Below are 140,925 nucleotides of genomic sequence, written 5' to 3' on the forward strand. Positions count from 1 at the left end.
AGGTGAATGGGGATGTGGTTCCCACTGATGGTGAGGCCGGTGGGATCTTACCTGAGGGGAAGCCAGCATACTGGGGTGGAATCCCAGGAGGTGGCAACAGCGCCCGGTTTAAATGAGGGGGGAAGGACATCGTGGCTCCGAATCGGACCGACCTGAAGAAACAGAGAAAGCCATGAGCTGTGTACTTAGACCTGATGGCTTCCACTCACGTTGGGATTCAGTTCTCCCAGATAACACAACTTTGAAATGAGAAGTGCTGTTACAACGACATGAAGTGTGAGCTTCATAAATTCCACCATTGTTACAATTCCAATCGATTGGAGACTTTTCCTGCCCAGCTAAGTTTAGCAGGGTAAAGGTCACTAACTTCACACCACGAGGTCCCACGGTTGTTGTGTTAATACTTGATTTAATCACGACACACATGAATGTCGAGGCTAAATGACTCGAAAACATCTTAAACTGGTTTTAAAAAAAAGAAAAACCTAGCAACTCAGTTAGCCAAAGCTAGCATAAAGCACGCTACCGCAACCGAGGAGCTCATTCAAGCTAAGCTAACATTAGCTACAGCTGGTGTTACCGACCAGAAGCTGACTTTTACGGGCTGAACACGCGTTTTGAATGAATGTGCCAGTGTCCCGGTATACATACCCCAACTCAGGCGGCGTGCGAGGAGGTAAAAGCGGCAGTCGGAAGGTTTTTAATTGTGAAACTCTTAGTAAGGGTCCGTAAGTTGCATTAGCACGGCGGCTAGTTACAGGCCTGCAAAAACATGGAGGCAAGCGCTCTACGTCACAGACTCACAGGGCGCTTGTTTTAGGTACCGGAACAAGGCAGGTGGACGGAGCTGGAAGACGTGGAAGGGTGTATACTGGTACAAGCTGATTCATAATCATCATCATCATCATCATCATCACATGTTGATTGCATGAGTAGTCCATGGTTTAAATGTCAGTGGATCGTGAATCTTGAATTTATTTTAATATCTTCAGATCATGGGAATCAATCATAGACACAATCAATTCCTATTTTTTTCCATTGATGGATTATTTGTTTGCTCTTGTTTTGTTTTAGGTGTGAAAACGTGGCAGCGGGGTGGAGCTGGACAAATTGGGAATTTAATACTGGTATAAGCTGGTAAAACTCTAATACTAGGGCTTTAATACCGGCACTGTGCGGGGCCCAGGGGGGGGACGGCTCCGTGTTGCCTGCGTTTTGTGCATCGCGGGAGGGATAAGATATCACGCGGCGCTGGACCACGCCCACTAATCACGCATTACAGTCCACGCCATCAAGTGTAGACCACACGGTGAAAATCTAATGTAAATCGAATTAAAGTTGTGAAACGAGGCTTACCTAATGTTGGCAGTAGGTGGTGCTATCACTCTCACTACACAGAGACCAATAGATCTGTTCAGGTCAAAAACACTCTTGTTTCTTTTCAGATCGTATAAATCTTTCACTTTTGCAATGGCTATGACATTAAAGCCAAAATTTGAAGTGTTTTTATATATAAAGCCTGGGTGGAGTTAAATAGTAAGTCACAAACAAGTGTTATTCTTTCAGTATCACCTGAACAACTAAACTCAACAGTGCAGTAAATTGTCCGCTGTACCTTGCAGAACTGAGGGCAAAGAGGCAAGTCTGTGACAGTGGTCAGTGCTCTCCACACTGATTTGACATTCATTCAGTTTAGACTTATGTGCTGCTTAAAAGGACAAACTCTGATTATAGCCTTCACCGTATCAAGGTTCCCCCACCTGGCCCCCCTTAGCAGCGCCACTGCACTGAGGCCCATTTTACTCTGCAAGTCAACAAGTGCTACTAGTACAACTACTCCTCTGATGTTTTCTAATCACTCACTTTATAAAAACCTGCTGAATTCATATTTATGTTCCTGGATAAACGGGGCCTCGCTTCTTCTGCAACAATGAAATTAAAACCCGGCGTTAAGTCATAATCTGCAGGAAGAACTTTTGTCTGCAGGAGTGTGTGTGTGTGTGTGTGTGTGTCCTCGTCTCTGTTACTCTTCACACAAACTGATAATCACATGTGTTTGGTTATTAATCGATGATGTCGGATCATGACTCCGGATCATTCAGTTCACCTTAACACTGAAGTCCTGACTTTGCGCGTCACGTTACATGTGTCTTTATAAACTCTAGACAAAATGGCCACAAAATCCAAAATGGTTGACTTCCTGTTGTGTTAATCAAATTGATGCCAAGGATTTTTTTTTTTTGTCCGGTCATGATACAGGGGTGTACCGAATCTCGTGAAGATCGGTTAAACCAGACAGAATTGCGCTGTTGAGTCATTTTGCCACGCCCATTTCGCATTACTCCACAATACATACATTTTCATCAGGCCTGACGCGCCTGTAAAGTTTGGTGAGTGTTCGAGTATGTTCAAGCCGTCAAAAATGCGATTCATTTTCCTGAATAAAGAAACGAAAAGCAATAACGATGTATGAGTTGTATTATCATAATAATCATAATAATAACAATACTTGCATGAAAGCTTTAAATATCAGTGAATCAACTGTGGATGTATTAATCCTGTTTTTCAATTAAACAGATAAATAATACATATCTGGAACTATAGTTGAAAACTGTCTTCAACTGACAATTTCAACAAACAATACAACACAGTTTGAACTCTTTCAGTGTGCAATACGTTATCAGCCTGCACTGTGTCTATATACATATAATCTTATTGCACAGCAAATCTCCGGTTACAATGAACATTGTTGCAACATAAATAAAGGGATTCTATTCCATTCCATTCTATTCTATTCTTTGTTTTGCCTATAAAATGTCTGAAAAACCTTCTTACAGTTTCCTACAAACCACTGTAGCATTGCTATATGTCTTGCTTTGTTAAGTCAACAGTCCAACACATGGGGAAATTCACTCAGTGTCACATAGAAGCTTTGAATCCTCCTCTCTGAGAAACCGGAACCAGTAAATATTGCGCATTTTCCTCAATGAATAACGGCGATTGGGCCCCGTTCGGCCTCAGAATACCTGTAGAACTCTGCGTTTTAACGCCACCACTTCGTGCATTGTCGTGTCGCATCGTATTTGTAACGTTAGACACGGTTTTCTGCTTGGTTACGGTTGCCATGGTGTTTGTGTGACAGCAGCTGCGCCGCGAGGGCTGCAGCTGACAAGCCCGTGACGTCACTTTAGGCGGGTTTTTTTCTTTTTTTCCTCCTAGAAAGTGCTAGAAGAAACGAAGCGCACCCTCCCGGTTGCCATGTGTTCCTCCATCGGATTAAAAAGACCCTCGTTCTTCGCCCGTCTCTGCGTGAATCTATCGAGATTTATTAATATCATATCATGATTTATGTTTCTATGGCGACTCGTCTGCCTCTAAACCTTTTGTTTCCTGTGTGAAATGATCATTCTAGAAATCACAGTCGCATGTGGCAGCAGCATGGTTTGCTTTATCATTCATATTGCAGTATTTTCAAGGGTAATGTGACCACTTTGAGTAAAGAAATGAGAAAACGGGTCCCTGAACTCACTGTTTGTGGCCGTTTTGATTCCCTTTCTAGTTATTTAAATGTTATTTGTGGTAGATGTTGTGTTTTTTGCAGCCATTTTGTAAATTTGAGGTCATATGATTGGTTTTCCCATAAGAAATATCCACTTCAGACAGACACAGGCCCTGAGGCGGTGCATACTAGGGTTTTTCAGTCATCCATCCAAATGACACGTTCTCCTGTGATCATGGTGATATAATTTCCATCCTTACATCCTCTTCGTCCTGAGAAGAGGGTGTCTTGGGTTTAAAAGGCCCAAACAGCTGATGACACGAAGGTTCCCAACTGAAGACATGTCCCTAACACCAGAATCGGGGTTTTATTGCGAAGCAGGTTTACACATACAAGGACTTTGCTGTGGTGTATTTGTGCAAGTATAAATATAAAGAATACTATAAGCACCAGGTGGGGATTGTGATATACGTTGTAAGAAAACACTAGAGACTTCGTTATTTGACACGGACTAACATCCGCTAACATCAACTGGTGGCATGCATTAATTATAATACTAACAATTCTCCATCTTGTCCTATGTTCTAAAAGGGGACAGTGTTTAGTTTAGAAAAGGACATAGAGGTAAAGATGTCTGATCTACTGAGCAGGTCACATGGCTTTCTACTGGTAGCTGGTAACTTGAATTGTGCAGAAGACCGGTTACATGAGATTAACAGTTAAAATAACTAGGCCCAAAAATGTAAAATAAAAGTTCTGTTATACAAAACAATTGTCGCTAGCAATTGGAAGGTTTAAGAAGTGTAGGCTACTTAATTTAAAGATGAGGTTGTTGTTTTTTTTTTACGATAAACGATAATTATTGCAATATAATTTTCATCAAGAGTAATATAACAACAGTTCAATATGTATTGATGTATCGCAAGTACACAGAGGACGTAAACACATAATCAGTTTCAATGTTCTACCTCAGATTTATGTTAGAAACTAAATTAACACGACCTTCACTCAAACTCTTTAAACTGACAAGAGATGTGACATTAATCGTGATTATTATCGATATCGACTGAATGTTTTTTATGTCTATTTTTGGGCCACATCATTTAAAACATACAAATAACTTTATTTATACAGCACATTTCAAAATCTAAGTTACAAAGTGCTTTACAAGGAAAATATAAAAACAATATAATATAAAATAAAACACAAATAAAATCATGAGCACAGCAAAACAAATAGTAAAACACTCAGATGATATAATAATAAATAAATCACACGTATTCACTCTATCTCCCACATCAATAATAACATGATATTCTTACAGACTTTTTTTTTAATAAATAGAATTCCATGTTCACTGCTTCTCATTTAAAACCCAGTGGCAGGATGGTGCGCCGCGGAGGGATACGGCCGCACAGCGCGCAGCGTGTGTATAAAGATTCCGGTCTATTAAAAGGAAGTCCCTTTCCATTTCCCTGCGTCAGAGAGCAGAAGGGACGGAGCGTTGGTCGCATTTGTTTCAAGATAAAGTCAACGAAGTAACAAGGTGCGTACCCCGGCGCGTCGCTCGCCATTCACACGCGTTCTCCGTGGATTTGTGAGTTTATCTGCGAACCCGCCGCCGCGCTGTTCCACGACGGGAGAATGTGGGATGAGGAGACCACGAGTCACGACGACCTCCTCCGCGTTCGCAGCCATCGTGTCCGCGGCCGTTTCGATATTAGTTTGCTTTTTTCACACGTGTCGCGTTAACGTTGATTTAACACGGTGACTCGGCGGTTTACCGGGAGACGGTTTCGCGTTGTGTGTGTATATTGCGGCACTCGCTTCACCGGCGGCTGCGCACTGGGACAGGGCCGGGATCGGACTGCACCACGGCAGGTGTGGTGGCGATGACGCCGCTAACTCGGGTTTATTTCAACCGAGCTAGTCGTGATAATTCACACTTGGTCGTGATGGACTCGATCATAAAACACGACCCACGCTAACCCCTCCTCCCATTAGCATCTAAACGCTTTAAGTTAACATTAAAACGACGATCGTCTTCATTTTAGCTACAGTTGTTTTATGCGAACAGTTACGCAACTCGCGTGAAACAGCAGCTTCGTGTTAATGCTAACACACCCGAGGCTTCTTAAAGGTTTAAATTCATGCATTGCGTTTCCTTTAAGATCAAATGAGCGGTGTGGGTTTTTCCAGAGGACAAAATGGCTTCATATTAACTCCACATGTGCCATAGCCGTCATCATCGCGTGGGTTTTATTTTAACGTAAACGTGTGAACGCGTTAATCACAAGTGAAGGCTTGTTCTCGTATCTCTGCGATGTCGTTATTTTCGTTTCTGGTCGTTGTTAAGCACGTGTTTGCTGAGCCCATTGTCTGTCGCTCGACGCCATGTTGGTTAATGGCTACTTCCGCCGATCTGTAGTATCACGATGGCAGCCGGCCAGGAACCGGCTCAGATCGATCTAGGATTCAGTTTCCTGACTAAATGAAACCAAAAGAATGACTCACTCGCTCTTTCAAGTACCGTCAGTTTATCCCCCCCCCTTACAACAATGGCGTTTGTGTTTACGTTTGTACCGTTGTAACCCAAGGCAGTTGACTGAACATGTTATTTGATCTCCTGCTTTGCAGATGCCTGAAGAAATGCACCAAGAGGAGGAGGCTGAGACCTTTGCCTTCCAGGCAGAGATCGCTCAGCTGATGTCCCTGATCATCAACACCTTCTATTCCAACAAAGAGATCTTCCTCAGGGAGTTGATCTCCAATGCTTCTGATGTAAGTTGTCTCGCAAGTGCTTTTGTTGATTAGAAATGTAATAATCATGAGTAGAACATTAATTGATGCCCCCTTTTTTTTTTGTTTTACAGGCTTTGGACAAAATCCGTTACGAAAGCCTGACTGAACCCACCAAGATGGACAGTGGCAAGGATCTGAAAATTGACATCATCCCCAACAAAGAGGAGCGCACCCTGACCCTCATCGACACTGGAATCGGTATGACCAAAGCCGACTTGATCAACAACCTGGGAACCATTGCCAAGTCTGGCACCAAGGCCTTCATGGAGGCCCTGCAGGTATGACCAAACATCTTGATTGCAGCTTATGAAAAAACACAAGAATATTAACCATATAATGTCATGGGCTTTATTTGCAACACAAAGAACAGGGATAATGTGTAATAATATTAATATACTTTCATACTATTTTACAGCTATGTTTAAGTTTGTAATGATTTGTGTTCCCTTTAGGCTGGAGCTGACATCTCTATGATCGGTCAGTTTGGTGTGGGTTTCTACTCCGCCTACCTTGTTGCCGAGAAGGTGTGTGTCACCACCAAACACAACGATGATGAGCAGTATCTCTGGGAGTCCTCTGCCGGAGGTTCATTCACAGTCAAGGTTGACACAGGTATGTGCCCTGGCAACATTATCATATATCAACGCGGCTGTGATGGCAACATCTGCAATAATCTGCTTCTTACTCTGACTAGCTTTACGGTGCAGTTAAAACATTGAACACGTTTGAGTTGTGTATCTAAGCTATTTTTAATAACTATTATAATAAACCAAATCTTGGAGGTAAATCGTTTGAGGGACATGAAATCACATTCTGTTATGCACATTTATCTGCTTTCTGATAAAGATTAATTAATTGAAGAAAAGAAAACTGGCACCTTTCTTGAAATATAATGGAAATTAGTTAGTTGCATCCCTGGTGTGTACCTTGTACCAGCACCTTGAACTTACCTTGCCTTGTTTGTGGCTAGTTAGTCCTTGCTTTAAAACATACTGGACTTTGAACATTTTAATTGAGCAGTTATTTAATTGTCTCCCAACTGTTCACAGGCGAGCCCATGGGCCGTGGAACAAAGATCGTCCTGCACCTGAAGGAGGACCAGACTGAGTACATCGAGGATAAGAGGGTTAAGGAGATTGTCAAGAAGCACTCTCAGTTCATCGGTTACCCCATCACCCTGTTTGTAAGTATTTTAAATTTGACCTGACGATATTCCACGTTCCCTCTGTACAGTCGGATTTAAACTGTTGTCTTGTGAGTGAAGTTAAACAAGAATCATTTTGTTGACAGGTGGAGAAGGAGCGCGACAAGGAGATCAGTGACGACGAGGCCGAGGAGGAAAAGCCAGAGAAGGAGGAGAAGGATGAGAAGGATGAGGAGAAGGAGGACGGTGAGGACAAGCCAAAGATCGAAGATGTGGGCTCTGATGACGAGGAAGACTCCAAAGACAAGGACAAGAAGAAGAAAAAGAAGATCAAGGAGAAGTACATCGACCAGGAGGAGCTGAACAAGACCAAGCCCATCTGGACCAGAAACCCTGATGACATCACAAACGAGGAGTATGGAGAGTTCTACAAGAGTCTGACCAACGACTGGGAGGATCATCTGGCTGTCAAGGTAAAGGGAGGAAGGCTAAAGCCGCTGTATGAATGTGTATTAACGCCTCAGGCTGCACGGTGTCTAAAACATGAGTCAAAATAATAATTTAAAGTCGTTTTCTTTCTCTTTCACAGCACTTCTCAGTGGAGGGCCAGCTTGAATTCCGCGCCCTTCTCTTCATCCCCCGCCGCGCTCCTTTTGACCTCTTTGAGAACAAGAAGAAGAAGAATAACATCAAGCTGTACGTCAGGAGAGTCTTCATCATGGACAATTGTGAAGAGCTGATCCCAGAGTACCTGAGTAAGTGGTCCCGCCGTCTGTATAATACTGCCAAGCATAATGTAATAGAATACGTTCATCTAAACTGTGATTTATTTGCTATAATCCAGACTTTGTCCGTGGTGTGGTGGACTCCGAGGATCTGCCCCTCAACATCTCCCGAGAAATGCTGCAGCAGAGCAAAATCCTGAAGGTCATTCGCAAGAACATCGTCAAGAAGTGTCTGGAGCTGTTTGCAGAGCTGGCTGAGGACAAGGAGAACTACAAGAAGTTCTATGAGGGTTTCTCAAAGAACATCAAGGTATCTGAAATAAACATGCATTTCACCACATTGATTTTACTTGAAAGAAAAACCTTTTCTCTATTTTTTAAAATAAATTCATGCATTCCTTGTCTTCAGTGCTTCTCCATGGATTCATAAGGTTTACTTTCATTGTTGTGGTTGCTGCTTTTCCAGCTTTAAAGACTGCGTAGTCATAGTTTTTTTGCTTTAGGCCAGTTAAAGACACGACATAGCTGGAAAGTTGTAATTTTCTATTTTTGCTTTAAAATTGTATGCAAGTAATCCGCTAGTGCACATAAATGGGTTTATTTAAATTACACGGCTTGTGCTGTAGACTAGTCACTTAGTATTTGTAGATTAGTCACTTAGTGTTGTTGAATTATTAAATAGCCTTGTACCCAGTTACCCTGAATTATTAAAATATTACCTGCCTGTGACAGCTGCATCACATGTCTGCACAATCGGCTTGTTCTATAGTGATGCTTCACATAATGAAACTAAACAGGAAAAAAACTGGTTCTTTGGTATAATGAAGCAAGTTGAACTGAGCCAAAGCTGCAGTGTTTAGAAGGTTGGTTCACCAGTCAAGCCTGAGTGCATTCATGTGAAACACTTGGAATAGATGTGTCGTCTCATGTGATTCTGCAAACCAATTATCATTGCTTTTGATAGTGCTCTGATTGAGTATTGAACAATTGTCCATTATCTCTTCTCTCTGTAGCTGGGAATCCACGAGGACTCACAAAACCGCAAGAAGCTTTCTGAGCTGCTGCGTTACCAGAGCTCTCAGTCTGGAGACGAGTCTAGCTCCCTCACAGAGTACCTGTCCCGCATGAAGGAGAACCAGAAGTCTATCTACTACATCACTGGTCAGTCTGTCTCCCAGAAATGTTTATTTTCTGCTAAATTGTTAGTAGCAAAGTTATGTAAATTCATTTTTAATTGCACCTTTTTAGTATTAAAAATTGTAAAACAATGTTTGTTTTTTCTTTTAAGCAAATATTAAATCTCATTTTACCTCTAGGTGAGAGCAAGGATCAGGTGGCCAACTCCGCCTTCGTCGAGCGCGTCCGCAAGCGTGGCTTCGAGGTCCTGTACATGACCGAGCCAATCGACGAGTACTGCGTCCAGCAGCTGAAGGAGTTTGACGGTAAGACCCTGGTCTCCGTCACCAAGGAGGGCCTGGAGCTGCCTGAGGATGAGGAGGAGAAGAAGAAGATGGAGGAGGACAAGGCCAAGTTTGAGAACCTCTGCAAGCTCATGAAGGAGATCCTGGACAAGAAAGTGGAGAAGGTCAGTGATCTTAGTGGAACAGTAGAGTTTTTATCCAGTATTTCCCTTCACATTGTAGGAGTTCAAGTTTCACAGCTGCAGTTGACAGTGTTCTGTTTGGTAATAGGTGACCTAATTCAGCCCAACTTGTATCGTGGTGAGTTCATGCAGGCTTGAGGTGGCCCCTTGGTCGCCTGTTTTCACACGTAACCTTGAATGATTTGCCGTTTATTTTTTATTTTTACTGGTCGTGAGTTCCAGGTGATTTGTGTGGAGATGCTGAAAATCCAGAACGTGAATTTGTGGTCTAACATGTTCTAGTTTGCATACTTGAGTTTTAAAGTTTGAAGATGCATTTTCTGAAGTTTAACCAGATGTTTTAAATGTTGAGTAGATGCAGCATGTTAATGTATGGAACAATTGGTCCTGGACCTGCTGGTGTGTTATTTCTAACATGGTTGACCTGCATGTATTAACTTAAACTTACTCCTAGATTTTAGAAGTAGGACGGCATGTTGGGTCTTTTCTTGATGTTCCCTATATTTGATTTTGTCGTCCAGGTGACAGTGTCCAACAGACTGGTGTCTTCACCCTGCTGCATTGTGACAAGTACTTATGGATGGACGGCCAACATGGAGAGAATCATGAAGGCCCAGGCACTCAGGGACAACTCCACCATGGGCTACATGATGGCCAAGAAGCACCTTGAGGTCAACCCTGACCACCCCATCGTGGAAACTCTCAGGCAGAAGGCCGACGCTGACAAAAATGACAAGGCTGTGAAGGACCTGGTAATCCTGCTGTTTGAAACTGCCCTGCTGTCCTCAGGCTTCTCCCTGGACGACCCACAGACCCATTCCAACCGCATCTACAGAATGATCAAACTCGGCCTGGGTAAGGAAACACTGCAGATAAAACTTAAGTTATGACACTCTATACTTTCATTGATCTCTAATAAATAACGTCCTTGTACCTCTAGGTATCGATGACGACGAGGTTCCGATCGAGGAAGCCACTTCTACAGCCGTCCCAGATGAGATTCCTCCCCTAGAAGGCGAAGGCGAGGATGATGCTTCACGCATGGAGGAAGTCGATTAAAGCAACACCCTCTCGTCCCAGATTTTTAACACTTTAGCCTCACTTTTCAATTGTTCATCCCTTAAACTGCAGTAAATGCAAAACAAATAGTCATTCATGTTGTGCGGTGGACCAGTGTTGCTCTCGTGTCCAGAGCATTACTCTGCAACGCCCCTTTTAAGAAAAGCAGTTTTGGTTTTTGCTGTAAAAGTTCATGGTGACAGCACATTTGTTTAACGAGTACCCTGTTGCACTGAGTCTTAAATGTTGGAGTGGTGAACATGGGAATGGTACATTCCATTGTCAGTCTGGAGGGTTGGGGGAGGTTCTGCTCATGTGCAACACTGCACGCTGCATGGAGAGAGGACTGTATGATTCCTTTGCCTGGGTCCAGGCTTGTCTGTATTCCGGGTCTTTGTTTTGCAAAAAATTAAAGATGTAATACCTTATTTTGACTCTGCTGTCTTCACCTTTTATCATGGACGATTAAAATGAATGTACCCAATTGAGATTAAAGAATATTAATTTTGTTGAATTTCCTAGTAAGTGTATATAGTAACTTGAACTAGTAAAACTGCTCAAGTGACCACTAGGTGGAGTCATGCTACAGTTTCTAGTATCAATGACACTGCAATTCGAGAATCCTGCAACATCAAGTTATTGTGTCAAGTAAAAATCTACAGATCACATTTATATACCCCAAATATGTTATAAGCAATTAAATACTGACTCATCAAAATCAGTTTTCTACACTAATTTTATTGACTAGGGACCAAAACCAAGGAATTATATAAAATTAAAACTAGATCTGAGGCAGACCATAGTTTTGACAACGAAAAACATTGCATGTACTAGAGGTTTAAAATATCTAAATAGTAATATGAATCTACAGACCCTTGTTTTTCGCTACAGGGCAAAAACAGTTAATTTACGTTGTCATTCCAAACCTGCTTTACTATTGGACTACAACACTATGGCAACAGTCTTTTAATAATTGAGATCTGCAATATTTCATACACTACTTGTTGGTGTAAATGCCATCTGGTGACAGTTTGCAGGACTGAATGGAGATGAGCATGATGATGCAGTTTTTGACCTCACATCCTCAAGCCTTGATTTTTGGAGGTGGAACTCCGAGCTCTCGATATTTCCACTGAGATCACACATGCTGACAAAACCAGTTCTTAACCCCACCTTCAGGATACTGGAGGACAGTCTTGTTTGTATTGCATAAAAGGAGTTTACACATGCTTATGGCCACAATCAGTTTAACTGCTGCCAAAACCAATACAAAATTGTGTAGTAGAGTTGTACCTTTTAGAAATGTTGGTCAGGTGTGATTGGTTATCAGAAAGTTGGCCCTTAACGAAGGTATGTGCTCTGCTGAGTGTATAATATTATATAAAACAGCACTGAATACCACATCCAGTAAGATCAAAGCTCTGAACTTCATAGATTTAAGTTAATTTAGTATTTTATTAATAATCCAGTTACCAGAGGAAATAGAATGATAAAAAAAAAACAAGGTACCAGTCACATTGCATTTCCCTTGTATGAATTCTCTTCTGCAAACCCCCCCACCCCCCTAGGACCTACAGTACCTTCACATCGCCGTGACGACAGTGAGCATCATCAAAATTCATTCAGTCTTCTTTCAAACATTCACGTGTAAAAGTGACCCACACAAAGCAGTCCTTTTACAAAAGTACACAACTGACAAGTTGGTTGGAAATAAACAATATATTTACACAATTGTTTTTTTAGCGCAATTTTGATATTAAATATAATCTGCATTGTCAGGAAAACAAAAAAAATGATCTAAAAGATAATTTGGAGCAACATCAGCATCTGCCTCAGCGATGTCGGGGCCAAATCGATCATTTCTATGTCGTGTGCTCTTTTTTTTTTTTACATAAACCGTTGTTTACCACCCTCTATTACAGATGTTAGCCACTGGAACAAGTTAATGTACCTTAAATTAACCCAATTATGTCTGCACCATGTTCTGGATACGTTACAAGAAAATCCATTCGAAGACAAACATGTTTTAGTTTTAAAACCGCATTTCAAAACTATAACAACCTCCATCCATTTGAGTGTTTTAGCAATGAATCAGTAATAATCCCCGCCCATACACGTGAAAACACAAATCACAATTATTCCAGGCATGAGCGTGCAGGTGGAAACAGGAAGCAGATCATCCACCCTGCAGCCGGTTGCTTAGTTATGGAAAATACTACAAATGAGAAACAACATATGCTTAAAAGTAAGAGGACAGTTCTCTTTTCTTGGCCCGGCGATGGAAATGTGACATTTTGCCTTGACCGCTCGTTGTGGAGTCGTGACTGATAAGAATCAAAAAAGGAGTGAACGCTGGTGAGTGTCTCCTTTTCGAACATCTTAGTTTATAGTACAACTCTCACCCAGAGTTTTCAAACTAAAACGGGGCCAGCAGAGTTTTCAGATTTCTTCATTTTTAGGCACTTGAAAACTCTGGGGCATGGACATCAAGCCTGAACTGAGTTTTAAAACTAAAGCCTAAATGGATAGACTGTGTTGTCTTACTGGGAGGTGATTAAGTCATTCAAATGTTTTGGATCCAGATAAGGTGGTATGGTCATGAAATGTTGAAAATATATGTTTATCTCTATAGCCCACACACCTTTACCAGGATCATAGGAACCTTAAACAGGATCCACAAGCCACATATCGTGGTTATAGAAAAAATAGTCCACCACTAAACTGTAAAAGAACTGAAGAGACAAGTTGTGGTCTGAGAATTGTGTATTAAACAATACTGCAGGCACTGAAATCACATGGACCCCTTGAGGTCATCTTGGTGTAAGAGTCAGAACCGCCGAATCCCTTTCTGTACCGTAGCTAACAAAAATATAAACAAATGAAAAAGAAAAGTGTAAAGAAATCAAACAGAGACACAAAAATCGACAAAAAGCACCACAGAAAACGTGGCCTCTGTTCCCAGTTTGGTGTTACACCTTCTGTCCAAGCGGCTGCGCTGACCGTCGACCCGACTTCATGCGGCTACGTGCATACACCCGGAGGAAAAGTGCCAGGAAAACTACGCCGACACCGAATCCACCTACAATGGTGACGGCGTGACCGTAAAGGAAACAAGAGAGGAGAATGGCGATGGCCTGCCTCAGGGTCATTATGATGGTGAAGACGGCAGCACCGAACTGGCTGATGGTGTAGAAGATGAAGAGCTGGCCACACGCCGAGCACACGGACAGCAACACGGCGTGTAAGGCAAACTCGGAGTGACGCGTCATGAAGGCCACCGAGTCGAAGAAGGCGCCCTGCTCCAGCAGCGAGCCGACGGTGAAGAGGCAGGAGAACAGGTTGACTCCGAACATCATCTGCACCGACGACATCTTGTGCTTGAACAGGTTGTCCTGCCAGTTGGAGGTGAAACTGTCGAAGACGATGTAGCCGATGAGGATGACGATCCCGCTGAACGTGGTGACGGTGGATGGGTGCTTACTGGTCGTGCTGGACAACAGGAACATGCTGACCCCCACTGAGATCAGCACGGCGGTCAAGTACTCCCAATACTCGTAACTCTTGCGGGAGACGAGCTTCCCCATGAGCATGACAGGAATGACTTTGGAGGCCTTGGCCAGGACCTGGGTGGGGAAGCTGATGTACTTGAGGGCCTCGTACTGGCACCAGCTGCTCATGATGTTGGAGAGCGAGGCGAAGGAGTACTTGTACATGGGCGCTCCGTGGCGAGGCTGCTTGAACAGAAGGCACCACAGGCCCGACACGGTCAGAGCCAGGATGCGGTTCATGAAGACCAAGAACTGGGAGTCCTTGAATTTCTCTCCCTCCTCCTCTGGAGTCGTGGCTCCATAGGAACGAGTCATCACCCTCTCCTGCAGGACCCCCCATGTCAGGTACGAAGCCTGAGAATAAGAGTATTGACGTTTCAGGGGTAGAACTCATGATAAAATGCCCCCCTTTTCTTTTAGCACATGAACAGAGTGTAGGGATCAATATTAGGGCCTTGAAGAGATTATGTGAAGAACATCCGTTTAGAAGGATAAAACCATGCAAGTCTTATTCAAAAGGAAATGCAAAAGGAGAAGAAAATCTTTGTCTCATTTTGTCTAATGCGTGGCCCTGACGTTCTTTGTCCTTGTTGTCACAAGGTTTATTGTGACGGATCTGTCCAGACACAAAAAGCAACTACAGCAACTACAAGGACATTTCCCTCCTTGGTGGTTTTATCCACAATGCTCGTTCATCTACTTCAACTCTATGTGTGTCTGCTGTCACATGACTTATAGTTGTTAATATTAAAATATTGATAATTGCAGATTCATAGTAGTATACATACAAATACTTTTACCGAACATTTGTTGTTACGGTACATTTCATACAAATGTCTGTAACTTTTAAAATAATCAGTGAGCTGGGGGCAAACTAAGTTAGGATTTGTTTATCAGGCTATTTGTTGATCAGGCTGCGTGACTGTATTTTTGTGCGGATCCTCACCTGAAGTCCAGCAGCACAAAAGACTAATTTGATGCCCTGTTTGAGCGACGAGCCCGAGTCTCCTTCGCTCCTGGATGCAACCGACACGTCATCCAACAGACCTGTTTTGGCCTCATTGCCAAATACGCAGGTCCTTATTAGAGGATGGCAGATCCCACTACCTGGAAGGTACGAGAAACAAACAAAAACACGAATGCACTTGATATCGAGGGGACTACAATGATTAATCTGTGGACTCAAACAGGTATACATTTCAAAATTAAGCTGTTTTCAGTCATGAAGTCCCGAAAGGAAAACATCCGGAGCTCAGTGCACGTCTGAAAGCAGCTTAAGTTGTCTGTCGTTTGTGTTCGTGTGCCCAAACCTGTTTCTAAGTAATTGGTACGCTTGAAGTAGCAAATGAGGAGGTAGCCAGGGATGATGATGGTGGAGTATCCCAGTATGTTGATGAGGAATCTGAAGAACCAGACATCGTGCCAGCCTTCCAGCAGCGAGGACTCTTCTGCAGCCACAGTGGAAGGGAAGAGAAGCAACACAAGTGCGGGCGAAACCCTAAAAGGAGAAACACACACAGAGACACAAATATAATTCTGAACCGTCCACTAATCTACACCTGACAAGCGAGGTATTTGTGTTTCGTTATATTTAAAGGGAAAGGTGATCGCAAACTGACACTTTTTGTAATATTACATTATATATTAACAAATTGAATGTTACTCTTAATCATAACAAGAGTGATGACAAATATCAACACAAGCAGAAACTAAGTAGCCAGTAGACATGTTAATATGTTTCCTTCCTCATCACACTGAAGAATCGGGAATCCGGTTTTGCAGGATCACTGTATTTTTACTTTCCGGCACATTGACAGAGGACACCTACAGATAAAGGTTATTTTCTATGTAGATTAGGACCAATCCCTCCAAACAGAAGAATGTTGCTGTAAATGAATGTTGTCCATCTTGCTCTAAAACAGGTCTTATAACAGGTCTTAAAGCAGAAATATCAACATTAAAATTGCTGCCTTGGGCAGATGTTATGCAATGAGATGAATAACAATGGCTGCTCTGGAACTTTAGTATTTTCATTCATTTAGTCGAGGTGCTTCAAAGGGACATATTTCAAAGAGAAAATTGAAGAAGAAGAGGCTGAAACAGCCCAAACTTTGATCATAAGGTTGAGTCAAGCTTCAAAAACACTGGCTCCAACACTTCCAGTAATGTGAAACAATGGCATCTTTCATTAGACCCCTGTCTTTCTGACTTAGCCCAGATGGCAATCCTGACTTTGTGTTAAAGGTTCGCCAAGCTGTAGCTGACATGACCCTGATAAAATCAATGGGGTTATCATACAAACCTCCATCCACAGCCACCAGGTAAACTACCTAGGAGTGCTACCCACAATCAGCTGTTGAACAGGAAATGTCCTGGTAAATGAGATGTCCTGCTGCACCCACCCACACACACAGCTTAGGTATCACTAGTGACTCCAGCGCAGCTGCGGTGAAAGCCTAACTTCACAAGGTGTGCTCCATGCTGTCGTGGCACCAGCGTAGACTGAGGCGGCGGCCTCCTCCCGGGGGGCAAGCCCGGCTCACACAGAGCCTCTTTGTGAGGGACTCTGCTGGGGCCTGGCTAACCAGTGGGCTACTGCAGCGAGACCTGGGCCCTGAACAAGCAGCTTATTACATGGAGGAATGCAGTGAGCGGGCGACCCACAGGCTGCTGCACCACAGGCCGGGAGAGTGAACACTGCCAAACATTTACCTGAGCAGAGACTCAGTGCTCGTGTCTCGTATGAAATTAGGATGTAGGGCTGGGCTATAAAACAATATCAATAATTACTATTGCAATATATTTTTTAATCAATAGCAATATAACAAAGATCTGGATTAAACCTGGGAAAAACTAATTCTGGGACGCATTCCAATTCAATTAGAATCCAAAGTGAAAAACAAGAAGCTCACTTAATAAAACATTGTATCTTGATAAGTGTTAACAGACGTATTGATCCTATAGATTTTTGAGGTTTGTCAAATGCCATGAAGTGTTTGTCCTTCTATGCCCTTAGGAGGAAGAGTTTCAAACCGCAGCAAAACCTTTCACTAAGCAAACCAATCATTAACTAATGTCAACTTATTCCTCTTATCTTAATGAGTTATGTGCCTGCTGCTGGAGCAGGAAGGGATCATTAAAGTACATCTGTCTGTCGAAAATAATAGACTGATATGACATGTTTTCATATCACCCAGCCCTACTTGTGCTTTTCAATTATATGACTCTTCTTCGAACATAAATCAATATGGAACAACATGCTTTAGTTGAAAGTTATCACATGTGTGAACCAGGGGACAGAATTTAGTGGAACACCCATGAAAACAAAGTATATTATAATACTATTAATACTCCTACTACTACTCCTACCAGTAATAGTGATAATAATACTACTAGTAATAAGCTGGTAGCAGTAGTTGGGCTGACACCAGCTCCCGAACACGAACCGAACAGTTCGACTTCAGCTTGTTTGCAGACTGTTAAAAAGCCTCGTCACTCATTTAAAAACCCAAGTGAACACAGTTAACAGTGAAGTGACTTCATTCCCCTCTGATCGATAAAAGGATCAACAGTGTGCGGCCGCTGCCCCGGGGACTCGAACTCCTCTTCCCCCGGGGACTCGAACTCCTCTTCCCGGGGACATAAGGTCCAGTTAGCTGCTCCGGCTCCCCGACGTTACCTCCATGGAAGAGAAGGCATTTTTTCCCCGCACTCCGGGACCCCGACACCGGCCGCCGCGAAGCCGCCGACACACTCAGACGTCCCCGCTGACACAGAGCATGAAGCCGCCCTGGGCCCGCCAGGTAACACCGCAGTTTTTAATGATGGAGGGGGGTTTCTTCTTCCGGACGAGCCGCCTTTAGCTCCGCTGCCGTCTTCAACTTCTCCTCCTGCACAGGCCCCCCTCCTCTGACTCGCCACCGCCGGAAACAGCGCCCCAGCTGCAGCGCCACTTCCCCCTGTCGGCGTGGAGGAGTTACTGCAGGGGTTGGAATCAGAATCAAGTTTGTTTTTTTTGTTTTTTAAATTTTATTTAACCTTTATTTAACCAGGAAAGTCCCATTGGGATTAAGAATCGGTTTTTCAAGGGAGACCTGGCCTATAAGAAGCACATGTAAAAACATACAGGTAAAAACATGCAGGTAGTAGATGGTGCGTGCAGTCATGTAACTGAGATGTTTACTGAGATGCAATTTTTAAGGTAACCTATGTTCAGTTAACTTCTTTATTTCCATGTTGTGCTGCTGACATTTATTTGTTTTATCTAACTCCCTAGAGTCATTGTATAGTTAGTTACCCTCCAGGTTTAGATTTGTCCATACAGTACATCGCATAAATCACCAAATATGAGGCATTGTAAGTATTTGATGACGCATTCAGGTTCTACACTGAAGTCAAAGTAGCAACACTACAAAAAAAGTTATCAAGGAAACAGTTGGTTTTGCATTCTTCTAAAAGGAAGAGAACGATGATACAGTTGAAGACTTTAAATTTGTAAATACTGAAAAGTTTGAATTATCATTCATACACTAAAAAAAGGTTCTTAAAAGTCATATGTAATTCCAATGTCTCTGTATTTATGGAGTATTATTAATACAACACCCTGCTCATTTAGGAAAAACTGGGGTTGCATACGTTTAGCATACGTTTAGTATGCAACCCCAGTAATAAAAATTTGCTTATCGAACACATATGGAATAAAATCGCATCAGGGTTTCCCAGACCATGGGCTCAATGAGGAAGTAGATATAGTTTGACAACTGTGTGTATTCAGTGTTGACCACAGAGGTCTGTCTGTTTAGTGACTGTCAACTATTAAAGTTAGCAGAGCCACTGTTTAACACCTGTTAACCTGAGCAGAGACATCCTGTGAGTACAGGTGGGAGATAATCTGACCAACACCCCTGTATAAAGGTTTCGATCCATCTTGCTGTGGGTGTATGTGCTTGTGAAAGAGATACAGCTGAGTGGAATTTCCAGCTGCTCCTCAGTCATTGCATCACTGCAGCCTTGAGGAGGAAGCTACTTACAGAAAAACAAAATATGTACCTTTTAGAAAAACCCACAGCTGACAGGACGCAAACAAAAGAACTGGGTCATTAGTTTAACTAGATAAATCAATGATGGGATGTGACCTGTGTTCTTGCCAATAACACAAATCACAATAATGATGACAATGATTTATGAAAGAAATAAGCTGATAAAAATCTAGGTTTTTAAACGTGAGCCAAAAGTGACAAGCCTCCTTTTATAAAAATGGCATCTAATAGTCATACTACTTTTTAATCAATGTGTGCATGTCTCAAACCAGAGTATTAAATTCAGATCTTTGATTGCAGAGGTGGAGCAGAGAGGGTTAATTCACTTTAAATTCAAAAACTCCCACAACAATAAAACATCCACAATATGCAGGGAGTTATATATTTTTTTTCAATTTTATTACAAAATAAAAGGAACTGCTCGTGTTAACTGGACAAGCCAATGTAATCACACACCAAAGAATAGATTTTTGCAGATAAAGGCTACAGTGAGATAAACAGAAAAACACCTCTTTCACATAAGGCAGCAAATTCGAAAATGATCAAAAAGATAAAGCTGCATTTTGTGTCTTATAGTACATTTCTATATAGTTTATCAGTTTTCTAACAAAAAGCAGGATTGTTGTTAGTTAGTCTTCAGGCCTCTTTCCTCTGAATAATAAAAAAAAAAATCCTGCCTCTGATTGCATTCCTCAAAAAGCTACTTTGTGGTTAAAATTAAATATCACGTCTTCAGGGTTTAAAGCAGGAGAAAATCGTACTTCTTTTACTAAACAGTGGCAGTCAGAGCGGTGAAACTAAGCAATCTGCGCGTTCCTTTTCTAGCCATTCAACCTAGGTTAATATGATGAAGAGGTAGAATCTTTTTGTTTTTATTTTTTGAACATGCTGATGGGAAGTTCGGCACTTACAGTCAGGAGACTTGTAGCCGAGTAAAACCCAGATGCAACGAAAAGAAGCAAAAAAAACCGACTGAGAAACGTAGATTTTGTTTTTTAAGTCTGCGCTCAATCAAGCAGAATCACTCTCCGTCAGAGGGAAGTAAGATTTATAAGAAGTGCATATTCGTCTACACAATAGATAAATAGAGATCAAATCAGAGTGCACTACAAATAAAGCCACTACTCCATAAAAACTTCAGCGCAAATACAGCTTTCTTTTCAAAAAATCTTTGCCAGCCACAGTGAAGCTCCGGACAATTTCAGAGTTGTCGATTCTGCTCAGAACTTCACAACGACCACCGACCGCCCAGAGATCTGGATGTCGTCGAAGGGAAATAGAGCCAGAATCTGAAAGACAAGGATGCGAAAGGACAAATGTTACTTATGCTTTCTTTAATGCTCCATAGACGTCCTCATCAAATATCTGTTAAATACTTGTAGCTGGAACTGGAAGTACTGTTGTTTATCTCTTACTGTATTTGCTAATTTCCGACAAAATTCCCATGCGAATCTTAACGAAGGATCCTGTCCCTCCATGGAGATTAAGACTGATCAGGCCACACTTAAAATAAATCCATCTCAACACCTCACTAGAAATGTTAACAACAATATCTTACATCATCATTGCCGTCAGCCAGATCCAGCGCCGTCTCGTCCTCCATGTTTCGAAGCATTGTGTCAGCGCCGGCCTGGCAGAGCAGGTTGGCGATGGGGGCGTCCTGCCTCCCCACCGCCAGATGCAGGGGCGTGCAGCCGTTAAACATGGCGGCGTCCACGTTGGCTCCCCTGCTGAGCAGCAGCTTCACGGACGTGATGTCGTGCAGCTCGACCGCGAGGTGAAGAGCCGTTTTCCCACTGGTTCCTTCCTGCGAGGGGCGGAGATGGAAAAAGACGATTAGAAAGACTTAGTGAAAAGTTTATTTTTATAATTGCTAGTTTGATATTTTTATAGATAAAATAACAATAATCCCACACACCGGATGTGAGGCAGAGTGGTTAAGTGAGGCTGGTGAGTTCAACCGAGAGGAATGTCTGTGGTAGTTCTGGGAGCGACTGTCATGTTCCCTTCCTTCAATAGAAAGTTAAGAGTGGCCGAGCCGCCCGGACTAATCATATCTCAAATCTAATTATGTCTCCATGAATCCTGCAGAAAGCCCCGAGCTCAGCTTCTATCACTACCAGCGTTGCACAGGTGCTGCAGATTTATAGACATGAGCACAACATGAGGCAGTAAACAGTTTGAGGGGGGTGAGTGTGATCATAAATACTGGAACATAACAAGATGAAATGTAGAATACTGCAGGGTAACCCCAACATTTTATTATGTACAAGCAAAGTTGTGTTTTCTCAGTCTCTCTGCTTATTTCAGGTTAAATATTTGAGTGGCAGCTGGATGAAGAAAGAAGTTCACTGTTTGAAATCAAGGACAATTTAAACTGTGTTTGATTTAAGGTTATTTTATGCAGAATTACTTGGGCCTAAAAAACATCTACCTTCTAGTCTGAGTTGAAAATGCAGTATGGATCAGGGAAGAGCCCATTCAATTTGTTGTGGATCTGGATTTAACATTGTGAGATAGAGCATTTTTCAACATTTTCACTTATTTCTTAGGGAATAATTCATTAATCTTGATGAAAAAATGTGTTGAGGAAACTGATCAGTTGAAATTTGGTGCAGATTGATTGTTCTAGTTAAAACCATCGGCCACACGATGCAGTAAACTAAGGATTCACTCGACAGACCAACCTGTATATTCAGGTCAGCTCCCTTTTTCATCAGGAGCTTCATAATCGGATGTTGCCTGTTCAGTGCAGCCAAGTGAAGACAGGCAAGACCTGCAAGGACACATGTTGAAATATGGAACATGGGGTTAATTTTAGGTTAAAATTAAACGAGAGGTTTATTGTATATATTCTCCAAGTGACAAACCAAGAACAGGAGGACAAACAATAACATGGTATTGCTTTTGCAAGTTCAACACACCTGTGCTAATCCTACAAGTGATTTTGCTATCACTAAATCTACTGGTAACTATATACTAGAATTGTAATGTTTCCTTTGATGCTATATTTTGTTGAGCAATGCCAACCTAGTTAATCGTTTGCTTTATAGAGACACACCAAAACATCGGAGTTGCATAATCTAGGAAGTTCATGCTCAGCAGAGTCCACTGACACATAATCACCCACATGCTTACGATACAAAAAATTACCCTGAATAACAGCAGTTAGTGGTCAGCTGATGGGATTGTGCAGCAGCGAGTGTTTTTCCTCACCTCTCCAGTTCTGCGTCTCGAAGACTGGTGCCAGCTTGCTCGGGGAAACGTCTCTGGTCATCTCGTTGGCGCACTCCGTCTGTCCGTGCTGGCAGGCCACGTGGAGCGCCGTGTTCCCGTCCTGGTCCTGCAGCTCCAGGCTGGCCCCTTTCTCCACCAGCTTCTTCACCACATCCGTCAGGTTCAGATAGGTGGCCAGGTGCAAAGGGCTCTGAGGATCACAGAAGACAAAAGACGTGTAATGCAAATCAAAAACGACAGGACTCTGGTTTAATTCAATACCATTTACCTGTGAATGCACGCCAGATCTTTTAATTAACTGCAAAGCTTAAATAATGAGTTGATTCATCAATAGGTTAACAATCGTTATCGAGAGGTTGGTAACAATTTTAGATGATCATAGAAGTAATTTGTCAAGGATAAATACTAAACATTTGCTTGTTCTAGCTTCTTAAATGTGAGGTTTTGAATTTGATCTATCACTGTAGTATCACCGCCAGAAAATCCATCATTCAATTGTATGAATAAAGACAAATCAGTAGAGCACATAACTAGAGCGCATAACTCCAGCAAGGCCAAACGTCTGTGTAGCTCTTTCCAAATAAAAAAAAAGAAAGAAAGCTGGTCTCATACTCTATACAAAGTCTTACACGTCTACATCATTGGACTGATTTTTACACCAAAATCGATAATCTATGTCCAGAATAATTTATGAAAAGACCCAAAAAGGCCCTGTCTTGAAAAGTTAAGAAGTGATTAAGTGATTTTTTCAAAAGACAAATCTTCCCCAAGATCTACACCAACATTTTGTAGTTTCTTCCCTGTCCCAAGTTCTATCCCTCCACTTTCTTTAGCACAAGGTTTAGGGCCTGTGCTCTTGTAAAAATGTTGCTGACAACAAACCAACAAACAGATGCAAGTGACAACATAAGCTCCTCTGCGGAGATAAACAGCTAAGACAATGAGGGTTGCACATTCCGTCAAAAACAAACAGGGCTTGTGGTTGCACGGTGTTCTGGTGCAAAACAAAACAAAACACCAGAAATGCATCATTAATCATCTGAGGGTGAGTTTCTTTTAAAACTTTTCAAAACAAGGGTAAACAAGAGTTAAACTTGATCATGTCTCCAAAGACGACGTCTGCAGAGACAGCTCAGAGGAAATTGAGCAACTGAAATGGACTCTACAGCCTGAGTCACTGCATCAAGTGCTGAGTATTCAGATATTTCCTTCCTATCAGTTTGCTCTTGTCTTCACTTTAGTTTCGACACCAGCACGACTCTGGTTCTGACATCTTGAACAACTGGAACCATTCCTCCACCCACATCCACACAAGGATACACTCCACAGCTCCCTGTGGTTCTATTTCTACAAGAGGTAGAGCAGGGGAGTTTCCACTCTGAGTCCCTCATGAGCTAACACTGGAACCGCCCACAGTGACGCCCCTGAGAGAGGACGGGCCGCAGCCTCCGAGGTAAAGAGGAACAATAGTAAAGAGGAACAATGGTTCTCTGAAAGTACAGAGATATAAATAATTACACCGTTTCCACAATAAAGGTGCTGATAATAAGGAAGTCATCTTGGATTAAAAACTAATCCAATCGAAGTTGCAAGTGCAGTGGAAAGATTAGTGTTGCATTTACCTGGTATAAATTATTTTGGATGTCCAGGACTTCTTTTGGGAAAAGCTCTATCAAGTGCTGAGTGATGAAATCGTCTTCATGGATGATTGCTAAGTGCAGGAATCTACAGGAGTGGAGAAGAAAAACAATAAATACATAAAAAAAAACACATCTCCATTATCACCATAGACTGTATGTAAAGATAGACAACATGACAGCTCCTAAAAAGTGAAGCAAAATAATCTTGATCGCCCCCTGGTGGCTGGCTGCTCCTCAATGTAAGCAGCATCCCAAACTAAAATGTCAAAGAAGACATTAAATAAATGGTTTCCGTCATTTACATCTTTACATACAGTCTATGATATGAACCAACTGGATATAAAGATGAGGACATGACATCTCCCCCAAAAGTGAAGCCAAAGCGTCTTTATTGCCCCCTGCTGGTTGACTGCAGTATCCTCCGCCATGTTAGCAGGTGGGACATGGACCAAAATAAAAAGTCAAAGTACTAATCAAATAAAACATTTCTGTTCAGTTCTTATCACATTAACTTTACACCCCAGCTCCCCTCCACGATCAGTACCGCACAGACTCTGGCTACAAATGACCTCAAAAGGTGCAAGATGGCACCACTACTATCCAGAATATTTTGGTTTCATTTTTGTGCAAGGGAAGGAAGTGAAGAGGCGTCGTCAATCATTGTATATAGTCTATGACAAAAAACTGCAGACCTACTTTAACTCAAAAGCAACAGTGTTGAGTAATGGTGGAAAAAAGGCTGCGCGTCAACAAGAGAGAAGCTGTTGCTTCACAGTTTTCCTCGGTATTCATCTCAGGAGTCAGTTAGTGGGCTGAATGGCAAGATTTAGTTGTTTGGTTATTAATCAATTCAAAAGAAATGTGGAGAGGTTAGCAAATCATCTTTCAAACTAAGTGAGCGTGTTGGAACACATATCAGAAGGCACATCTACGCAGCACATTACGAAATAAAAAAAACTACACATTAACCTCAAAACCTGAATGGGAAGTTGTAGCAAACAAATGTGTGCAAAAAGCAGGAAATGGAACCGTGCGATGGAACTTTATATAGACCAACCTTCAAAAACGCAAGAAGGGCCTCTTCTGTAAAACGACTTCAACAGATTCAAATCAAAGTGGAGCGTTATACATTTTGTTTCTCTAACGTCTGGAGATCACAGGTTGAAGCTGTTGTCACAAAAACATCTCTCGAAGATCAGCAGCGAGCTCTTCTGTCAGAATAAAGGTCATTTGACCAGAAAAAATAAAATAATGGTGGACGTTGCGGTCTTGTTCAGACAGACAGCGTGGGATCAATAGTCACAACAAAACTTCACTGCAGACGTCTGGTTCAGCGTCCTGCTTTGAACAGGTTACTACCAATTGTCTGATTTCCTGTCAGATGTCACACACATTAATATCATTTGCATAAGAAAACCTCCCCTGTCTACCGGAGCCACATATAGAAGCGAGAAATCCCATTTGATCAAATCATCCCTGCGAGGTTGTTAAATATTAAATGTGGTTATGTTATTATGATTCTGATTTAAGAGGAAAGCCGTTCAATTAAGCGATTAATCTTCACCAAAAACTGTCTGATGGATTCACTGTGTGTCTGTCTGCTCCTTTTCTAACCCGTGGATCAATAAAACTAATTTGTGTTATATATGTGAATGAAATCTTTTGCTTAATCACAAAAAATATACACTGTTTGAATTCTAATTACTTTGAAAGCTTCATACAATCAAGAGCAGTTTATCATTCAAATATTTCCTGGGTACATAGAACAAATGTGTAGGGATTGCATAAGGTAACTCACAACATGTCCCCATCGTCGTGTGTGTAATTTTACAAGACAGTTTTAATTGTTTTGCAATCGTTGCAAGTAAACAACGACTAACGGGTTAGGAAATATGTCTGTGACATTAAGTATTTTGTGAGAAGGAGGAACTGCTCATACTCTGCATGTCTGCAGTGTTTAAATATAACTGGCTAATCATTTTAGTTCCTTTTATTAAATTTAAAATCATAATAAAGTGCATCTCTAGGAATTTTGGACAGTTTTTCAGACAAATCAGGGAATGTGAATTTGCTTCACTGACTTCTGGGAAACTGATATTGGAAAAAGAGATTAGTCGAGATTGAAGACAAACAGCAGATGCTGACTGAGCCTGTGAGCCAAAACCAAAACATGCAGGTAAACCTTCATCCACGTTTCACACACAGATAAAAACTGGAAAAAGCTGAACTGACAGAAACAAAACCTGTGTTTGCATTAAAATATCTATTGTTAATGGAGATTAATCCTTCAAATTATGCCAATTTTTGTGTAAATGTATGGATAATGCATCACAATATACACCAATCCGCCAGAACATTAAATCCAGTTATGTGCTATAGTAAATATATATTATTTATATATTCAAAGACTGATTTAAAAGTATGCAGAATGGTGGATCTGCACTTTACCGTCGAGTCAACGCTGAGCAAACCTCTTAATGTGAAAGGGACTTCCTGGTTTGAGTAAGTCTTGAATGAATAGGAGCCAACAAAAAAGTCCCACGGGGGAAATTATTATTTGCATGATTCTTTCTCCGTGTGAGCCGGACTGAGTGGTGTGCGTTTCAGGTGTTTTTAATCCTCTCAGGTGTCTATAGTTAGGGTGTGAGAACAAAACCATGTGTCCCCAACAAGCAGCGGGCGGAAATGAAAAGAGGTCACACCAGCAACAACACCTCGGAGAGGCCATGACTGCATCAGAAGTCTGCAGGAGTCATTTACAAGTTCGACTGCGACGTTAAGTCAAAGTGATGACACGGCAACAATAGATGAGTGGGTGTCTCTGCATGGGCTGACAGAGATGTGTGTGTGTGTGTGTGTGTGTGTGTGGAGGTTGACATGTTGCGGTCGTGTGCAAAAAGCTGCAGTTTCCTTGACTCAAAGTGAGAAATGAACAGAAGCGCAAAAAAAAAACACTGGCAGGTAACCAGATGACATTTTTAGACTCTGGTTTGGTAATGAAACAGAAAGAAAGCAGCAGCAGCTTGTGAACTGTGGGATCCAGCAGTTAAAAACATGGGTACGCGCCACCATGCTATCCTGATCAACAAGTTTCTTGGATCAAACACAAGCCACAGTTCTGCCTCACAGCGTGTGCTTTGTCTGTGAGCTGCATGGGGAAGTCCAGGCCTATCTGTTTCACTTCTGTTTTCTGGCTGAGAGACGCCTCACAGGAGCCCATCCACATTCATGACAAGGACAAAGTTCATTAAAGGATGGGGAAAAAAAGGAAAGTCTGCAGTATCACACACCGAGATTAAAATCCCCTTCAAGGCCAGAATCATAGCAGAACCTGGGCCTCGAATTCGTGGTGATTTTACACAGTGTTTTGTTTTTATGCTCGTCATCATCAGAGGAATATAAAATAACGGCTGCTGGATACTTGGACAGAGCTGAAAACTTGATTAGAAAAGTAATTTTGCACGTTTTGGTGATCATCTCTTTATAGGAACATTTATCAACAACTCAAATTCTAAATATTTTCTGGTCTCACCTTATAAAATGTAAAAATGTTTGAGTTTTGGACAGTTTGGTTGGGCCAAACTGTACATTTGAAGATTTGTCCTTGGGTTTGGGGTATTTTTCTTTATTATTATTTGAATTATTACAAATATTTTATCTTTTAAATGATTGGGAGATAAATCTGATGTTAGCTGCAGCCCTCACCAGAACTGCTTTGGAAATCAAAGTTAATATAATTACGCTGAAATAGAAAGTTCATTTATATTAAGTACTTCTAATAATAAAACTCTGGACTTAAAGCACAAAACTTTCTAGGTTGAATTCAAACGCGCCATGTTTGAAGTTCACCCAGCACCTTCTGCAAAAGAGCCCGTGGACCCGAGGAGCGTTTCGGTTTCAAACCAGACATTTAGACGGTAAAACAACATCAAACCTACGTGTCTCCCTCCTCAGTTATAGTCGTGAGAAAGTTCTCCTCCTGCTCGCACAGTTCAGAGCTGAGTGTCTGCTCCTCCGGGCCGCCGGAGAGCGAGCAGCTCCCCACCAGCTCCGACAGACTCTCCCCGGTGATGGACGAGGAGCCGTAGGCTGAGTCCAGCCGCTCCTCCACGCCGGAGAACTTCTCCCGCGGCCCGCTGAGGTCCGCGCCGGGGTCCCGCGGCTCCTCCGACTTCAGGATGGAGCGGTACGAGTCGATGCCCGAGTCTGTGCGGTTCTCTCCGGCGTACAAGTCTTTACTGCAGTCGTCGCTCGCCATGGTGGAGGTGGAGGAGGTGGTGGCCTCGCCGGGCTTCCCCCTCCCTCCTTCCCGGGACTTGAGAGGCTACTGGCGGCTGCTGTGGCCGCTCGCTGCTCGGTGATGGGACCGGACAGCGGGGACAGTTCTGCGGGCACCTGAGGGAACCGCCGCTCCTTTGACAAACCGAGAGCCGCCGCGTTTCATTCCACGAACCGATCGAACATGTCCGCAGCTCCGCGCCTCCAGCTCGTCTCTATCGATTATCGACTGTTGTGAAAGTTACAAAACACGGTGCGCTCATCACAGACGTGGGGGAGAAACAGGCGGGGGAAGAGGAGCGGGGAGGCGGCTCCGCGTCGTCTGGATATCCGATAACAACAGCAGGAGCTCCGGGCGAAGAAGAAGAGGAAGAAGAGCTGACACGTGAAAGAGAAGCTGTTTGTGTCACGAGGGGGAATCCCCAGTGCGCGTGCACGACACACACACACACACACACGCGCGCGCTAGAAAACTTTAGGCGGAAGTGATACAAATTTCAAAATAAAGGTTGTGTGTTAAAACATACTAGTATTTTACTTTTTTGCCCATTTACTATAAATAAAACTATGACAGACATAATAAAGGAATGCAGGAATAAATAATTAAAGATATACATAAAAGATACAACTTGAATTTACTTGGGATGCCAAGCTGTTCTTGTCTTTTATCTCTATCATTATTATTATTAGAATTATTATTATTATCTGTGTACTTCCTTCATTATTTTAACCATTTGTTTTATGGTAATAATAACAACAATATAATCATTGGTGCTGTTTGTTCGGGAGCCATTGCGATGTCAGTCTGCACTTTGAAATACAACATTGCATAAGAGAACTATAGTTCCAGAGAAACAGCTCCAGTATATTTCCACTTATACATTCAAATAGTAACTTTATTCTTCCCAGTCACTATGTTCACCAAGCGTTTTCTGTCCACATTTGATATGTTGGTTATAATTTGGACTCAAAAGTTCAGGGGTAACCCAGCTACCATTTCTTCATTCCTTTTCTATTTCGGGAACTGCTTGTTGTGGTTTGGCCTTTAGAGGGCTCACTCACACAGCTACTGATCGCTGCCCAATGGATTCATCATGAATACAGCCTATAAAACGATAGTGAGTGTCTGAGAGAAACCTTTACTGCTGCCAAGAGCTGCCATCTGTCTTCATGTCATCTACTGTTATGTTTACTTACTCCGCGCTATGCCAGCAGTCCAGTCCAATGTCCGTACTGTAGGCCGTGATAAACAGAGGCCTGTGTGCCAGGATTGTGAGGTAAATGGTTCCTGTGTAAACAGGGATGTTTACAAAGGAAGCAAGGGGAAGAATTTAAGATATTTTTTTTATACATGCTAAATCTTATTTATCATGTGTTATTTCTTGTACCTTGAATAATAAAAAAAAAGTCATTGTATGGCTGCATCACCTTTTGCCTTCTCATAATAAATTGTCACAGCTGTGCCATGTGTTCCTACATGTCCCTCGGGACGAAGCAGGGACATGGCTTAGAAATTGAGATCTTTTGTGTAGGCTGTCTTTGGCCGAGTGATTGATGGTCATCTTGTTAAGTAATAATCATTCTTCTTCTTCCTTGTTCGGGTTATTGGCGTTGGGCAATCAAGGTGTTTTACCGCCACCTACTATTGCTCTTTTTCTTCTTCAAATTAATTAAGTTAATTATGAGTAATTATAACTTTATTTGAATCAAAGGCAGCAAATACAATATTAAAATATCATTCAAACCCTAACAGTCAAAAGTAATGGCAAATGGTATTCTTATTTTTCATCTTGATACACAAACTATAAGCCTCGAAAATAACTGTCGAGTTTCACCACCACTTTTCACACAGTCTCAACCAAAACATGGATGACACATAATTCACAATATAGTTGTGGGGTTATTGCTTTATTGTTTATCCCTTGTGTTGTTCCCACTGTTACAGCCTTTCATTGGGGGATAATACTTTTGGTGCATAGAGACATGGAGCTAATGGTATGGGGGGGTTCCTTTGTGCAGCCTCTGTGATTCACTTGAAGTGGGATGTGTATGTGTAAAAGTGTGTGTCTCTACATTGTTGTGTTGGGGTGGCTCGCTCACACGTGCCGCTTCCTGTCGTCTTTGTCCTGCCTCACAGCTCCACAGCCTGCAGGGAGAGGAGAGGAGCTGTCTGCAGCCTTTTGCCTCTTCCTCAGCCTGCAGCCCTTGCAGCAGTCTCTCCATCACCACCAGGCTTTGCATCGCTGGAAGGAGCCTCTAGTCTTTTTATTTATTTATTTTTGCTCTTGCAAAAAGGCACCATGACGGGCTTCTCTACCCAGCGACGCGTGCCCACCTGGAGGAGGAGGAGGAGGATGCTGCTGGGATGGTGCATCAGCCTCTGAGCCGTTTGGGCTCCGAGTGCAGCTGCTTTCCCTCGGATGATGCGCAGAGGGGATCTCGGCGCGCATATGTTGTTGTGTGATCCGGAAACCCCCACGTCCAGACAGGAGATCCATGCCCCGGTTGTTGCACCGTTTCCACCACCATGTCCCCTGCGTCGGCTGCAACGGCCAGTGAAAGCAGCCCCGCCACCGCCGGCGCCGTCCCCGAAGAGGAGCCAGACAGCCCCCGAGAGGAGGTACACAAACACTGTGTGCAGCATGCAGGCCAATGTTCCTACCTCAGTGCATGTGGAGCAAATAAATAGTTGGGTTGATGTCACATATTTCAACATTCTCGCTGTAATAAATCAGATAGTGCAGGTTGGGGTTTAAGTGCACACGCAACACTTAGACGGGAATCGAACTGGCTGTCTTATTGTGGGTACAGTGTTTATTGTTAGTGGGCTAATGTGCTGTGATACATGAACCTGTGCGTCCAAGCGCGCAGCCGAGAGCGTGCACGTGCATGCATGTCCTCCTGTTCGTCTCCCCTCCAGACAAGTGGCATCCAAAATGGGGCTCAGGGACCTGATGTGGGTCCTGTGATATCACTGTCACTGAGACAATGAGAGGATGTATACATGTTGTTATGCTCTAATTTTTCTACACGCTGTTGTTTTCCTTCAAGAAAAGTGCTCAAATGTTATAATTAACCATATTCTGTTAATTTAACAGAATTACGTTGTATTGATGGTAATACGCTGTCTTTCCCCGGGGACATGTAGGGATTCAATTTATTAGGGTTTTATTTTGCCTGCAACAAACCTAATCGCTACTTTCCCCCGGCCCCTCCGAACATAAATGTTGGACAAGCGACATATCCATTACACAAGAGGGTTTTTATGTAACATAGCTGGTCTTATTATGTCAAGAGAAAGTGTCCATGAGTGTGAGAGGCTCTTAGTTGAAGGCGCCACAGTCATCCCATGAATTGTGAAGCCTCTTAACTCTTTACAGCTTCTGACTGGAGCGTTTGTTTTCTGAAAAACTGACCTGGTTCCTTAGAAGGCTGTTTCAGGGATTTTTACAATTCCTGAAACACCAACTTTCATGTTTTCCCCCTAATGCTTTTACTAGATAATATTTTACTGTTTACTTCTCCTTTTTAAAGCCTGAATCCAAATAGTGTGTGCTCTTGTGTGACAGCACATTACACACAAAACAACTGCAACCAAATCTCCAAAATAAAACCAGAGCTTCTATCCGAGGGCGCTTTCACACCTACTTTATTTGGTCCAGACTTTTAGTTTAGTCTGAACAGGTGTGAACAGTGTCCAAAGGTGACCAATGGAATAAAAGTTAGTCCCACCAAAAGAGGTGAGCTAGGTCTGGATCAAACTGAACCATGGTTTGGTTTGTTTACAGTTAAAAAAACATTTTTGGGGGATAGATCAGGTTTTCAGAGCAACTGCAAAACTAGCCAGTTCAAATGTAAACAGTGCAACAAAGCTTGGTTCGAACTTTCAGGTGTGAAAAGAATCAAGTGTGGTTTTTTTATAGATAAAATCTCTCTGCGCCCCTGTGTGACAGATATATGAGGAATTCTCTTCCTGTATGTTTAATAAGAGCAACTTCCTCTTCTTCCTATCCCGCCCGGCCTGAGGAATTTCTGTCTAATGTATCAAAGATGTCAACACCACTGTGTTCATGTGGTGAGTCACTTCTCTGAAATCCACGGGCCTAATGAACCGCTCTGATATCATCTCAAGCGGGGGCCCTTTCAAATGAAATGTCATATGTTACCATAAAATAATAATCTAGTTAGCTTCGTGTCAGTTCAAATCGTATTATTCTTTAGGCTAAAAGCTCACAACTGGATTTTGTGAGCAACACTTTTATTCACATCTGTGCGTGAGTGATGTTTCGAGGTTATACTTGTACGTTCTATAACGTGAAGGTATATTTGCTCTCCATGTTACTGCATTTTCAACATTCACAAGCGGGACGATGCTTCCTGCTGCACAACTGCTCATCGTTATTCCTGCCGCTTAAACAGGCTGTAAAATGTAACATGAGCCACAAAGTATGTCATGTTGTATTGATTATAGTCGTCCAGGGCCGGGCACAGGATGCTGGCGAGTAAATACTCCTCCTGCAGTGGGTTCATCTCGACCGGGAATTTAAGTGTTAATCCCTCCGGCCCCCGTGGGGTGTAGCCTTGAGGTTGGCGAGCTCCTCTGGGACCATGTGACCAAGGTGGGGAAGATAAATATGGAGAAAGAACATCTATTATTTATGCTCGTCTGTCACTGGAATAGCACACGGCTGACATGTTGAATTCAATACATCAATGCAGTGATGCCGGTTGTTGTGACCACTCATGCTGTATGTCGGGCTGACCTATGGGCCGTCCTGTGTAACAGATAGAGAGGATAACCTTTGTGTTTTAATTGAATCATTGCTGCTACAGTAGAGCCAGAAATGTTTGATGTCCACACAGCGGATTCTGCCTCTGTGTGATGTCTGTTATGCTAATTTGATTTTGAATACATTTTCTTATAATCCGTCTTCCCTGGGGCCTTTGAATCGCTGCCAGGTTTGTGCAGCATTGCTCCCACAAGGCGTGACTAGCTCTTGATGCAGGCACCGGGGCCGGCTGTGCCCCGAGGTGATAAAGGATGGCACCAGCTTAATGCTGCCAGAGTGAAACGACTGCTGTTCTCTAGCTGGCCTGACATGAAATGTGGGGTCTGCCCCTCGGAATATTTCTGTCCTCTTCCCTCTTTCCTTTTCTCGCACATCGTATTTATGTAAAGGCACGTACTGAGGCCATGTGCTATTCGCTGGAAACAAGGTCTACTCAACATTGTACTTTTGCATTTATCAGACATTTTCTTGAATTCGATTGCAGGACTGGGCGAGTTTTTGGATGATAACAAGCACAGACCACGACATGAGCAGTTGGCTCACAGCTCATGCATAAACTATGTAAAAGCACTTACAACACAGAAAATATCCTTGAATATTTTATACGCGGGAGCTTCTCATTTCAAATTTTATACATATTTTTATCAACTGATTTACAATTTCATATCAAAGTTGTGTATTTAATTAACCCTCAAAGTTCCTCTTTGCTTTTTTTGTTTTGACACACACTCAGTAATTTTCAATGTATCCTTCTAGTGACCCTCTACTGTTTTCTCATCTTGCAGCAACGGGCCCAGAAACAGTCCTTGTCGAAGTCCCTGTGTCAGGAGACCCACTGGAAATGCCTGCTTCTCTCACTGCTGATGTACGGCTGCGTCGGGGTGATGGCCTGGTGCCAGGTGACCAAGGTCACGCGCCTCTCCTTCGACAGCGCCTACAAGGGAAAGTCTATGATGTATCACGACAGTCCCTGCTCCAACGGCTACATCTACATCCCCCTGGCCTTCTTGGTCATGCTCTACGTGGTCTACCTGGTGGAGTGCTGGCACTGCTACACCAGGAATGAGCTGCAGTACAAGGTAGACGTGGACAACGTGACCGAGCGCATCCAGCGAATGCAGCAAGCTACGCCCTGCATCTGGTGGAAGGCCATCAGCTATCACTATATCAGGAGAACACGACAGGTGACGCGCTACCGTAACGGAGACGCCTACACCACCACACAGGTGTACCACGAGCGAGTCAACACCCACGTAGCCGAGGCGGAGTTTGACTACGGGAACTGCGGAGTTAAGGACATCTCGAAGCACCTGCTGGACCTGGACAGCTTCCCCATCACCAGGCTGAGGTTCACAAAGTGCTTTAGCTTCGCCAGCGTGGAGTCAGAGAACTCCTATCTGACCCAGCGCGCCAGGTTCTTCACAGAGAACGAGGGTCTGGACGACTACATGGAGGCCCGTGAGGGAATGCATCTGAAGAATGTAGACTTTAAAGAGTATATGATTGCCTTTTCTGACCCCAGTCACCTTCCCTGGTACACAGCTAACTCCACTTTTTGGGTGGCAGCTGCTTTCACCCTCTCCTGGCCTCTGCGGGTGCTGACAGAGTACCGCACTGCCTGTGCACACTACCATGTGGAGAAGCTGTTCGGCTTTGACTTTGTGCCAGCAACACCATCTGAGGAGCGGCCATATAGCCGGCACATCCCACGAGTCAACACAATCGACAGCACAGAACTGGAGTGGCACATCCGCTCCAACCAGCAGCTGGTGCCCAGCTACTCGGAGGCCGTTCTCATGGACCTGGCCCAGCTCTCGGGGAGCTGTAACAACTACTCCGTCTGTGGAGGCTACGGCAGCTACAGGCAGAACTGTGAACGCTGCCACCGCACCATCAGCAGCTCCTCCATCTTCTCTCGCAGCGCCCTCAGCATCTGCAACACGGGGAGCCCTCGCATCCCCTTCAGTGCCAGCCGCTTCTCACTGAGCCGCCTGTACGGCTCCAGGCGGAGCTGCCTGTGGAGGAGTAGTGGGAGCCTGAATGAGCAGTCGTGCCCCACAGAGAGCACGCGCTGTCTGTCAGGTCAGCAGACCAGCGAGGAGAACCCTCCAGCCTATCAGGATGCTATGTTCTTCCCAGTGCTCATTGTGCATCGCGACGAAGGCTGCCTCAACCATGACCACCACTCCCTGCACAGAAACGGCTCCTGTGTAGAGACTTCGCTATGACCCACGGCGGCCACAGGCTTCTGAGCAAAGAATATAATGATGCAGGCAGAGAGTAAGACCTCTTTGCCCCTGGGCCAGGATGATAATGACTTCTGCTTCTTCCTTTTACATATTGTCACATACAAGCTACTACAAACAAGCATTTGTTCAAGTTTAAAAAGCTGGTGTAGCCTCAAACAAAGGAAAAACAAAGTATGTCTGAGAAAGCCCCCTAATAAGTCAGGGAAAACCGCCTGGATGGTCTAAATGAGACTGTTGGTTAAACTATAACGTGGCTTTAAAGGACCACTCTGCCAAAGTGTCACGTACAGCCCTACAGCTTCCACTAAGAATCAACTTACCAAGGAACACCAACTGGAGTCACGTCTTACTGTAAATGTCTGTATCTATATCTGTAGATCTTAGTCGGAAAATTACATGGACATGAGTAACACTTAGTAGAATTTGGAGCCGGAAAGAGCTTTTGACTCATCGGTAGCAGAGGACGTTAAGGAAAGAAAGGCATATGACAATTAACGAAGGAATGAATTGAAGATTGATAGATGGAGTGACTCACACATATCATGTTTGAGTGTGTGAGTCATGAGGGAAAACGAAGATTTCAACATCCTCGCTCAAAGCGTAATGAAAACATTTGCCAAAATAATTGGGCCCAAATAAAAAATACAAGCATCTGCACGTAAAACATTTTAGAAACTGGGTAATTTAAATGTGCTTATTCAAAGTTAGTGCACGTGGAAATCCAGTGAAAAAAACAGGGATACATTTCCTTCATATAAAAATAAATGTGTGATACAGACGCTAAAATATCCAGTTGGCTCACATGGGCTCGGTGGTGATGACATTATACTTCTCGGCTCGCTAAATTTAGCTCACACAGCGGATGAATAATTTATCACAGGAAGGCTGAGGACACAAGAACTTCAAACTGAATGAGCGACACGTCTTCAAACTGTTCCTTAATCACTATACACTGTACATTTTGTAGAACGGCCGACTACATGATAAACCTCACCATTATATTGATAGATCAGTGTCACCTCAGCTACTTTAAAATCTCAAAGAAACATTTAATTTCATGTTTGGCAATATTTTTATTCAGCCTACCTCTTTATTTAAGTGCCTAGCGATCAACTGTTACCGACAAGCATAAGCTACCATAACTCAAAAAGATCTCATCTCAACATCTTCCCATTGAAACAAGTGAAATTTACACTCATTAGAGCGCATGATATATGATGCATAGGAGAAACATGCTGCATCACCTGCTCTCAATACTGTTTAAGGTATAAAAGGTCAGAGACTAAACGCTCTGCAGACGAGTTTCCTCATAGTAACGCAGCTCTCGCGGAGCCGGTGCTGTGCTCTGCTGATGAGTATCAGAGAGACAGCCAGGGAGCCGGCCATCAAAGACGCTCGAAATAGGCAAAGGCCCGGAATCACTACTGATGGTGTCAGATTTAATAATATGACAGGATTTCTTTAAAGAACAAAAAAAAAAAAGTTCCTTGCTCTCAACTGAGTGCACGCGGGTTTCTTAGTCATGGTGAATTTTGTTTCACAGCCAAGCCATGCACAAGAAAAAAATGTTTGAACGGGAATAAAAGAAGAAGTCTGGTCAGGATTAACCTCGAAAAATACAACACAACTCCAAAGTTTTCTTATTTTCTTCCATTACACCTTAGCATTTGTGAATGGTACTTTAGTACAATTTTAATAAGCACAGGGGTAATTCAAGAAAACTGAAATATTTGTTTATAAGCTGGTTTTCATCTCATAAGATCTGCATTTAAAAGTTGGATCGCTGGTTGTTTACTTTCTGTTGTTACGACCGTCAGAGTCGAAGGATCTCGACTGGACGTTTTGTTTCACTTCCTGCTTCACAACAATGGGCTCGTACTTGTGACCGGTTTTACCCATACTCATTACATTCCATGTGTGTAGTTAGGTCTGGAGTTGGGGACTATCTTTATAGCAATACTAGAGAATGCATAAAAATGTTTTTTTTTTTTTTTTAAACAGATTCTAGCAAATCTGCCATTTCATTCAACAAATGACCGTTTCCTCACCTGTTTTCCGCAAGCTCACCTATGCAAGCCCCATCAACTCAGGATCATATTCAGGGCAAGGATTCTGCTTGCAACAATATCCCAAAACTTTCTCATTTCAACTTTAGCTTTAGCCAGTTATGCAGACGTTTCACTTTGTATTCTAAAAGCTTTCGTAAGAAACAGCCTTTTTTCGTGATACGGCATCGAGGGGGTTCGCAAACACAGGATCCTGAAACAAACGGTCACAGCTTAACTAATGCTCTCATTCCGTATAGAGGAGGGAGCGGTTCAGAAGCAGGTCGAATAAGGTCCTGGTGTTCATAAAGTTCACTATACGTACTGATATCTTTGTTAGAATATTAAAGAAACAGTTTGACAGTTTGGGAACGCAGCTCATTCGCTCTCTTGCCAAGAGTTGGAAGACAAGATTAATACTGTTCTGATGTCTGTTTGGCAAATAAGCTTTTAGCCAGTTAGCTTAGCTTAGCATAAAGACCACAAACAGGGAAACAGCTATAGCCTGAACATTACAACCTATGCTTGCATTTTATAGTTACGCACGTAACCCCCAGCTGTTTTCAGTCTTCATGCTATGCTAAGCTAATCAGCTCTTATTGAGAAAATATTTTCCTAAAATGTCAAACTATTCCTTAAATGGTTCTTTTTCGAAAAAGAAGAATTCACGGATGAATTAATTCAGTTTCTTGGTTGAAAGTTGTTTCTGATTCCGAGTCATGAAGGTCACGAAAGGGCTGGATCATATCCCAGCATGCATTGGTCAGAAGGCAGAGCATCAAGTGGATGTCACGCTTGTATTGTAAAAACCCAGAGGACACTACGAACAAGAGCATGCAAACTCCACAAGGGATTGAAAGGCATATACAACCTGTAGGAGGTGGAGGTAGCGTAGCAAATGTTTCATGTTCTTATTCATACTTATTAATATAATTAGCCAACAAGCCTCTCGGATGGCTTCACTGTGATATTCATACAGAATAGAAAAAATGTGTTTACCAGTGCAATGTTTACCTGACGATATTGACATGAAAGATATTTGGGGTATTTAAAAATGGTTCTAAATCTGGTTGGAGGTTTCATAACTAGACATTTTTGCTCCATAGATGACTGTTAGCATAAAGGCTTTTGTCATGCACAGCACTGAACCCTTTACCGTGTCTAGGTTGTTTTTATGTACTCTCTTTCACTCAAGAATGCTCTAGGGCTTGACTTTTTATATTTAAATGTTGTGTATTTTCAGGAGTGTAGGGCAGAGAGGCTTTGTACTGTAAATAAAATAGAGATGAGAGGTTGGGAGACTGTGGATGTGGATCTTAGATGAATGTGTCACACACAGAGACGTAACCGGAGCAGGGACATTGTTTTGACATGCAGACGTTAAAGGGCGAGTTTGTGAAAAAAGTCACTAATGGCAATGCAATCCCTTTCAAAATGCTTCAGGCAGCCGATGTTGTGCAGCTTTAAATTGACCTGTTTGAATGATTTCTTTTGTTTTTACACATTTTAAAAATGGAATATGATACAACTTTATTTCGCAAGAAATGTTGGCAGAATTATTTGACTGATTTACAATCGGGTTCACAGCATTGACTGTAAATAAAGATGGACGACTCGTCTCCACTTCCTCTCACTATCCAGAAATGAAGCCAATATATTCTACGACAGGAACCATCTTTCAGAAAAAATATTTGATGTGTAATTTTATGTTTTTAGTTTGGTCCATGTCCCATCCACTAACATAGTGGAGATTGGGTTTATGACCAAAACTGCAGCCAGCCACCAGGGGGAGATTGAGGTCAATTGGCTTCACCTTTGCGGGGCTGTCATGTCGGCCATCTTTATTTACAGTCCAACGTTCACATAAACACATGCAGTACACATTTTGAGGGATGTTTGAATGATTGTTGATATTGATTACTGATATAAAGACCGTCAGTCATTGTAGATGGACATTTTGCTAAATTAGTTCACCATGAACCTGCAGATTAGCTTTGTCTCTCATCTTATGATTCTATAGAACTAGTGATTTTTGTAAGGTTAGAAACTGGGACATTGATTACACTTACGATTTGTTTGTAGCTGCCTAGCAAGGGTGTTACATTATTAGCTAGTAGATATAGGTGTAAATAAAAACAACGCAAGTCTGTATGTATTCCAACACCACAATGATGCCTTGATGTTACATATGGACTGAATACCAAATCTGTGTATCAAAATGGAATAAAACTCTTCAATAAACTGAAATGCTCACTGAAATATGTGTCAGAAATTACTGTGAAGCTACACATTTAGCAGTTCTACCAAACTATCAAATTTATGTATTGCACATATATTTTGAGTTTGGTCCATGTCCCATTTGCTAACATGGAGGAGGTGGCCTATACTGCAGCCAGCCACCAGGGGGCGATCAGACATTTTGGCTATTAGTTAGCCGACATATCATCCGTCTTTATACACAGTCTATGTTTAAGACAACGACAAAATGAATCAGCAGACCACACTAGAGGATTGAATCTACTGTACAATGTGGCTGAGCAGTGATTTGAATGAATACATCGGCCAGGAAATAAGGATTAAGACTGATTTGTACGAAGAGGATCTGCCAATTTCTACTTGGTTTCATTCACTCCAGCTGTATCCTTTTTTTCCCTAAACCCTGATTGGTCCAAACCACCTGGTTGATAGAGGACACGATCTGCTCATCGACCTCGGACAGGCGGATATCACACTCCGTCACGCTGGTGTTGTGAGACATCGCCTCCTCCAGAGCTTTACCTCCATCCTGCACGCACATGTGGAAAGAGAGAACAAACACACACATTAAGCACTGATACAGGCCCATGCCGTTTCTAAAACGTCTGAGAACATCAGCCCGAAGCAACTTTTGCTTTCCTATATACAGTAAATCTTATATTCTGAGCTAATTGTTGAGTCCATTGATTGTCATTTCTATTTTTGGTCCAAGGTCAAAGATATTGATGGTGCTGCACGTTGCATTTATGCGACGCAGGTGATTTTTGATCCTCCACATCCTCCGAGTATTCCAGTCAGAGATACAGTATACAGACAAACCTCCACGCGAAGGGGAAAATTCACATCTACCTCTCACTCTCACAGGGAAACAACTTACTCAGCTTTCTATTATTACATGTTTTCCCCACATCTCGATGAATAATTGAAAAGCCTTGTGCTTTAAAGCTTTTGTGTCTTTGCAGGCACTGTGATTTGGGGGGTTTAAAGTCCAGTGTTTCAAAGTCCTATTTACTGATAAGAATTCTTATAGTAAAGAAAATAATACAGAATAACTTTTTGTCCTGATTTTATCCTTGTCCCGACCATTTTTGAAACACAGACAATTTTCTTAGAAAACTTAAACTATTTTCCGAAACCACCACCATCTCATGTCTATAATTTTTGCCCCACTAGCATCTATGTTAAAAGAACAGCAATATTTTCTCGCATTTTGGAGTCCTGCCGTTTTTTCAGTCGTGTCGCGATCATAGGAATACGAGACAAGACAAATTCATCACGGCTGCCTCACCTCGCCAAGGTTGTTGCAGGAGAGATTGATGCTCTTCAGCGTGTTGTTCTGAGCTATCACTTTAGCCAGAGCGATGGCGGTGGGGCCCGTCACCTCATTGGCTCCCAGGTGCAGGTGACGTAAGGTGTTGTTGTTCAGCAAGGCCTCAGCTATGGCTCGACCTCCCTCGTCTCTCAGGCGGTTGAGACGCAGGTTAAGTGACACAAGAGTGGAATTCTTAGACAAGGCATGAGCTATGGCTGTGGCCCCTGGGTCTGTGATCTCATTGTCACACATGTTCAGGACCTCCAGTTTACTCTTGGTGAGCAGCTTGCCGACAGCTCCGGCGCCGCTGTCTCTGATTACGTTGTGAGAAAAGTCGAGCTCCCTCAGGGACGGGTGGCCCAAAAGTTGTTTCACCAGCATCTGGACCTTCATGTCGTCAATGTTGCTTTGATGGAGCCGCAGAAGCTGCAGGAGGAAGAGCGGTATGAGGGTTAATATGATTCGGTTCTAAGCAGCACAAACAACTGAATCAGTGGGAGCACATCACAGATCTCAAAGAGCATTATCTGGTCTATTTCTTACAGTATGGTTCTGCCTCATGCATAAATGCTATTTACCTACCAGCATCACCAAATGTGCTGGACTAAGATGATTATAATGAAAATATGAAAAGAATATCAGATTGTGCTGAAATTTTAATTTCATTATCAGAACGGTATGAAAGTAGTTCAATTGTTTCTTGCTTCTAAAATGATATAATCTGAAGTTGTCACTTTAGGCTCTGAGCAGCTGTAATGTGCATTTTCATTATTTTCTGACATTTAGAATTAACTAATTAACTTAATAAAAATAATCAACAAAAGATGAATTAATCATTAGTGGCAGCCCTAACATCAACTCCATTTATCTTGTGCACAGCTTCCTTCTCATGCACATGCACCAGCAGCAGACACATGCCATGTTGTCAGGCAGTAATAAATTCATGTGACAAAACTGTTGTGTCAAATAGTGACTTATTTAGGTTGCAGCCAGAGGCTCTGCCATCTTTACTTTGACGTAAAAGACCATAAAGTTGCGCCAAACAACTAATTTCCTATTTCCAACATTGAGGACATGTCTGTAAATAATGCTTTTTTCACTGGCAAAGAAGGTCATTAATGCTGAATTTCAACAAATATGAAGGCCTTGCTCCCGGCCTTGCAAAGATGCAGAGCTGTGAGGGGCCACACGCCATAAACCACTGAGAAGGAATCAATATTTACCTTCAAAGTTTTACAGGACTTAAGGGCCTTGGCGAGGGACAAACAGTCTTGGTAGTTCATCTCAAACATCCTCCCTTCATAGTTCAGACCACATTGTTTGACTCTGTATACCACATGGAGCTCTTCCAGGCAGGTCAGCTTTTCAAGCAAGATGCTGAAGTCGAAGTGGTTCATTAGGGGTCCATCATATTCATCGTCATTTTCCAACCCCAAGAAATTGTCCTCCTCCTCCTTCCCCTTCTTGGGCTCCCTGATAGGCGTCAGCAGCTGGGAAATATCCAGCCTCTTGACGTAGTTCTCACAGAGCGGGACCATCTCTAGGATTTTCTTTGTCTCTGTTACACCTGGAATAAAAAGCTCAATCACGCCCTCCAGGCGCCTCTCAAAGAACATTCGTTTCCAGCTGTCGCCATAATGTGAGACATCACAAAGATGCCACTGCTGCTTGCAGCATCGCTTCCAGTAGACGCCATCCTCGATCACATTGGCTGTCACGCTCAGGGGCAGGGAAGGAGGTAGCCTCTCCTGGATGAAGACTCTCTGGGTGTTTGAAAGTTGTTCATATACAGTAAGCCCTGTAACAAGTTTAAGATTTACAATCAGACTGTAGTTATTTAACCTACAAGTGTTTATAAGAGTGTATAAAGTTGCAGCTAAAAGCAAAAGCATACCCTCAAAGTCTCTCACGAAGCTTTTCAGGCAGAGGTGTGATAGACTGGGCACTAGCGCCAGGGACCAGAGAGGATCTTCAGCAATGATCCTTCTCAACCTTCTGCAGTCGTCAGGGCCTTTGGGGCTGGACCCTGGAGGATCGTGAAGGGATTTGGACATTTCTGTAGTTCGTTGCAAGGATTACTTTAAAAAAGAAGGCAGATTAAAATCATATATTAAACACTTCACAATCCGAACAGTTGTAGTAACACAAATCTTCTTCTTTGCCAAGGGAACAAAAGTAACACTAACTTTATCTATATAGCACCTTTAACAAATAGCCATTACAAAGGGAACAACTATAAACAAGACACCAAACATCAAAGACAACAAAACAAAATAATGTAAAGTCAAATTCAAATCAAAGACAGCAAACGATGCACCCGCCAATCAACCAAACAAAGGAGAAGAAGAAGTGATAGAATAAAAATTAGTAAATGCCATTCGGTAAAAGTGCATTTTGAGGAATGATTTTAAAACAGACTGTTTGCTAGCTTAACCTGCGACTAGCTAGTCGTTAATAAACACTATGAAGTAACTATAGTAACAAAATATATTCACACGTTTTATCTAATTTTACAAATACACACAGAACTCAGTGTTCAGAGGTTAGTGTGTAAACTACCATGGTAACTACCTGCAGCTGGTCAGTGAGCGTCCTGTCTCCATGGTGACAGAACGCTCACTGTTGTCACGTTGTCCCGCGACAAAGTCCGTTAACTTCCGGGATATAACCGGATGTAACACGCTGTAGTTAGAATTAAGAGCTTTGGGTTTTCTGGCAGGTTTTTACGTGACTGGATATTGAAATACTGAAATAATGTAGATATACTTCAACCAGATTTCTGAAAAAATTATAATAATATTGTTATTATTGTTGTCGTTATTACTATTATAATTAAAGTGCAGACACTCAGTGAACACTAGAGATAAATATTTTGTTCATATACACAGTGCTGAGTTGATAATAATAATAATAATAATAATATACATATGCTTGAATAATAATGACATACTACAGTGAAGACACTAGTTACTTACTCTAAACTTAACCTAAACTTAACCAAGTCCTCATAATGTGACTGTGTAGAAAGATTTAGGTCCCGACAACATGATCGATACCTGAAAGACACACACAGTCGTGGGTTGCGTTATTGCTGAGATATTAAATGGCAGCATGGTTTAAATAATGGTAAAAAAATATATGGGAATAAAACCACACAGAATAAAACCTGAAAAAAACGAGACTAGTTAAAGGGAGTCTCCTTTTGTCTGGTCAAGAAGATAACTTCAAAAATTACAATTTAAAACATGTAGTTTCACGTATCTGCTCTTAAAAATAAATAGAATTGTAATATTTTCCAGAAATGCTTTACAGCAGATTTTATGGGGCAGGATAGACAATATAGATTTCAGTTATTTAAAACCAGTCAGCGTCTCTCAAGGTATTATTTACTGATTTCTACCCTCGTACTCTGCAGCTTTCCACCTGCTTTGTTGTATGTCTCTTTTTTGATGGATTCACTCCAGCACACTCGTATCCAAAAGGCTCGTGGTCCATATCCGTGGACCATCTGCCAGCTTTGTAGAATCCAAATGTTCTTCACAGCATGATTGTACTACACGCTGCAGCAGCTCCTGCAACACACAAGTCACACAGACCTGAAAACACTCTGCACTCATATCAAGGTTCTTCTGATTATATCCCACTGTTTTATTCATCTTGTCACTGTGCATAATTCTTTGAAAATTTAGTGGCTGTTCTCCTTCATTCCTGCATCAAGTGAGTAATAATAATTCCACTCAGGTAGTGTGTAATTACAAATCAATATATCTGGTATTTGCAAACTATGAACAAAATTCAGTTAATTAATTCCTATCTTTATCGTCACCAGAGTCCAGATATTCAGTGTTCAAGTAAAATAATATCTAGCCTTCTAAAAAACCATCAGTTGGTGATATCCATGTCTGTTTCCTCATCTGAATAGTGGAACATCCATAGCAACAGCTTAAAACTCAAAGATGTTCAGTCTATTATCATGTGACGAAGAAAAGCACCAAATCTGCAGATTTGAAAAGAAGAAACCAGGGATTGTTTCTTCTGAAAAATTATGATTACAGGTGCAGATCGATTTTGGTTCTGTTTGATAAAAAAAACAAAACAATAGTAATGACGTAAAGAAACTACTGTATAACAATGTGGGTAAGATTTATACTTGGCCACACATGGATTGAGTCAGAGAGATGATGCAGCAAAACAAAAGGTATCCATGTAGAGAGAGAGAGAGAGGAGAGTGTGTTTGAGGGAGAGGGAGATGGCTGATACTGACATCTGAGGTAGCTCCAGGAGTCGGACGGAGGAATGAGAGGCTCCTGCTGTGGCTCAGAGGCAGCCCATCACTGTCGTCCTCACGTAATACACCCTGACAGACACACGCTCCCCTTGTGTATCCCGGCTTTAATGGACTGCCGTGACATCGGCCAACCGCAGCACAGGAGGCAAACTCACTCTGCGAGCTGCTGTGCACTCTGGGTAGAGGCTGCGTTGCATGATTCACAGTGTTGGGTGTCACTGCATCAAACAAGAACTGTACAGGTTCAATAATCAGTTAATCGGGTCCAATGCTTTGGCATGAGTTTGCATGATTTCGCTGTTAACATTATTTAGGATTGATGGAAAAAAACAGTACAGACCTTTACTGTTGATGATTTAATATTCATCAACAGTACAGGTCCTATAGTCCCCTGGAATTTCTAAAACGGTGTCTGAATTCTGAAATTTCCAAGATCCCAAAATATCTGTTAAGCAACATTTTGACATCTTCACATTTTTCCCTCATCGGTAAACATTCAATTATGTCATAATTAACTTGCCAGCATAGAAAACTCTTTTAATCACAGTGGATACTTTCTTTCTACAGGCAAGCATTTAAATAAGAAGAATGAAGCTTTCATTAATGTCTAAAGCGCTTTACTTAATGCTGGTCATCTTAATGAGATTCTCTCTCATTAAGAACAAAAACCCTTTGACAAGAGAGACAAAGTAGATCCATCACAAGAAAAGTCATCCAAGTAAAGCAGCCATCACACACAGACACACCAATTAAAACACTCACTAGTGACAGTCCCTCAGAGGAAAGTCCCAGTCATAAGGTTCACAGACCAGGAAACCAGTCAGTTTAATCAAGTTTGGTTTCAAAGGAACCTTTTAAACTAGAATGTCACTCAGTGGAGCACATTCCTCCAACAAGGCCCAACAGTCTTATGAAACCACATTCACTAGATCTACATTTAGATCTGCATCAAATTGCACACACTCATAAATATCAGACACCTAAACATGCTTTATTCTCTGAGAAATCAATGAAAATGTTGATTCTTCATTGGGTCATGCCGCACCCCTCCACAAAATTCCATGGAAATCAGTTGAGTAGTTATTGCGTAATCCTGCCGACAAACAAATGAACCAAGACAAAAACATAACCTCCTTGTTGGCGGTGTAACAGCAGACATGACCAGTCAGGATAAGAAGAGCACAGGTCTCACTAATAACATGAAGCAGCGACATGGAGTTCAACCATCAATCAGTTTATTAACACCTGTTTTTCCTGTTCAAGTGCCCTTGGTGAAAAAGTTATTTTCCTCTTTAACCGTTTCTGTCCTTCACTCCTAAATAACATGTCTACAAACGAGTTGACAGAGCATCCGGGGGTTTGCTCGTGCGTCTTTCTGAGTGCAGGAGGTTTCATGTGGATGACAGATTTGGTATTGGAGTATTGAATGCACGCAGTGATTATTAATGGCACCGACACTGTCTGACTACAGTAAGATGACATATGCATTACCTTCTCCCTCGCTGATAGAGCTGGTGCCATCGCGGCCATTTGCTCACACAGCCCATGGGGCTGTTGCATTAGTTGCTATGCAACGCAGTATGTGTAATTACCCAAAGATACAAGGATTTGGCTAAATGAGTTATTTCTTGCCAACAAAAAAAATCTATTTTTGAATATGACACCTACTCAAACAGTTGGCTGTTGAAATACAGATTAAAATGTGTAATATTGCTGAAAGTAACTTAGGATCTCTGGCTTTTATATATGAGCAGCTATGCCAATAACTTTCCAGGATTGTATTTAAAAAATAACAAACCCTTTTGAAAATGGGATCCTTGCTGCATTCTACATTAAATTATGTAGCACATTCAAATAGAAAAAAAAAAATGCACAGGATTAAATTTCAGGTTTTGCTTACTAGTGAACATGAATTTGTCACAACATCATTCCATTGCTTTTCTATGTAAGTCAGGACCAGCGAGAGCTGAGAGAAGGCCTATGGGAGCGATTAACGCGCCTGCTTTTCTGTTGCCCTGGAGCCTTTCAGCCTGTGGCTGCGACAGACAACTCCCAGGTGGACATGTCAACAAATGGAAAGCAGGGCATCACTATAGGGAGCATAAAATAACATTGAAAAGACAGTTGAAACATTTCTTTTCTTCTAACGTGAAACTCAGCAGGTTGTTCCTACTTTTCTTCCAAGTTTATCTAATGGTTGTTGAGATATCTCAGTGATCAACAGACGGGCATTTCCCTTCATATAGCTGTGCTGGTAGCATGGTAAAAAAAAAAAAACAGTCTTCCGCAGTAGAAAGATAGCATCGATAGGCACGCTTGACCAATCGTGAGTCAGTCTCAGCTGTCGATCCTGACGTTTCACCCTGTTTCGATCGAGGCGCTTTGGCTTTGCTTTTGAGGAGCTGTCATGTTGTCCATCTTCACACAGAGTCTATGCTTTCAAGCATCACAACTTCTGAAGTCAGGGATCATTTGACTTGAACACTTCTATTAGTTGGAAATGAGACCTAAGTAAGGTTTCCTTGTTTTTCAGAACCCTAAACACAATGACTCGGTGCTCGTACAATGTCGATGGTTGCATCAAAACACAGGATATGACTATGAAAATGCATAGGCAGAAACTTTATTCCTTTTGTTGAAAATATAGACTAAAAGACAAATGATAATTTCACCAAAATAAAATCAAGAAACCTCAGTTTAGTCTGGTTACTGGACTCATTACAAGACCAACCTTTGCGTAATACTTTAAATGTCCCGGGAACACAAAGAAATCCGGTTCACATCACAGCCCGGAGGAGAACCGGGCTAATCCTCAAACTCATCAACGCTTCCATCAGAGTAACCACTGGACAGAGAACACAAGTCCTCCAAGTTGAGGCTGCCGCTGCTATGAAGGCTCCAGCTATTGTCGTCGCTTTCGCTGCTCCTGCTGCTATCGTCGTCGTGGATCACCATCACCACGGCAGAGTCAGCTGCTGGAGAACGCAAGACAAAAAACAGTTTCTACTTTATCTTTGTAAATGTTTGAAAAAGCAGCAACTTCATTCTGAGAAGTCCATCTCTTGGGTTTAAAGAGGCAGCAAATATTATTCTGGTTTTTCCTACAAGAAGTTTGTCGCAGTCGGACTGACCATTGACAGCAGCAGGAGAAATCCTGCCCGTGTTAGTGGAACATAAAAACATCCAATGGTTTTAACCATCCTCGGCAGGAAGGCAGAACTTGTTTTAATACATGGACAAACTTCTATAAAAGTTGTCACCACAGAATGTGGTCTTAATCAATAACATAATATAAAATCAATATTTTCCATTATTTTTGTAATAAAATCAATACTGAGCCAGGAAATACCACATTTATTTTTACTACACAATTATTCCACCTTCCTTGTCTTTTTTGGTTAAAAATTCAAATGTGACCATTCCCTGCAACTGATTAATTGCATTATAGTTTATTATACTGTGGTCTGTTTATCTGTTGGAGGCATTTTGTGGTTTAGAATGGTGCAATAGCAATAATACATTTTACTTGCTACCAATTTAATTACTTGTATATTTATTCTGATCAGTAAAACTCATTTTCATGGTTCTAGTAATTGAGAGCTAGATCATTTTCTTCATCTATTTTATGAGAAACAAAAGAAAAAGCACAAATTGGCCTTGCTCTACTGCCACCTTGTGTTTGCATTACTCAACTTGCTCCACCTGCTGGGCTACACACCCTCCACCCTGTGCTCCTGCCATGACACCAACGAGCATTTCTCAAGTTAGTGTGCTACACAAAGACAGGATGAAGTGACTGAACTGCGTTGGAAAACCCATACTTCATAGAGTCTGAGCAGCTTCACCACGCCGGCTGAGGGGGGGGGAGCACTTTGATGGAGGACATTAGTCACTGAACTCATCCCACACACACGTCAGAGCTCTACAGTGAGTAGATCTGATGAATGTGGCACTGCACACCACAGTGAGTAAAGTACGATGGTGTCAGGTCAGGTATTAATGCTGCGAGTGTGAATAATGAGTGTGATCCTGAATGAGGAGTCACGTGCTGTAGTCTAATGTATAATGTACTATGTAGAGATGCAGTTTGAGGGAGATATTCTTGGAGTTCATGACAATGGACAAATATGTGCAGGAAAACTGATGGGAAACAACATCATTGCTGCTGGTATGAGGCTAGAAAATGATGTGAATCATGAAAACTAACAAATCACCACCATATATCAACATATTGCATATTTAGTAGGTAAAATAATTTTTAACTTTATTTGATATTGTTTACAAGAGATTTAAACCGAGGTAAATATTTAGAAATTCAAATTTTGTCACAACATAATTGCATGAAGAGACAATAAAAAATATCTGTGAACTACAGCCTAACCCAAAACGCAACTTAAGAAGAACTGGAAAAGCAAGTCAGAGCACCAATGTGTAGGATTATTTCAGTCTTCACTGTGAGTCCCATAAAGTATGTTTCCTATTGCAATACCTCTAAATAATTATATGTTATTAAACTTTTCTCTGTTGCATGATCAGACCATCAGACACTTTGCTGTCTCTGTTTATCTCTGAACAGAATCCCCAAGTCATCTGGAAACTCCTTAGTGCCCTAAATTGATGACATCAAGGTTGCTTCTCTTATTCTAAAACTTTAGACTTATTTCGAGAGGTTTGTTTGTTACATATTTCTGTAAAAACTGGGAAATAAACCTTCAAAATGCAGTAAACTGGCTTTTTACATTTTTTAGAATGTTTGCTGCTCTTTAAGAAAGTGAATAAAATGCTTAGTTTGCGACTGAACTAGTCAGTGACAACGCACCTCTCACCTGTCCTCTCTGTGATGAGCGTCTGGCGTCTCGCCTTCATGTCCAGGCTCAGGTTTTCCACCATGCCGTCGATGCAGTTGTCCAGCGCCAGACAGCGGGTCTGAGACTGGATGGCCTGTCGGCACATGGGACACTCGTCTTTCTTCTTGCGCCACTGCTTGATGCAGTGACAGCAGAAGCTGTGAGCGCAATTCAGGATGACTGCCTGTAGAGGGCAATAACACAAAATAAAAAACTACATCTAAAACCAATCAAACAAAAACAATATTTATTCAGTCAATCCGTCTGACCTCTATGAAGAGCTCGGAGCAGATGATGCACTGAAGCTCGTTCTCCAGAACTTCTGTCACTTGTGTGACTTTTTCTTTCTCTTCCTGCAAAAATAAAAACATGAATGAATAAAGCTCTGCTGATGCCAGAACCATTAAGTAAAAGACCAATCTCAAATGAATACAGTCATACCTTTGTCACCTCCAGCTCTTTGTTTTTGGCCAAAATAATCTCTTCGAAGCCTTTCCGAGAGTGGGCAAGTTCATGTATTACTTTCTTTTGCTATAGGGATGATGTAAACAGGAAAACTTAAAAATGTAAAAACTTTATTTTCGCAGACAATTTAAATTTTAAACTATAAAATGCTGTGTCTGTTTGCTTGAATTTGTGTATAGAACAATAAATGAAACGTCCAATTTCATACTACAAACCTCTTGCAGGGCCTCTTCCAGCTGTTTTTTCAAAAGCTCGTCTTGTTGTTGCGTTTTCGCGGCCTAAACACATAAAACGTTGCACCTTCATGACATCAAAAAAACCACACTGTACCGATTCAATGACAGAAAGGCACCACATTCAGTTCATTACACCGGAAGCAGTGGCTGTTGATGTGATCCATTTGAAAAACCCTCTCACCTCTTGCTGCCTCTGTGTTTTGCTGAAGGATTTCTCCAACGTCTCCATCCGATATATTTTGGCTCTGAGCGTCTCCAGCTGACCCTGCAGCTCGCTGACCTGCTCCCCTCCGAGAGGGTCGGCCTGCTGTGGTCGTCCCTCCAGAGACGCTAACTGTCTCTGGGTGTCGTCCACCTGCTCCCTAAGCAGCAGAATGTTCTGGTTGTACCTGCAACAACAAATGTTTAAAGAATAAAAATCTGTAAAACAAAGGAATATAAAATTGTTTAAATGAGCCAATATAAAATAATTTGTGGAATACAAATAAAAGCATGGAGATAAGTCAACTTCCATTATCTTATTAAGGAAGTTAAAAATAATTTGATTGTGTAGCTGATGGATAATTTAGGGACGATTTACTTATCTTGATGAAAAATTTGTGTCTTGTTTTTATCTCTCTCTCTTTTTGAAAACGTATTGCTTTGTTTTTTGTACAAATCCTTTGTAAAAAAAAAAAAGTTTGTGGACCAAATTAAACAAAAATCAATTGTTGAAGTCCTTTACAAAAAATAGCTAAATATTTACAGGTGACAATGTGTTGTTATGTGTCACTCAAATATCTTTGTGTACTGTATTGACCGACAAAACAAGAAATCTTGTGATGGGCATTAAAAAATATAGATTTTCTGACATCAAATAGATGAAATAGATGCAAAAAAATGTACGACAGGAACCGTTGGCAGGGGTTGTCCAACCTGTCCTGTGGGTTTTGCGCACCGCAGGAAGGATAAACGCTTCACATCCTGTGTCCGTCACACAACACCGAACCACACCCACCAATAATGCTTCATGGTCCACGCCATCAAGTGCAGACGACACAACGAAAATTGTATGTACATCGAATTAAAGATGCAACACGAAGCTTACTTCCTGTTGCCAATAGGTGGCCCTATAACTATCATTACATACAGACTGATACAACTGTTCAGGTCAAAAACACTCACACATTCAGATTGTATATATCTTTCATCTAGCCATTTGGCCACGCCCATTTCAAATTACTCCAGAATACGTAAATTTTCACCACTTTTGAATTTTCTGCAAACTTTGGTGAGTTTTCAAGCGTCAAAAAGGAAATTCATTTGCCTGAAGAATTTCTATAGAGGCTCGGAGTGCGGCTTACATCTGCAGGTTGTCCAGGTCACCGAGATCGCTGCAGCCATTGGAGGGCTGCTCCACTTCCTGGCCTTGTCCGATGGGCCCAGTTGTCTCTGGTTCGCTGGGACTGAGCTCCGGCTGGTGTTTCACCGGGGACAAAGGGCAGGGCTTGGCGAAAGACTTGTCGGAAGAAGAGAGGCGGTAGAGTTTCGGCTTTGAGGTAGACGGCTCGACTTCTTCCACAGGCAACTTCCTCTTGGGCTTCTTGGAAACGTGGGCTGCCTTAGCGCCCTCTCTTTGTCCCTTTGCGAGGCAAGGTTTAACGTCTTTGAGCGGCCGCTGCACGAGGATGTAGTCGAACTCCACCTTGGTTCCGCTCACTGGGACCCCGAGTCGTATGGAGTCTCCGAGCCGGAGCTGATGGGCTTTTTCGGCATGGATGCGGTTTCCATTCACCCAAACACCGTTGAGACTCTGAGACGGAAAAACACATTGTTAAAATATTCACATTCATCATTTTTTTGGACTGTTATCCAAAATGTTAAGATTGAAGTTTAGATGCAACACATATTTGTAAGGTGCATTTGTAAGGTGACTTCTGAGCATAACTTTGTTTCCATGTTATCGGGCAGAACAATCATGTCGGTAGCTGTAGAGCTTTGTTGGTGTGTTTTACTCGCAATTGTGTTTTCTTTATTGTGTTGTGTTATTTGTAATCGTGATTTGCATTTCATGGCCACAGTATTTATTGTATGTTTCCAAAACGAAGGGAACTTCTTTGTAGGACAACGATGACGAGTTGATTAATCGATCCAGAGTAAATTATTCAACAAGTGCTTAAGCCATTTCTTTTTCAAACATGACAGTAACCTGCTGGTCCAACAAAACGAGACACTTGAAGGCGTCCCACTGAACTGTCTGTCTCTTTTATGGCCACAACGTATTGATTAACCGATTAACCTTCTTGTCGGTGACTGTCCACTGTCCATCCTCCCTCTGTTTGAAGGTGCAGTGCAGCCTGGAGATCATGAGGGGACAGGTGGGGGACAGCAGCTGATAGGTGACGTCCACACCTCGTCCAATGGACACCTGCAACAGACCCAACACAAAAAAAACAACACACATGACACACATGAGCCAGACAACAACAGTTAGCCAGTTCGGAGCCAAGCTAACTGTGCGCCGCTGCAGCTCAGTGTGAAGCTAAGAGAAAACGAAACTGAACACAACATGAGAACTTCACGGGTGAAACGTGTCACGCGTGGAGATGTCTGCAGGGAACTTGAGCCCCCGGTGTAATGTCGACGTGTAGTAAAGGCAGCTCGTTAGCTCGCATTAGCATAAACAGCACCTCGGTGTCTTCGAGCAGCCGGAGCCAGTCGTGGTTTCTTCCGACTCTCATCAGACACGAAACCTCTGGACCGCGCGAGCACTCGTCGTCCTCGGCCACAGACGAACCCGGCGCGTCGCCCTCCATCTTATCTCATCGTGACCGGCGACTCCTCGAACCCCTCAGCGCGGGTCCTGCTCTCGGAGACATTGCTAACGGAGCTCGGCGTCAGAGGAGGAGGAGGAGGAGGACCGGAAATCCTGCTCCTGCTTTTTTCAAAATAAAATAACCTTCACACTGATTTACTACCATTTGTTTTGTTGTGTCTGTGTTTGTGGCACAATCCAAAAATATGTGATAATAACTAACCCACGAATAAGCTGCATTATGTAAATATCTGGTTTGTTACAGTCACGACAGCCAAGAATAGAAATATTCAAGATTCAAAAACCTTTATTGTCATCATACTCAGGTAAGATTAAATTGTGAGAGGCTTCTCTCTCCGAGATTTATCCATACAGAAGTGTACAAAAACATATGTATAGAAAGATTGTGTGTATACAATCACTAATATATACAAAAGGAATACCATTTAGAAATTCTCCTTTTCTTATTAACCTGTCTGGGACTGCAGAGGAAAGTTAGTCTGTAAGACACTAACTTTGGTACATTTATCTGAACTATTGTGTTCATATTAATTCATGTACACTTTCCCCTTTAAAATAAATAAAAATAAAACTAGTGCAAAACAAGAGTTTTTATACAGACCAAGATAATGACAATAAATAAAAGAGCTAAAAATTATAAATTCAAATAAAAAAATATTTAATGTGAATATAATGAGCTGTACAAAGTTTAAAAAATAAAATAATTTGCGTTTAAATTGAATACCACTAAAACATTTGTGCTAAAGACAGACTGCTTCGATTCAACCGGGCGACCCCGCGTCCCTAATCGCGCGCACCCCCGAGTTCCAGGCGGGACTTCCTCTGTGTCCGGGTGAATCCGACAGAAAGGGCTTGGTCGGAGTGTCACCGGAGTGTGTGTGAGAGTGTGTGTCTGTGTGCGAGTGTGAGTCTCCGGAGCTGCAGCAGCAGATAAACCTGGCGGACGACGCCTCAGCCGCCGCCGCCGCAGCCCCGTGGATGAGCCTCCTCCTCGGCTATGCTGCCCTGAGAGCGCCGCGAGAACCCCCGCCCCCGCCAACATGTCCGATGTCAACAAGACGGTGCAGAAGTGGCTCTGCAGCTTCAAGAAAGCCACGGACTTTGACTCGTGGGGACAGTTGGTGGAGGCGATAGATGAGTATCACATGTAAGTGTCATGGCTCTGCGCACCCCCCCCTTCCCCTCTCTGTGTGTGGAGATAGCATCGGGGTCCGTGCACGGTGCTTCCCGGCGAACTTAGCTCCGAGCTGTGGGTCAGTGCGCGGCTCCTCATCCACGATCTGTGATGTGGCGGTTTGTTGCAGAGGGAGCGCGCGTGTTGCATCCGCAGCTTCATTCACTGTGTGTGTGTGTGTGTGTGTGTGCGTGTGTGGTTGGGGGGTGGGGGTCTCCTGCACGAGCACGAGGCTGCCATGGAGAAACCCCCCGTGCACGGTGTGTGTCATGATGTGTCTGAAGCTCAGGAACGAGCCAGTGTTCCTCCACAGTGTCGAGAACCAGTCAGCCACACCCTCTCATTGTTGGGTTTCATCTGCGTGGAGGGGGAATGTTTCCAGCCTCCACGCGAAATCTCTCCATCTCCACCTTCACCGTTATTTCCAGCTGTCGTCTGCACTGTCTGCTTATTAGTGATTGAGTTGTAATTGCACTAATACCCCCAAAAAATCTACATGCTCACGTTTGATCTCCTTGACCACGAGGGGGCGCAGAGGTGCATGCTCACGTACGCATGTACCCCGTACCATCAAAGATCAAAGGCTGCTGAGAAATAGTCAGCCACGCCCTCTTATTGTCATGGGTGTAGTGAGGAATGTTTCCTGCCTCTAAACAAAATCTCTCTCTTATCTTCTTATTCACAGTTATTTCAAATAACTAGGAGACTAGGATCAAAAAAGAAAAAGAAACACAATTCTTCTTGTTCTTTGTTCGGTGTGTTGGTGGGTGGCAACCAACATCAAGGTGCATTACCCCCATCTACTGTATCTCTTGTTACCCTGTAACAATTGGACAACCAACGTCAAGGTGCCCTTGATCTCCACTTTAACTTCAACATCTTCTTCTTCTTCTTCTTCTTTGTTCCTTTAATTGGTAGATGGCAACTAACGCCCATGGTGCATTACCGCCCCTTCTTGTTCTTCTTCTTTGAGGTTTTTACGGCAGTGTGCATCCAAAGCGTTGCATAACTGTCCCTACTGTGTTCTGCTTCCCACTGTTGGAAAATTCTTCTTCTTTGTCCAGTTAATTGGCTGGTGACAACCAATGTCAAGTTGCATTACCGCGATCTACTGTGTTGCTGCACCATTCCTGGAGGTAGTGCAACACCAGGTTGATGCGTGGTATCTTCTCTGTTCCGTTTATTGGCGGGTGGTAACCGACCAACACTTTCCCAGAAACGGGCCAGTGTTCCTCCAGAGTGTTGAGAAATAGTCATCCACACCCTCTCATTGTTGTGGGTGGGTTTCATTAATGTAGAGGAATTTTTCCTGCATTCACACACAATCTCTCGATCTTCTGACCACCAGGGGGCCCAGAGATACATGCATCACATACAGTGGTTTAACATCAGAGGCATCCTTCAGAGTTTCATTGTGTAGAATGTTCTAACTGTGTTCTTATTGGTGGATTTAGTCTGGCGAGGCAGCTGCAGAAAGAGGTCCAGTCGACAGGCCCTTCCGACTTCACAGAGGATCAGAAGGTAATCATTACACCTCGTTAACCTGCGGACGGGAAAGTCCGGTGATTTGCATAAACTAAACTTCCTTATCTTTTTTCTCCCTTTTGCCAGAAAACGTTAGGAAAGATTTCAACATGCTTGGAAATGAGAAGTGCCAGTTTGCAGGTTTGTGTCGTTCTTTATGAGCAATGAGCAAATAGATAAATAGAGAATATTGTATTCAATCGGATATTACATTTACATCAGCCCCAAATGAAACAAAAGCTTGAATGAAAATACACAGATTTAGAAATACTGAGCTCGGAAATCCAAACTTACATTGAGTAAATCATAATCTGATTTAAACATCTTAAAATCATCATTGCAGAAATAGAAGTTATTGATTGATGATTGAATTTAAACTGTTACTTCCTCTGTCCTGCAGTGCACACAGTCCAAAGATGACTTCAAGTTAGAAGACCTGAAGACACTGGAAACCAGTAGGTGTTTGTCTTGTCAGCTAATGCTCTTCACATCCCTGTGGACTGTTTCTCTTACGTGTATCTTTCTCAATTTGTCAACAGTCATTAAAAATCTACTGACGCACAACAAAGAGTTTCCTTTCGATGTCCAGCCGGTGCCCTTAAAGTAAATATCCATCACACAATGAGTCTCAAGCTAGAAAGTGTAGGATCTTCTGTTCTGCATTGATTTTTAAACTTTTCATTCACTGTTCATTTCGTCAGGAAAATCCTCGCTCCAGGTGAAGAGGAGAACCTGGAGCTGGAGGAGGAGGAGGATGCAGCGGCAGGAGCAGGGTCGACGGAGGCGTTCCCCCCGCGAGCCCCTGGTACTGTCTGTCCACCAGATGTTTGTCTGGCTGTGTGATTTTGTCTGGTTTGTGCGGGCTGTTTGACCGTGTGTCTTTGTGTTCTCTCTGTCGGTGCTGTGCATGGCTTCATGGCTCATTCCTGCCTGCCCGCTTCATTTGCAGCTTCGCAAGGTACGGCTTCTATCAACCGACGGTATCTGACGTCTCTTCTGCGCGACAGATAATGTTTTTCTTTTGTGACTAAAAAGCTTGCATATACATTTTAAAATTAGATACTTGCTGTTTTGATTGTATGGTTTAGGGTTTATCTATTTACATACTATTTATAGACTTTCATTTTCTTGTTCACCAACAGAGAGCTGATAACCTTATCAGATAAACGCCTTATCTCACAATGTTTAGTAGAATGGAAAAAAGATTCCTGGACCTTCCCCTTTTTCCAGATCCACGTTCAAAAGTTATTTTGAAGAATCAGACAGGCTATGGTGGCCAATATGGTCAAAATTCATACGCGAGCACAGTAGAAGATTCCACAGTTCAGATCAGAGATGCTCTCATCAATATTTTTAAATTGCTGATGGTGACAAATACACTGAGAATTATCACCCAACTCATATTTACAAAGCCTTTGAGCTACTCTCAGCTTTTTGCTTTGGCTTTACAGACTGAAACTTTCCGTCTTGGGCGTGCTCAGCTCCAGCAGCCATCTGTTTTCAGTGTGAACATCCTGTCCAGCATTTAACAGCAAAGTTAGCGACTATAACTCAGTAAGAAGCGAACGCCAGTGGAACAGATGCTAATCAGGAAGTGTATTGAGATTCAGGCTCTTTATAACTGATTCATTTTTAAATACCTGAACGGTAACTTAACACTAAAGCCTGTCGTCAAATGATTAAAAGCATACAGGTGATGTCACCACGTATTGCTATGGTAACCGCTAATGCCCATAACCCTTTGTCCTTCACAGGTACCTTGTTGCCACGGTTACCTTCAGAACCGGGGATGTCGCTTCTAACAATAACGATTGAGAAAATCGGCCTGAAGGACGCCGGGCAGTGCATCGATCCGTACATGACCATTAGTGTTAAAGGTATCGATCCCACATAGATGTAACACACGTTTGACTTACATGATGGCTGGGTTTCTTAAAATCCACAGAACAAACGTCTAAAATAACTATAAAATGCAAATAGATTACCCTCAATTTCTGTCCCTGCAGATTCAAATGGTTTAGATCTGAACCCAGTGCAGGACACACCTGTGGCCACCAGGAAGGAGGACACCTACATTCATTTCGGTGTGGAGGTAGAGATCCAGAGACACGTGGAGAAATTAGCAAAAGGTAAAACTCAGACTTCCCCAGAGATTTCAAAAGTCCCACGTTCACTGTCGCTCGAATGGCTTTGGCTATTTAATAATGAAGCCACCACAATCACTACTGCGCAGACTCTGGCTCCAAATGACGCCAAAAGCGCAAGATGGCGCAACCTATATTGTTGGTTTCACTTTTACACAAGAGGAGGAAGTGGAGACACGTCGTCCATCTTTATGTACGATAAATACCTAATGATGTGGTCCCCAGTGTCCTCATCTAGTTTAAAGAGTTAGTTGAGTTTGTGCTCAGATGGGGGACGTTCCAAAATAAAGTTTAAAGAGGCCAAATAATGAAGCTGCCAAATACGGTCCCTGTAGTGAATGGACACTTTGAGATAACGGCGTGCTTATACAACGCACTGAGGGAGGTGAAGGGGCCATAAGGGGCCCCAACTATAGCAGCATGAAAACACAGGGTTAAATTATGAATAACATCTCTAAATTCCTTTCATCATTTAATGCCATGACGATTTTCTCAAGGTTCTAATCCTCAAAAGTGAGTTTAAGAGCAATAAATGAGTCTTAAAGCTGTCATCACTTTTTATTCTCTTGTTATATTCATGCAGTTTAATCATTGTCTATAACTGTTTTTTCCCCAGGAGCTGCTATCTTCTTTGAATTCAAGCACTACAAACCCAAAAAGCGATTTACCAGCACAAAGTGTTTTGCCTTCATGGAACTGGACGAGATCAAACCGGGACCCATCGTAATTGAATTGTGAGTCGACTGCTGCATTCATTTTTTTTTTTCTAAATGAAAAATATTTCAGGTCTGTTGTGTGTTTTCTACCACGAAGCACAAACTGTACCTTCTTCAATTTCAGGTACAAGAAACCCACCGACTTCAAGAGGAAGAAACTGCAGCTTCTGACAAAGAAACCACTTTATCTCCATCTTCTCCAGACTTTACACAAGGACAGCTAAGACGCCGCACGGCCTCCAACTTTGCACCTTTAATCGCCATTTACACCTCATCACGTCCAGCAATACTAAATCCAGGCCGCTGTCACTTCTTTCCCACCTCGGAGTATTTTGAAGAAAGCAAAGGGAACTGAGCCAAACATTCGTCACATCAGGTCAAGACTGACACATTAGTTATTCATTTTTATATTCGTTGATTTTGTCTTCAAATGCAGAAAACTCTTCTCAAGATTTTTTTGTTTTATACAGCAGTGGTATGTTTTAACAATTAAACCACCTCATCTCTAGTCTTCCTTCGCTCTGATTTTTGGGAAATGAGAGACACAACGGAAAAACCACTGCAGGTGCTTAGTTTGATACTCAACAGACTCGTTGGACATTGAACCTCGGAATGACGTCAAATTCAGCGAAACATTAAAAGCAACAATTTTTTTCAAACAAATCTAAACCTGTTGGAGAAGCGGAGACAGAGTTTGCAGAGTCATTCGCTGAATAAATAATACGGAGTGACAGAGGTTGTTTGTTTGTCTGAGTGTGAGAAAATTATAGTCAAATAATAACTTGGTGAATGAAAAAAAGATTTGAAACTAGTTAATTAAATTAGCACTTAAATTGTGCATTTAAAAAATTAAAGTGTATTAACATAATTAATTACGATTAATCTTATTTACTCCTGATGAAAGCATTAAAAATGTAACTATGAAATTTATAAATGACACTTTGTTGTTCTTATTTCACAAATCTTTCTATAAATGATCCATCTCACATTTTTTTTGCTCTAAAATAACATTTGAGGCTTTCTTTAATATTAACCTGCAGTAACTGATTTATTGACCTCTTGATATATTATAACGTGTAAAGTTGATGGTAAACTAGTTAGTAAAAATGTGGAGCGGCGCTTCTGGCCACCTGATGAATGAATGTACAATATTTCCTCTCCTGTTAGCTCGGTTTTGGTCTCCACCAGCATCCGATGTTAACCAGCTACAAGTAAGTGTAGCGTTCAGTTGTAGGTTTGGGGGACGATTGTCTACGACACCTTTAGCATTACATGTTATTATTGGATTAATAGACAAAAATATTGACTGGCAGGAGTTGTCTTTAAATTCAAGCTGTCATAAAAATAGGAATGAATGAAATTTAAAACACTAAAGTATTCCTAGTGGCTCCAGACTCCATAACTGTGATGTTTCATCAGATGGGTTTTCAATTCAGCGGTGGCATTTGTAATATTACATGGTGCAATTATATGTTAAATATAAAAATAGGTGTCTTTGATCAGAGGCCTCTACATTTTCTTCTGGTCATTGCCTTTTTTACAGTCATGATTTTTCAGTGTAGTTGAAGTCTGATGGAAAAATGTCTTGCAAAATTACATTTAAAAGTAAGAATTTCACACCAAATGACCCAGTAGCAATGAAATCAAACCACAGTTCTGACGGTCGCTTCATGTCGGTGTTCATGATTTAGAATGTATTGAATTTGTTCTGTTTAAATCCTGTTGCATAAAGTTTTATAAATGCCTAAAGTGTAAAAGTGTAAAATGGCTGGAGCATGGTTTGCATGCTGTGGATGTGTATTCTCTGAACAGTGCGAGTCTTTGGTTCAGGCTCAGATGATTATCACTAACATTTTTCTTCATGTTATATCTGAATGAGGCGATGAATCCTATTTGGGTTCTTTGACTTTTGAAGGATCTTTCTACTTCTCTTATTTTGAAAATCATGTCCCCCTTTCATGCAGCTTTCTTTAAAGCTGCATGTAACTGTTTCCTCTTCACTAAAACATCCACATTGAAATATTTGATATCAGATTTTATTTTTCTAACGTCATAATGAAGTGAGAGAATAACAACCTGATGAATATACAGACGCCCTGTGTGTGTGTTAAGTGGTAGGACTGGAAACAGTGTTTTAGTTTCTTTGACAGATTGAAGGAAATTGTATGAAACATTTACGTTTTAATTTCCAATAAAATAAAAAATATAAATGAGGCAGTTTAATGGAGGATTTCATCCAGAGACTCCAAACATGACAGACTGCTGAGGATCATTATTACAATAAAATATTAAAGGTTTATTTCTCTATGTATTTCTGCTCTCAGCATTTAGACTGGTTTAAATCAACTAACAATGTCCTAATCATCCTAATAAACAAAGTGCTTATGAAATATAGGAAATAAACAAATTTAAATAATAAAACCAATATATTCCACGTTCTAAAATACACAGCTCAAGAGTTGTGTCTGAATCTCAGCACAGTGGAGATACGTGGATTTGAATTTGTGGAACTCAAAGCATTTGAACGATTTAACAAAAGATTATTTTTCCAAAATAAATTCCCTTATCTCAGGAGCAGAGCAGATGTATGCCTTATTTTTTCCCCGTCTTTGTAATATGGAGCATGTGTAAAAACACATCCTCTTTAAGTGAACTGTGACCAGTTGATAAGAAAACACCGGCTACTTTCCCATTCTTTATTAATAAAAGTTCTACCAACATAGTAAAATAAGTTATACATCTGGCCATCAAATTACACATTGCTTTACAGTTCGTTCTAAAGCAACAGCTTTGGGAAAATTGTGGTTTTCCTGAAATGCTAGAAGCTAAAATCTCTCCTTTTTTCCTTTTCATAAAATAATTTCCACAGGAAATGACATTTAAAACAATTTGCCCCTTTAAAAAAAAAAATCATTGCCATTTTTCTAAAAGATAAACACAAATGAAAAAGTTTCTGGCATTTAATAAACTGTTATTGCACAATAAGTTGTTTAGAACAGTGGCAACCCTTTCATCTTAAATCAATTTCAGACATAATTCTTGTTTTAATGCCAAGACCATGTTGTTTTTTTTTTAAAACAAACATCATTGCAGTTTTTAATTTTTTATTTGATTTCATTAATTGAAATATGAAAATAATCATAACCTTTGTTTGGACCGGATCTGATTTGTGAACGTGATGCGTTTGGGGGTAATGAGGAATTCAAGTTCTCTGCCGCAGCTGGCATTTTTAAGGCTTGGCCATTGCTGGCCTTGCTGAGTCCTGCGGGGCCTCCGGCCTCACGCGCGGGTCGTGCCCAGGGCCGCTGTGAGCGCCCGCTGAGTTGTGGAGGGCATGGGGTGGAGCCTGACCGAAAGCATCACCAGGATGTGCAGGATGGGGTGGGATACCTGGGGGCAGGTCCATTGGTGGGTTGATGTGGTCACGTGGTCCTGGGAAGCGCATGTCAGGATGGAAAGGTGGACGTGGTCCAATGGGCCCTCGGACACCTGAGCAGGACAAATGTACAAATATTAAAGACAGCTTGTCACTCTTCTCTAGATGAAGAATATTGTAGTAAACTGTAAAGTCAAACGGAATTCATGATTTATCAACTACTCCATAAGATCACAAATCGTTGATGAGCTGAACGCACCGTGTGGTGGAGGCATTGGTCCAAAGTGATGAGGTGGAGGAGGACGGAAATGCGGTGGTAGCGGACCCCTAGGATCAATGAAATGACCTGGGCCAGGCCTGGGGTGGAACACGTGTCCGTTGGCGGGGCGAGGCCCAAAGTCTCCTCCCATTGGTCCAGGCATACCTGGGTGTCCAGGCATACCTGGGTGTCCATTAGCTGGTAGTGGAGGCCCGTGAAGAGGAGGTAGGTTTGGAGGAAGAGGACCAGGCGGCAGGTGGTAGGGGCCGGGTCGCGGGTGTCTGTAAGGCCCGGGTGGTGGCAGGCGGATGTGGGGTCCGGGAGGGAGGAGCGGGTCATGGGGTCCAGGGCCAGGTCCTTGGATCATGGGACCAGGCGAGTCCCTGATTGGAGACGCTATGAAGGATCCAGGTCCCTGATTAAATACAAACGAAGGCAGAAAATTAAAAAAGGTGCTGTGATTTCACGAGATTTCAAGATGCTTTAAAATTTTAGTCATGCAGTTAGGAGATCCACAAACCACAGTTTACTCCCATCAGTGGATTTAACCGAGGCCAAATCACACAACCAGTAACCACACATCTTGATTGAACCCACATTCACGAATACTTGACCTCTGACACACACTTTGCAACAACACACGGCAGCTCACGTTCAGTGTTGATGAAAAGAATCACTGATTTCGTTTAGTCCCGTGAGAAGAGGGGAAACACAATCAGCCCAAAAGGTTAGCCCGGCCCCAGTGATGCAAAATGCCATTAATCTCTTCCCAAATTCAAATCCAGCTCCAGGGGGAGAGGAGGCGGAGTGATTGCGTTCACTTCACACCGAGCACCTGCACCGGACGGCCTCTATACTCACTGGCTCTGGACTCTCTGTGGAGGCCTCAGCCTGAGTCTCTGCTTTAACCTGTGGATCTACTGCTTGTGTCTGTTTCAGAGTTGGGACATACACATCGGACATGTAGACAGGAACTCTGAGTCTATAGACAGAAGGCCGTCACGTATTGAATAAATGTCTGATTTGTTTAGAAAATGACTTACAGGTCCATCCATGTTGGCGGGCGATGAGCTGCGGGGACCCATCAAGTCTGAAAGAGAAACAAACAGCGGCGTTAAAAGCAAATTAAAAGCCACGATGAAGCTTTTCAGATACAGAGACCTCAGGAGACATACCCATCCCAGAGATGTGTTTGTTCTCAGCGTAACGACCGTGAGGATCTGATGGAGGTCGAGAGCCTGAGGAGAGACGAAAAATAAGTTGTGATGAAGAATAGAAACCCTCAGCACTGTGGATAATGTGTTTCCAGGGAGGACACAGAGAAAGAAGAAATATAAGTATGAAGAGGGCAAAGAACTGATCATCGGTACTTCATGAGGACGACAGTGAGAGGAACAGAGCATTGCTGATGGTTTAAAGCCCCTGAAAAACTTGCTTTCAAATTGAATTCATGACTCATACACAGCAATCAAAATACACATGTTAAACAATTGTTAATGTGCATCATCAAAACTGTTTTGATGTAGGATCCCATTACTTTAAATAAGCAGTGGTTTTCAGGGCCCTTAAAAACACAAGAGGTGGATTTAAATTTAACAGCAGAAATAGAAAAGGATGCAAAACACTGGCAAGAAATAAAAAAGGAAGAATTGAAGGTGAAAGAACTGAAAAGAAAGTCAGGAGTGAAAAACAAGAGATTAAAAGCCTAAAAAGGTTGAAGCAAAGGGATGCTGTCCAGCGGTGGTGACAAAGAGGGTGACGTAGTCCATGGGGACTCACCATACGGGTCAATTCTTCGCCCCACGGGGGCAGAGGGAGGGCGTCTGGGACCCTCTATCATTATTGGAGGGGATGGTGCACCCCCACTCACAGGAGAGGGCCCGTATGAGTCACCTGTTATGACCAAACCATCCATTTACTAAAGGAAAAGAAACGGCTCGCAATACATCACAATCTGTGCAATGAGGAGGTCGTCCTCGCAGGGTTCTCAGAGTCGAGTCCAGTGAAGGGACAAGGGAAACGATTTGAAATCCTGCTTCTTATTTATTCATAATAGAATACAAGAAAAAAATAGACTGATTTATCGTGTAGCTGTAAAGTGTAGTGGTTTGTTTACCTTGGCGAGGAACTGCAGCTTGTCCAGGGTTTGGTCTGAAGAGAGGAGCACGACGCTCATTCAGCTGCGAAGTTAAAACAGCCAACCTGAGAAGGGGTGAAAAAAAAAAAAAAGAAAAACTCAGTTAGATGCAAATAATGCCTTGTTCGGTCAACACAATTATTAGCCTGATTTTCCAGTTGCTGACACATTTTGGAACGCGCCAACAAAAGCCCCGGAGCTGAACCAAATCAGAGTTCAATCGGCCAAATTGATGTGTGTGAACTCTTCCAGAGACGCAGTTAAATATCTAAAAGAATCTGGGACAACTACAGAGAACGGACATACTAGTTCTTCTGGTCAAAGATCATTTAGTGAGTGAGAGCCCCTGTCGTCAGGCCATCGTGAACTCAATGACTGGAAGACTCACAAGACGGCAAGTCGTGAAATGTGAACTTGGCTGACTAACCATTTTCCAAACAGTTGAACTGTCACTGTCAAATCTCCAAATGTTTCTTTTGTAAATTCTGCCAACTCTTACTTTTCACGGAGCTTTGATGATTCAAGCTTCTCCTGATTCAGAGCTCTCTCTGCATTCCGAGCATTCACCTGGAGACAATTAAACAATCAATAAACAACTCAAAAGTATTAATCTTAGTGAGGCTTTAATATGCATGTGCAGTAATTTGGCATTTGGGAGAACATACCCAGTTTGAGTGAGTTTTATTTTCCTGCTCTTTTATCTAAAAAAAAAAAGACAGAAAGAATAAAATTTGAAAAAGACATTCAGTCAGGGCTCAGGTCTCAGTAAGGTTATTCTCTGTACCGGCTCATTTCAGAACTGATGAAGAGTCTACCTGCTCTTTGTAGACGTCCTCCGTCTTCTTCATCTGGTCCTCCATTTCATTAATGCGGTGCCTCAAAACTTTGACCTGCTCCTCGGCCTCCACAGCTTTTCCTCCCACCTCCGAGAGCAGACTCTCTTTGCTGCGTCGCTCTAGTTCCTCCTTCGTTAATTTCCTGCGAAGCCACAGAAACACGCGTATTTGAACCGTTGAGGTGAACAGGGCGACCACAAACATCTTTTACATTTGAAAAGGCACGTGCTTTTTATTCATGAGGTGGCCAGTGGAGCTTATTCTTCAAAATGGTGAAACAACAAGTCAAATTTAATACTGAAGGAATAGTTTTTGGATAGTGTGCTATATTATTATTAAATAACTTACTGCTGTAGAGCATTTTCCTTCTGTTGGTACATTTCAACCATGATTTCATTTTTCTGCTGGAGGATCTTGAACTGGTTATCAACATGGCTTTTGGTGCTTTTTAAAGTTGCAATTGAATGTTCCAGCTCCTGGTGTTGTTCTTTTACAAAATAAAAAACAACATGTTTAGTGAGACGCGGGGAGAAAGTCAAATAAACACAGCATATATAAGCAAATGTATGCAGTTTTGTTTTCCTGCATTTCCAACATGATCTACACACCTTCCAGTGCCTTTCTCGTCGTTTCCTCGTTCAGTAGTTTAGTCATGAAGCGATCTCGCTCTTCTTCAACTACTGTGAGAGTGGTCTGCACCTGGGAATAAATTGTGTAAATGACGTTTAAAAAAAACTGAAATAAACATCAACTACACTGAGTTTTAATTGTTAATTTGACGTCTTACCCGGGAAACATCCATCATCTGTTTGATTCTGTTCTTTACGACTGTTTTCTTATCTGTAAGACACAGAAAGACCATTAAACACAAACAAATATACATAACTTTAACATGAAATAGTTTGTATTGTGGACTCACCAGATGCTACTTCACCATTGGCTAAAACTTTGGTTTCACCTTTTTGTAGCTCGCAAGCGTCTAAATCTGCCAGAAGTTCAGACAGCACCTGCGAGGAAACATTTTTGTGTGAAGTGAGCCAATTTGATGGGAGTTAAGGATCAAGGGAAATCAAAAACCCAGACTGACCTCCACGTTGTGATCTTTGAGCACCACAGAGTCCTCCAGCTCCTTCTGGGACTTTTGATAACTTTTAATCTGCTCACTCAGCTCCTTGTGTTTGTCCTCCCAGCTCTTTATAGTAGTCTTAAACTGTAACAATCGACAAAAGCAGTTTCTAAATTAATTTAATGTTAAGAGTTTTAACTGAGTCAGTATTCATTTACATTTAGAAACAAAAAAGTAGCCTTTTCAAGAAAGAGACAATGTAAAAAAAAAAAGTGAAATTGTATGTTAACAAAATCTGACTGAGATAACAAATTAACAAGTCTAATTGATCATCAAAATATTCAACAAGGCTGCAGGTGTTCTCACCGTCTTGTTCTCTTCTTTCAGCGCTGCATAATCTTTCCCAAGACATTTGTGCTGAGCTTTTCTGGCATCTTCACGAATCTTGGCTTCATCAAGGAGAACAGAAGTCTGTGGAGGAAATAAAACAATTTATTAGATGTAATGGAACCAAAAGCTTATAACAATCCTAAAGTGTAATGTGAAAATGATCTGTACCCTCGAGAGCGTTTCCTGGATCTTTTTCCTGCTGAGCTGCAGCTTCTCATTTGACTTCTCCAGTCTCTCGACCTGTTAAAGAAAAGACGATTAAAACATCACAAGTTTCAGAGGACGGTTAAAATGATACCGGGAAGGAAAATAATGTTCAACAATTACCCTGGTTTCATATTCCTTAGAGTGTGTCCGCTCCTCTTCGAGTTGTTTTACATATGAATTCTTTTCTTCAGCCATCCGCTTATTTCGGGATTCTGCCTCCAAAACTTTACTCTGCACAAAGTTAATGAGAAACGTCACTAAAAAAGAAGATTTTATTTGTTGTCCCAACACTCAACATCTATAAACCAGTTAAAGACACAGCAACCTTAATTTTAAATAAAAACATACTAAACAAATACGGAAAAACAAATCCAACGTTCGTTGGCACTTACCTCCAGGTGTTGCATCCTTTTCATTGTAGAACCGACTGTTTCCTTTGACTGCTTTTGATTCTCCTTCAGATTCTCAGTCTTAAAGAAGGGAATAAACAATTAATAAGTTTGAAATAATAACAAAATCATTTCCCAAAGTAGCTCATAGATATCTCATCACGTTTTTCTTGTAGCTCACCTGCTTCTGGAGTTCAGACATCTTGGTGAGAGAATCGTTCTTCTCTTTTTTGAGAGCCTGGATTTGCTCTGTGAGCCTTTTTTCATCCACTTTACACAAAAGAGCAACACAAAGAACAACATTAGGTCATGAGTCAGGTTTCATACCCAATGCATTTTGTGAAAAAGAAAATATGTAAAAACTTACCAAGGTATTCTCTCGATTTTACCTAAAAGAGTTAGAAAAGCAATAAGTCAACACGGTTTAATGTAACTGTCACAGCACTATCACCACATATGTCGACGGATTGTGTGTAAATAGTCCAACAGTGATCCAGAGAAGGAAATTATATCCAACCAAAGTTAAGTTCTGGTGGAATGAAACAACTAAACCTTATTAAAACAAAACACTGTGGGCAAATCAATCACATATAATAATAGCAACATTCTCAACACTTACTGCCAACACAGTTCTCCAGAAGAAGATGGTGACGGTCACAACTCCAACCAAAGCAGTGAAGACCACCGCTTGCCAGGGACATCCGTACAACGTCTCCCCTGGCTTCCACTCGTCTGGCAAAAGGGAAATCATCTGAAGAGACAGAACAACAACCACAACGTTTAAGCAATCCGATCAGGAGGGAGGGAAAAAAGCACAAACACAGATATAAATATAAATGACAACAATAAGTCAATACATCAAGTCTGCTGACTCGATCCGACTTGCAATATTTACATGTACCCCTACACAGAGCTTGTGTGTATTCATTAACCAAAATCATGCGTGATTCTTTAGTCAAATCACACCACTGAGAAGACAAGCTACCAAAGTATCAGAGGATTAACATGAAACAAAGTTATGTCCTCATAGCACAACTAGGACTGCTGAAATATCATTTTAGTAGAAATAAAACACAAGAACTGTCTCAGGTTACAAAACTAACCAGCAAAAAGTTTCCTGCCACTAACTACCACAACCATTACAACACCAAACGTACTATGAAGGGTTACTGCAGGACAGGAAACCAAGTTCTGCTTTCACACATTTCTTCAAGATGTGGTTGATTTTACAGTTTAAATCTGCAATTACAAAAATGGCTGCATGCTGCCCAAAAGACTGAGGCACTTCCAACTGGTATCAATGAGCAAATCAGATCCTAATATTAACGCAGAACCACTGATAATGAAGGTTTTTGTTTTCGTGCTCGGTGGATCGCTCCAGCCACAAGGAACCTTTGAGCCGAGCATGTGGCAATTCAGACTGGAGCAAACAAACTATGTGGCCAAATATATTCATACACCTCACTGAGGATCAATAAGTTGTCTTAAACATTGTGTGCCAGTTGCAAGTTCTTCACCATAATAGTGCACAAGGGTGAGGGTGTAATCATAGTGTGTTTTTGAAGGTATTAAAACTCTGATCTATCCAGAGGAATGACTAATAAACTATTTTTTGGAAATAAAAAAGTCCTTTCTATCAGCAAACTTATTGACAAAGTATTTACTCCAGAGAGATTTGGAGAATTCGTAAATAAGTAGCTGGATTTCCAGTCAGTGCGCATCGGTGCTGATTAACACGTCAGCAGGTCGGGTTAGCATAATAAACACTTGACAAGCAGCTGGATTCGCTCAGTTTCTCCCACTTACGTGTTGCAGCTGCGTGAGAAAAAACACGTAAACCTGATCCGGCTCCATCACAGGTCGAACCGAGAACGCGTCGCTCTCCATCTTCAGCGTTTGAAAACAAAAACAAAGCCTCAACGACGCGATGCTAGTTTGACAGATCGTTAGCTCGCCTGCTAGCACGCTAGCTCCCTAAGCTAGGCTAACGTTAACGTTTAAAGCCCCGTGGTGTGTTAGACATAAAACGCACGTCTTTTACAAACATTGCTGATAGTTGATAAAAAGAGGCCGGTGGTTAAATTAAGCGAAGGGTGAGTCGTCGTATCCCATTCACCGCCAAAAAAAACCCAGAAAAGCCAACAAACTGGAGGTGCTAGCTTAGCTGGAGGCTAAGTGTCAGCAGCTAAAAAGCGATTAAAACGCAATTTAAAAGCGAAAGTAATTCGACAGCGGGTTGCCTGTGATCCGTCTGAGTCCTGTGGTGACTCCGTGGCTCTCTGTGGTGAAACCAGAGCCGCTGGAGGAGCTGTGGAGGAGCTGCTGTCTGCAGGAAGCTCAGTGTGTTGATCACTGATGAACTTCAGCCTCAACCAGGAGGAGGGGGGGAGGCCCGTGGTGCGTTCACAGACATGGGAAATACCAGACAACTGTGCCTCTCTTTAAAAAAAAAATAAAATCTACATTTAAAGTTGTGCCCTGAAATGCTTTCAGAGGAGTAAGAGGACGGTTCTGTGCAACATCTAGTGTTGCAGAAGATTATAAAGAGGCCAGTGAGGTACTTTGTTGTTGGGAGCATTACTTGTTTATTTCTACTTTGAAGAAAAACATGAAAACTAGGAACTCAGGCCAACAGTCTCGATTAAGATTTCACCTACTCATAGAAATCAGTTCCCTTATTATGCCAGATCTGTTTTTAATATTCCCTGGGAAACCAGTGAAAATGTTGACAAACGCCCAACCTCCCAATGTTAGAGGAAGTGAAACAAATGTCCCATAAAACTGGATCCGCACGAAAAATGCTAGTAATTCTTCCCTGACCCATACTGCATCCTTCCACCTGCCTCTCGAGAGAAACCGGTTCAGCTGTTTTTGTGTATTCTTGCTTACAAACAAAGCAACCAACAAACAAACGGACAGGGGTGAACTAGACAAACACGTTTGGACAAACATAGGTGGACTCAGGAGATCATGATGATATAGTGTGATATAGTGTGCCTAAGAATGTTTGATGGTTAGTGGTGGAGAGCAACTAAGTTAAATTACTGAAAGCACTAATACGCAAGTGCGAATTTGAAGTTCTTTCTTTTACTCAAATTAAAATTTGAATGCAGGACTTACAGGACTACTTATACTTAAGTAAAAGATATAAGTACTTCTTTCACCACCATAGTGCACAAAAAAATGTTGTCTGGGTTTGGCAGGGGACCATTTTAATACTGAGTGTCCTTGCAGACCGGACAAATGAGGGCTTATCAAAATGGATGACCCACTTTTGTTCAAAATCATCATCCTGTTATCGTGGATATGATAAGATGTGATGAGATATGATGCAGTGGGTCAATGGATTTAAATGTTAAAAATAACAAACAGGAGTAACGAGAAATAAGCAGACAGAGCTAGTGTATACATCGTGTAGTGTAATTCTTTAAGACTTACCACAGTTGTCCACTCCACAATTTTACTGCTGGCGATAGAAAAGATGCAGCCCATGTAAAATAATCCAGATGAGAATAATCCCACTTCTGCTTCGTTAATTTCAGACACTGGATCCAATGGCTCCAAAGATCCTGAGGGAACAAAATTGACTCATAACTTAGTTTGTGCTTGTTGGACAAAGAGAAAATTCTCCTTTGAGGTTGATTGTCTCATCCAGAGAGGATTCTTGAGTAGAAATGTCTGATCTAATGTACGGGTTTGTCCAAAAACAAATTATTGTTTGACATAAAAAAAAAAGGAAAAGACTTATGCCATCTTCTTTACCAACCTGAGGGCGAGGGCTCCACCTCTACACCAACGCCCACGTCTAAAGGATTTTCCAGAGTGGCTTGTGGGACCTTCTGCATGTCGTCTGATGAACTGAATTCCGGCTGATTGTCTTTGTTTTGATTCAAATGTCCACCGTCCTCCTCCACACTGACATCGGGTCCAGAGTGCACCTCATCCATAACTATCTGCTCCTCCTCAGTCTCTACTGCTCTTTCCTCATGATCTGTTGCTGTGATGTTTTCTTGCTCTCTCTCGGCCTCAGGAACGATGTCAACCTTTTCCTCCTCAACAATGGGGAGCGTTTCCTCAGTAACATTCAATTCATGTCCATCTAGAGTAAAAAGACAAAACACAACAGCAACAGCAAGGTGTTATTCGGGGACGTGGTTAACTATGCACATTATAAACAATCTAGTTAGCATGAGTTAATGAATTTAACACACAGCAGAAACACTGGATTTTATGACACAACTGACAAGCTGCATTTATTGCTGAATTGTCTGGCTGACACTCGACTCCCACGTGATCTGGTTTTATCGCCCCAAGATCAAGCTAGCAGATTGCGTCAGTGCATCCCTAATGACATGTGCAAGTAAAGATTTTCTACTTGGTAATTACAGACATATTTAAAAAAATGTGAGCTGTCAAGCAAAGATTCAAATAGCTGCTGTTTCACATTAGCTAGCTAAGGGACTGCATGTTCAAGTTTGCAGAAAAACAAACAAGTTGAGTGCAGCTGAATAGATTCAAAAGTAGGACAAGATTACTAGTGTCCAAAAGGGCCAGGTATCAAATAACCAGTGCATCATCTTCTCTGGCTGCCTGGCCCAACATTAATGTGTATCTTGCCGTACTAGCAATTCTTGCAATTCACTCTTGGCAGGGAAGTGAAACTATATCCTGATATGTTATTGAGAACACTTTTGACTGCCAGGTGTAAACTGCAGCTGGACGTAGATTTAACTGGGATAGTTAAGTAAACAAGATGTTGGTCTTACTGGGCCTGAAAAGACAATTCAGAGCTGAATATCTGCTGTGGCACTGTACTTGAAAGGCCTATATCAGTTGTTTGAATAGAACATGTAAATCAGTCTGACTGCAGCCATCACAGGGGAGTCAAACCTACAGCTTTTATCTATATCAGATACTGAATTGAAATGATAAAATAATACAAATCAAACCTACCCTGGTCCATATCTGCTGCTAAAGGTGTGCTGTCACTGGCTGTTGAATACTTCTGTCGTAAACTGAATGCAAGCTCCTGGAAGACATCCAGTATTTCAGTCTCCTCATCCACACTACTCGTGTCCTCATGTGGGTCCTGAACATTTTTTGCATTCTGTCCGTCCAGCATCTTCTCAATCTCGTCCAAGATGGTTTTTTCCGAGGCTTCCAGGATTTCCTCTAGAGCACTTTCTATGTCTTGCGTCGTGCCTGAATCTGACTGACGGGTGGCCTGCAACTCTGTGTCCAGATCAGAGAACATGGCCTCCACTTTGAAGAGATTTTTGAGGCCCAGACGCCTTTGGACGCGCGCCATGTATTCTTCTGAGAAGCGGTCTCGCAGTAGCGTCAGTCTCATCACGCTGTCGCTGTACACTGGCTCTACAGTCGACGCAGTGGGCAGAGTTTCTGGTTCAAGAGCAGGCTTGTCAGAGTCTGTGTTATCTGATTGTTCGGACGGAAGTGCATTTTCATCTTCAAGTAATTCTTCTTTCACCACAACAATTTCTTCCTCCAGCTCTTCAGGTTTTTCTTCCTCCAGCTCCTCTGTATGTGGTTCCTCATGAATCTCTGGTTCAACAACAGATAAATCTAGTTGATGGATATGCTTCTTAAGATCTGCCAATAAATATTCATGTAACCGATCAGGTAAGCTGTCGTCTACTGTCTTTATGTCGTCTTCGACATCTAAATCCCTCGACTCTTCATTGGAAAGGATCTGATGAGTTTCAGTTTCTGTACTGACAAATACACGATCGTCCACCGTCTTGTTTTCTTCTGGCACATTGTCCAAATCCAGTCTATTCTCCATTGCAATGCTACTGTCCTGTACATCTTCATTGACTCCAGAATCTTTGGACACCTCCTGCACTTCCTCTTCTTTGTGCTTAATGGTTTCATCTGTTGTTTTAATGTCAGATTTTTCTATTTCATTATTGGCAGAGGTATCTTTTTGTGATAATAAAATATCTGATAATTTATTTGCTCCTGTCGGGTGTTGTATCTGTGGTGTATCAGCTGAAGGTTTTAATGTTTCATCCTCTGCTTCCTCATGTTCGATCTCTTCTATTTCACCCTCATCGTCACTATCCAACAAAAGTTCCTCAGAATCACTGATTGTTTCTTTATCTGTCTGTACAGAGCTGGAACCAGGAGGATCTTGAAGAACTTGCTCTATGATTTCAGGCTCTTTGGGAGATTCTATAATCATTGGTTCTTCGAGATCTTTTTTTGCTTCCTCAAAATCCTCAGTGGGTTTTGCAGCAGCTTCTTCTTCTTCTTCTTCGTCCTCCTCGTCATCATCTTCGTCTGAACTCACATGTGCTGTCATCTCTCCCCCCGTGACAACTGAAAAGACTGCATCTCCAATTGACGTCCACATGTTCTTCTCCTCAGCAGCTTGAGGTTCATCCTCGTGTGTTACTGGAGGAGCTTCATGCTCTTGGAGGGAATCAGGTGCTGGAGTGTTCATGGCTTTTTCAGTGAAAGACAGTAATGGAGTGTCTTGTATAACATCAACGTTTTCTTTGGAGTTATCGTCCACCTCTTTGTTTTCCTCCTCTTCTTCTTCGTCTTCAAACGGTGTAACTCTCTTAGTGGTTTCTTCACCAGTAACGATGGCATCAAAAGTGTTTCCCAGGGTAGTTTTCAACTCTGGGATTTGCGTTCCCTCAGTAACCGAGACTGCTTCCGTTTCTGGAACAAACTCGTCTTTGGCCACAGATTCCACTTCAGGATTTGGGAGTGTATCTTTGGGTTCACTCCTCTCTGACACAACATTTTCAGGAACAGACTCATCTAGTTTGATTTGCTCAACTTCTTCGGCTGTTTCAATAAAATCAGGTGTGGCTGTTTCAGATTCTATTTCTAAAGGAGGCAATTCATTTTCCACATCAAGCTCAGGTAAAGAGGCATTTTGATCATCAGGATCAAGATGATCTACATTCTCTTGCTGCTCAGTTTGTTTTTCAGTCTGCTCTTCTTCTTCTTCTTCTTCTTCTTCTTCAAATGGCTGTGTTTCTTTTGGAGTGTCCTCTGCCACTTGGATTTGGTCAGACGTTCCCCTACTTGCTCTGCTATTCTCCTCCACGAAGGAGGCTAAGAGTACATCTATGTCATAATTGTCAAACTTATCAAATCCAGTGTCAAAACAGACAAAATCTGTTTCCTGAAAAGAAGACGAAACAAAAAATGATAAAAAATATATATATACACAGGGGAATTTATTTTGAAAGTTAGCATCAAACTAGTAAAATGAATTCAGTCAGCCAGAAAATATCTTCATACCTCTGCGGGAAGTTCGACTTCTTTATCTGTATAAAGGTGGTTAACTGCAAGAAGGTCCTTTGGGAAATAGCCAAAGATATTTCCAACCTAGAAACACAAACCAGAGGAGAACATGTTGAGGATTAGTACAACTGCATAGGTCAACCCAGGTGATGTGCAGGACTTATTAATCACGGATACTCACACTTCCTGCCCACATGTCAGTCCTTCTGCCTGCAAGTTTGTAGTAAACATAGATAGTTTCTGATTTCTTAAAGGACAGGAATCGACAATCCGGTGCCGAGAAATCTTTCAATGCTTTCCCCCGACATAGCAGCACTAAGAGAGCAGAAGATGAAGAATTAGAAGGGTCCACATTTGTAAAAGAAAAATAAACATTTTAAAAATAAACACAACAAACAAACATTTCACATTTTAAAGGCTGCAACTTAGGTCGTAAGAATAGAAAAGACATGGCTAAACTAGTCTATGGCTTAACAATTGATGCAACACTGTTTTTTATATACAAGTAGGCATATTGTCGTACATATTCGTTTATTTTTATATATATTTTGTATGCATTTCTTCACTTTGTATGGATGTGTATACTTTTCTTTCTTCCTTCCTTCACAAGATTTGGTTTCTTGGGAAAAACTACTGATCATAAAATGAGAAAATGAAAACCCAACTTTCTTATCCACCTTCCCCACTTTGCTTTATCTTATCATTTACTGCCCCAGCCTTTATTGTTTTATGGCTAAACACTAACTTTCCCTGATGATACTACACCAGCTTGGTAGATTTAGCATCACATAAACCTGCCTTTTGTTGTTGTAGTTAACATTGTTTACATTTTAAGGTGATGACAACCTCAGGTTTCTCCTCTGCTTGTTTCAATCCAGCTGTTCAGACATGAACATCACATGACCCAAAAGTGAAAGTGATTTTGAAGTTTGCTAATTCTAGTGTTTGTCAAGTTAAAAACATGAGATACAACAACTGAAGCTAGCAGGGTTAGCATGTGCAACTACTGTTTACCAGTGTAGCACCTTTACGTTAGCACCGGCCGGTGGCTAATCAGCTGCTAACATCCGCCTAGCAGCGCAGGCCCGAGCTGCCAGGCAACCGGCCAACACAGCGAATAACCTTCCCGAGCTAATGGCTACTGCTAACGTTAGCTTTCCCCCCTTGTTTAAAAAGGGAGCAGGGCATCGCTTCGTTAGCATCACAGACAGCCGCGGCAGGGCTGTCAGGTCCGCACACATCGACCGGCAACAGGTCGGGAGAGATACGGCGCAGTTTATGGCTGCGTACCGGGATGTGGAGGCTGAAGATGCAGCCTCCTCCTCCAAGTCCCATTCCACCCACAAATCAAACTTACTGCTGCACTCGTCGTCGGCGCATCTCTTCAGGTCGGAGAAGCGTTTCTCCAGGGCCGCGGTCGAGATAAAATTGAATAAAAGTAATAAAAAGCCCTGTCGGTAGAAGTGCTTCGCTGCCATGCTGGCAGTTTTGTTGTTGGCGGTGTCGGTTTCGCCCGCTGGAGCATGAGCACTGTGGGCTGCGGAGGAGCCGACACGTCAGCACACCAGATCCGGCTGGGTGGAGGCTCCCGGAGCCTTTCCACAGGATGTTCAGGGCTCTGGATTCAAGAGTAAGAGATGTGGCGAGGAGAGAGAAACTCGTGGTTCAGGGTGTGGAGCCAATTCTCCACAGTGTGATGCATGGGGATCATTGGAGGGACTTTAAAGCATTCATATTATTGAGTTATTATAATTATTTATAGATTAGAGCCCAGACTTTCTCCAGAGTTTGTATGGCCAGCCTTCTATAATGATAGATAGATGGATGGATAGACAGCTAGATAGATTCAAGATTCAAGATTCAAGATTCAAGAGTTCATTGTCATATGCACAACGATAACATTAAGCAGTCGCTTGCAATGAAATGCTTGGGTCACAGGCTCTCTTATAACAATGCTCAATCAAAATTTAAAATTAAAATAAAATATACATATCTAAAATATATATATATACACCTAAAGAAAAAAAGAAAAACAATAGTGCAAGTGTGTGCAATAGTGCAAATATGCTAAGGTGCAGAGTTATGATAGATAGATAGATAGATAGATAGATAGATAGATAGATAGATAGATAGATAGATAGATATAAAAATAGATATAAAAATAGATATAAAAATAGATATGGGATAGATGGATGGATGGATGGATAGACTTTATTGATCCCGAGGGAAATGTAGGCATCCAGTATCACACACAACAGTTTAATAACAGGTCAAAATTAGTCAAGAATAAGTTCACTGCAGCGAGATGAAAGTCTCACCACCAGAACCGCTACAAAGCTGTCACTGTAAAGAAGTACGTGCTAATGGGGATGTTCACAATACAAATATTTGAGGTATCAGGTGATTGAAAGATACAGTTAACCGAGGCAGAGTGTTGAAGCCAAATGTAAATACAGATTTAAAGATATATAATATAAGCAAACTAACATAGCCTGTAAAATCATTGGTACAGCAGATGTAAGTGTATTTAAAAAAAGTGAAAACAGTGCAAGAATAAAACTTAAAATACTAGAGATATAGAAAATATAAAATCAAATAATGTAGTATAGTAATGGTGACGGTCAAAATATGCACGTGTTGGTGCATGGTCATGCTTCATTATTATTCGTAGTAGTAGTTTTCTGTGTACAGAGAACTGGTGCTGTTTTAAAGGCGAAGAGTTGTCACACAAAATATTGATATGATTATTTTTCTCTGACAGCACAGATTTTGGTTAAAGAACAAAAACTTGTAAAGCTTATTTTACTTTTAGTGCCTACAATATGTTCACCTAAATAATCCATATATCCATAATAAAAAAAAGGAAAATACATTTGATATGTTTTTTTACGTATCAAATATCACCTCGCTGCTGCGGTTCTTCTTCGCCCCGCCCTTTCCGACTACAACAACCAATGACCGTGCAGCTTTTCTGTCTACACGTCACTTCCTTACCGACGAAACCGGAAGTACGGCAGCATATTTCCGGAAATAACGAGCGCTGTACACACTCGTGGTTCTTGATATAGAATAATAACTTCACTCGCTTTTACCGGGAAAAGTATCAGAACAACTTCTGCACGTTTGTTTACGAGTTAAATTAAGCGTCGCTACACTTTGTCAACAAAAACACAGCAGCTCAGAAGGAGGTAAGAACCAAGATAATGTTTATACCTATTAGCTTGAGTCTATACATCAATATCTATGTATAATTATCTATAACAGCTCGACGTCTATAGGCAGTTGTGGGTGTTTATTTAAAACTATGCTACGTAAGTTACGTTATCATGAAATCTAGCTAATGCTAAAAATGCTGATTTCAGATACACATGATTTACACAGTAATTGCATTTCTTAAAGACAGTAATAGAAAGTTTATAGTTGTATAAAGAATCTTACTGTCGTTCTGCATCTACACTAAATCACCAAATGTTTCTTTGTTGTGTGATCAGTAAACCTCTGTAAGATATTACAGAGACTTACCCTGCAGCTAATGTTTTTAAATTCAACCTATTTCTTGACTTTATCATCGAATAAACTTTACTGTAAGTCAGAGATAACAACTAACACAACACACACAACAAATAACAGATCTTTGCACAAGACATTTACAAAATAATTGAAGCACCAATGGGATATACCTGCTGGTTTCCAGGTATGTCCCATCTCACCACAGCAGCCATCTTTATGTGATTAGTTTGTTTTCTAGGTGGAAATCATACACAGCCCCTTTGACCGAGCGATAGAAGGCAGCTGTCTGACTGCTGATGATGGACGACGTGGAGGGAGAGCTGGGACGTCCTGAAGACTTGGAGGATGACAACGACCCTTTAGACAACACCTCTTCCAGAGGAAATAGAAAATCCAAGTTCTCACCGGGTATTCCCATGTGTGTAGGTGAGTTGTGCTGTACGTGCCCCCACACTGATAAACACATAGACCAATAAACATATTGCAGATATATTGGTGTGTTTATGTTGGCTGATAAATAACAAATAATTCCGTTATAGAAACATTTAAAGATGTGTTAGTCTGTTCATTCAGATGCAATCTCTCCAGCTCCTTTGATTGTCTACTGAAAAATATTTCTCATTACTACCCACTGCAACTTTATCAAATTAAAATCAAACAGATTCATAGGATCCATATCTATCTATATGATTAATCAATGTCAGATTTTTGCCAATTGCAATTATTGATATTGGTATTAAACCTCAAGAATTAAGTCTTGGTAAAACCTATTATAGATAATAATAGTTAGGGCAAATGCATTTATGTCATCAAATACAACCTTTTTTATTTCACCTTTAGAAACATTGAAGGAAACTGGGTTCCACCAGAGCACCAGGTTCTGTCTGGAGCGCATCAGAGAGGCAATGCTGCATCATAGATGGCAGGAGGCAGCAGAATTGATGGCGTGTTACCCCCAAATGTTAGAAAACACAACTCTCAGCTCCACAAAGCAATATAAAGAGGTAGGTTTGTTTTTTTGTAGCTTTTTTGAGTCAGTGAAAATTTTAGAAAGTTAAAAAAAAAAAATCCCGTATTATTGTGATGTAAACAATTGAAGATAGTGGTGCATTCAAGTTTGATATTCACATCCCTGATATTATTGATATTAACACTCTCTCTGTAGGTTATTTGGAGACTCAGCACTGAGATCCTTCACCATCACCACAACTCAAAGATGGAGGATTACAACAACATCTATGAACGAATAAAACACTCAGGAGTAAAACATTACCTGATGGTACGTGAGCTAATAGATGTGATTACACTGTTCTCATATTGATTTCCCTTTTTCTGAATTTCACATGAGACCCGTTTCTTTGCATCTCTAGATCAGCCTGGAACATTCCTTCCACATGCTGCTCAACGGCCACATTGAAGATGCAAAGCGTCACCTGTTGGCTGCTGAAAGCTGGAGGTATGGGAAGGAGTCAACGGACCAGCATCAGAAGATGAAGCTGATCCAGGCCTACAGGAGCCTGCTAGATTATATCATCTGGTGTGACAAGAAGTTCACACTCTCTGGCGACAGTAAGGCAATACTCAATTCAACACCCCAGCACCCCAAAGCATCTTTTATTTATGTGTATTGGTTACACTGACACACTTGCAAGCTCTTGTTTGATGTCACACTGCCACCCACAGGGCAGAAATAGTAACTGCACAGGAAATAGAGGAACTGAAGAGCTGATTATGTTGTGGAAAATGTATTTGTGTGTGTGCCGTCCTCTGATATGATTTAATAAAGGAAAGCTTCTATCTTTTCAGACTTTAATGACCCTGTGGGCAACCAGGAGATGCAGAACTATTTCAGACAGGCTTCTGTGAATCTGAAGGACATTTTGAAAAATCCTGGAGTCTGGGATCCGTTCATACTGAGTTATGTTGAGGTAAGCACACATTCCCTACTGCCTCATAAAAAGTAGAATTTAAAGTCCAACAAATACAGATTTTTGATACCGATATTAATGAGTTGATGACTTTCCGATACCGATATATTGGCGTATATTTTTTTGGCAATGATTCAGAAGATATTATTACCAAACCCTTATAAAATATATATTTTTAAATGTAGAATGTGAATATGACTAAACATTGTTGGTTGGACAAAACAAAACATTTGAAGTTGTCACCTGCGGCTTTGGGAGCTTGTGACGTGCACTTTTTACAGTGTGCTGTTCTTTCCAAAGACCAAACGATCAATCAAATAATAGACTAAATGATCAGTAGGTTTAGCCTGAGAAGAAGCTTACTAAATATTTTGATATCTACGATCCTTGTCTGCAGGAATTACAGGTCCCTCTTTAGTGTTTTACAATGTGTCAGGAAATATCCCTTCATACTGTGCAACTTTTGTTTTATTCCTGCAGATGCTGGAGTTCTATGAGGATCACGATGAGGCTCTGAATGTCCTGAACGACTACGCATATGACAACAACTTTCCTCCTAATCCCAATGCACATGTCTTTCTGTACCAGTACCTAAAGCGACACAATGCTCCGGAGACCAAACTGATGAAAGTGTTGAAGGTGCAAAATAAAAGCGATTTGTGGCTTGTATAGTATTTAAATGTTGCTCTTTGTCCTAAATTACACTTTTGATGGTATTTTACATAATCTTAATATATTTAGGATTTAATTTGTGTTGCTTTTGAAGATATGTGCAACTGAAATAATTTTCTGTGAAATTTAAAACTTGTGCCTGTCTGTCATTATAACTTTACTTTCCTATGCTCCAGATCCTCTGTGTATCAGTCCCCAGCCATGAGTTGATGTTGGAGTACGGCTCTCTCCTGCTTCAGTCAGGTAGAAGCAGATTTAAATAATGGATTTATAATAATACAAACAACTGAAGCAAATTCATGATCAGAAAAGTTAAATTTTGGACTTCATTGAATGAGTAATTACTTTATTAGTCCGTACTGCGTCTGTTTGACAGAACTAAACAGGCGAGTGTAGTTTTTAAAGATGTTGGATGTTGTTATAGACATAGTTCCCAGTAATGTTTCCCCTGTTCCATGATTGATGTTTTCTTTTTCCCCCCCAAGAGAAAGCCAGTCATATCCCCAAAGCTTTAGGAGTCGTTCTGGAAATGCTGGATTTCGCCTGCTGGAGGAGCAACCTGGACGTGTGGAAGTGTTTAAAAGCCGTCATTCAGAAATTACAGTTACAGTATGTAAACAAACAAAGAGATTGTTCTGTTTTGGATTTAATGTTTGACAGATGTTGTTGAAGCATGTTCTTCTGTGTATTTGTGTGTTGAAACAGAGAAGACTGGAGGAAGGTGGTCCTTGAAAAAATGGCGGGAAGAAAAGACTGGTGGCCGGTTCTCCACTTCACGAGCTTCCACGCCAGAAAAGACTCCGAGGAGAACCCAGAGCTGATGGAGGTGAAGGCATCACTCAAAGAAGTCCTCTGCCCGGGTGAGTCCGTCTGCATCCTTATACAATCACTTCAGGGTAATGTCTTCAGATAGTAAGTCAATAAATGAAGTGGTTTATTGAAGTGTACTTTGATTGTAAAAATGTTTAGATTGTGAGATTGTAAACATTTTATTGATATTTATAGAAATTTAATTTACTGCTTAAATCTTTATGTTAGTGCTGAAAAGGTCGAAGTTAATCACATAAATATTCCATTTATGAAAAGTTTCTTGTCAGTTCATCGATGACTTTTCTTCTTACAGGTATAACTCTGAAGTACTGTGCTGCAGGGGTGAACAGCTGAGAGTGGACCTGAGAGAGGAGCACAGAGAGAATATTGAATTGTGTCGATTCAGGAACGAGGCTCAGATCCTTTCAGGAATCATCAGAAAACACAGACAAACATTGTGATGACGAAGAAGGGTTTTCATAAATGTGAAAATAATTTTTGAACAAGATTTATTGTCGTAAAAACAACAAAAAACATTGTTCCCTCATTTGCCATGTTGCACCATGAGCTTTATCATGAAAGCACATGCTACACTGTCCAGCATGTGGCGCTGTTGCTCTGTATATGTTTGCACTGAGTGTCTGGAGGGTATGACCACCTGATTTTGACAGAAACTGAGTGCTGCGCTGAATCAGTGTTCACGCTCGCTCTCATGGTTTCTGTAAACATCTTAATGAGAGCTGAGTCTCGCTCGGGCCTCCACCGACCTTTGACCAGCGCGTAGGGGGGGGTTTTAAGGTCATTAGTGAGCGAGCGCCACACCGAGCCTGAGGGATCCTCTCTCTGTCAACTCCACTGTCACGTCAGAACAGTACAAAGACCCTTCAGCGATATCATTCGCAGCAGGGAAAGTCCTTGGGGCAGACCAATGACAAGCGGTTACCGTGAATAGCTTTAAAATGTTTTTCTGTAACAATCATTTCTCGATTAACGTGAGTGGAAAAGATAAGCTGGAATATTTTTGCACAGAAACACTTTATCCATCACTGTCAGGCCCTAGTTTCAGTAAAGAGACTCATACGGTTTGAAGCAAGAAAAAAAAGGAGATATTTTTGTACTGAGAATGTTTCCAATGGCTCGACAGGATCCTCGGCCTTCAGATGCTGCGCTTTGCTCTCCTCCTTTTGTACTGAACCATGAAATAAATCTCGCATCCAGCAGCATGCCAATTTAATAAGTGAAAGTGTTTGTAATGATTCTGTTTCGGCTCGCTACGATGTTGGCCATGCAGCAGCTCAGTCAGCCTGCTCTCTCTGTGTGTGTGTGTGTGTCTGTGTGTGTGTGTGTGTGTGTGTGTTGCTTTGCAGTCATTACATAAACCAAAAGCCCAGAGCACTTGCCTGACCACAGCTGCAAAAGGGATCTGAGAATACATAACACACATCGTTTGAGGATTAAAAACCCGGGGAGCAGTGGAGAGGATCGAGTCAGGAGTCGGTCACTGCTTTAGATCGTGTCCTGCACTGACCTTTTTTTAAATAGTTATCTTATTTTTTATAGCTTTTACATTTTTAAAATCACGCAGACGCTCCCGGGTCGATGCACTTTCCTCCTGATCAGTGGAGCGGCTCTGTTGGGGGCTTGGTTTCTTCCTCAAGGACACTTAGACAGTAACTTGTGTCCATTGATTCAAAATGGAGACCCTCCTGCACTCTAACCCACTCTAGCCGTTCCCGACCAGACTATCACAGATTTGAAGTTTTGTCAGTTCCATTCTTGTCCCCAACTCTGAGAACAAGGACCTGTCTTGTTTGGGTTCAGATTTCTCCCAGACAGGAGCAAACAAACCTGGAGAACAGTCCGACCTGAGAGGAAGGTGTGTTCACCTATTGAGGATCATTAGAGGTCACGCACACAACATAAAAAATGTCTTGATAACAACCAGCAGCCCTTTTGTTGCCTCGTGGAGCAGCAGCAGGAGTCAGGGGCAGGCTGTTCTGGCTGTTCAGGTTACGATGATCTGTAACTAGAAATCTGCAGGTGTTTCTCTGCGGTAAATGTAAAAATTACATTAGAAGTCATTTTGAATAAAAAATTTGACGCCTAAAACAGGCTTAGAAGACGCTGTTATTTAGAAAAAAATACCAGAGTTGCAGCATTAACAACAAAACTAAATAAAAAACATCCTAACCTGTTTTGCTGAGATTTTGTAGCAAAGGTAGGGAACTTCTAAGCATTCAAATAAATTAATATACACAATTATATATCAAAAATCATATCAAATAATTTCTACAAGGGCTCAATACAACCACATATCTACATGATTGATTATTTTGGTCTATTTTACTAAGAATTGTTGTGTATATATCAACCATAGACTGTATATAAAGATGGACGACATAACGACTGCCCAAAAGTGATGCCAACGTGTCTTGATGGCCCCCTGGTGGCTGGCTGCAGTGTAGGTTATAAACCCTGCCTCCCCGATGTTAGTGGATGGCACATGACAGGTTGTGGTTCTGTGGGGGGTTTAATGCGAACCAGAGCTAATCTGCATGGACTCGAGCGTGGTATCCATCTTCTCATCTAACTCTCGGCAATAAAGCGAAACAGGGTCTTCCCCAAAATGCTGACGTTACTTATGAGTATGCAGTTTAAAATCAGGGAAACGCACACAGCCATTTGCTGTTTTTCCCCAAAATGATGATTATAAATTTGACATAACCTTTAATTTACTCATCCTGTTTGCCTGAAAACATGCTGCTCGTGTTCACTGCAGCGACGCGGGAGAATTACAGCAGGTGGAGTTTTACTTAGCTGCTGAACAGAACATCCACTGGAGCTCGTGGCCACCGAGCAGCTCCACTGGCTCCACCAGCCTGTTCGCCGCGCAGCCGGGATGAAGAGCAATGATGTATGTTCATCTGGGATCGCACCCCAAGGTTGTTGGGACGTACTTTACTGCAAAATCTATCACGTACAAAAAAACCCAGAAACCCCCAGTCTCTGTAGGCTCCTCTGACGACTCTAACAGGCCCTTTAAAACCATCTCTAGCCCACGGAGAAATTTACAGACGTCTTCGGCCTAACCCCACGGTGAACTGACAGCCATAGTAATTGTTTGCGTAATTAATCATCAGCGCAGGTTAGACTGAATCTACTTAATACAGAGGAGGATACAAAAAAAAAACACAAATCATGTAAGGAGAGATGTTTTAATTTAAGCCTGGCGTAGAGGAACAGTGGATGTTCCTTTGCTGTGTGACATTAATTGAGATTTCCCTTCTCGCACTGTGTCACTCCCTCCTCTCTGAACACGCACGCACACACACACGCACGCACACACGCACGCACACACACACGCACGCACACACACACACACACGCACACACATACACTGCAGTTGGTGACTCAGGGTCTCGCTTGGTTGGCCTGCAGGGCTCTGAGGATTTGTAACCTAAAATCCAGACTTGTGCAGCGACAGTGCAACATCTCAGTAACTCTGCGAGACATTTGAAGTGTGGTGGGGGTTTGGCAGTGGAGGGAGGGAGGGGGGGAGGAAGACGGAGGGAGGAAGAGAGAGCGTGATAATTCAGCCATGCAATTTGGACTTAACATACTGATGTGTTTGCCAGTGCTGTGTGCTACAAGCAGGAGGGAGATAAAACTGGAAAAACATGAGGCTGAAGTCGCCTTCAAAAATACGACTGAAGAACCATCTAAAGAATAAAATAAGAAATGTAAATAAAGATCATGCAGAAGTCAGCTTTAAGTCTTATAAGTTTCTTTGGAGCAGAGTGACCAGCTCCTAATGGTTGTATTCCGAACCTGTGACGTCCCCTTTTTGAACAGCGTGATAACAAAAGGCTTTCGACACACTCATGACACTGGCAGATGCCACGACAAAATGTGCTTGAGGGGAGTCAAGTCTTGTGGAACTTCAGAGAGGAACACACACACACACACACTTGTACTTTTATCTTAGTGAGGACACACATAATGCCCTCCCCAGCCCTTTACCCTAACCTCACCCATCACAGCTAAACGTCTAATCTCTATAAGCAGATTCTGCATGTGAATTTCCAGAATCTGTAGGTGAGGGAAAAGATCTTGAAGCCTTCTGGTCTCCGTTTCTCATTTAACCAATCACCTTTGAGCAGGCTTACCCGCAGGTAACCAGTACGTGTGGAGAGAAATGGAGACGGAATGCCAAAAACGTCTGGACCTTAAATGCTGCATCGCTGTTTGTGTTTCTTGTGGAGAAACGTTCCAGAGGCTAATTAATCATCTAACGATAGTTGATGGGCCCTGAGATTACTGACCCTAACCCCCGACCCTTATCATAACCCAAACCTAATTCTGAACCTAACCCTAAAGTCTTATGTCCTCACCTTAAATGATCTCTACTCAAAATGGTCCTCACAAATAAAGATATATATATATATATATATGTATATACACACACAGACGATAGAGATACAGAGAGAAAGATTCTTGTACTGCTATCTTAGTGAGGACCCTCATTAGCATAATCCATTCCCTACAGCCCCTTACACTAACTTAACCATCACAACTAAATGCCGAACCCGAACCCTTAAAATAATCTAAACCTAAATCTAACCCCATAATCCTGAAAGCAACTCACAATCCTCAGAAAGGCTCTTTGAAAAAGGGAGGACCAACGCTGTAAGGTTTTAATTCAAAATTGCCCCCACAAAGATGTAGGCTCAGTACACACACACACACGCACACACGCACACACGCACACACACACACACGTTTCCCAAAATATCCTCCCCATTCTGTCTGTGAAGTTGAAAGTGACAACTGCAATACCTTTGTTCTCGCAGTGCAGCTGCAACAATCACCTTTCAATAATGTATTAGCAGAATAAAGACTGTGAGCTGATTTCTGGGGAGGCGGCGCTCGGCTCTGTGTATGTGCCAAGACCAGGAGTTTTCTCCACTGTGCAGCGACTAGAAAAAAAGAAAAAAGATCAGGCTTGTGAATACGAACTGATCCTCTTCACTTCTACAGATTGCTCTACTTATCCAGGCCCGGGATAAAAACCTGACCTTGGAATAAAAAGCTTATCCCTCTACGTGTATTTACATTTGATCTTACATCTTCACCAGAAACCGGACAAATCTCTGAAACAGGATCATAATAGCAGGACTTATTCCTGAAATGTTGCTCATGCATGCAGCTGCACAGACAACCAGCTCCCTCTTCTCTTCTCTTCTCTTCTCTTCTCTCCTCTCCTCTCCTCTCCTCTCCTCTCCGAGCAGAAAGACAATCAGTGCAGAACAGCAATGTAATGACTCAGAAATGCAAAGCACCTTGACCAACGGAGCATTCACCTGAGGCTACGGAGGTTTAATTTCTTGCGTGCCTGAGTGTGATAAGTGGCAATCCAAACGCTGTGACTTTCCTTCAAGCTCCGTGGAGGCCGGCCAACTGGAGCACGAGTGAAAAAACAAACCCTGCTTGATCCGAAATTTGGAAAAAAAAAAGGAAAAAGAAACAAGAGGCACAACAGAATTCCAGGCAGGCATCAATTATTAAGACAAGCAAGACAGCCATGACACAGTCTACAAATGATACCTTTGGAAGGCTGGGTTGTGTTTTTTGGTTTGCTTGACTGTATCTTGGGTGGTTTGAGTTTAGATATGAGTGTCTTAAACAAAAGCAAGAGTCAAACCTATGACTGTCCGGGTTATACAAACAACATCAAACCCGGGTGAGAAGTCGGTTTAGTTATGTGCTTCTGTAACGCCGGTACATTCATCCATCCATCCATCCATCATCTATACCCACTTATCCTTTAAGGGGTCGTGGGCTGGGGCCTATGCCAGCTGACATTAGGGGAGGTGGAATACACACTGGACACATCGCCAGTGTATCACAGTCCCAACATAAAGAGACAAACACTAACATTCACATCCCCATATGACCTAACCCCCCCGATCTGCATGACTTTGGACTGAGAGAGGAAGCAGGGGAGAATATGCAAACTCCACACAGAAAGGCTGTGGTCGAACCGGGATTCGAACCATGAACCTTCTTGCTGTGAGGTGCCACTGCTGACGGCTTGGTGCTCTCATAAGAGACAGAAAAAAAACATTGATTCAAATCAAAGAAATCAATTCAATTTCTCTCTATTTCTCAAAAAATGTATTTGAAATTTTCTATGCTGCATCTTTCATTTACTGCCTTGTTAACAAAATAGAAAAAATGGATAAATGTTGACTACATTTCTTTAAGAGAGTTTGACATGACACAATAGATAAAAACACAAATATAATAAATGAAATTATAAATAAATACCATGATGCTGATTGAGTTTCAAGGCGCTGGTTTCGCAAATTGGTGCCATTGTTATTGCTACTCTTTTAAATAGTGCCAAATAAATGTATATACTTTTTTATTTGTGAATGTGAACCACAGTTAAGAAACACTCCTATCGCTGAGTAATTATAGCCCTCGCCTGCAGGGGGCACTCCAGCTACCTGCAACCTATTGCATCTCCTTGATATTTTGAATTTTTAACTTTTGTTCTGAAGCCCTCGCTCTTTTCCAACAACCCTTAAAACCTTAAAAGGTTTTTATTTTGGAAAGTGTCACCGTTAAGAGTCTGCATGTGTGAATAGAGCATCTGGAAGGTGGAATTAGCTCTTTATTCAGCATGTGGGCATCTTTTGTGCTGGATTCACATGATGTAATCTTTTAATTTACGCCCCACCGTCCCACCGGGGAGTGTTATGACTATACAGGAGGAGGATAATGCAGCTCATTCAGTAAACATGTAATCTTAGATTCTCGCTTCTCATTATGTCTCCACTCTTTTTTTTAATGTGTATTTATACTAGTCGAGAGGTGATATCATCAAAGTGATATCATCCACCAACTCACCCACCCACTTATCTAATCGGTTTCCCACCCCACTGAAACTCTACAGGTGTAAATACCAAGTATGAGTTGAACAATTCTTTGAAACTGTTCCACTGAAACCAACTTGTTGACCAACTCCTGACTCATGCAGGCTCATATATATATATATATATATATGAGCCCACTGACTCAGGCCGGCCCTGCTAATCTTTAATTCTGCGTAAGTGCAATGAGCAACGAGCAAACAGCGAGAATGACCTGACCCGAAGAAGCCTGGTTTGTCAGCGAGGTTACATAGTGGGTGATTGTGTGGTTGGAAAATACATTGAAGCCTGCTGGTGCATTTGAAATGAGTGTGGGAGCTGGAGAGCGTGGCCTGTCTGTCTCCCCGTCTGTCTGCCTGGGTTTCCGCCTTTACTCATCCCGCTCTCAATCAGCACTTCCTCTCACCCCCCCATGTTCATCTGCATGAATGTTGGCGGAGATAATGCAGCTGAACTTTTCCATAGCATGTAACTTTGACATCAGTTAGAATGTGTAATTTGGAGGTTTAATGCCTGAAGGGTGACGGGTTATTAAATGCATTAAGGGAAATAGCTTTTCTTTGTTTAACCCTTTATAAGTAAACTGTAGAAATATACTGGATTAAAGCTAAAACAAGGTATTGTCAGATTTAATTTTTCGTAAGGGTAAAATTATACAGACATTCAAGGTCTTTTGAAAATTTATTTGTTGAAAAATAATTTTTTGCGATCCTCAGATATTTCATCTGGTGCCACGTTGAGGTCAGAATTTCATTCATCCAATTTGTTTTTAAGATTGAATACCTCACATGCCCGTCAGCCGCAGCTGTACTTTGTGTTTTGTGCTAATTCGCTAATGTTAGCATGTTAAATTAAGATGGCGAATGAGGCAAATAAACCTATGGGGGAAAGAACACAATTTCTCAGAAAGAGAGATGGTATGGTCATAACATAGACCTACAGCATTAACACATTTCAGATCATAAAAAGAAATATTCAGGATATTACTGAAAATACAGTAACTTATTCCACTTCACATCTCTGTTGACTCAAAGAGTCGAACTATTACATTCAAATGAAAACCCTGACTGTATTTGACAGGTACTTTGAAATGGAAATATTCGTTCTTTTGGGGATTTAACAGTGGATCTAATTATTATATCATCAATCCATTATCTACCACTTAACCTTTAAATGTTTACTGCACTTCTTTAAAGACCTTCATACTACGGCTCAGCCAAACCTGGATTCTAGCCAAGAACCTTGAGGGAGGATGGAGGAGTCAACACTCAAAGAATATGTTTGGTGATATTTTATTACGCTTCAAATTCACCATGAATCTACTTGATACAAGAAGCCAACAATTCAAGCGCCTGCTGGTAGATTTTCTTTGCCTGACCTCACGTAAAACTGTGTGCTTTCTCTTTTGTTTTCACCAAAAAAAAGAAAAGCAAAAAGCTGTGATGGTGTATAACAGGCTGACATTTCACCGCTGGCCCTTTTTTCTATGCTGGCCTTTAAAGTTGCTGTTTGTGTGTCTTTGTGTGGAACTGTGTGTTAGGTCAGATTAACAAATGGTAAGGCCGGTGGCAGGCTGAATAACAGCATTAACCAGGGGACAATGGGAGCGTGGGACTAAGCCCTTTCACAACCTGTCTGACAGCTTGTGGCGTTGATGTCACCCTCTGACTCAGGCCGTTACCACCGCCGCTGTCACCCTGGACGCTTGGATGCATGACATCACCAATTGACACATATCACTCTCCACCGCTGCCTCTCCGCCGTCGTTCCTCTGCTCTCGGGCTCCATCCCTCTTTTGTCTTTGTCTCCAGTCGTTTGCATACTCATCAGCTTTTGTGCACTGAGGGCTTCCACGTGCGGCCTGCGAACGAGGAGCAGGAGAGCATGAAGGGACATCATTAGTTTCCCAAGGAGACTCGGATAAAGGGAGAGAAAACACGAGAACAAAGGTTGTAGAGTCATGTGATTTTTTTTTTTTAAGTAGTGATCTTAGCTGGAGATAGAGAGAGAATAATAATATATGGTACCACTCCATTTTCTGTCCCTTCATTTAGCAGATGATTAACCTCTCATACATGAATAACACCAGAATGTACTTGTAAGCAGTTGTAAGAGCTTATTAGCATATTTACCAAACACCTTTAAGTTGATGCTGATGTATGAACAGATAATTATTGAAAAAATACAGTAAAGAACTGATAAAATAGAATGTTTTCCCAGGAAATGGTGAAAAATACTATTACTCATTAAATGTACAGTATATATAAAGTTTATAAAGTTTATAAACACTAAATAAATCTTAATTTCTGGTCCAGAAGTGGCTACTCTTTAAGCCACTAATGTGTAAATGTCAGATGCTACAATTTAATATATGGGTCATTGACGTGACGCCTATATTTTCTGTCCGACTGCATTTTCTTCTGTTAAAAAAAAGGTTTAAATACATAAAGAAATACCATACATATGTAGTACCTGTCCCGTATATGTACACACTTTAAATTTCCAAAAAACATTGCAAAGCATTTGCATTTATATTTCCATCATAGTATACAAACAAACTTTGTCCGATGATGTCCATTTTATGAAATATCATGTGGTGCCATCGAGTGTTTTACATGATAGATATATAATGAAAATCATCAGAGGGGTGATGCCTCCCCTGGGCATATAAACCCAGATCAGGTAATGCTAATGCTAATTTTCATATCGGGTTCATTTCATGATGACGACATCAAGACGTCATGTTTGCCTTTACATGATAACGAATGATTGGTTACTCGAAATGAGCTTTAGATCGTGTATCTAATCTTGTCGGTTGCAAAAGTTAATGTAATACTATACCACATAGTCTTTTTCTGATTTGACAGTGACGTCATGATGATATCATTCCTATCATATGATCATGATCTGCTTTTCTGATCAATAGAAGCTTTAGGTTGTCTTTTCAGCTCGATTACATGAGGAGATATCTTGGGAAATGTGTTTTTCTGACCATGTTTTTGTGGATCTTGACCTCTGACCTTTGATCTGGAGGTACGCTTCCAAGTGATATCCCCACCAGGTTTGGTGAAAATCTGTCTATGTATTATTGAGTTAATCTGCATGCACACACGCACACGCACACACACACACACGTCATGATCTCAGTCTGATGTTATCATGATGGAAGATAACATCACTGCTATCTTTCCACTGTGTGCAAATTAATTTTTCATCTATAGCAAAATAGCACGATAACATGTTCGGCTCTAGCTTTTGGAAATGGCTTTAAACCAATAGAACCGACGTGTTGGGCCTGTTTGCCTTTACAAAGTGTTTAGTGTAAAAGCCCCTTAAGTAAAAGCCCTTTAAGATATTGTGTGTTCCATATTAACCACACTTAAGGCAAAACTTACATTTGTTGACTCACATTGTTTAAGTTGAACGTCTATTCACTATTAAAAGGGTTTTTCTATGCACTTTCAGTCTCTCTCCCTCTGAAGTCAAACATCTTTCGAGAGCTGTAGATTAACGTGTAGATTAACATAGGAAGGAGGAAGCTTGAGCTCTTATACAGAAGCTCCCGTGGCCCTGAGGAGACAAAGGAAAGACCCTGAACACAGTGACTCCCGTTTCGATTTGAAAATCTCTTTGTTCCACATTTACGAAAAAAAGACAAGATAATTGTGAACTAGTATTTTATTTTGGATGTCCTGTGATTTCAGACTTGTTTTACATGGTCTCAGTCTTGTCTTTCCTGCAGATATGATACAGCCCGATTCCCAAAACGCAGAGACAGCTGCCGCCAGAGGGTCAACCTGGGGGCGTCTGGCCGTGCAGAGCTGAAAGGCCCTGGCTCTCCATGCAGCAGGTGACCCCCCTGTCCTAGAGACAGTTGCTATTTAGACGTGATTAGCAGCGGGTGTTATTTATATTGTGTTATCCCTGTGTTTGTTTCAGAGGTTGAGGGCAGCGAGGACTTTTGATAAGTTGCTGTACTCAGGGTGGGGGGTGGGGGGTGGGGGTTGGTGGTCACAGCTGAGAAGCTCGCTTTATAACCTCTAAGATAACGTTTTAATAAACAGGCTCTCACTGTGGGTGATGGGTATAAATATCAGGGGGACATCATCTAATACCCCGAGTCGTGTAAAAGCATCCATGTGTATGATACGCTTCCATTCTGCAGTCAGGTCAGAATTAAATTGGGCCTCCTCCACTGCAGGCTGAATGACAATATTTGCTATTCTCGAGATCATTATCTCATATTTCATCAAAGCATGAGCTAAAACCAAAATTGCAAGTGCACACGTACGTACGAGTTCACCCCCCCCATCTCTGACGCTATGCACTATAAGCGTGAGCGTATATACGTGAGGGCGAATGTTTAAACTTTTACATCGTTAACCGAGCAATATTTGGTTGTTGCTAAGTGACCGTGCGGATGAGTCACCCCCTCCTCCGGCGGAGGGACACGCCAACATGAATGAATAATACTGAGCAGACGAGCCCAACTCGGAGGATACAGGGTTGTTATGAGTTCAGTGATGGAGCTGTTATTGTTCGGCATAAACCATACTTCTCCTGGTGATCCCTCATACTGGCTGCTCTCGTCTCACAGGCAACACTTAAAGAGACACGTGTGTGCTTTTATCACACACACACACACACACACACACACACACACACACACACACACACACACACACACACACACACACACACACACACACACACACACACACACACACACACACACACACACACACACACACACACACACACACACACACACACACACACACTTTTTTTTCTTCTTTTAAATTTTCACCGCCTGCGATCATCATCTAATTTCAGCGGTTCTATAATAGTTCAGCTGGAACTCCCCTTAGGGTTGTGGGATGACTTTAGAGCAGTTGGATATCACAAGATGATTTGTGAAATGTATTATAAATGTATGTCCAAATATAATGTAGCCTTCCTACACGGGTACATTGATCTATGTTTTATTGGTTTAAGACGGCTCTTTCTTTTAATATGTTATTTCGGTCTTTAGGTCTTTATTCTGTAATGTAAAGATCATCTTTCTTTCTCTGATTTGTTTGAGACAGTTGTTTGTCCATGTTTGTTTTTCTATCTTTGGTCCAGAGCCCGGTCTTTCAGTTTGAGAGCAGAACTTGTTGATTTCATGTTCAGATCTTGAAATGCTTTCACTCAAAACCATACGCTCGCACTCAAGTGGCCCGAGATTCCGAGAGCAGTGGAAACATCAACCGATTTGTCGGCAATTATTTAGTTTAACTCAGATTTTGTGTCAGATTTTGTTGGAAATGTTTTTGTTAAACTTTGACTTATTACCTTGTTAAACAAAGAACTTTAATCTGGTAATGTCATATAAATGTAATTTTAATTGTTCTGTAATAATTGTTCCTTAATGCTCTGTTGTCCCGTTTCCAAACGTAGCACAACATGAAATGTAAGAGACTTTTTCTCATAGATTTGCCAGTTGCTTCATTTTTTGACACATAAAACATGATATTTTGTTCGTATGTTCATGTTTAGATGAAAAATACCCACCTCTCTCTCTCTCTCTCTCTCTCTCTCTCTCTCTCTCTCTCTCTCTCTCTCTCTCTCTCTCTCTCTCTCTCTCTCTCTCTCTCTCTCTCTCTCTCTCTCTCTCTCTCTCTCTCTCTCTCTCTCTCTCTAGATGAAATCCAAGATGTGTTTACAATATACATGCTGCATACAGGTCTTATCAGATCTTCAAATATACGGCTGCATGTCTATTTTAGGGTTTTCTCCCCATGTGATGTTTCAAAACTAACATATGTGTCAAACAAGTTTGTCACATTCTGTCAGTTTGTATAAAAGTGGGAGACATGCAATTGTTTTTCTAGCCAGTGAATAAAATATAAAAGAACAAAGGCAGTGATGGTGTGAGAGCGTTTCAGAGGGAGGCACCATAATGCATCGGCAGACTGGACTGACAGTCTTTTCTTGTGTCGTCTGTTTTCTGGGCTCTTGCAGCTCAGACAGTTTGTACAGTGACGGTCACAGAGTTCCAGCGTTAATCACGAACTGCGTGTTACACTGAAGCTGTGTCAGAGCTCGATTAAGATCTTGCTCATTCAATTAAATTGTCGAGTGAAGCGAACAAAATGGATTTAAAACGACGGCAAAAGAGAAAAATCAGATGAATTTCGGGAGACGTTTGAAGCCGAGCGTTACACAGCAATGGACGGGAGGCTGATAAATATGCAGCAAGTAAACGGCCATAGGTTGACAGGCTGTTGAATCTTTGGCAGTTGGACATGCTGGACATGTTGCTTTTCAAGCTGTTGAGTCTGCAGTGGGCCCATCTGTGCCGTTCCCTCTCAGAAACTGTCGGCAGCAACATTTCTTCTCTTTCTGAAATCCTCAGCGTTGACAGAGAGATGTTAAGTTGGAGGCCAGATGGGATGAAGTACCTCTGGGAGCGCGGGGGGCAGTCTTTTGCATATTAAAGACTAAAAACAGCAATTAGCAAATAGGCTCATTTGTAATTCAAACACAGTCTCCTGAGTCTTGGATAAATGAATGTATGTATGACGACTGGTTTCCACGGTTACATAAGGTCGAGCTCTTCCTGTGCTGCTCTGAATGTGACATTGAGGCTGCACCTTGCTGCAGACAGGAAGTGGTTTTTGGGTTTTTTGATCTGGGACAGCGAGTATCGCACCACTATCAGTCACAGTTTCCATGCTGAGCAGAAAAAGAAAGAAAAGAGGGGGGTTTAACCACTTGACTGTGTTTTACATCAACGTTTGACATCTCACAACATGTGTGTGATCTTTGAACACACAGAGACACACGCACACACAACACTACAGTCTGTCATGTTTTCCACGGGCTGACATTTACAAAGGAAGACAGTTCATCTAACGATCTCGCAAAAAGGTAGAACATTTTTGTAAAACCTGTTTCTTTTCAAACCCTGTTGAACATTGAAATGAATAATAAAAGGCTTGTAACATCTATAAACATTTAATCAGCAGCAATCGTTTTAACATGCACCTGCTCCCGGTTTGCTGGGACAACACAATTAAGAAATAACCGGTATTGATGACACACAGCAAGAAGGTTCTGGGTTCGAACCCGAAGGTTTGCTGGTGGGCCTTTCTCTGTGGAGTTTACATGTTCTCCTTGTGTCTGTGTTGGTTTTCTCCAGGTGCTCCGGCTTCCTGCCCCTGTGAATGTGAGTGGGAATGTGTTTTGTCTCTATATGTCGACCCTGTGATGGACTAGAGACTTGTCTAGAGTGTGACCCACTTCAGGCCTAATGTGAGCTGGGATTGGCTCTAGCTCCCTTGTAACCCATGAAGGATAAGTGGTAGATTATGGTTGGATGGATGGATAATGGATAATGGATTGATGTATTGATGGTTGGATAATGGATGATTGATGGATGGATAGATGAAGAAAAAAAAAATCCACTTGTAGCAATGAAAGTGTAATGAAACTTTTCTAATTTCATTGAAACATTAAATGGTCAAAGCACTGGGTCGAGGTTCTAGAGATACGTGGTGAATCTGAAACGACTTTGAGAACAAGACGAAACGATTACTAACCTTTAACTAAAACCACGATCATTACCGAACCCTTAACCAAAGAGCGTCAGTTGCTAAAACCCAACCACACGTGGGATCTAAGACATGAACCTGGGCCTAAAGGGTCACGGTCCCACACTTTGCTCAGCTTGACCTTCATCCTACATCGTCCACAGTGTTGTCAGTGAGCTTGTGACGAAAAAAAACTAATTGGTAACATGTGAATGTACTAGAGTCATAAACACTGAGTCATTCCAGGAAGCAGCCTCACTTCCAGGTAATGCTGCTTCATTGTTCCCTGATCAACATCACTAACATGTCATTACAACAAACTCCCAAATCTCTGATCTAATCACTTTCAGTTTTGATGGTGTGAATCATCTTCTCGGTAATCCCTCCGGTGTTTGGTGACGCAACCGACTCATTCACTCTGTACTGAAGAAAAAGAGACATGAAAACGCTCAGTAAGACAAGGAACCTCACGGCGTCTGCTTGACAAACATTTGGCCACATGAAACCTGCCGCACTGGCAGAACTGGTCCCATTTACATAACTGCTCCGGCCGTCCTGTGTTTGAATTGCCAACGGATCTGTTACATGTCTGCTGCTCCTTCATCAACCTCTTATTTCTCACCTCAAGACCGTGGAACAATATCTAAACCTTTACTGACGCTGTTAATGTATTTTAATAATGTGCATATAATAATATATGATCTTTTGTTAAATCACTTCATATACTTCTCCTATTATAACAGAAATGTCAGTGTTATACACATTTTTACAACTTTTTCAATTAATAAACGATTACTTAACATCACTCAGATCCTGTATTCAGGTTAAAGTCCCAGTGTAGCAACTTACTCCATTGCAGTTAAAAGTCCTGCATTTAAAATACTACTGAAGTAAACATATAGACACATTATCAGATAAATATATTCGACATTGTTCACTGATATATTATTTTCTCTCACTGTTAGATCGTTTATTGCTGTGTCGCCGCCTTCGGAGGACGCAACCTACGTCCGAAATGAGACGGTCTGGTCTATGGAGGATTTCCTATTGATGCCACCAGTTTGTCCCACTCTTACCATTGCATCGTTTCCCCCATTGTGGGACTAATAAAGGATTATCTTACCCTATTAGAAACCCATTGGATCCTTGATGTCGGTGCCGGTTTGAAACTAAAATGTAGTTGCGATGTAGCCTCTGTTTTATTTAATTACAGGCTAATGCCCAAAATAGTAAATCTGCCTCTGAGTGTTATCTTTTTACTCTTCATGTACTTAATTATTTTACATTCACCTTTTGGATTTTACACAATTAAACACAGATTTCCCTTTTATTATCTGGCTCACTCATTAAAAAAAAAAACACAAAACAGTCAAAACAAAAAAACAGGACCAACGTATTGAACATATTTCTTTTGTGGTCCTGAACAAAGCAATAAACCAACAAAGGCCTGTGATGCTGGTTCTGTTCGTCTTTCTCTTCGCAGTGAAACAGGAGGCACTGGGAGTCCAATCTTTGATCAGCTGTGTCCATTTATAAATAACTGTACAGAGCGCTAAGAATAGGAGCAATAATACATGCCCTGCATTGTTCCAGGTTGCCAATGAGGATAAATAGAGAGCTCAGATCGTGGTCCGAAGCCAGCGAGACCCTCTCACCGCGACACAGGTCCTGTCATGAGGGGGCGCACAGTCAGCCAACTGGGCACTTGTTTTACAGCGCTCCTGCCAAAGACACCTACTTATTGGCCGCAGCCATGTCACCTCCCCACGCAGCACACAGGTCACTCTGTGTTGTCTCACACGGGCAAGAAACTGGCTTTAAAAAGAAAAGTGAGGTGGTGTTTTTTAAATTGATGAAATGAGTCAGAGAGGAAATTAAGCAACAGAGAGTCTGTGTGAGTCAAACAAGCGAGTAATGATTTATATAAGGAGGCTGGTCACAGTGACACAACTGCTTTAAACATCTAATGTCATTTAACAGAAAGACTATCTCACCTCAGTTTGGTTAATTGCTTAACACGAATAAAAACTGGTAGAGTCATGTGTGCGATAAAGGATTGGTTAGTATTTAAGTTAGAATGAGTCATATTCAGACTAAAGCACAAGGATAAGGCCTTTGAGTGGTGGGAAATATTAACAAACTGATGTAAAAGAGTGCGTAGGTGTGATGGCACATTATCAACAACATCAAACCTCGCTGTGGGTTTGGATTGTTTGACAACGCATGCTCTGCGTAAGCGATTTAAGTTGTAACTGCGACGTTGGGAAAAAAGTGCAGATATAATCCAGGAAGCAAATAATTTGTTGGGACAAATCTGACCAGCGAGAGGTGAAGAAATTTAACTTATGACAAATTGAGATGCTTTAATACAAGGAGAGACATGGATGACAAGATGTTTTTCAGTCCTGGACGTTTGTCTGTGTCTCTGTCTGTTAATATGCAGGAAATCTTAAGACCTTAACAAGTTTGGAGGAAATTTGGCAGATTGTTAGCTCACGCACCGGAGCTCAGGGGATTAAATGTGTCTCCAGATTTGGATGCAGGTCTGGATTAAGTGGCTGCTTAAACTGTTCTAAAAATGGGACGTCCCGGTGGCCTATAGTGGTTCGGACCATCTAGCTGCCGCATGCTGAGTCTCATCTCCTCTCATGTGTTTTCTGTGTACATTGCCACCGTTCAATTAAATAGACATACAGCTGAAAACAAGGAAAACAAGACAGAAAAAAGACGTGTAGACAAAATGTGGGAGGTAAAAATGCATAAATATAAGTAACAACGATCATACTATGTGTCAACTGAAAGAATAGAATATTACTACAACAAGAATACGACGATAAGAGAGAGCAGAGTGCAAAAGGTGCTGTTAGAAATATTGAAATAGATTACTTTATATATAAAAGAGGTGGTTGTATTGTAGATCTTAAGTCATATTGTGTATGTATAATGAAAATATATAGCCTAAATTATAATGTGAAGTTACAATACATGTTTTAGTATTACATGGTTACCGCACATAATTCAACACATGATGGATTTAAGTGTCCAGCGTCCTAGGCACAGTAGATATGTAGAGTCTCAACCATCCGTCGGGGAGGCGTCTGATCGGTCCCTGAATCACTCTGCAGCCTAACAACAACAACAACAGCACACACACACAGCCAGAGTCATACAGGATGATCTTCAGAGACGAGACGAAAAGTCCTGCAACAGATGGTGTGGCCCCCCCGCGGACCCCTGATCTCAACATCATGGAGTCAGTCTGGGGTCACACGAGGAGACAGAGGACACTGAGACAGACTGAATCCACACAAGAACCGTGGGTCTACAGATGTTGGAACAAGCTGTAAATTACCTTCCAAGTACCTTGAAAAACTGTGCGCCAAGGAGATCCATGAATTATTCTCTTACAAATCAATGAAAATGTTTAAAAAGCTGGGTCTAAAGGGAGACAGTGTTTAAAAAGGATTAGAGGTAAAGATGTCTGATCTACTGAGCGCCCACATGGCTCAATTCAGCCTGGGTCGTTGATCACAAGGCCAAAACACATGATGACGCTAAGGTGCACAACTGAAGTTAAATGTCCCTAACATCTGCTGGTTGCCGCTAACACCTGCTAACATCTGCTGGTACTTAAATTGTGCAGAAAACGTTCAGACGTGCAAGGAACATTCACCATCTAGTCCTATATTCTAAAATATATATTCAATTCAATTTTATTTGAATAGCGCCAAATCATAATAAACATTAGAAGGTCAAGACCTTAAAACGGATAGAGAAACACAAACGTTCCCACAATGAGCAGCCGACTGTGGAGAGATACAACTCAATAACTGGAAGAAACCTCCAGTAGAACCAGACTCAATCTGCCTCGACCGGTTGGGGTGAGCAGAGAGAAAAGGAGAGAAGAGAGAGAGAGAGAGAGAGAGAGAGAGAGAGAAAGGGGGGAGTGAAGAGAGAGAGAGAGGGACCAGGAACAGTTGTGTCACCATCAAGTTTCAGCTCTGACTAGTTGTTATAATGAAAACAATCAGGATGATAATTATGGATGTAAAGATGTTATTAATGATAGCAGCAACAATAAATACAATAATATTAATAATAGTTGCTGCTGTTGTCTGTCTCATATAATTTTACTTTATTTGCCACTATAGATGAAGACGAGTGTTCTTTTAAGCCTCCATGTACAATACACACTTTTACGAGCCGCACGCGAAGGCACCGCGGCGTCCTCCTCGAGCCTCCCGGGGAGACTTTTGATTGGCTGCCAGTGACATCATCGCTCCTTGTACTCCTGCAGCCCCGCCCACGAGGGGGGCGGGGCAGCTCGAACTTAATATTAATGAGGACGCGCATTGGCTGAGAGGCGCGTCCGTCCCCCGTGCGCGTCCTTCCGCGGGGCGGGCTCTCTCCCCCTCCGTGTTATTTCTAAGGGGGGAAGCAGGGACGTAAAAGTACTAAAGAAAAAAAACAAAAAAAAGCCCCAGAAGACGATGTGGCCGATCCACGACACGAGGATGGACTGAATGGAGGCGACGAGTGTCCGCCAGCGGAGAACGAACCCAGCGACGGTCCCCCGGTAAGACGGAGACACAAGTTTGGTGATGAAGTGTCCAACGCGCAAGTTTGGTCTTTGAAATGCACAGTCATAGACATTTCTATAATTAATGAAGAGGAATGTAGAGTCTCCGCAACCATTTTGGCACGGTCAGTGTTTTTGAGTGTTATTATTGTTATTATCATCACCGCGATGTTATTATTATTATTATTACGTCTCGCCGCGCGTTCAGAGTTTTATTCCGGCGTTTGTCTCTTATTTCTTTTATTTTGACACAAAGTTGCCTTCCCTGCCTTTAAGGAATGCAGCCATTGCCTTTATCTTTTATTTATTTCCATTCATTTTGCTGTATTCAAAGCTCGGTGGTGTTGAAGTGATATTTCCTCCAGCTCATCTGCCTCCTCCTGGAGCCACATCACATTCTGGACACGTTCTCATGCCGGTTTCTTCAATGAATTTTTTGGCCATGAATGATTTCTGCTGGAGCTCAACCTGCAGCGATGCTCGGCTCTTCTTTTTTTATATTTTTAACGTAATGACATGTTTTTTAAATGAAATGCACCTCTGGCTGCTGATCAGAGGGAAATAACACCCCATCCTTCTTCTTCTCTTTTTTTTTTTTTGTACCTCGACTTTCCTTTTGGGGAGAGACCAAACTGCGGCGTAGCGTTGATGCAGTATTTTATCTTTTTTTTTTTTTTGGAGCTTTGGATCAGACAGAGCAGAGTTAGGAGAATGAAATTCAACATCACTCGCATGTACAGTAGATGTGGAGGATGATTCATGTCCAACACTCTGATTCAGTTAAGACTCACTGTTTATTATTAGTGACCAGTTTGTCACATGTAAATCCTCCCTCCAACTTGGGTGTTGCCCTGCAGGTGATGACACCACTAATAGACCTGTCCTAGTTTGTTGATCAAACACACAAGACGTTGGCCTGTGTGTTCTCTGCTCCTTCACTCACAGCCTCCGTCTGTTGGTGCAGAATTCATGTTTTGTCTCGTCCCTGTCCCCCACAGAGCGGCTTGTTGAGTTCTCCGTAGACGTCCAGCCCTCGGCCTCCCCATGCCTCCATCTCCTCTTGACGACAGAATTGTGGTGGCGCTGCCAAGGCCGATCCGACCTCAGGAACTCCAACTGCGCCTGGACACCAGCTACCTGGACTCCATCGCCAGCAGCGGCAGCAGCAGCAGCAGCAGCAGCAGCATCAGCAGCATCAGCAGCAGCAGCAGCATCAGCAGCATCAGCAGCGAGACCGTCATCAGCACCACCGTGGTGAAGATCCAGGCGACGGCCAATCTTGTAACGTATATGCCCTCATCCAAGGGCTCCACGCGCTCGTTGTCGTGTGGATGCAGCAGTGCCAGCTGTTGCTCTGTGACAACCTATGAGAAGGACAGCCAGAGCCTCAGCCACAGCCAGGTGAGCGCCAGCAGCCCCAACCTCAGCTATGCCGGGCCCCCCACCTCAATGGTCAGCAACCATGAAGCACTAAGCACCCCCAGTCTCACCTCGGGCACCCTGAAGGCCGTTTCCACCGTGAGGGTCATCCATCCCAATGAGCTGGCCAAGCGGATGACCTGCTGCCCCATGGGCCACCCCATCGGGCCCATGCCGGTCATCATCGACTGCCGGCCCTTCATGGAGTACAACAAGAGCCACGTGCGGGGGGCCGTGCACATCAACTGCTCCGACAAGATCAGCCGGCGGCGGCTGCAGCAGGGCAAGATCACTGTGCTGGACCTCATCTCCTGCCGCGAGGGCAAGGACTCCTATAAGGGCATCTTCTCCAAAGAGATTGTGGTTTACGACGAGAGCACCATGGACCCCCACCGGCTGACGTCCTCCCAGCCCCTGCATGTGGTCCTGGATTCTCTTAGGAGGGAGGGCAAGGACCCCATCATCCTCAAAGGTACCGTTTAAGTTGATTATCAGAGTTTGGACAAATAGGTGGTCAACTAAGGAAGGTAAAATGGCTTTCAAGCGTTAAAAGATCTAGAAAACCACAATTTTATGGGCTAATATAAACAGATATGAAAATAGCACATGAGAAAGTGCCTGTTCAACTATGACCTTTATTGTTTTGGTCAGCTGATATCGTCGGTCAACACACTGACTGTGGTTGTGTCATCCTGTTAGCATGACAGCAGTTATAACCCCAACTCAGATGAATGAAGCCTGTACGCTCGCTCCGTCTCCATCACCCTCCTACATGCACACATGCACCCACTTTCTATATCGCACATATTGAGTATTTTGCAGGGAGTGAGAAGCAGCTGTTAGTAAATAAGGCGGGCCTGTTGAGATAGCAGTCCCTGGGCCGCTGCCATGTTTTCTATCTTTGGTGTGTGAGCGTGCGTTAGACGCTGGAGCGGTACAGTATGTAGTGTAGCGGGGGCTGGGCTGTGAGTATTTTTTTCCCCTGAATGCCTCCCAGTCTCGGTGTAGCTGTAAGATCAGAGCACCTTGATCTCCTCTCTCCGTCCCCCCGGTCCTCCTGTGCACTTTGATGGACGAGGCTGCATCAGCATCTGGTTGAAGCTCGCCTCAGTGGGAGGAACCGGCAGACGGCGCCGTTCTTTCTTCCCCTGGTTTAAGTCTTGCAAAATGCAACGCCGTCCTCTCTGGTGAGGGAATCAAACGGCTCAAACTCTGTTATTACAAGTCATGTGTCAGGGATTGACAATATCTCCCATGTGTTTATATGTTTGATTGCAGCATTGACTTCCTCCCATGTAATCAAACATTTTGTATTTATTTTATTGTTCATATTTCACCAATACCTGGACAAACCAGTTGTGTCCGTAATAATTATCACTGCTAATAATCCTTTATTTATGTCTAAATATATTGGTGATTGATTATTCACTTCCTTAAAATAACTGACCTTTCTAACCAGGGGAAGTGGGCATGGAGCATTGTTGTCACAAACATGTACAGTATATATGCTGCTGAATAAGTTACTCCATTATTTTCTGTTACCAGCTGCTCTTAGTCAGGATTCTTTGTAAATATGTTCGATGTGTGACTCTCTGCTCCACTGGAAACACAAAATCTCTCCATCTTGAACCTGCGGCAGCACATAGCAGCAGTGATAAGTTACATGTATCCGTCAGAATTGCCATAAACAACATGTCAGCGGTGTCGGAGGGTGTAGGGTAAGTGCTGGAAACAGTGGGTCAGAGGCCTAGCAGGTCAGAACCCGTCATTTCTAAGCAGGAACTGAGCCACCGGCTTATGAAAGTGATAGAGACACAAATCATATTTCCCTCTGTGATTTCGGGCCAAGATGATGACGGAAGGTCACACTCGACAGATTTCATCTGACAGCGACATGTTGCTTCTGGAGATCCTGTTAATTGCAGTTTAGAAAAGTGATATTTATCAGCTGAGTTTGAACAGAAAAGAAAGATGCTGGTTTGTGTGTGTTCGACAAATGTGCTGCATCAAGAGAGCAACATATTTATCTGACAAACAAACAAACAAACAAACAATAAAACACTGTAGTAAAAACAATGTCCCCATTACATTGGTCAGGACATCACAGAGCACACTTTCTTACCTGCTTAGTACATATCCAAATATTTGTAAACACAACATTGACATATTTAAATCATATTAATATGAATCTAGGCAGTTGTGTCTCAGTAAGAGTAAGAGCGGGTCGTCCATCAACCAGAAGGTTGGTGGTTTGATCCCCGGCTCCTTCAGTCAGAAGTGTTATTGGACAAGACACGGAAGCCTTAAGTATATAAAGTGTTTTGAGTGCTCGATAAGATTATGGAGTTCTAATGTGGCTAATGTGAATATACATTAGAAACTATTCAGAGTTGTGTTTCTGGAACCTCATGAAAATAAATCCAGTATTCACTCTTAGTTCTGGTCTCCACCAACTCTGTAGACCAGCTAGTCGCTAACTTCTTCCTGTCGTTTGGTGCTGAACAGTTGTTTATCAGATCTTTTTAGCTAATTACATCTGCTAGCAGCTGTAAACAAAACCTGAAGTGACAGAGGAAACAAAAAGTGCAAAGTTATGAATTTGAAAACCAAAAATGATGAGCTAAAAGTGGCTAAAATGCTTCATAGAGTTAAGACAAATTGCTGAGTCAGGGGATAATTCTGTATGGGTGGGCTAAATACAATAACATTGAAAAATAACTTTACCATATGAATACATTCACATATTGATAGACCTTTGGACTCCACTGTATAGTTTGGTTCTTAAATGCGACATATCATCCATTTTCACTACTCCACAAGTGGCTAGCTAAAGTATTATTGGTCAAACATTCAGCGGTTGCACGATAAGGCTACTGTATTAAAAGATAAACATGGAATAAATCATAAAATGACTGTTAAACGTCCTTCGTGAATACAGCTCCGTCTTATGAACTCAAAATAACTGGACAAATATCAATACCAGTGGAAATCACCCCAGTGTGTTTGGTGACATTGCTCCTGTAAGTACTTCCCTTTCTAGAGTGGAGTTATTACCACAACATCCCACCGTAGCGAGCGGGGCCAGTATCACAGTATCTACAGAATTACGTCTTTGTTCACGGTGAACAATCAGGCTTTTTTTTCTGTTAACCACAGTTGACAGGAGATCCCCAGCTGCTCGGGCACCACGGGGAATTTGTGCGATGACCTCACGTGCCATGATGTCAACTCTTGCCATGAAAAAGACATGAACTGATACTGTGTGTGTGTGTGTGAGACACTTTCCACCCCTCCCCACAACTCCTGTGCTGAAGGGAAACTTCGGCATCACTGGCAACAGGTGCAAACCAGTTATTTGGAGAAGTGCAAGATGCCCAGTGAGAATATATTAAACATTTACTACGTCTGTTTACCTGCGGTATTACAAGGGGGGGGTTTCTCATGTTGTCCACCGAGTGGAAACTGTCTTAGGAGCTATTTTGGCCAGTGTCTCTGGGTTCTCAAAACAGACTTGACTGGGACTGACGGCGGTTGTTAGTGGAAACAGTGCTGATCCGTCCATATTGATTTCATATCCAAATAATGGAGACATTCAGATCACAACCTAATGTCACAGTGTAGTCGTGAGACTTGAGGATTTCTGTAATGTCTCAGTGCTTCTGAGCTCTTTAAAGACAGTTGCTTTTATCAGGTGTGTTTCCAAAGCTCGGTTTTCCTACCCAGTTGTAATGTTGTGGACAGAAGTACGCATGTGTGTATTTTTAGCAGGGAACACACCAGTGGGAAGCTAGCTCCATGCTCAAGAGACTGAAAACTGCAATTTTGTGTTTAAACCAGCGCTGTGGCATAAAAAAAGAAAAATAAAGTAATTATGAAAATGCTGTCCGACAGTTTCCTCGATATTCAACTTAAAGATTTGACTTTATGTTCAGTCAAACTGTGTTTACTCAAAGTCCTGCTCGGTCTGTTTGTCTTCTCAGGAGGCCTTAGCTGCTTCAGGCAGAGCCACGAGAACCTGTGCGAGCATTCGCTGCACCTCCGCGAGGGCTTGGACACGGGCGCCGCCGCTGGCCTGACGGGGCCGCTACCTCACTCCCTGCCCTCCACCCCGGACATAGAGAACGCAGAGCTGACCCCAATCCTGCCCTTCGTCTACCTGGGGAACGAGCACGACGCTCAGGACGCCAACCTGCTGCAGCGCTTGAACATCGGCTACATCCTGAACGTCACCACCCACCTGCCACTCTACCACTACGACACGGGCCTCTTCGTCTACAAACGCCTACCCGCCACCGACAGCAACAAGCAGAACCTGCGGCAGTACTTCGAGGAGGCGTTTGAATTCATCGGTATGGAAACTGTCACTCGCATTAGAAGTTTGAACGGCAGACGTGTGACATCTTTATGTGTTTTGACCTTTTACGACAAAGCAATGTGACACTTTCGGGTTCCAGAGTAAAACCAAAAGACAAAGTCAAGAATTGTCTGGAAGAGGTTGAACTTTCTATTGAGTAATATGAAAACAAGCAGAATTGAGAGAATAGTAAGAAAAACAAAGTGATTGCTACAAATAGTAAAAATATGATTGTTTCCATTCATTAGCCGTCAGATTCATCTTCTTAAATTCTAGTTTGTGGACCACTAAGCTGAAAGCAGGGTGTAGGAAGGAAGAATCATGAATTATAATACTGTGAAATGAATTGTGAGGTCCTCTCTCTTTACATCCCCTGAATACAGAAGATTTATATTTATGGAAAATGTATGACCAAATTGACATTACTCTGAAACTATGGATTTTTGAGACATGCATTTAAAAGATAATTACACGTTAAGAACACAGTTATAACCTTTGTTTATCTGTAAAACACTAAAAACTAGGACAACATGGTGACTCGAGATGTTTCAATCCATCATATTTCTCAGTACCAGACACTAATCCAGTACCTATGGTCTCTTTTCCCTGAATTCAAACTGTATAAACGTTACTGCAAAGAACTACGGGATATGAGTTGAAACTGAGTTGATCTCCCTCTCGACTGAAGAAACAGTGAATTTAGTTTTGTCGTTATCGAAATTTAAACTTGATAAGTCACATCAGGCCAAATGCTCATTTGATTACTGATTATTGAGCCACCTAATAAAGTTTGTATCGAGGCAGATACTGATCTGATGGACCTGATCTGTGCGTTGAATCCCTAATGGCGGCTTAGAGGTTTGTGCTGTCGCTGCTTGGCAAGAAAGTTTTTCTGTCGGATTCTTGAATGGTCCTTTCTAGAGATTAAAAGTTAGTTTTTATAAGTTTACCTAGTTGAACTGAAGGTTTCAAATGGCAACTGTTTAGTTTGTGAATTCGATTTTCAACAGGGTGTGTTTTGACCAGTGCATATTGACACCGACACTTAACAAAATATTGTTTTAATTTAATTTAATTCAAGTAATTGGCTCATTTAATCAAGAAATATCTGAGGAGGGACTGTAGCTACATTGTGTTTGGTGGTGATAACAATATATCATGTCTGAACTTCCCCTCGGGAAACAAAGCGTTTCTTATGTTGTGTTTTAATTATTTTACTGTTCCTCTCCGCAGAGGAAGCACATCAAGCAGGTATGGGCCTTCTGATCCACTGCCAGGCAGGCGTGTCTCGTTCAGCCACCATCGTGATCGCCTACCTGATGAAGCACACCTGGATGACCATGACAGACGCCTACAAGTTTGTCAAGACCAGGAGGCCCATCATCTCCCCGAACCTCAACTTCATGGGCCAGCTGCTGGAGTTCGAGGAGGACCTGAACAACGGGATAACGCCGCGGATCCTCACGCCAAAGCTGATCGGTGTGGAGACGGTCGTCTAAACGAACCCCCCCCCCCTACCCCCACCCCGTGTCCGACTTGATGCTAAAACTTCCGCTCGCTGTTTTTCAAGAGAGGCCAGCTGGTTTGGAGCGTGAGAGAGAAAGAGAGAGACGATGTGTTCTTCTCGAAATCTCCTCACGCTCATCGTGGACTCTCTGGAGGTGCCAAAGCTCTGGGTCAGCGGTGATGACAAATGCCAAAAAATCCCTGCTGTTTGGACCTGGACGATGTCCCGGAGGAGACGCTGGAGAGAGAGAGGAGGCGGTTAGTGGCGAGATTTCCATTTGGGACCGCAGAGGAGCGAATATGAGGGGAAAAGAAAATCTGAAAAATATACTACGTGCTTAGGGACAATTACTGACAAAAGAAAAAACTCTTAAAGTTCACACTGTGGCACAGAGTTTATGTTTGCCGACTCAGGCGGGAGTTGGCCACGGCAGTGCCTGTCAAAAAAGAAAAAAAATAGATGAAGACATGTTTGGTGTGTTAATGTTGTTGTTCTATTTTTATACAGGGGTTTATGGGGTGACCATGACGAGCCCACCGTGGCTCACTGTGCAATAATTTCAGAGTGGAATGCAACTGAGACCTTGATCTTATGTGTATATATGGGTTACGATTACGAAACATTTCCAGCTCTTTGCTGAAAAACCATTTTGATGTTATTGTGAATACTGTCCTTCAGTTCTGTACGTTTATGTTGATGGTGCAGACGGTTATGCTGTAATATTTGGCGCAGATGTGTGCACGAGACAGAAAAAAAAAAAAGGGTTTTATTTTGTTTTCAGTGAGCTTATGTGTGTGTCGGTCAAACCCACAAGTTCATATTTCACGTGTTTGCTTCAGTATTTTCATTTTGCCATTCCTGCATCTACAGAAGCATATATTTTAGCAATATATATATTATATCAGACAGCCATAAGCGCTTTTATTTCATGCAGAGGAGAGAACACTTTGAAATAAACAGAGAACATTGTAAAACAGGGCTACCGGTGATGTTTAATGTAACAGAGCGGAGGAATTTCACTGCCTGCTTCTGTCTCCTCTGCTCTTTTTGCTTTTCGCTCTAACTCATTCATGGGCCAGCTCTGTTGTAACGTACCCATGTTACCGTCCCATTGTGGCTCCATGTTATGTTTTAATTTTTTGTATTAATGCACTTGATCCCTTCTAGAGTAGCAGAGTCGAGGTGCACACTTCAAACAAACACACGCCTCCTCCCGAGGGTCACAGCTTTGGTTTGAGCAGCGTGACCCTGGTTTTAATCTTTTTGCAACTCTCCGTCACTGACACTAAGCTACAGTTAAGTGAGCTCTCCAGCCTCACGAAGGGTCGAGAGCTGCCGTCACGTGCTGTTCTAGTGCCTCTATCAATGCCTTAATTCATGTGTCTCCAGTGGGCCTGCGCACGGTGCACCATCACGTGCAGGCGGCTGCAGATCACACACCGAATTTGTTTTGCCCCCCAGTTAAAAGCTGTGTGTAACATATACAGAATGATTCCTGCAAATCCCGATAAACGTGCAGAGGTTTACAGAGCTGCATTCAGAGATGCAAAAAAAAAAAAAAAATCCTTGAGGTGAAAATAACCATTATGTAACTAGGAAGGAGAAACTGTGCACCACCGTGAATTGTAAATCAACTTGGCACTTAATCGTAGCGTCGTAAAAAGTACACGCACGCAAAGTTTACCCAGCACCTGAAAATACTCATCTTCGACCCATTTTACACACAAGTACATATCTAGACAGACATGAAGAGGAAAGACTTAAAAAAACAAATCTCAAGTTAATGGTGCAACTTCTTCATGCCTTCATTCCTCGGCCTGCGGTGGACTTGCTGTTTGACCATGCGTACAACGGACAACAACTCAGTTTTGATTGACAGAGCCCTCACGGCTGCAGTGGTATACTTTTTGTTTAAAAAGAAAAAAAACTGAGATTTTAAGAATTAAGTTGTAATTTAATGAGAAAAAAAAGTCATAATTTACACCATTATGACTTTACTCTCGTAGTATTGTGACTGTATTCTTGTAAAATTACAACTTTATCCTGGTAATATTACGACTTTATTTTGGTAATATTACGATTTTATTCTTGTAAGAGTAACTTAATGCTCGTAATATTCCTACTTGAGTCTCAGATTTTCTTCCCTTGAAGTGGCCCTAATACTCCATCGTACTGTCCAGTTGTCTGTTGTTAGATAAAGGCATAAAATGAAGCACAGTGCTAACACCATCATTGTCGAAGAACTAGAAACATGTATTTTTTTGCAAATATCTCTCTGTGAACTGTTCTATCGTCTCAAATGAACCCAGTGTTTTCAGAATGAACGGAGTGCTCGTAGCATAACGAACACAAACACACTCAGTCAGGCTTTACGACACCAACATCCACAACAATAAGCTTCGAAAAATCCCTCATGTGAAAATTCATGCTATGCAAAATGAAACTGTAACAGGTCGGCGTTTCTGAACCCCGACCATCATTAAAATCACGTTTTTGAGGTGTGTGCGAACATTTCAACGTTAACGCATGAACAGGTTCGCAGCCTCGGATTGAAGTGAGTTTTACGTATGACTTATCGACAGGAACGTTTAAAACAAATGTTTGTGTGGGGGGGCGTGTCCTCACTTGTATTTTTGTTGCGGTTGTCATTGGTGTTTCTACTGGTGCTCCACGATATATTTGAATACGAGAAAAAAAAAGGAAAAAAAAGGTATGTAACGACCATTTAACACACGTTTGTAGCTTGTGCGTTTATTTTCAGTGATTCGCAAAAAAAAACACAAAGGAAAAAAGAGAGTGCTTATCATCTGAACCAGTGTTATATAAGAATACTGTACCTTTTTTTGTCCCATCTGCCGGTTCCTACGACCGCAGCGGCACATGGCTTTTTTTTGTATGTAGCGATCTATTTGACTGAACAATGTAACCGTCGTACTGTAAATTACTCTCTCCGGTTGGAAAAGAAGCATGCTGTGTGCTCCTGGTCTGTGAGGGACACTCGCAGCCGTTATGGTGCTGTCCGTCTTTCCCACACTGCTCTTTCTGTAGAGGTCACAGCCTGACTCACGGCTCCGAGAGACGCCTGGGACTGCTCCGTTTTATTTGGAAACACAGTTCTGTATTAGAACAATATCAGGCTGTGCACTCTTTTACAACTAGACTTGTTTAAGAGTCTCCACTTTGGGCTTCGCTCTACAAGTCTCCGTATCTTTCTCGTGTCTGTAGTCAATGGTCAAGTATATACAGTATATAAATATATATCTATTTTCTTTGTATGCATATATTCATTACTATTTTTGCACTGACCTACGGACAGATGGATTTATTTTTTTCCACAAAGGGTGCTATTATAACGGAGGCCTTCTCCCACACCTTTTTGCATGACTTGCTCAAAAATTCCTCAACTGGTCTGTCATCTCTCCTACTCTTCTCCTACTACTCCTTGAACTGTTGCAATTGAAGCACTGTAATTTTGTAATCCCTACTTGTGAGCTTTGAAATAAACAGGGAGGCTTCAAGTTTGTTTTGGCGTCCGGGAGGTTTATTTTCTCACGATTTCTCTCCTGCTGCAGAGGGACTCGTTTCTTTTTTTAGTTACTCAACGAATAAAGTAGAAATATGTTTCTGATTTGGTTCAGTGTTCTGGCATGAAGTGAAAATATTTTTAAATGTGCCAGATGTTTCATGTGGGACTGAAGTGTTTAAAGCTGCTATAACCGATATATTTATAACAATGGATCAAATGACTGTGTTTACTGTGAAAGGGATCGCTCGTAGTGATGAACCCTTGGAGGATTATAAATCAACTCCGCAGTTTCTCTCAGCTTTATGAAAAGTCTGAGGATCTTTCAGCTCATTATTTTGGTTTTTGGGTTCACAACTTCATAGTTTTGATTTTGGGACGTTTCCGGCAGCTCTTTTCAATGAAAAAGCTCCAAAATCCGCCTGCTCAGCACCAAACTGCAGATATTCAGACTAATTGTTGAACATAGTGGAGGATTTAGCAGCTTAAAAGACCTTAGAGCTTGTTGAAGACCAAAACAGAGCTGAAAGGAGACTTAATATTGATATCACATTCTTCAGGTGGACCAAAACATGACTCCAACCTCAAACCTCCACTAAAAGTCCAATAAACCCTAAACACGCCAGATTTTTCATCAAAAGCCATGAATGAATCCCTGGTAAATCAGTGAAAATTACACAAAATGCCAACATATCGTAGTAATAATAATAATACTTTTTCTGCCCCCTGATCTAGATCCACTCCAAAATGTATTAAGCTCTTCCCTGACCTATACTGCCTCTTTCCCCCAAGTTTCGTGATAGTATGTCCTGTAGTTTTTGCTAAATCCTGCTTACTAACAGACCAACAAAAGCAGATGACATGCTAAATGCTAATGCTGCTTCATGGCAAGATTGCCATATAAAAGTTAATGATGTTTCCCCTACGAAGACGGAAAAAAGGTCAGACTTGTAAAATTTGTTCGACAATCTTTTCTAAAGGCGAAAGACATGTTGAGAGATACAAGAAGAACATTTCCCTGTGACCGAGGCCTCGTGGCAGAGTCAAGGAAACACCAGAATCTGATTATTGGGATCAATATCAACAAAACAAGCCTGGCAGTGAGTATTTTCAGAGACGGCCTCCATCAGCCTCTTGACATTTAAGCATCCAGCAGAGTACACAGCCAGAGTTGTGAATTATCTGCGCTCCCCTCCATTGAACCATGTGTCACATAGCTGCAGGAGTTATGGGCCTATATTTACTCCAACTTCGCAGACGTCTATCGCCTCGTGGCTGAAAGGGAAGGGGCGGGTTGGGGTAGGGGGAGGGTTTGCCTGGGGGTCAAGATCTCTCCATAGGAACAGGCACAAAAATAGTCTTTTGCGTTGTTTCTAATTACGAGTGATGAGTGCCCCGCCTCATTAATCCTTTCCTATCAGCACTGGGCAGGCGGGGAGCACCAGAATAGCCCTGATCTTTGTGCTGCTGCACGCCGCTCTCCCACAAACCCTGCATGGACGTATTAGGCAAAACGGCACTGAGAGGAGGACCTACCTTTCATACACGCACACACAAACAGGTGTACACACACACACACACACACACACACACACGCTCACAATCGAGTGTGTACATACTTGTGTGTGTGTGTGTGTACTGCAGGGGAGGCGGTGAAATAAAGCAGAGGATCTGTGAGCCTGCAGGACGGCTGCACTGGTTACCATCAAAGCTGCAGCCTGTGTCAGAGGAAGATGCACTCGCACGACATCCTTACCCAGGCCTCGCTAAATGTCACCACAGCAGCACTTTGCACTCACAACTCATGCATAAAATAATGCCGCTCGTGTTGAGCAAACATTATTACAGAATGTGCCACAATACGATACGGATTTAGGTTAATGAGAGTTTAATGGGAGCACAAATAAAAGCATGTAAGAATGCAGAGGACACAGGGATTTTTCCAGTTGCTCTACAACATGATTAGAGGGAGTTATATAATATATATATATATATATGTTTTTTTTTCCATCAGTGACAGTATGGTTTTTCATGTTGGTTCAGTGGCGCAAAGGCAGGTTGGGATCGCCAAAATAAAATGATTAGAGGGATAAGAAAAAAAAATGATTTCACACAGATTATATATATGATGTGATGTAATTGAGTCAGGTTGAATTGCTCCATGTATCACTATTTACAAGCTGTGTCTCAATTCAGGGGCTGCATCCTTCCGAGGACGTGGTCTACGCGGCCCATGAAGACCGCCTCCCTCGTGGGACACACAGACTGCGAAGGCTGAAACTAAATGAGCATTCTGGTCTACAGAGGATTTCTGTGATCGGCGTCACCAACTCGTCACGCCCTTATTGCTGTTGCCTGGCAACAGAGCTTAAGTTGGACTGAACATTTTTCTTAACTTGGTTTTCTTAACGCCTAGCGGTTGAGTTGGAGCCTGATGCTCGAACATCGGACGTCTTGACGCTTGCCGAAAAATGGTTCGTCTGAGATATCGCGTCTGGGATAGGTTGGGTCGGGAAGGACCATCCCATTGGAGCCTTTGTTTCTCGGAGATGGAAGGACACAGGTAATTACAGTACCTGGACACGTTTGTTCATATATATTTGTGGGCAGGGGACATAATCCTGCGATACAACTATGATGCTACAGACAATAATCAAATGTAAATAGTCGTGTCTTCATCTTTTGTGATATTTTCTGCCAGATTTTAGACTCAAACATTTTGGGGCACTGCATGTGTTGGAGGTCAGTGTGTTCAGGACCAAAGCTCAATTTAACTGAACTGTAAGTGCAGCCTTTCCCTCCAATGTGGAGCGACTGTGGCTTTGGGAGAGCAGAAGGTTGGTGGTTCGAGACCTGGCTCCTCCAGTCAGCATGTGGAGGTGTCCTTGGGCAAGCCATTACACCCCAAATCCCCCCTGACAACTGTTCCATCAGAGTGTGGAGGATGTGTGGTAGAAAAACTGCTGCGTATGTATGTGTTTGAATGGATAAATGTGATCGACAAGACTAGAAAAATGTGATATAAATGCAGCCCATGTACCATTTGTAAATCGTTTTACTGTAAGATGCTGCGCAAGATGGCAAGTTGTCCAACTGAGTTCATTTCAATCACCGCCTATACGTTTGCTTCCAACCAAGCAACCGTTTGAAAAAAGGCTCACTCCTCTTTTAAATTCAACCTGCCCTTTGCACAGAGCCAGGTCAGTTTGGAGTGGAGGAACATTGGCGAGCACAGAGCTATAACCCCATCCAACACCTTTGGGATCAACTGGTACGTCGACTGTGAGCCAAACTTTATTGTCCGACATCACTAATGCTCTTGTGGCTGAATGGGAGCGAAACCCTTGGACCAGGTTCCTTAAAAATCTGGAAAGCCGTCAAAGAAGAAACAAGAGTGGAGGAGTTTTACAACAGTGATCAACAATCACATGTGGGGGTCGTGTTTGTCCACATAGTGTTACATGGTCGTCATGTATTCGTTATCTACACTTCCACTAACTGTGACGTGCGCCCAATGCAAACGAGTTCTGGCCTGTGATTCTGTGCAGTCAGCTCTGAGGTGGTGAGTATGAATTATCCTGCTGCATCACAAAGAGAGAGACCACAGGAGTGCAGGGCAGGAAGCAGTGACGGATGCAGTGAGATGGATAGAAGAAGAGAGTAGAAGAGGTCACGGCCCATTTCACACATCGCACCGAGGAGATTGCAGGAGGGCATGACACGGGCAGCCCGGCTATGTCTCCGCAAATAAGCAGATGCAAATGTGCCACCCGCGGCGGAGCTGAGGACGAGGGAAGGACGAGGAGCGAGGAGAACACAAAACCAGGAAAGATTTGACTCTGCAAGATCGAAATGATATCAGACGACGACGACGCCGGTGGTGCCACACAGAGGCCAGATACAAAATTAAAAAAATCATCCAGGAGCTGCTGAGTCGACAAGGAGTTTGTTATCGCTTGTGGTACGTGTTGGACTTTTGAGGAGCCGTGCCTCGATGCATATCAGCCACACACTGACCACTGCGCGAGACACAGGCCGGGGGAGGTGACGCCAAAACCATATGTCGCAGGCGTCCGTGTGAGCAGCTGCATGTGGCCTTGTTTGGGATTTATCAGAGTCACTTTATCAGAGGACAACACGTCATAATCATCCATATATTTACTCACGGCACTGTAATAGCTCTAATTTGCTGCATGATTCACATACAGTGATGGTGTAATGTATAAATGGAAACTTCAGACCATTCACATACCACCACCATAGAGTCACATACACTAAAATCCAATTACTCCCCAATTACACTCAGTAATGTAGAGGGAATATAAATATCAACTGACCTGTGAGATGATGATCAGATATTTCTAATCAGCTCAATGACTTAATGGACTCTCATGTCCTTTTCTAGTCTTGCACATGAACTATAGCATTTTGCAAAAGTGCTATAGGATGAAACTAAAACAAAACTCGATAATCATGCAAGGAAGAAGTGGTTTAACAAAACACTCACGGCTCAAGGTCTTTTTTGGAACTTGACTTATTTGTTAGGCCGAGTGTATACGACGATTCAAAACAGTAGAAAACTCTGGAAAAAGTGCAAAAGTCCCAATGTGTAGAATCAGATACTGATCATGGCCGAAAGCTCTGGGGTAAAAGCTAGTAAGTGGAGTGATGGTTTGGTAAAGAATTCCACAGCAGCTGAACGGACATGGACCAAACTGAAAAAAGTCAAAGTACACGTTAAATACATTTTTTTCCAAAGATGGTTACTGCCATTTTAGTAGTAGTAGTAGTAGTAGTTCCCTCCCTTGCCAGCGCCATTACCGCTTTGTTCGTATTCAGGTAATTGACGGAACTCCCTGTACAGTGAGAAGGGAGTGAATGAGTGAGTTGTGATTATTGTAAATGACAGAACTGTGAGGAGAAGTGTGACCTCATAACGGAGCAGCAGAAGACAGTGGAATGCTGGGACATCATAGAGAACTGTGGTCATTAACAGTTTTGTGCTACTACAGTATTTTAAATTTTAAAACAAGTCCGACCTTTTCCAGAGAATCATTCATCGTTTATATTAAACATGTTCAAATGATATTTTTTCCATCTTTGATATTGAGATGAAACTGGAAGTGGAGCACAGAGTTGGAAAGTCTTTCTCTCTCTTGTTATATTGTATCGTCTGTAAATGCTGTTTAAAGGATTTAAAGGGGAAATGCACTCATTCATTCACTCACTCACTCATTCCCTCTTTGTTTGTCAAAACCTGAAAGAGTCATATTTAAAGGAATACAAATAAATTACATTTAAAGAGATACTGGAATCAAGCTATCAAAAAAATTAAAACCATAATGGTAGAATATTATTAACACTTGAAATATTTCCCCTAAAACATTGAGACATGTTGTGGCTACAGTGGCTCTGCAGCTGTGACCTATTTTTACTTTTTTCTTTTTTTGGGGGCAAAGAGAGAACGCTGTGTGGATTTTTGTGAAAATACCGTTTCTCTGCATTTATAAAATCGTGGTTCCTGCAGCACAAAGACGACTGTTCCCCTTAAAAAAATCTAAAGCTACACCAGTGGATTTGGGAAATGTGTGTGGCTGAGCATTTCCCCCCCCCAACCTCTCCTCTGCTCCTCTTCTCTTTCTTCTGCTCCAGATAAGTTCTTTTAATTGCTGGCCTCGTTTTCGCTATATCCCCATAAATCACACATGCACGCACACACAGGGAAGAGAGCAGTGCACGGCTCGGCTCGGGCTGGTCACACCACCAGCCTGAGGGGGGACATGTTTGAAGGGTTTTTAGTTGCGTCATCATGTTGGAGGATTACAAATAGTCTGTACGCACCCACTTAACCGAGGACTTTTTCATTTATGCCTTTTTGGGGGGAAAAAACTAAATCAAGTGACTTTGATTTAAATAATTCAAAACCACTTTTTTTTTAATGTTTAAAAATGTATTTTTGAAGAAAAAAAAAAGTTCAGTTACTTATTCTTCCCTCAACAGTAAATTCAAACATTAAATTTGACTAAATTTAGGTTTTAACCCCCTTTGGATGCGATGAGAGAGAGAGAAAGCAGCCCCTTGTTCTCCTTCCTCCTCATCTTTCCACGTTGCTTTTTTTATCCTGGGAAACCCCCCGCCACAGTCTTCATGACACACTCAACCCACCTATTATGTTGCACTGTGGGGGGGCCCGGCGAGCCAAAACAATAATTTAGACCCCTTTTTACTGCCGCACTGATCTGCTGAGTGCTCGCACAAGTCGTCAAAAGCCACACGTTGCTCTAATGTTCGAAGTATCACGTTCAGTTTTCAGTAATGTTCACACAAAGGCGATCAAACAGTTGTGAGACAGTTAGTTTTGTAAGTATATTAAATTTGCTATTTTACTTCGGAATGACGGGATTTTTTAACACAACCTTCTGGTGCTGAAGTGAAAATACAAGTACATCACATTTTACAGAGTCGGAGACAAATCCTTTCTTCTCTTTTATACCGAGGCTACAACAGTGAGACATTTTCAGCTCAGGTGGAAGTATGGATTCTGAGGTCGGACATAAACCTGAAGGGACTTTCGGGTTTGGGTCAGGTTTGGTCACGCTGGCTGGGCTAGCTTAATTTTTTTTTTAACAGTGCACGTTCCTCTGGAAAACATTGGACGTCGGGTTCTGACACAATCAACTGAATCCCTGTTGGGTTCGGTTAATTGTCTTTCGGGCTACAATTTCAAACTATAACTTTGGAGATATTGAACTATGGGTAATGTAGTTGATCGGTCTGAACCCCCCCCCCCAAAAAACCCAGGACATCTCAACGTTTTGACTCGTAGCTTGTGAATGGTTCATTTTTCAGGCAACAGACAAGATGAAGTTTGACAATTTAAGTATTAATAGAGTCTGACCTTTTATACAGGCATGCATGGGTGTGGACATGTGTAGACATGTAAGTATATATATATATCACACACACACAAATGTTTGAACAGCTATCTTAGTGAGGACACTCATTGGCATACCCTAACCATCAAAACTAAATGCCCAACCCTTAACCTAAACCTAAGTCTTACCCTAAAACCAAGTCTTAATCCACAAACAGTCCATTAAGGGGGGGGTCACAAAGTGAGGACCGGCCAAAATGTCCTCACTTTCCCAAAATGTCCTCCCTCCGTAGGTTGTAGACTCTAACTGGTCCTCACAAAGATAGCTGTACACACACACACACACACACACACACACACACACACACACACACACACACACACACACACACACACACACACACACACACACACACACACACACACACACACACACACACACACACACACACACACACACACACACACACACACAGCGTGTCCCTGACTGTCCTGTATGAGCAAAGGTGCAAAGTTGAGCTCGTGTTCGCATCCTCGACCGTCTCAGTCGCGGAGGTTTCATATGCAGTGAGTGAAACTCAATAGGTCCATCAATTACCTCTGTTTCCTTGGTGTCTTCACAAACAACAGCTGCAGAGTTTAATAAACTGGCCGTGCAACTCAATCGCACGGGCGAAAATATCACAGAGCATGAAAACCAGCAGGATGATGAAAAGTCGGCTCCTCTTCTTGTCAACTCTCCATCCATCTATTTGACACAAATCTCCTTCTTAGAATACGTGTGAGAATTTATTAGTATTCTCAGGCCTTTTGTTGTTTTGACGGTGTTTTCAGGATGACTGTGGCGTGGCATGTTGCCAGGGCACCGAGGAATGCTGTCGCTGTATTAAGTTGCTTCATTTTTGGTTGTCGGACAGAGGTAAATTTTTCCCATGGTAACTGGAACCTCATTCAAAACTCTGTCCTTGAATAGATATGAGAAGCTTCTTTTAGACTGAATTCCAGTCACCGGTTCACGTTTGTGCATCTGCTCAGGTCTTCACTTTACTTCGGCTCCGCTAAAAACAAAACAGAGATATAAAGATTTAAAAAAGACAAACAGAGTAGAGAAAGACTTATGGAAAAAAACTGAAATGGAAAATCACAGTGAAAGTGTGACTGTATGTATTCCAGTGTGTGGATGGAAAATAAATGAGGGTGGTGAGGAGGGGACGTGATGAAGGAGACAGGAAACGGGGTGTTTCAGAAACATCTTCAGACGTGATGCAGAACAACCTCAACAAAGTCTAAACTTAGTGAAGCAGATTAGGTTATTTGTACCAAATTGACAGTTTTGACTAAACTTGAACTCGCGTAGAGAAAAGTTGATCATGGGAGTTGTTGTCTTCACCGCCGATTAAAAATCTACCTGACGTGACTCAGGCACAAATCATGTTCACGGATGAGGTAATGAATTAAAGTTTTATTTATGTTACGCAGCAAATGGCATCGAATAATCGAGATCCGTTTACCAGTAGACACTGTGGGTAAAAAACAACCGACTGTGTTTCAATGAAAATTCCTGTTACCTTGAAAAGAAAATTGTGGATTTCTACATTGCTGGATAATGTAAGTACACAAGTCAACAAAATGTACAATTGTTTTTACACATTCTAATGAAGAATTGTTATAGATTCTATGTTTAAGAAAAAGAGATGCAGGTGTGTAAATGTGTCTTGATTGACCCAGGACTGAATTACTGATCTAGCCCCTGGTCCACAGCCTCCATATGAAGTCACTTCATATTTAAAAACTTGAAAATCAAAGAGCTCAATTAAAAGACAAAAAACAACCATAAAAGATGATCTAAAATGTCCACAATGAGACACAAACGCAGCAGATAGAGACACAGAAAGACAATAAAGACCATAAAACAACCAAAAGAGGACAACAAGACATTCATTCATACAGCGCTCCTACATGCACTGCTTTTCCAGACACAGCCATCACGGGCACAGACTTCGGTGTCTTTTTGCCCCAAACCGCCGACATTCTGGTTAGTGGACAACCCGCTTTACCCCCAGAGCCACCGCCACCACGACGACAAAGAGACAGCTAAAAAGAGACAGACACACAAAGAGATGCAGACCTACAATAAAGAGACATAAAATGACCCCATGGAGGTCACATTATCTGTGATCATTTTGTGTCTCTTTCAGTACACAGCAGAAGCGGTGGGGAAATTTACCTTTCGGTTCCCAGAGGCATATTTTATCATAATCTGTCGGAGGTCTGACCACATCTGAAGGCACAAGAGTTGACCACTGAAGTCCACACACGAAGGTGGGGTAAAAAAAAGATGGTGGTAATAGTGAAGAGGTGGGGAGGGGGCACTCAAAGTTGTTTAACTATGACAATAACTGCTCATTTTCACTGTGTATAGTGGGCGGGAATGTTGGTTGTTGTAGGTTACAGGCCCCGAGGTGGAAAAGTGTGTGTGCAGGCGGTGGGGTGTTCCAGGGGTTTTTTCTTTGGTTGAAACCTTTTAGAATAAGAGATGAAATAAAGATTCTATGAAAAGTGGTGTAACAATGAAATAGAAGAGGAGGGTGTGAAAGTGAAAACACCAACGTCAACAATATGTTCGTCCATGTCTGAGTTCTCTGTGGCCTCAAAAACAGGTTAATAACATATCCAGTCATTTTTAAAAAGAAAAAGTAGAGCACTGGAGTTTTAGGTAAATTTTATGCTAACAGCTCAAAGAGGAGTAAGTAGAATTACCGCCTCATGGTCGTCCGTCTCCGCCGAGCAGTCAAGTCACCGTTTAGATCCATGTCTGTCCACACTGGTGTGTATTGAAGACTGGAGGAATTTAATGAAACGTGTATTTTATCATTATAAAACATACAGATTATTGAGTTATGGTTAAAAAAAACTAAGCCTGAGGTTTGACCACCACCAAATTCTATTTAGGGCTCAGAACCTTGGGTCCAATTGAACCTTCACTCCGGGCGACCTCGATGAATCCAATTCACAAAAACGTGAGGTTACGAGTTATGACGTCAGACAATCAAAATCTACTGAGTTCGTCTTTGAGCCCAAGTTAACGTTTGAACCCATTTTTCTCAAATAGTTCCCTTAAAGCAGAGATATCACGTTGAGGAGGCCAAAGAGTTTGTGAAATCACAGACATTGGCATTCGACCTTTGACCACAACAATCGAATCAGTTGATACACACGACCAAGAGAAAGTTTCCTTCAAAGTTGAAGGGATTCCCTCGAGGTGCTGCTGAGATGTGGCGTTCACAAGAGTGGGATGGACGGACAAGCGCAAAACACGGCTAGGACCTTTTTGGTCCTTTTACAGGATTTAGTAAAAATATGAAAAATACTGAATTACACGAGATGTAGGGTGAAAAACTGTGTCTGTGATAAAATCATGACTTTTGGCTCCAGACTCATTCGTGTGTGTGTGTGTGTGTGTGTGTGTGTGTGTGTGTGTGTGTGTGTGTGTGTGTGTGTGTGTGTGTGTGTGTGTGTGTGTGGTCTCTCCTTGCAGCAGGAGCACAATGAAAACTAACGCACAGTGACACATAAAACACATTGATGGAAACGTTATTTAACTTTTTATATATCGACTGCACCTACAGCTCAAATTCCTTCGTGGTCCCTCATGTACGAGAAGTCTGAGGGAGCTAATGAGTGGTTCGTTCTCCGGCAGCGACTTTGAGAAGGTTCTTCTTTTATTTCTTTTGCTTCTTTAGGTTCTCTGGTTTTTTTCAGAATGGAAACATCAGTGGAGCTGAATCAGGACTTTTATAAATAGCTCAGACTATGATAACATAACAGAGCTTCTCAGTGGGGCTGCTGCTGAAGCTCCCTGCAGCAACACACACGCACACACACACACACACACACACACACACACACACACACACACACACCACACACACACACACACACACACACACACACAGACCTGCACAGCAGGCATGATGGAGGACACTGCTTCCCTCTGGTGGACATGAAATCTCATACCATGGTATGTATTTCCACCGAGGATACTTGTGAGTATTTCAGTTACCGTGTGAATTAAAAAAAATCTTGTAATACCAGTCGCACCTCCAGTAAAACGGACTCAGGTTATTCAGACGTGTCAATCAGGAAACATGTCACTCTTCCTCCTACCTTACCCACCTGCATACCTTTGTCAGATCCATGAATCATAACCTGGGAAATTGGTGAAAATGTATAAAACGCAGAGCAGAAGTTGTTTGACTGATGCTAATGATGCTGCTGCAGTCGTTCCTTGCTGCTGTGTGTTCTGTAGGAAACTGTCTCAGCTGTCAAATCCACACTGGATGTTTTTTTGGACAATACACAACTTGACCAGGGTTGAATCCACGTGTCTCCCTCCCTCCCTCCCTCCCTCTCCCTCTGTGTCATGACGTGTGTGTCGCAGCAGTCGTAGCAGCCCTCTGCTCTGATTAATGCATGTTTATGAGATGCTGCATTAAAGCCGTCACTGTCCTCCGTCCCTCTCTTGTTTGTGTCTCCGTCTGTCTCCTTGTTGACTTATCTCCCCTCAGAAGTGCTGTGTTGATATGACAGCACTGGGCCTGGGGCACGGCGGGACAGGGGGACGCAGCGACGGGGCAATAAAAGTGTCATTTTTCACCTCGTTTATAAACAGCTCGTAACGTTGAGATGAGCCATTGCCTATTATGGGCCCGGGCCTGGCCTGTGACATCAGAAAACCGAGCGGGACGGCCAATGAGGAGAGTGTTTTAACAAGCCGGCCTTTGGATGTTGGGAGTCTGGATTAGCTCGTCCCATGGTTACCCAGGTAGACAGTGTACTTGTTATCCTCGAGCCTGGGAACCGACCGGGGTCCGACACTTATCAAGCTGTCTGGTGAGGCACAAACTTTGGAACATGAATATTGCAGAGGTTATGGGGTTGTGGGACAGCTTTATTACTCTGACAAACACCATTCCTCAGGAGGGCAGCGGTGGGAGGACAGGACAGGACGGCCATATGCCCGCCTGCCTCCTTTGCCTTGCAAAACAGACAGGTTGAACTTTTTAACTCCCCTGCGTGACCTTTGATTCACCTTTATCCTGCAGTGCTTGACCCACGCGGCTGCTGCGAACGAGCATCTATCTTTAGCGGCTGTGATTCAGCACGTTGCCTCAGATCGCGGCGGGAGTGAGAGGCCCGACATGGCTGTGGGATTCTGGGTAAATGTGTTTGTTGTGACTCAGACGACAGCGTGAGCTTTGTGAACAGGTCCACCATGCTGCTCCTGATGCTTTCTCTTTTTAACAACGCCTCTGAAGTCACTCGCCCCTCGGACAGTGATGCAGATTTTTTTGTCATAATGCAGGTGGCTGGCTTCAAGAGGAAGGAGGGATGGAGGGAGTGAACGAGTTAGAGGAGGAAAAGATGGAGAGACACCCCACCCCCTCCCCGCCATATGCTCAATTTGCCTCTAGTTCACATGCTGCTCGTGTCCAACTTCTTTCTCTTGGTTCACACAGGCAGCAGTGATGCATTGAGAATTTATTCACCTCTCATCTATCTACTGCTCAGGGGAAATAACAACAGGCCTGTGACTGAACGCCTCAGGTGATGATATGAAGTAGGAAAGAAAGGGACACACCGCCCCCTTGTGCACAGAGGCAGCACTACACACTTCTGTTGTAGTATCATGCACTTGTTATTTTAACTTCACCCGTAAGTGCAGGCTGCTGATAAATGACAATATAATAAATAGTATAAAACAGAAAACATAAGTCGCAACTTCATATACACATTTACCCACTTTCATTGACATGGTTTTGTGCAAAATTTCAATTAGATTGTGTAAAAAAAATATCAGAAAACAGGAAATAAAAGCTAAAAGTCTTAAGTTTTACCTGATGAAGGGTTTTCCTCAATATCTTTAATTTCTTTCCACGTAATTGCAAACTTAAATGTTTTCTGTATGAACAGCGAAACTAAATATTTTGTGGATTGACATCCAACAAGCACATAGACTTTCTATAACCTGCAGTATAATATAAGCAAATTAATGTGTACACTCTTATTAGAAATAAAAGTGAATCAATTAATCCAAACGAGAGCCCAGATTTCAATTGAGTTGCACCAACAATATGTATTTTCTTCCTCTGAAGTCTCCACTGACGGACGTGTCCAGCACCGTGAAGAAAGGCCCCCGACAGGATGGAAAACAGGATTGTGAAAGCTCCCGGGGTGATTTTACGAGGGTGTGGTATACTTCTGGCTTCAACCGCCATGGAAGCCGACGTAAATTAAACTTCAAATTGGCTCAGATCAGAACTCTTCAACATTCGACAGGTCCAGAAAGTCAAAGTACCATGACAGCTACTTACTCTGCAGCAGGAGGGCGCGGGAGACTCTTCACAGTCAGTCTTAACAGTCTAACAGTTCTTAATGGACGTCATGCTGCAGCCCGAGCTGTGAGAAATGGAAAAGCCTCATTACTACTGATGGATAGAGTGGAAATCTTTAGGTTGGTTGATTCCTCCCATTGATAACGCATAAGAGCCAGGAAAGCTGAGGACCATGTAAAACCTAACAGGCTTGTGAAGCTCCGGTCTTTAAACATGACAGTGAAAAAGCAGAAAGAGGTTTAAAGGCCTCTCCTGTCAGCTGATAAACTAAACTTCTAGTTTTTAATTCACTACGTTCCCTACTTTTTGGGTCTTAGCAAACATTTAAATACAAATAATTTTCCAATTTTCCTCATGCTTACATCTATTTCAAGGGCAGAGTGTGTGTGTCTGAGTGTATTTTATCTGTATTGGGGCCAAGCAGTATTTTTTTTGCTCATATATGAAATTTCCTTAACCACAAAAATAGTCCCAGAATTAAAGTTACATTTTCTTTTTTTTTGTGTTAATTAGTCGAACATAGAGGAGGTCACCATAGCAGCTCCCCAAAAGTGAAGCCAACTGCGCAAGATGGCAGCGTTTGTATCTGGGATACTTTGGATTCATTTCTAGAAAGTGGGAGGAAGGGTAGATGTGCTGTCCATCTATAAATACAGTCTACTGAGGCGATGTCGTTCAACTTTAAAATATATAAATTGCCTTAATGAGTCAGAACTTTTCTGTAGCTACATCAACGTTCGGCAAATGTCCTTCAAAGTTTCAGCCTGAAGAAAATAAAAATCACCAAATAGTCTTTGTCTTTTCTTCACTTTCACAGCTCCAGTGACCTTCTCCTCTCGACACCAGTGATTTAGCTGCTCTCTGATTGTTCGGCCACTAAATGGATGTGTAAGGCTCAGACTCAACGTGATGTTGAACTGGCACTGACACACACACTTTCCCCTGCTCTCTCTCTCTCAGACGTTTTACTTTGTTCCTGGTGTCTCACTCGCTTTGGTCTTTCATTTCATGTCTCTCCTTAGGTTTCCCTCTCCCTCTCCTCCGCTCTACATCTCCAGGATCCTCAGCGGGCTTGTAAAGGAGCTTTAATAGAGAGGAATATAAATCTGCAAGTGACAAACTCCAGTCGTGGCAGGGCGGGGGCCAGTGTGTAAAACCGGGACCTCCGAGGCTCCCGTGCCCCTTTTGCAATTCCCACTGGCACTGCTGCGAGACCCCACAACCTCTCAGCCTGAACCACAACACACGGCTCGGGGGCCTTTCTGGAGTCTAGACTGAAGGTGAACAGTCATCGCCCGACGCTGCCCGGAGGATGTTGGCTTTAGAGCGAGCAGTTCCAGGAGCTTAGGCTGGCAGAGTCCATGCAGCCTTTAAAACCAGTTACCTTTATTAGATTTATTACTCATTCTGTCTACACACATTTCAATTTCCTCCCATTTTCCTGAATTTATTAAACGCCCCTGGAAAAGATTTTTGAGACACGGTTTGCAATATTCCACAGAAGGATTTCTTATTTATTTAAATATCTCATGAGACCTTTATTTTCTTAGACAGGTCCAGTAACAAGCTCACAGGCAAAATAATTCAATACTGCCACGGAGGAAACTCTGAAACAAATAGAATTAATTTAATTTATTATCCTTCAGATTTCAGGCCTGGTGCATTTTGGCAGCTGAAAGTAACAGAGGGAACTCTGGACAGTATAGAGGCATTTTCAGGGTTAGTGGCAGAGACAATACCAATAAAACATACCAATTATTGTAGGAAAAATTCAGACAAGTTTTAATTTGTCTTTGTATGTTATAATAAACTTATTTGTATGTTATGCTGATGAAAGGAATAAGTCTATCAGGAGTTGTTCAAACTAAATTCACGCCCCTGACATCTACTTCCTTAAAATCTCATTAATTCATTGATGCTATCAACACATCACAATATCTTTAAATTCCAACACGGAGAATCTCCCGAGTGTCCATTAGGTGGCACTGCACAGTTCCCTCAGAGAGCAGAGAGGCTGTACAGTATAATAACATTTCCTCGTCTTAAAACGGAAGATAAACTGACTTTTAACTGTTAAAACAACAGATCGGCCTCACTGGCTGCTGAACTGGAGGCTGCACATGGATCCCGGTTAGAATAATGGAATGATAGATTTAACAGGCCCAGTTCCCAAATTAATAATTCTGTTCCACATTGCAGAGCGTATCGAATCTGTCAGATAGTTTAAGCTGTGTCTTTTGACTCCACCTTTTTTCCATTTTGCTTGAGTTGAGTGTGGCTGCACAGTTTCCATCCCCCTGCAGCAGCAGCAGCAGCAGCAGCAGCAGCAGCTGTGTTTTGAGTCATTTACAGCTCAGCTGACATCGCCGCTCCATTTAATGGATTAGAGGACAATGAAATCATTTTCTGAGAGACGCCTTCGGGGAGATGATGGATTCAGTGAATGCAACAGCTGATAGAATTTGACTTTCACTTCATAATGTGTTGAAAATCTAGACACAGATTAAGTGGCGTGGAAGATGACATCTTCATTACTCAGTTCAGAGTAATCACACCATGCCTGCCAGCAGAAACCACATTTAAATTCACTAGATGGAGATTTTCATTTGAATCTGCACCAAATACTCAGACACACACTCATAAATATCAGTTCCATAAACATGCCTGATTTCTTTCATTGAGCTCCATGAATTATTCTCTGAGAAATCGAGGAAAATCTTATTTCACAACATTCAAGAAAGTCAAAACTGCATCTGTCCCCCGACTGGAGTCTGCCCTAAAATGTAATGAGTTCTTCCCTGACTAACATCACATCCTATTATAGTTTCATGATAATCCATCAGGTAGTTTTTGTGTAATCTTGCTCACAATCAAACAGACGGTATAAAAATATGGAATTCCTGCTGAAAATGGCTCGTTTCCCTTCATCACACGGTGAAATATAAAAAAAATCACAGCAGCTGAGGTTTGGTAGTAAACTGGAAGAAAATCTAATTAATCTCTTGTTAGTTGTATATCTCATGTATGGCGCCATTAATGCTTTTTCCATATTAACTTTGTTATAAAAATAATAATTGTGCTGTTACTTCTGGACAATTACACCATTTCTTGTACATTGCCCAGAAATCACACATTATGATTTCAACATTTGGGGATTTGTTTCACTCCATAAGTCATAAAACTCACTGTGCCTGAGTAAAATGTTACAAATAGTTTGGATTGAAGCAGAATGTGTCATCTATGGTATAATTCCTGTAAACGTCTTCTCCATATATTTTCATTTATTATCCGAAACACAGCCTAAGTTAACCGTTCTCCACTTTTGCAAATACATGGCTCGTTCATCGGTAGATAATAAATCACCAGATGAGTCAATTCATGGAGGAATAAAGTGCCATAAAAATATGATTGTTTGCTGCCGATTAATTCGAATATAAATACTGTAGCTTATATTGCGTTGTCTGTGGTTTTTCGGTGAACAACTTCCAGGAAATATTCACCCACTGTGAAATCACCGGCTCTCCCTGCTTGATCACACTGGGTGGCAGGACTGGCACGGCACTGGAAAGCATTACTTCTGCATAGTGTTAATGGACTTACTTAACTCCTGGGTCCTGACTTGTGTTTTCCAATGAATTAAAGTGTCAGGAGCCACAAATCAGCGTCTGGGATAGGTCATGTGGGCAGCAGCAGAGGAGGAGGAGGAGGAGGAGGAGGAGGAGGAGTGTTGGCCTGGTGGGTCTCAGCGTTCCTTCTTAATGGTTTGTTCCCCGGACGCATGAAACTGGAGCCTAAAACCCGACCTGTTGATACCGAGGCCCCATTTGTACTCCCATCTACCCGGAACATGCACACATGCACCCGCAACCGCACATGCACGCCATTACATGCTCATACATGGTGTAACCAACGCTGCCATGCCTCCCTGAGATAGATCTACACACACGAGAGTCCCATCCCCTCTGTGCTTTTGCAGTAACAGTAACATTTACTCAGCTAAATGAATTAAGTAATCGCACAACCCCGCAGCCTCTGCATCACAGAGGAATTTCCATATTACAGCATCTGATACTCCCTGCTCACAGCGCTCCGATGCCACTAATGCAAGCCCCTGGTCAGGCAGGCCGTAACCGGATAGCCGATGGGATTGTGCTGCAGCAGATGCAGTGGCGAGTGTGTGTGTGTGTGTGTGTGTGTGTGTGTGTGTGTGTGTGCAGGAGTGGAGGCACAGGGGCTGGTGGAAGTGGTCTCGGTGGTGGTGGTCACCCATGCTATATGGGTCCTGCTCTTTTTATTACAGCTCATTAGGACAGCAAATAACTCACTACTCCATTTTCATTTAAGCAACAAGCCACTGGAGGCTGTGGTTCGCGGCGGTTCAGAATAGCCATGACGCGTTGTTAGCCCGATGCGGCCCAGAGGAAAACTCGGCTAAAAATGACTGTAGAAAACCGCAGAGGCTTCGCTTTTTAACAAACGCCACTCGAGATATAATCGTTATGAGAGTTGGATATTGACTTTTGTTCCACACGTTGTTCTTCTTCCTCGTCAAAACCGTGCGCCTACATTACCCACAATGCAACTCTGTAGTGCACCTCAGAGTTCAGTCAGAGATTCAGGTGTGTTACGTGGCCTCGTGGAGAGAATGACAGACTCCACCACTAACAATGCAGATAATATACTAATAGCAACAAAGTATATTTGGGCTTTACCATGACAATAAGCTGAAGTTTGAAAATACAACAATAACTTAGAAGTAATAAATATGTAACTTTAATATAACTTCCAACAAACTCATAGAAAACTACTAAACTCATAATGTGCAACGAGGAAAGTCTCCGTTCATTTGTGGTTATGAACGTATTTCAATTCATCTCTGAACACGACTCGGCCAACAAGATTTTAACCTTCGAAAACTGGCTGTGCTCAATTACAACCAATAGCTAAATTCCCAGCCCTCTCTTCCCATGATCCTCTGCCTGCCCCATGTGGCAGGCTAATTAACCAGTTGGTAGGCCGAGCAAGGACGGAGGGCCACACACAGCTGCCTCAACCCTCTGCAGGGCTGGAGGGGGGCTTCGACTTGGACGTGCTCGGAGAGGAGAGGTGGAACGTTTGACTCAGAGCCAAAGCTGGCTGCTGATGCTGCTGGCAAACACAAAGCACTTGCAACTGCATGAAATCTGCCTTTTTGTTTTCAGGAATGCAGAAAAGGAGTAATTCATAAATACCTCACTGACTCTTCATGTATTTTTCCTCAAACTTAATGTTAGCCATGTTCAAGGGCCCAGGGGATGTGAATTTCACCCCACACCTGAAGTGTAAGAGTAGTTTTTCTGCAGGAAAGTTTATAAAGACACCGGCCAGCACTGCAGTCAGGTGTCAGAGAGACAGCTGTGCAAAGAGAGAGAGAGAAGTCACCCAGTCAGCATCCACTTCTACTCACCCTTTAAATCTCTCTCTTTCCCTCTCTCCGCTGCTCTGGGAGTCGTGTTTCAGGAGCTCTCTGCGATTGTAATCAGTGTTTTTACATTTCAGGTCTGAAAAAATATAAATCTAATACAGAGACGCTGACATTTTGTCCATAAAGTTTCTATAACATAAATATGACCAAAGATGATTCACACCAGAGAACATACGACAACTGTTTCATGTTTGGCACTCGTCTCATTTAAGACACATGGGTTCCATTTTACACTACTCCATCACAAGTAAAGTGCATACATTCAAAATCTTAATAAAGTTTAAGTATCATAAGTTAAAGTTATGACCAAGGTGTTGATTATTATTATTATATCACGAGCAGCATTTTATTATTGAAGCTGGAGGTGGTGGAGCTAATTTTAACGGCTTTATATATTTCTCCATATGGCTCATGGCTGATGAATCCATCATATTTTATAAGATTAAAAAATGTTTTGGAAGAAAACTGAATGTACGGAGGACTCACTTCCAACCCGACGCTTTACCGCACGTCTTCCCCCGATCTCTCTCTCTCTCGCTCTCTCTCTCCCTTTCATGCTGTCAACACTGTCCTATTAATCAAGGCTTAATGCATCAGGAATACATATTTAAAAACTTTATAATAATGATAATCTACACTATAGCAGACTGTATACGTAATACACCGCAGTCTGTATAAATACTTAAAAAAATATTCACATTTTTAAATACAATTTTCACATCCATAAAGTAGAGTTGGGCGATAAAACAATGTCAATATTATTGCAATATGACAAAAGTCCAATATATATGAATAGAAATCCTTTGCATTGTGTAAACCCAGTGAGGAGGTTTAACACATAGTTGATCAACCTAAGATTTGTAAAATGTTTTGCTGTTTGTCAAGTGTTTGTCATAAAGAAAATAAAGTTAAGACCACAACCTTCACTCAAGAGAAAAAAAATCTTAAATCTACCATGATAATTACAGATATTGACTGATGTGGACATTTTATTCTGGATATACATTTTGGCCATATCTCCGCGTCCTACCCATTAACAGTGAAAGTTTCAGAATCAGTGCTTATGTAGTAAACCTCCTCCACATTGTGCAAATCCTCAGCTACATCTGAACCAATGTGCTGTACAGATGAAGTGGCTCTTTGCAGCCACTAGGAGTCAGTTATTCTCATTTTTATTACTCCACATTTCATTGGAGAGAATGTTTGTGCGATGACCTGAAGACTCATTGTTTATCAGGATGATGATTATAATGATGGTGATAATTACAGAGAGGAGGAGTAAACAGAATGAAACATTACACAGTTTCACTCCAAAAGTAAAAGTTTCCCCCTAACAAGGTAAAATACTCATGAAGTGTTTGAATAATTAGGAGTTGACGTGTCCTGACTTAATGAACTCTGCTCTGACACTGAGTCTGACTTCCTCGGTCTCCTGCTTGATGATCCCACTGCACGTTAATAACACGGCTGATAAGAGATCTTGGCATCGGAGCTCTGCAGCTGGACACTGGAGAAACAAGGTAATAATCAAGAGCAGTAAACAAACCGTCGTCTTCCTAAGGACAATCAGGGTCATCAGAGGAAGTCTGACGGCTTCCAAGGAAACAAGATACGAGACGACGGAGCCAAAATACAGAGAATTTTAAGTACACAGGTTTCATAGGGACATATAAAATATTTTTTACAGTGGGTGTGTTTGTTTTGTTTTTCTTTTTTATCTCCTGTCATCTACGAGATGATAATAGAGGAAATGATCAGTAGTGGAACAAAACAGGATATTTACACGAGGACTGAATAAAAAATATTTGGGAGATAATTTAACTTAAATTTATCTTCTAATTCAAAACTCAATTAGATCAATAATAAATTAAACAGCATCTATTTTTATTATCGTCTTCTTTCAAGTAAAAATATCTTAACATGACTTAATTCCAGCTTGTGAGTAGAGATAATTTGCTGCATTTATTTGTCTTGTAAAAATATTGGTAATTTTGTTGGGAGTTTTCCAGCTTAATGGACCTTTGATGACCTTTTTGTTCTTTTGCAGGAAACTGTTCTTCATAAAAGTGAAGATCGCCCGATTGTTACAGACAAACAGATATAAAGTCGCTTCATTTCTCTGGCATATCTCACCTCGAGCACTCGTAGAGCACATACACCCGCGGGCTATTTTCATCTATTGAAGTGAAAGGAAGCAAATAACAGCGCATTAGCACATGCTGCACCCACACAAAGGCGCGCACACAAAGGTACTTGGATTATTTTGGCAAGCGGCGAGTTTATTATTTTGTTTTATGGGGCTGGGAGGCGGGGGAGCTTGTTTTGCGGCGCTGCCTGTGATACGGCGGCTCTGTTTGTGAGCTTGTGAGAAAGGAAGCACCAGTAAGATCAATACATCCTCTACGTAGATTTCCAGCAGAGCGTGACGTGTGTGTGGGGAAATGAGCTGGGCCGAGGATACTTTGCTTGTTATGGATTTGACATGAACTTGGCCCCCGGCCTCTCAGAATGTGATGGATGTATTATTTAATCTTCCTGTCTTTGTTAACCTCCTTTTGGCCAAAGCCACAGTGATTCTCGCTCCCCGAGTGGATGAAACAACATCCCCAGTTTGGCCTTTGGATTTCGATGTAGTATAAGGATGGCCGTAATAACAGAGCCGCTCCACAAGGACCTTTTCCATGGCAGACGCGCTAATGTGCAGTATTTTAAGCACACTTGAGTCAACTGCACAAGATGAGGTATCACTGAGGAGAGCAGCAGCTGCATCGAAGGGCCGGGACACCTTATCAGCTTCGATGTTGAGGGTTGGATGTTCACGGAAAAAAACGTTGTGAGAACAGTTTAGTTTTAGAATATGATTTCAGGGTTAGGGAAACTAAATAAAATGGCACACAGCAGAGCGCACACCTTTGTCAAGGCTCAACCAAATGTCACACACTCATTAATGTAATTGACCAAATTGTGCTTGATTTTTTCATTAAGACCCATAAATTATTATCTTGGAAACTGGTGAAAACGTTGAAAAATGTCCATATTTCCCAGTGCTAAAGAAAGTTTGAAAAAAATTAGCTGGATCTCTACCACAGTTCTGTTACTTGCTGACCCATACCACATCCTTACATCAGGTTTTGTGGAAATATGTGCAGTTGTTTGTGTTTAATCTTGCTTACAAACAAAGATACCAACAAACAAGCGAATAAATCAAATAACTTGAGTGATTTGATAAAATAAAGTTAAACTTATACATAAATATATGGATTAAGTGCACAATTTATTTGATCAAATCATCCTGTAGTTATTTTATTTATTCAAATTAAGTTACATTGAAATTTTAAATGTAATTGAAATACATAAAGTCACAGTCTAGGCTCGCTACCAGTTTAAAACACAAAGATGTATAACTTGCAGGGAAAGAAGCTGTAAATCCTCACATTTTGAAAAGGAGAATATACTGAACTGTAGCTTGTGTCGAAGGTCACCTCAATAAAAGTATTAATCATCAAAGTTGTTGTTTGGTCATGACGACGTCAGAATGCAAAAACAGACAAGAACACACACGAAACTGAGGTTTAATGATGTAAACAGTGCGGACAGAGGCATGAGGATGTGTGTGTACGTGTGTGCTTAAGAGTTTGTGTGACTCTGCTTAAAATAAACAACTTGCCAGCAGCCTCAGACAATGATAGGGCAATAATAATCTTTGGAGGCTGAAGACGTCAGAGCAGTTGGACCGGATTCAGACTCAAAGACAAAGAGACAAATTTAGACCTTTGGTTTGTTGCGGGAACAATATTTGTCACCTTTGAGTCACATTTGAGTAAACACAGATTAACGCTGACGAAAAGACACCAACATGGAGAAATGAGATTGTTTGACCACACCAGTAGGTTTGTATTATTAGAGGTCAACTTTTATAGTTTAGTTTTAAGTATGCAAAGATATATAAATATTTTTGTTTAATCGTCATAATGACAACAACCAATCAGTTTCTTACTTGGGACCATAGACTGTATATACAGATGGATGACATGACTGCTCCCCAAAAGTGGAGCCAAAGCATCTTGATTGCCATCTGGTGGCTGTCTGCAGTATAGGTCACAAACCGCTGCCTCCTCCATGTAAGCAGATGGGACATGGACCAGATTAAAAAGTCAGAATACACATAAAATAATGTAATTCACAATTAAAGATGGTTTCGGTCATTACTGACTCACGATTGGTCCAGCACGGGACCTCGATATCTCGGCTCCACGTCACGATCACTACTGCGCAGGTTCCAAATGCGCAAGACGGAGGCGTTCGATTCCAGGATATTCTGGCTTCCTGTCTGGATAATGGGAGGAAGTGGAAAGGCATCGTCCATGTTTATATACGTGCTATGCTCAGGACACGCATAATGAGTCAGCTTTCGTGCTAATGTGCCATGCTAACGGTCCATTCCATGCTAAAGGGGAAATGCACGGCCAATAAACTCCACAACCAGATGGACACACACCTGGTTCACCAGCTGCCTCCTCTCTCCTGGCTCATTTTGACAGTGTTTGCATTAAGTCTTAATTTACCCAACAACCTGATAAACCTTAGTTCCATTAGGCTTTTTCTAATACAAATGACTTGATATTTTCCTCATGTCAGTTCATACAAACGCCTCAATGCGATCCCAAGGTTTGTTTGCACCACTTAAGCTCAATGCTTCAAAACATAAATGTTAGATCGGACGCTCGATGAAAAGTGCAATGGAGCATCACAGCGGCTCTGTAACAGCCGCCGTGACCCGAAGCCGCTGAACCAGCTCCGCCACCGACCAAACGAGCCAAGATCCTTTCAGAACACGGGACACATGAGCGAGAAGGGAAAATTCTCTTGGAAAAACAACGAGGTGAGGGAATTGCTCCAACGTTTGCAGCAAGACACTAAAATGACAGCGCCGAGTTATTAATGAGAGCCTCCGTCACGACGCTTGTTGTCTCCAAAGAGGTGGATGAGCTGCTGTCAGCTGTGGTGGGCAATCAAACAAATATAGGGTTGGATTATGAACCCCGAGAGTCGCCAGTGAGTTGTCAGCTGTCCTGTCCCACTGCTTCTCACCACCATTCTACATCTTTACAGTATATCTCCAATTTCTCAGATTGGAGCCCACGGTAATTCCTACAAAAATACAGAATCCTCACCACCAACAGGCGGAGCGATCCAAAGTTTTGAGGACATCAGGCAACCCAGTGAAAAGCCCAACTCCCCCGCAAAACACACTAAATCGTTTTTTCTTTTTGCAGAGCCAAACCACATAGAAGGGGGAAAAAAAGCTATATCTTTTGAAATTTGCAATCATAAAACTTGTTTTTTCAACTCTATTTAAAGCGAGGGTTCGGCTTCAAGCCTCTGATGAGAGTACGATTAGGGTTAAGGTTAGGGTGAGCTTTAAAAACGACTTGCTAGGTGAATATTATAACAAAATCCTGCGTTGCAGCTCGGCCAGAAAGGATCAAACCCCTAAATCTGGAGCCTTGCCTCCGTAATCAGCTGGACGCAAGCGGCCGCAAACCAAAGAGCCCTCTGGACGTTTTACTGTACGTTCCCCTGAGTCACAGGAGACACCGGCAACGAACCAGCAATCGTCAAAGAAATATAGATAAAATCACGTCACACTCTTCTGCTTGACAGGTCGTCCAAATTAAAAAGGCATTTGTTGGAGAAAATGAGCCTTGTCTACTGGTCCAGGTCTGTTCCGCACATTTGTGGGACGGCAGTAAATTTCAGTACTTGTTTCATTTTTTCTGGTTCTTTTTGCCCCAAATGATCCATTATATGACAGTGAATCAGGAGCCTGTAGTTGAGTGGTCTCCAATGCCTCTTCACATGCATACCTCAACAGTGCAGCCCCCTGTGCACAGGATACAGGAGATTTGGATGTGCAGAGCTGTGCTCAGCCCCTGATGTCAGAGATGACTCAATCCAGAGGCTTGTAACTCCAAAACACATCTTTGAGATCTTGAATGGAGGCAAAATGGGAGGAAAGGAGCTGAAGGAATCTGTTTCCATGCCGCCATAAACATGTTTTCTCTATTAGATAGACGTATTCTCATGCACATGTCAGTTACACAGTCGAATAAAAGCGCAGGCTGTTCCAAACACTACATGAGTAGGAAAAAATGTAAACATTGTGTCTCGATTTGAGAGGAGTGTCAACTTTCTTTTGCATCAGCCTCTAAAAACCACTTGAATTAAACACGTCGACGTGTTTTCTTCCACCCTCCGTGAGGCTGGCCCTCACTACGAGGCTCCCGGGGGAGGTTGAGATTAGCTAGAATGTGATGAGATGGTGACAAATATCCAACCCTCCCCCGTATCAACAATCGCGAACGCAAACCACAATGGGGGAGAGAACGCAGCTCCGATTGGACTGGAAAACAAAACAAAACAAAAAAAGGAGACGCGGCCAGGAAGCGGCGTATCCATTTCATGCCCCCGTCTGTTTCCCTGCCACCTGTTAGACATGATCATTACCACGAAGCAAGGGTGTAGGGGGCTAAGCTGGCCACATTTATATCAACAAGCTGGGATAAAACTGTCTAATTATCCCCCACGGCCCCCGGCCTGGCCCCCGACTCTCCTCGCTGAGCCGGTCCCATTTGCCAGCCTGGCCCGCAGCCAAACTCTGCAGGCTGGTATGTGACAGCACATCCTAATGACAGCTCTCTTTCAATCCCAGGTCTTTGTAATTGCCCTGGGTAGCTTATACACATTACGTGGCAACAGTCCAGCGCAATAGTAAGAAGGTCAAGGAGAGGTTTAATGGAATAAGTATGTGGATTTATTGCTCTACCTGGTCGGAATAAATTATTTTTGCGTTAAAGTGTTGAGGTTCACGATGACAACTGCGTTTCCATTTTGAAAGAAAATATAGGTTTGGTGATTGAAAACTGTGCCGAGTCAGGATGGTGGTCTTGAACGCAGCATTAACACGACTCTCGTACGGTTGTCAAAGGTCTGAAGCAGGGAAATATAACTTTTTCTTAAACTAATGCGACTTTCAGATAAACATCCACCCAAATGTGCCACCAGCCAGCGAACGCTTAAGTCGGCGAGAGTTACGCTTTGATCATAAGCAGTGATTGAGAGCAAATGTAGCCTAAATGTAAGCAATTTGCACCTGTGCAAAGCTGACTGTTATAACAGTTTTGATGGCTGCCGGGGGGGGGGAATGTGGTGGGTGGGAGCGCGGCATCCAGAGCCCCGCGGGAGGCAGCATTAAGGTCTTAATTAGGACGCAGGGGGAAAGATTCAAAGTACTCCAGGATGACGAGGGACGCAGCGATGGGAAACCAGAGCTGATCGTCTTACCTAGTTCAAGGCTAATTGCTGAAAAGGATCTGACATGGATGTGCGGGGGAAACATGGACGGTATGTAATAAGATGACGTGAGGTCATCTCTAAAAACTCTTGGACTCATTCTGTACATCTTTGGTAGCTTGTAGGTCTGTTTTTATTAATGTCATACATGTTGCTAACATTTTACTTTGTCCAAGAATCTGCTCTAATTCAACATGTTTATCTTTCTTTGATCGTTTAGCCTTAAAGGTCATTCTGTATAAGCACTTTACGTGATCTTTAACGTATGAAAACTGTGTCAAGTCTCTGAATAGATGTCCTTTACAAAAGTGGCAACAGAACTGTCCCTCAGCAGGAGCCGCCACAGTGGCCTGTTCCCTCCCAAGAATGTATTTGTCCACAAGATGTCTGATTAAGTGGCAGCTGTAGAAGATATGATTACTACAACTGGGCACAAACTGCAAGCCGGCCTGAAGTCCTGGACCTAAGATGTGTCACTGCGCTCATGGGCCAATCACTTAAGAGAAATTCAAAATTCAAAGGTTGAAGCTAAATGTCGGCTTTGAAAACTTTTATCGGCTTGAAAAAGTTTTGTTGGTATTTTCAGATGGAGTTGTTGTTCTTTGCTGCGGCTCCATTTTCTGACGTAGACAAATATCAGATGTATTTTTGTGTAGCGTTGTCCAGCTGCGACCAGAAGAAAATGGGAAATGACTGTTGAAGTAGATTTGCTCCATTTCTGCGAAGAGAAACCACCGAATGTTGGCTTCAAAGTAAATGGAGGCTTATTTCCATTAAAAGGGCAACTGCAGAGAATTCTTATGAAATAAAATAACTGCACCTAATTGCCCTATCAAATAAATTCTTTGCACTGACATCACCTTCAGACATTTCCTCCAGATACAATCATTTCGGGCCAAATGTGTGTGAAGTAATGCGCACTGCGGTTCTAAAGATCAGCAGAAATGATTCCCCTGGCAGTGTCCAAACTTTATAGAGTGGTATAAGGCAGGCCTGCCCCAATAAAAATACAGGTGCTTTACTTCCTCTTTCAAAGACTTTTGCAGACTTCTGTTCAATTACAGCTAAATGGCGATACGTCATTTATTTATTCTTTAACTGGCTGCGGAGAAGCCGGGGCTGGACAGACGCCGTTCGGGACGTCCACTCCGAGTCCCCTCCTTGCTGTCTGTGAGTGATTTGCCAATCTTCTGCGAACATTAAAATGCTAGCTTGTACATCTCCCTGGTGCAAAACGGTGATCCCCAGCTTTGAAGCAGCTGGAAGTGCAGAGGGATAAAAACTCTATACAATTTCCACATGAAATAGGAAGACAGGGCCCCACCGGGAGACAGCAAATTGAAACTAGGGCTGTGCCTGATGGACCACAGGATATGCCTGCAAAATTTAGACGTATCAAAATGGCGAAAAAGTCTGCTAGTGCCCATTCATATAAAGTGAATGGCTTGTAATGTTCTCAGGCCCTCGGGGGTATACTTGCAAGGTTGAGGAAAGACTACAGGAAGAGCAGAATGGTTTTTACATAACTTTATTTTAGTGCACTACAGGTTTTCTCTCCTCCCTGCAGTTTAATGTTGTATTCCACTGGGTCCCGGAAGGAAGCAGCCCAGTAAATCCCTACTGCTCAACTTAAAAAGGAAACGGCATCTGAAGACAGGTGAAAAACTGAAAGATAAATACATCCAGGCCTCTCACCCGTAGTGTTCCTCTCCAGAGGGTCATCTCCCAGCCACACAATATAATGGCACAGGCGCTTGGTTTAAATTTAGACGGAGAGGAAGCCATAACGATGAAATAACACTTGCTCACTTTTAAAAACATAACTCATTTTGATTAAAAAACTCGCCTTACATGTTACAGACCACTGGCTGGTTTTTAGATAACCCAGGTCAGGTGATGGAGGTCTCTGGGTTTTCAGGCCAATTTGCAGGATGTAATTGGGAGAAAGTAACCGGGAACATTTGAAGCCGCACAGGAGAGACTCTGGGGGGGGCTGCGGGGTGGTAGGTGTATTAGGAAGTCTTCACTTAGCCGGGTATAATGAACTGAGCCGATGTGCTCTCTAGTAATGTTTCACGTTTTTTACCTTTTTTCATACGGAGGAAGGGGCTCGGGGGATGAAAAGTAAACAGTGAGAACTTCTGCATCCACCCCAGCTGCTCCCAGCGCGCTTCAAAAGGAGTTTCCATATGTTTTCAAGATTTGAAGCAAGCATCAGCATTTCAAGACGTCCAAGTAAATGCTTTTCAGTTTTTCTTTTTTGTGCTCATTTGTTTTCCCTTTGAACTACTAAGGTACATGTTGCTGGAGAAAACATGCATTAACAAAAACCCGCATGAGAAGGAGTTAAAAACGAGAATAGCACTCAGTAGAGCACACACCCATACACCTCTTTATACCAAAGTCAGCAGGTATACACAGGTTGTTTAAACACGGGTAAACCCTCAAAAGAATAGTGATTGACTTCTTTACTGTTGCCAGTAGAGGATTTTGCCTTTGTATCCCCCCCCCGTTGAGTCAGGTTTGACGTCACTAATGTGTCAGAAACTAAGAGGATCTCTCACCTCGCCGTCTTGTCAGTGTTGCATCTTGCACGATTCGAAGAAGCTTGTTTCACGTTGATCCCAAGATGTAAAAAAACTATATGTTGAA

General features: G+C 42.2%; 11 protein-coding genes and 1 long non-coding RNA gene across 23 annotated transcripts in view; 6 read left to right on the forward strand and 6 right to left on the reverse strand.

The window, feature by feature from the left end:
• The window catches only part of rbm25b (RNA binding motif protein 25b), an 11,416-nt gene extending 10,612 nt beyond the window's left edge, over positions 1–804 (reverse strand). For both annotated transcript variants that reach the window (XM_035144714.2, XM_035144713.2), the window contains exons 1-2: positions 652–804; positions 52–152 (exon numbers count right to left, since the gene is read on the reverse strand). In XM_035144714.2, the coding sequence (XP_035000605.2) occupies positions 52–130 (79 nt within the window). In that variant the 5' untranslated portion in view covers positions 131–152; positions 652–804. The remainder of the gene's footprint in view (positions 1–51; positions 153–651) is intronic.
• A 4,088-nt stretch (positions 805–4,892) lies between these two features.
• On the forward strand, positions 4,893–11,260 carry hsp90ab1 (heat shock protein 90, alpha (cytosolic), class B member 1). 2 transcript variants are annotated; one of them, XM_035144657.2, is made up of 12 exons: positions 4,893–5,045; positions 6,137–6,280; positions 6,373–6,579; positions 6,754–6,913; positions 7,351–7,484; positions 7,592–7,918; positions 8,035–8,200; positions 8,290–8,480; positions 9,184–9,331; positions 9,487–9,755; positions 10,295–10,628; positions 10,714–11,260. In XM_035144657.2, the coding sequence occupies exons 2-12, from the start codon at positions 6,137–6,139 to the stop codon at positions 10,830–10,832; spliced, it is 2,199 nt and encodes a 732-aa protein (XP_035000548.1). In that variant the 5' UTR covers positions 4,893–5,045; the 3' UTR covers positions 10,833–11,260. The 2 variants fall into 2 exon arrangements, with proteins under 2 accessions (XP_035000548.1, XP_035000549.1); XM_035144658.2 differs by lacking the exon at positions 10,714–11,260 and adding an exon at positions 9,862–9,891 and having other exon boundaries at positions 10,295–10,413.
• A 1,276-nt stretch (positions 11,261–12,536) lies between these two features.
• Positions 12,537–18,390, reverse strand: slc35b2 (solute carrier family 35 member B2). Its single transcript, XM_035144661.2, has 4 exons — positions 18,060–18,390; positions 15,691–15,878; positions 15,327–15,487; positions 12,537–14,734 (listed from the first exon to the last, which is right to left on the reverse strand). Exons 1-4 carry the CDS (start codon positions 18,077–18,079, stop codon positions 13,802–13,804), a joined length of 1,302 nt encoding a protein of 433 aa, XP_035000552.1. The 5' UTR covers positions 18,080–18,390; the 3' UTR covers positions 12,537–13,801.
• A 1,898-nt stretch (positions 18,391–20,288) lies between these two features.
• On the reverse strand, positions 20,289–28,990 carry nfkbie (nuclear factor of kappa light polypeptide gene enhancer in B-cells inhibitor, epsilon). Its single transcript, XM_035144660.2, has 6 exons — positions 28,235–28,990; positions 24,279–24,381; positions 22,636–22,846; positions 22,107–22,195; positions 20,978–21,226; positions 20,289–20,708 (listed from the first exon to the last, which is right to left on the reverse strand). The coding sequence occupies exons 1-6, from the start codon at positions 28,552–28,554 to the stop codon at positions 20,640–20,642; spliced, it is 1,041 nt and encodes a 346-aa protein (XP_035000551.2). The 5' UTR covers positions 28,555–28,990; the 3' UTR covers positions 20,289–20,639.
• Positions 28,991–30,703: 1,713 nt separating this feature from the next.
• On the forward strand, positions 30,704–38,207 carry tmem151ba (transmembrane protein 151Ba). Its single transcript, XM_035143996.2, has 2 exons — positions 30,704–31,194; positions 34,150–38,207. Exons 1-2 carry the CDS (start codon positions 31,102–31,104, stop codon positions 35,590–35,592), a joined length of 1,536 nt encoding a protein of 511 aa, XP_034999887.1. The 5' UTR covers positions 30,704–31,101; the 3' UTR covers positions 35,593–38,207.
• Positions 38,208–39,210: 1,003 nt separating this feature from the next.
• tcte1 (t-complex-associated-testis-expressed 1) lies at positions 39,211–43,992 on the reverse strand. Its single transcript, XM_035144001.2, has 5 exons — positions 43,798–43,992; positions 43,121–43,304; positions 42,450–43,024; positions 41,203–41,652; positions 39,211–40,443 (listed from the first exon to the last, which is right to left on the reverse strand). Exons 2-5 carry the CDS (start codon positions 43,278–43,280, stop codon positions 40,285–40,287), a joined length of 1,344 nt encoding a protein of 447 aa, XP_034999892.2. The 5' UTR covers positions 43,281–43,304; positions 43,798–43,992; the 3' UTR covers positions 39,211–40,284.
• A 4,129-nt stretch (positions 43,993–48,121) lies between these two features.
• On the reverse strand, positions 48,122–53,956 carry rnf8 (ring finger protein 8, E3 ubiquitin protein ligase). Of its 4 annotated transcripts, none has more exons than XM_047338112.1 (9): positions 53,732–53,956; positions 53,341–53,469; positions 52,406–52,854; positions 51,244–51,451; positions 51,042–51,104; positions 50,803–50,892; positions 50,631–50,714; positions 50,341–50,545; positions 48,122–48,486 (listed from the first exon to the last, which is right to left on the reverse strand). In XM_047338112.1, exons 1-9 carry the CDS (start codon positions 53,855–53,857, stop codon positions 48,320–48,322), a joined length of 1,521 nt encoding a protein of 506 aa, XP_047194068.1. In that variant the 5' UTR covers positions 53,858–53,956; the 3' UTR covers positions 48,122–48,319. The 4 variants fall into 4 exon arrangements, with proteins under 4 accessions (XP_047194068.1, XP_047194067.1, XP_047194069.1 ...); XM_047338111.1 differs by having other exon boundaries at positions 48,122–48,489; positions 53,732–53,955; XM_047338113.1 differs by having other exon boundaries at positions 48,353–48,489; positions 50,334–50,545; positions 53,732–53,955.
• Positions 53,957–54,687: 731 nt separating this feature from the next.
• On the forward strand, positions 54,688–61,652 carry aida (axin interactor, dorsalization associated). 2 transcript variants are annotated; one of them, XM_035143465.2, is made up of 11 exons: positions 54,688–55,024; positions 56,506–56,572; positions 56,663–56,716; positions 56,976–57,030; positions 57,115–57,178; positions 57,277–57,380; positions 57,525–57,533; positions 58,330–58,452; positions 58,582–58,704; positions 59,336–59,453; positions 59,560–61,652. In XM_035143465.2, the coding sequence occupies exons 1-11, from the start codon at positions 54,918–54,920 to the stop codon at positions 59,657–59,659; spliced, it is 924 nt and encodes a 307-aa protein (XP_034999356.1). In that variant the 5' UTR covers positions 54,688–54,917; the 3' UTR covers positions 59,660–61,652. The 2 variants fall into 2 exon arrangements, with proteins under 2 accessions (XP_034999356.1, XP_034999357.1); XM_035143466.2 differs by lacking the exon at positions 57,525–57,533 and having other exon boundaries at positions 54,689–55,024.
• A 465-nt stretch (positions 61,653–62,117) lies between these two features.
• mia3 (MIA SH3 domain ER export factor 3) lies at positions 62,118–77,002 on the reverse strand. Of its 4 annotated transcripts, XM_035143461.2 has the most exons (28): positions 76,734–77,002; positions 75,558–75,691; positions 75,374–75,460; positions 73,049–75,254; positions 71,862–72,194; positions 71,534–71,664; positions 68,715–68,846; positions 68,463–68,484; positions 68,277–68,365; positions 68,099–68,176; positions 67,827–67,937; positions 67,668–67,739; positions 67,476–67,580; positions 67,131–67,253; positions 66,963–67,050; positions 66,831–66,883; positions 66,652–66,742; positions 66,392–66,530; positions 66,023–66,185; positions 65,873–65,908; positions 65,707–65,774; positions 65,187–65,272; positions 64,850–64,963; positions 64,246–64,308; positions 64,114–64,160; positions 63,932–64,000; positions 63,071–63,485; positions 62,118–62,924 (listed from the first exon to the last, which is right to left on the reverse strand). In XM_035143461.2, exons 1-28 carry the CDS (start codon positions 76,852–76,854, stop codon positions 62,665–62,667), a joined length of 5,436 nt encoding a protein of 1,811 aa, XP_034999352.2. In that variant the 5' UTR covers positions 76,855–77,002; the 3' UTR covers positions 62,118–62,664. The 4 variants fall into 4 exon arrangements, with proteins under 4 accessions (XP_034999352.2, XP_034999354.2, XP_034999353.2 ...); XM_035143463.2 differs by lacking the exon at positions 64,850–64,963; XM_035143462.2 differs by lacking the exon at positions 63,932–64,000.
• Positions 77,003–78,378: 1,376 nt separating this feature from the next.
• taf1a (TATA box binding protein (TBP)-associated factor, RNA polymerase I, A) lies at positions 78,379–83,530 on the forward strand. 2 transcript variants are annotated; one of them, XM_035144736.2, is made up of 11 exons: positions 78,379–78,564; positions 79,113–79,312; positions 79,727–79,890; positions 80,052–80,165; positions 80,257–80,455; positions 80,693–80,814; positions 81,295–81,453; positions 81,663–81,729; positions 81,972–82,095; positions 82,192–82,346; positions 82,610–83,530. In XM_035144736.2, exons 2-11 carry the CDS (start codon positions 79,183–79,185, stop codon positions 82,648–82,650), a joined length of 1,275 nt encoding a protein of 424 aa, XP_035000627.2. In that variant the 5' UTR covers positions 78,379–78,564; positions 79,113–79,182; the 3' UTR covers positions 82,651–83,530. The 2 variants fall into 2 exon arrangements, with proteins under 2 accessions (XP_035000627.2, XP_035000626.2); XM_035144735.2 differs by having other exon boundaries at positions 79,125–79,312.
• Positions 83,531–95,952: 12,422 nt separating this feature from the next.
• On the forward strand, positions 95,953–98,039 carry LOC118099271. The gene is made up of 3 exons (XR_004694262.1): positions 95,953–96,143; positions 96,415–96,441; positions 97,771–98,039. It is a non-coding gene; the product is annotated as an uncharacterized LOC118099271 (long non-coding RNA).
• Positions 98,040–101,219: 3,180 nt separating this feature from the next.
• On the forward strand, positions 101,220–112,187 carry dusp10 (dual specificity phosphatase 10). 2 transcript variants are annotated; one of them, XM_035143710.2, is made up of 4 exons: positions 101,220–101,381; positions 102,383–103,275; positions 106,784–107,152; positions 108,391–112,187. In XM_035143710.2, exons 2-4 carry the CDS (start codon positions 102,429–102,431, stop codon positions 108,654–108,656), a joined length of 1,482 nt encoding a protein of 493 aa, XP_034999601.2. In that variant the 5' UTR covers positions 101,220–101,381; positions 102,383–102,428; the 3' UTR covers positions 108,657–112,187. The 2 variants fall into 2 exon arrangements, with proteins under 2 accessions (XP_034999601.2, XP_034999602.2); XM_035143711.2 differs by having other exon boundaries at positions 101,372–101,509.
• The last annotated feature ends 28,738 nt before the right edge of the window (positions 112,188–140,925 follow it).

This window comes from Hippoglossus stenolepis, chromosome 20 (assembly GCF_022539355.2).
Source record: "Hippoglossus stenolepis isolate QCI-W04-F060 chromosome 20, HSTE1.2, whole genome shotgun sequence".
NCBI classification, from domain to species: Eukaryota; Metazoa; Chordata; class Actinopteri; order Pleuronectiformes; family Pleuronectidae; genus Hippoglossus; species Hippoglossus stenolepis.

Coding starts and splice junctions, on each gene's coding strand:
- mia3 (XM_035143461.2), bottom strand. CDS start 76,854: ATGGCAGCGAAGCACTTCTACCGACAGGGCTTTTTATTACTTTTATTC. Junction 75,255..75,373: donor AAGTCGAACTTCCCGCAGAG/GTATGAAGATAT, acceptor TCTTCTTTTCAG/GAAACAGATTTTGTCTGTTT. Junction 63,486..63,931: donor CCACAGAGAGTCCAGAGCCA/GTGAGTATAGAG, acceptor GTATTTAATCAG/GGACCTGGATCCTTCATAGC.
- nfkbie (XM_035144660.2), bottom strand. CDS start 28,554: ATGGCGAGCGACGACTGCAGTAAAGACTTGTACGCCGGAGAGAACCGC. Junction 22,196..22,635: donor CGAGACGCAGAACTGGAGAG/GTGAGGAAAAAC, acceptor GTGTCCTTGCAG/GTCTTGCCTGTCTTCACTTG. Junction 21,227..22,106: donor GAGCTGACCTGAATATACAG/GTTGGTCTGTCG, acceptor CGCCCCTCGCAG/GAAGGAACCAGTGGGAAAAC.
- hsp90ab1 (XM_035144657.2), top strand. CDS start 6,137: ATGCCTGAAGAAATGCACCAAGAGGAGGAGGCTGAGACCTTTGCCTTC. Junction 7,485..7,591: donor GTTACCCCATCACCCTGTTT/GTAAGTATTTTA, acceptor TTTTGTTGACAG/GTGGAGAAGGAGCGCGACAA. Junction 9,756..10,294: donor TGGACAAGAAAGTGGAGAAG/GTCAGTGATCTT, acceptor TTTGTCGTCCAG/GTGACAGTGTCCAACAGACT.
- tcte1 (XM_035144001.2), bottom strand. CDS start 43,280: ATGTCCAAATCCCTTCACGATCCTCCAGGGTCCAGCCCCAAAGGCCCT. Junction 41,653..42,449: donor AGTCCTGTAAAACTTTGAAG/GTAAATATTGAT, acceptor TTCCTCCTGCAG/CTTCTGCGGCTCCATCAAAG. Junction 40,444..41,202: donor CCTGCAACAACCTTGGCGAG/GTGAGGCAGCCG, acceptor ATGTGCGTGCAG/GATGGAGGTAAAGCTCTGGA.
- aida (XM_035143465.2), top strand. CDS start 54,918: ATGTCCGATGTCAACAAGACGGTGCAGAAGTGGCTCTGCAGCTTCAAG. Junction 55,025..56,505: donor GCGATAGATGAGTATCACAT/GTAAGTGTCATG, acceptor TGGTGGATTTAG/TCTGGCGAGGCAGCTGCAGA. Junction 57,179..57,276: donor GTCCAGCCGGTGCCCTTAAA/GTAAATATCCAT, acceptor TCATTTCGTCAG/GAAAATCCTCGCTCCAGGTG.
- dusp10 (XM_035143710.2), top strand. CDS start 102,429: ATGCCTCCATCTCCTCTTGACGACAGAATTGTGGTGGCGCTGCCAAGG. Junction 103,276..106,783: donor GGACCCCATCATCCTCAAAG/GTACCGTTTAAG, acceptor TTGTCTTCTCAG/GAGGCCTTAGCTGCTTCAGG. Junction 107,153..108,390: donor GGAGGCGTTTGAATTCATCG/GTATGGAAACTG, acceptor TCCTCTCCGCAG/AGGAAGCACATCAAGCAGGT.
- taf1a (XM_035144736.2), top strand. CDS start 79,183: ATGATGGACGACGTGGAGGGAGAGCTGGGACGTCCTGAAGACTTGGAG. Junction 79,891..80,051: donor CCACAAAGCAATATAAAGAG/GTAGGTTTGTTT, acceptor CTCTCTCTGTAG/GTTATTTGGAGACTCAGCAC. Junction 81,454..81,662: donor AACTGATGAAAGTGTTGAAG/GTGCAAAATAAA, acceptor CCTATGCTCCAG/ATCCTCTGTGTATCAGTCCC.
- rnf8 (XM_047338111.1), bottom strand. CDS start 53,857: ATGGAGGGCGACGCGCCGGGTTCGTCTGTGGCCGAGGACGACGAGTGC. Junction 53,470..53,731: donor GGCTGCTCGAAGACACCGAG/GTGCTGTTTATG, acceptor GGTCTGTTGCAG/GTGTCCATTGGACGAGGTGT. Junction 50,546..50,630: donor GCTCCGAGCTCTTCATAGAG/GTCAGACGGATT, acceptor TGCCCTCTACAG/GCAGTCATCCTGAATTGCGC.
- tmem151ba (XM_035143996.2), top strand. CDS start 31,102: ATGTCCCCTGCGTCGGCTGCAACGGCCAGTGAAAGCAGCCCCGCCACC. Junction 31,195..34,149: donor CAGACAGCCCCCGAGAGGAG/GTACACAAACAC, acceptor CTCATCTTGCAG/CAACGGGCCCAGAAACAGTC.
- slc35b2 (XM_035144661.2), bottom strand. CDS start 18,079: ATGCCTTCTCTTCCATGGAG. Junction 15,488..15,690: donor TACCAATTACTTAGAAACAG/GTTTGGGCACAC, acceptor CGTACCTTCCAG/GTAGTGGGATCTGCCATCCT. Junction 14,735..15,326: donor TTTGTGCTGCTGGACTTCAG/GTGAGGATCCGC, acceptor TCTTATTCTCAG/GCTTCGTACCTGACATGGGG.